Source organism: Triticum aestivum, chromosome 2A (genome assembly GCF_018294505.1).
Source record: "Triticum aestivum cultivar Chinese Spring chromosome 2A, IWGSC CS RefSeq v2.1, whole genome shotgun sequence".
NCBI classification, from domain to species: Eukaryota; Viridiplantae; Streptophyta; class Magnoliopsida; order Poales; family Poaceae; genus Triticum; species Triticum aestivum.
The window spans coordinates 172,925,095-173,069,273 of NC_057797.1; the positions used below are offsets into that span (position 1 = coordinate 172,925,095).

At 44.4% G+C, this 144,179-nt stretch overlaps 1 protein-coding gene across 1 annotated transcript; it reads left to right on the forward strand.

Moving 5' to 3' along the window:
- Positions 1-16,041: 16,041 nt before the first annotated feature.
- Positions 16,042-90,041, forward strand: LOC123191613 (inactive histone-lysine N-methyltransferase 2E). Its single transcript, XM_044604279.1, has 3 exons — positions 16,042-16,185; positions 88,727-89,355; positions 89,470-90,041. The coding sequence occupies exons 1-3, from the start codon at positions 16,042-16,044 to the stop codon at positions 89,612-89,614; spliced, it is 918 nt and encodes a 305-aa protein (XP_044460214.1). The 3' UTR covers positions 89,615-90,041.
- The last annotated feature ends 54,138 nt before the right edge of the window (positions 90,042-144,179 follow it).

Below are 144,179 nucleotides of genomic sequence, written 5' to 3' on the forward strand. Positions count from 1 at the left end.
TCGGAGCAACAAAACTATACGCTACAGGACCTGAACATGGCAAGGTAAAGCATGGAATGGATCTACTCAAAGAGCTTAACAAAAGTCCCTTAGTGACCTTGAGCCAAAAGGGATCAGAAAATACAATTGCAAGCATGTGAACATAGCAAAAACATAATCAGTTTTCAGACTTAGTGAAAACTGGCACATGCTGAAACAGATATCAAGTAGGCATGTTGACGAGCTCGATGCACTCACTACAGAGCAAGTCATGATAAGCTAAGCATACATCCATCAAGAATACACAAAATGCAAGCTATACATGGCAAGAACAATAGCATAGCATGCACGGATCAACTAGAACATCATCGGCAAAATTGCAAACAAGTTGACAATCTGCCCAGGTTCACAAAGTAGCAAAAGTAGAGCTCGATTGACTCAAGCTAGGGTGCTCCATAATTGCAAACAAAGACATGGATGGATAGAGCACTACAAGATTAACAAAACGTCCTTATTGATCATCCTCAAAAGAGGCATGGATCGCTAGGAAACAACATGAACATATGGCAATATGAGATAAACAGATCAAGGACTTAGTGGAATTGCTAAGTCCCTGAAATCAGAATTAACAAGTGCACCACTTTGCAAGCTTTTACTAGTCACCACACACATCACAAAAATACATGGGTTGCACCTCTGGAAAGATGACAAAACCCTTAACAAAACATATGTAGAGCATCAGGGCATATCATGCACACATTAATCATGGCAAAAATGACAAAAGGCTAAATAGAGTAGCAGATCTGACAATTATCTCAAGTAGCCCTATTCTAATAGCATATCGGGCATCAAGATGAACTCAAATGAAAATGATGCAATGGAATGAAATGATGTACTCTCTGAGATGAACATTTTGATATGCTATATGCATGAATCGGAGCTACGGATGCAAAGTTATAGCATGAAGAAGAAGGGCACATGGATTAGGGTTTCGGGCAAAAGTCAACCCGAATCTCAGATCTGGATCTGGCACGGATTACGAGGATGGCCGGCTTTACTGTAGACGGCCGGAGCTTCACGGAGCGTCGCCGGAGAGGAAGAAGACCGGGGCGGCCGAGGAGGAGCGGGGTGGCCGGAGCCGGCCTTGGGGCGGCGCGGCCGGAGCGGTGGTGGCGGCGGCCGGAGTGGCGAAGCGCGGCGGAGGCAGCGGAGCGCGGCGCCGGTGGCGGAGGGCGGCGGAGGCGGCGGAGCGCGGCGCGAGGAGGAGCGGCAGCAGCGGCGGGGCGCGGTAGGCGGCGGCGGGCGGCTGCGGGCCGCGGGTGGTGGCGCGGTGATGTGGGCGCGAGGGCGGCGGCCAATGGAGGAGCGACACGTGGCGGTGGCGCTCGGGTCGGACACGTCCGGCCCGGCAGTTTTTGTCCGGCGCGCGAGGTGAGGGAGAGATCTAGGGTTTGCCCGAAAATTTCGGGGAGTGGTCTTTAAATAGAGGTGGAGGGAGCTATGATAGTCCAAATGAGGTGCGGTTTTCGGCCACGCGATCGTGATCGAACGCTCTAGATGATGGAGAAGGCTTAGGTGGGTTTTGGGCCAAATTGGAGGGGTGTTGGGATGCAACACACACGAGGCCTTTTCGGTCCCTCGATTAACCGTTGGAGTATCAAACGAAGTCCAAAGGATACGAAACTTGACAGGCGGTCTACCGGTAGTAAACCAAGGCCGCTTGGCAAGTCTCGGTCCAATCCGGAAATGTTTAATCCCCACACACGAAAGAAAGCTAGAAATTACCACCGGAGGAGAACGAAACGCCGGAATGCAAAACGGACAACGGGGAAAATGCTCGAATGCATGAGACGAACACGTATGCAAATGCAATGCACATGATGACATGATATGAGATGCATGACAAAGACAACAACACATGGAGACAAAAACCCGAACCCGAGAAAATAAATAACTTAACGCCGGAACGGCAAGAGTTGGAGTACAAATTGGGAAAGTTACATCCGGGGTGTTACAACACTCCACCACTATGAAAGGATCTCGTCCCGAGATCTAGGACTGAAAGAACGCCAGGTACTCAGAACGGAGGTGATCCTTGCGTTCCCAGGTAGCTTCACGGTCGGAATGGTGTGACCACTTGACTTTGAGAAATTTGATTGACTTGTTGCGAGTCTTGCGTTCAGTCTCTTCGAGAATAGCAACTGGGTGCTCACGATAAGAGAGATCTTCTTGGAGCTCAATGTCCTCGAAGTTGACGGTGCGGTCAGGAGTCTTGAAGCACTTTCGGAGCTGAGAGACATGGAACACGTCATGAACATTTGCAAAGTTTGAAGGAAGCTCGAGTTGATAGGCGAGGTCGCCTCTCTTGCTGACAATCTTGAAAGGTCCCACGTATCTGGGGGCAAGCTTCCCTTTGATACCGAAGCGACGAGTACCTTTCATAGGAGAGACGCGGAGGTAAACATGATCTCCGATCTCGAAAGCCAAATCACGGTGCTTACTATCATAGTAGCTCTTCTGGCGGGATTGGGCTGCTTTGAGGTTATCACGAATGACTTTGCACATTTCCTCTGCCTCTGTGATTAAGTCATTACCCAAAAGCTGACATTCACCGGTTTCAGACCAGTTGAGAGGGGTACGGCACTTCCTGCCATACAAAATTTCAAATGGGGCCTTGCCCAAACTTGCTTGGAAACTGTTGTTGTAGGAGAATTCAGCATAAGGAAGACAATCCTCCCACTTCATGCCGAAGGAGATCACACAAGCCCTGAGCATATCTTCAAGAATTTGGTTGACACGCTCGACTTGACCGCTAGTTTGAGGATGGAAAGCTGTGCTGAAGCGGATGTTGGTGCCCATGGCCTTCTGAAAAGAATCCCAAAACCTGGAGGTAAAGATGCTGCCATGGTCTAAAGAGATCACTTGTGGGATACCGTGCAGAGAGACAATACGAGAGGTATAGAGTTCCGCCAATTGAGCTGCAGTGATCGACTCTTTGATAGGTAGAAAGTGAGCCACTTTGGTGAGCTTGTCGATGACAATGAATATAGCATCATTGCCACGCTTGGACTTTGGAAACACAGTGGCGAAGTCCATTTAAATGTGGTCAAACTTCCATTCTGGAATGGCAAGAGGTTGGAGGAGACCAGCTGGCCTTTGGTGTTCTGCCTTCACTCTTCTGTAGACATCACATTCATTCACGAATTGAGCAATCTCGCGCTTCATTCGAGTCCACCAATAAGCTTGCTTAAGGTCCTGATGCATCTTCGTGCTCCCAGGGTGGATGGAGAGGAGAGAATTGTGAGCCTCGTTCATGATCTCATTATGAAGGTCACCTTTGGGTACAACAATACGATCCTCGAAGAAAAGAGTATCCTTGTCATCAAGGCGGTAGCACTTGTACTTGGGCCGACTCTTGGCAATCCCAATCTTCACCTTTTTCACCATAGCATCAAGAAGCTGGGCTTGGCGAATCTGGTCTTCCAAGGTAGGAGAGACTTGAAGGTTGGCGAGGAAACCTTGAGGAACAACTTGCAGATTAAGTTTGCGGAAAGCTTCACAAAGCTCAGGTTGATAAGGCTTGAGAATCAGACTGTTGCAGTAAGCCTTTCTGCTCAATGCGTCAGCAATCACATTGGCCTTGCCTGGAGTATACTCGATACTCGGATTATACTCTTGAATCATTTCGACCCATCGAGTTTGCCTGAGGTTGAGATTAGGCTGAGTGAAGATGTACTTGAGACTCTTGTGATCAGTGAAAATGTCCACTTTTCTTCCCAATAGAAGATGTCTCCAAGTCAAAAGAGCATGCACAACTGCCGCCAACTCGAGATCATGAGTGGGGTAGTTCTTCTCATTAGGCTTCAACTGGCGAGAGGTATAAGCAACAACTTTCTTCTCTTGCATCAATACTGCGCCAAGACCTTGGAGAGAGGCATCACAAAAGACCTCGTACGGCTTGGATTCATCAGGCGGAGTCAGAACTGGAGCAGTGATCAATTTCTCTTTCAAAGTGTTGAAAGCAATGTCACACTCCGGAGACCAAACGTACTTGACGTGCTTCTGGAGAAGATTAGAGAGAGGCTTCGCGATCTTAGAAAAGTTTTCAACGAATCTTCGGCAATAGCTTGCGAGACCGAGGAAGCTACGGAGTTGCTTCACGTTCTGAGGAGGTTCCCAATTCACAATTGCAGACACCTTCTCAGGATTCACGGCAATGCCCTTGGCAGAGATGATATGACCAAGATAAAGAACCTCATCGAGCCAAAATTCACATTTGGAGAACTTGGCGTAGAACTGATGTTCCCTGAGCTTATCGAGTACCAAACGCAAGTGTTTGGCATGATCTTCCTTGTTCTTCGAGAAAACCAGAATGTCGTCAAGATAGACCAAAACGAAGTCATTGGTGTAGGCGTTGAAGATGAAGTTCATCATGCGAGAGAACATCGGAGGAGCGTTGACGAGACCAAAAGACATGACAGTGTATTCATATGAACCAAAGCTTGTCCTGAAAGCCATCTTAGGAATATCTTGCTCACGGATTCGAATCTGATGATAACCCATACGGAGATCAAGCTTGGAGAATACTTGGGCACCTTTGAGTTGTTCGAATAGCTCGTTGATGTTGGGAAGTGGGTATTTGTTCTTGATGGTCTTCTTGTTCACTGGACGGTAATCAACACAAAGTCGGTCCGTTCCATCCTTCTTCTTCACAAAAAGAACACCACAACCCCACGGAGAAGAACTAGGCCGGATGAGACCCATTTTCTCTTGAATATCGAGTTGCTTCTTCAGCTCCTTCAACTCTTCAGGTCCGAGGTTGTAAGGAAGTTTGCACACAGGTTCCGTGCCAGGCTCAAGATCAATAACGAATTCAACTGGCCGGTGCGGAGGCATTCCTGGAAGCTCTTCTGGAAAGACGTCTTGATATTCGCAAACGACTGGAATTTGAGAGATAGCATCCAATTCACCCTTCTCATTGAGAGAAAACAGACGGATGGTATCATCACGAGCAGCAAAGACAATTACATCCTCAGACGAATGAGTCAATTGAATCTGCCTGGCTGCACAATCAAGTTGCGCCTTGTGCTTAATAAGCCAATCCATTCCGAGAATAAGATCAATATTCGAGTTACCAAGAACCATAGGAGAAGAAAGAAACTTGTAATCGCCCAACGTGATAGTAACATCCGGAGCCATCATTTTGGTGTTCATGAACAAACCCGGAGAAGAAACCGCTATCGGCTTAGGCAAATCAATAGTATGCACATCATGCATAGATGCAAAAGGCTTCAATAAAAATGATAACGATGCACCAGTGTCAAAAAGAACTCTTGCGGGAATGTCATTAACAGGAAGGTTACCCATGATCACATCTGGTGAGTCCTCTGCCTGATCTGCATTCAGCAAGTTGACCTTGGCGGACTTGGGGTTATGCTTGACCACAGCTGTACTTGCCGATCTCACAGGAGGAGGAGGGGGAAGACACCTCTGGTTGAAACACTTGTTGGCATAGTGACCCTTCTGTTGGCACTTGTTGCACGTGACCTCTGAAAGCGGACGGTGATACGGAGCACTCGATCTTGGAGCTTGAGACGAAGTCTTGTTCTGAAAGCCAGGGTTGGGTGGGTGGGAAGATCCACTGCCACCTTTGCTCTTCTGCTGATACGGCTGACGGAACGGAGGAGGAGGAAGCCAATACTTCTGCTGCTTGGCCACTTGAGTAGAGGAAGAAGGAGTAACATCTCTGACTTGCTTCTTGGAAACATCACACCTCAACTGAGCAGCCTCTTGCTTCAATGCCATGTTGTAGAACTCATCGTATCTCAAGGGCTCAAAGAGAACAAGAGCTAGCTGAATTTCTTCTCTGAGACCACCCCTGAACTGGTATATCATGCTCTTCTCATCAGGGACGTCCTGCTTGGCAAAGCGGGTGAGCTTCTGGAACAACTTGTTGTAGTCATAGACAGACAAAGAGCCTTGCTTCAGGTTGCGGAATTCCTCACGCTTGCTTTCAACCACGCTCTGGGGAATATTATGAGCTCGAAAATCTCGACGGAAATCATCCCAAGTGATAACACGTCCACCTCTGGAATCCTTGTACTGCTGGAACCATTCTGCAGCTTGATCTTTGAGTTGGAAGGAAGCGAAGTTGACAAAGTCCTCAGGCCTGACGTTACTGCACTAGAAATGCTTGCACAGATCCACAAGCCAATCATCATCATCGGCTGCCTCAACACAATTGCTGAAAGTCTTTGGCCCATTAGCAAGGAAATGGTTGAGTGTAGCAAAGTGATTCTGAGTGTTTCCTTGATTCCCTTGGTTGCCTTGATTGCGCTCTTGAAGAATTTGCATGATTTTGCATTAGTTGCGGCCATCACAGCTTGCCATGCCTCCGGAGGAGGGGAGGTGGTGGCGGATCAGGATTCGGAGTCGTGCGTGTTGGAGGAGCCATCCTGAAGAGGTTGACATCCATTAGCACATTGATAGACAATATTGAAGCTGAATCCAACGGAATGAAAATTGCAACATATAGTCTTCACATCCGAACAAAATGAACGAATGCATTCCTCTTGAAATGGTCACATATCCATAAATTGAGAAGCCACGTAGAATTAAGATAGAGAAATAAATCAACAAGGTACGGATCAAGAACGAATAATCGGTAAGAAATCCCAATCTCAAACCAATATCCGTGGAAGAAGAACTAGAGCTACTAGCATTCCCACCTATGAAACTCCCAAACCTTTCCGGTTATGCAATCAGGTGTTGGGGATACAGGGGAAGCATAATATCTCACCCAATTCTAGCAAATCCTACATCCAGCTGTATCCATCCTTCAACACATAACCAAGAAACCTTCGGAAACCATCTACCTCAACCTTCGAAAAGCATCCGTTATACAAGTTATGGCGATACTCCCGAACTCCCGCCCCAGTACTGGGTGGCGTCGAGGTTATCTCACCAACGAACTGCATAAAAGAGATTTTCGATGTCGGCGTACTAAACTCAGGTATTCCAGAATTGCAACGATAAAATTATGATAACAACACCTCAAAGCTCAACTCCCCGGGACACTTCCACTAAACCCCTGACAGGAGGCACCAAGACAATGTTCTCATCATAAAACCATCGGAACGATTCCAAGATACCCGCGTGATCCTAAAATTTTTTTAGTGAAATTTGAGAAGAGAAGAGTCAAAACTCTACGTCAGGATGCCTTACCAGAGCGATGAGGATACTGGGAAGTAAAAAGAATTCCTAAACTCTCTGATATATAATTCCTAAATGACTCAAAACATTTTTCTAGACACAACTGGGCCGCTAATAACGATCAAGCAATGGGGCTCCTAAGGTCGGGGAAGGCTCTGATTACCAACTTGTAACACCCTCGATGCGACTATAGCTCCCACGTGTCGATGCACGACTTAGAGACATAATCGCATTGAAGGCATATGTCGCAAGTTAGGCAATCTTCACAACATCCCATGTAATATGATAATAAAAGGGGAGATAACATAGTTGGCTTACACTCGCCACGTCAATCAAGTACATAAATAACATTACATCATCCAAACACTCATGGCCCGACTACGGCGCCAAAATAAAAGATAACCCAACAAGCGACACGGTCCCGATCACCCCCAACTGGGCACCACTACTGATCATCAGGAAAGGAAACATAGTAACGTTGAGAGTCTTCGTCGAACTCCCACTTGAGCTCAAACGCGTCTCCTGGAGCGGAATCATCAGGCCCTGCATCTGGTGTAATAGTAATCTGTGAGCCACAGGGACTCAGCAATCTCGCACCCTCGCGATCAAGACTATTTAAGCTTATAGGTAAGGCAAGGTAAAATATGTGGAGCTGCAGCAAGCGACTAGCAAATATGGTGGCTAACTTATTCGCAAAAGAGAGCGAGAAGAGGAGGCAAAGCGCGAGCGAGAAACTAGAGAACAACCTGCGCAAACATTACTCCAACACCGTGTCCGCTTCCCGGACTCCGCCGAGAAGAGGCCATCACGGTAACACACTCAGTTGATTCATTTTAATTAAGTTAAGGTTCAAGTTATCTACAACCGGACATTAACAAATTCCCATCTGCCCATAACCGCGGGCACGGCTTTCGAAAGATCAAATCCCTGTAGGGGAGTCCCAACTTAGCCCATGACAAGCTCTCACGGTCAACGAAGGAATAGACCTCCTCCCAAGACGTTCCGATCAGACTCGGTATCTCGGTTCTTCAAGACACTTCGACAGGTTAAAACAAGACCAGCAACACCGCCCGAATGTGCCGACAAATCCCGATAGGAGCTGCACATATCTCGTTCTCAGGGCACACTCAGATGAGCAAGACGTCGGGTAGGCCAGCCCAGAGTTGCCCCTGGTAGCCCCGGACATCGCTCGGTTGGACCAACACTCAGAGGAGCACTGGCCCGGGGGGGCTAAAATAATGATGACCCATGAGTCTGTAGAACCCAAGGGAAAGAAAAGGCTAGGTGGCAAATGGTAAAACCAAGGTTGGGCATTGCTGGAAAAGCTTTAATCAAGGCGAAACATCAAGGGGTTCCCATTATAACCCAACCGCGTAAGGAACGCAAAATCCGGGAACGTAACACCGATATGACGGAAACTAGGGCGACAAGAGTGGAACAAAACACTAGGCGAGAGGCCGAGCCTTCCACCCTTTACCAAGTATATAGATGCATTAAGATAACATAGCAATATAATGATATCCCAACAAGTAAATAATGTTCCAACAAGGAACGGCCTTCAATTTTCACCTGCAACTAGCAATGCTATAAGAGGGGCTGAGCAAAGCGGTAACATAGCCAATCAATGGTTTGCTAGGACATGGTGGGTCAAAGGTTTTACATGGCAATTTGGGAGGCTTGAAAGCAAGTGGTAGGCATCGTAGCATAGGCATAGCAAAAGAGCGAGCAAACTAGCATATCAAAGATAGTAGAGATTTCGAGGGTATGATCATCTTGCCTGCACAGTTGTCAGAGTTGCCTGGATCCTCGAAAGCAAACTCAACGGGCTCCTTGTTAGAGAACTTGTCTTCCGGCTCTACCCAAACAAGACAAACAAGCAACAAGGACACAATCAACCACGTGCAAGGATCAAACAAGATGATGCAAAGATGATATGCTATGCGGGATGTGATGCGGGATGCATATGCAAGATATGACAGGAAATGCATGAACCTGGACTCAACTTGGACATCCAAGTGTGCCACTAGAAAGATGAGATGAAATCGCTTGAAAACGATATAAAGATCATCGGAATCGGAGTTACGGTTTGGAAATGGCAAGCGATTCAAATATGACACCAGTCTGCGATTTACAGCAAGTAGCCATCTAAATGCCACGAAAAGAACATGCTCCACGACCCAAACGTGACAACAAAATACATGGCAGGGTTGCATTCAAGATGCTTAACAAAAGTCTAGCACTGAGCTACAGCCAAATCTTCCATTAACAGGTTCAAACAAGCATGGCAAAAATGCATATGGCAAACAGATCTCAGACTTAGTGAAATTAACACTTGTCTGGAATTTCAGATCAGGTAGCACACTTCGGAGCAACAAAACTATACGCTACAGGACCTGCACATGGCAAGGTAAAGCATGGCATGGATCTACTCAAAGATCTTAACAAAAGTCCCTTAGAGACCTTGAGCCAAAAGGGATCAGAAAATACAATTGCAAGCATGTGAACATAGCAAAAACATAATCAGTTTTCAGACTTAGTGAAAACTGGCACATGCTGAAACAGATATCAAGTAGGCATGTTCACGAGCTCGATGCACTCACTACAGAGCAAGTCATGATAAGCTAAGCATACATCCATCAAGAATACACAAAATGCAAGCTAGACATGGCAAGAACAATAGCATAGCATGCACGGATCAACTACAACATCATCAGCAAAATTGCAAACAAGTTGACAATTTGCCCAGATTCACAAAGTAGCAAAAGTAGAGCTCGATTGACTCAAGCTAGGGTGCTCCATAATTGCAAACAAAGACATGGATGGATAGAGCACTACAAGATTAACAAAACATCCTTACTGATCATCCTCAAAAGAGGCACGGATCACTAGGAAACAACATGAACATATGGCAATATGAGATAAACAGATCAAGGACTTAGTGAAATTGCTAAGTCCCTGAAAACAGAATTAACAAGTGCACCACTTTGCAAGCTTGTACTAGTCACCACACACATCACAAAAATACATGGGTTGCACCTCTGGAAAGATGACAAAACCCTTAACAAAACATATGTAGAGCATCAGGGCATATCATGCACACATTAATCATGGCAAAATGACAAAAGCTAAATGGAGTAGCAGATCTGACAATTATCTCAAGTAGCCCTCTTCTAACAGCATTTCGGGCATCAAGATGAACTCAAATGAAAATGATGCAATGGAATGAAATGATGTACTCTCTGAGGTGAACATTTTGATATGCTATATGCCAAAAACGAAGCTACGGATGCAAAGTTATAGCATGAAGAAAGGCCACATGGATTAAGGTTTCGGGCAAAAGTCAACCCGAATCTCCAGATCTGGATCTGGCACGGATTACTAGCGATGGCCGGATTTACTGCTAGAAGGCCGGGGAGCTTCACGGAGCGTCGCCGGAGAGGAAGAGGACCAGGGCGGCCGAGGAGGAGCGGGGTGGCCGTAGCCGGCCTTGGGGCGGCGCGGCCGGAGCGGTGGTGGCGGCGGCGGAGTGCGGAGCGCCGGACGGCAGAGCGCTGGCGCGGCAGCGGAGGCGGGCGGAGCGGCGGGAGCGCGGCCCGAGGAGGAGCGGCAGCGGCGACGGAGCGCGGTAGGCGGCGGCTGGCGGCCATGGGCCGCGGGCCGGCTTGGGCCTCGCGGGCCTCCGCGGGTGGTGGCGCGGTGATGTGGGCGCGAGGGCGGCGGCAATGAAGAGCGACACGTGCGGCGGCGCTCGGTCGGACAAGTCCGGCCCGGCAGTTTTTGTCCGGCGCGCGAGGTGAGGAGAGATCTAGGGTTTGCCCGAAAATTTCGGAGAGTGGTCTTAAATAGAGGTGGAGGGAGCTAGGAGAGTCCAAATGAGGTGCGGTTTTCGGCCAAGCGATCATGATCGAACGCTCTAGATGATGGAGAAGGCTTAAGTGGGTTTTGGGCCAAATTGGAGGGGTGTTGGGCTGCAACACACACGAGGCCTTTTCGGTCCCTCAGTTAACCGTTGGAGTATCAAACTAAGTCCAAATGATACGAAACTTGACAAGAGGTCTACCGGTAGTAAATCAAGGCCGCTTGGCAAGTCTCGTTTCAATCCCGAAATGTTCAATCCCCACACATGAAATAAAGCTAGAAATGACCACCGGAGGAGAACGAAACGCCGGAATGCAAAACGGACAATGGGGAAAATGCTCGAATGCATGAGACGAACACGTATGCAAATGCAATGCACATGATGACATGATATGAGATGCATGACAACGACAACAACACACGGAGACAAAAAGCCGAACCCAAGAAAATAAATAACTTAACGCCGGAACGGCAAGAGTTGGAGTACAAATTGGGAAAGTTACATCCGGGGTGTTACACATGGCCACGTAAATCACTAGCTAAAGTGTAATACCATTATACTTATACCCTGATGCAAAAGGTTGGGTACATGTCCAAAGAGTAGAGTCGCACAGACGCACTCTGTCTCTCAGAATCTCTTACACACCAGTTACGTGATGCCCACTTAAGCAGACACGTATGTTACAATTTGTGCACCCGCGGGTACACATGATGGTGCGCATTTATTTAAGCTGGACGGGGAACCCAAACAGTAGCCGCATTCATTCCCCTCCCGCCGCCTCTTCTCTGGTCGCGTAGCCTGGTAGCCATGGCCCGGCCGAAGGTAACGACATACGCCATACTCCCGCCGGACAGGCACCTTAATCTGGAAATTTTAGTGGTCATGCATGCATCTTTTTGTGCTAGCACTCCTATATAAGGGTTGACCGGTCGCTTCCCGCAGACGTGCATGGCGGTGGAAGAGGAAGGAGAAGGGAAGCGGGTTGTGGAGTAACGTTTTTTACCACACTTTCTTAGGAAACTGAGTGCAATATTTGAGTAGTTTTGCAAACTACCAGTACCACCACCATGCCCGCATCTGACCGCCCTGGCCGACCCAACCCCCCTCCCTTGCCGGCGCGCGCTTCTCGCGTGAAACGGTCAGCATCGCCCTGGAACGTCAGTGCCGCATTAATGCCTGACCAGAGTAGAGGCGACCTCTCACTGGCGCTGGCTTTGAAGCAGCACGACGGCCGAGAGAGCGCCACTTCCCGGTGCACGTGACTACTCCTCGTCGAGGCTGGCCATAGTTTGGATGAGTCTCCATCATGGGGAGCCACACTAACTGCTATGATATGGACTCCCGTTGCCCACAGTTATGGATCGTTCCATCTATGAAGAACACGTGGGACTGGAACTACGAGACGGGCATGTACCCAGGAGTGGACGTACAAACCTGAGTAATGGCGCTTTCATTGTCGCAGTAGAGTGGCACATGCTTCAAATGGATGCCATAGTCCTTGAGAGTTTGCTTCATCCATAAAATCTGAGCGCAGCAAGATCTAGCAACAATGTATTCAGATTTAGTAGTGAAGAGGGATACATAGTTCTGCTTCTTTGAAGACCAACAGACAAGAGATCGTCCAAGAAAATGACGTGTGCCTGATGTAGACTTGCGATCAACCTGGTCACCAGCATAATCAGCATCTGAGAATCCAACTAGATCAAACTCTGAGCCCTTTGGATATCATAATCCTAGTGTTGGGGTGTAAGTGAAATATCGAAGAATTCGCTTCACAGCTAAGTGATGCGATTCCTTTGGTGCCCCTTGGATCGGGCACACATGAAACGCTAAGCATTTTATACTGGCCTGGATGCACATAATAGAGTAAGAAACAACATTGGAGTGGTATACCTTTTGATTCAAACTTTCTTTACCATTGTCGTCGGGGCCGAGATGAACTTTTGGTTGGCTTTGGCATCGTGTATCCTTTGCAGTCTTGCATTCCAAACTTCTTCAGACAATCTTTGAGGTAATTTTATTGTGATATGAATATGTCGTTGCTCTGCTGACGGATTTGAAGACCGAGGAAGAATTTCAGCTCACCCATCATGGACATCTGATATTGCTCTTGCATCATGTGTCCAAACTCATCAATGTATTTCTTGTCTGTGCAACCGAAGATAATGTCATCCACATAGATTTGGCATACAAACAATTCTCCATCATATGTCTTTGTGAAGAGTGTGGGATCCAGGGACCCAGGTTTGAAGCCTTTGCTCTTCAGGAAGTCTTTGAGTGTGTCATACCAAGCACGAGGGGCTTGTTTGAGGCCATACAGTGCCTTGTTGATCTTGTATACCATGTCAGGACGCTTCGGGTCTTCAAAACCAGGTGGTTGTGCAATATACACTTCTTCTTCAATTTTTCCATCAAGGAAGGCACTCTTCACATCCATTTGGTACAGAAGGATGTCGTGATGGTTGGCATAGGCTAGCAGGATGTGAATGGCTTCAAGCCAAGCCACGGGAGCAAATGTTTCATCGAAGTCAATCTCTTCTACTTGAGTGTAACCTTGAGCAACGAGACGAGCCTTGTTTCTGACAACTTGACCATGCTCATCTTGTTTGTTGCGGTAGATCCATTTGGTGCCAATGATATTGTGCTTGCGAGGATCTGGATGCTTAACCAGTTCCCACACATTGTTCAGCTCGAACTGTTGAAGCTCTTCTTGCATCTCTTGAATCCATTCAGGTTCCATGAATGCTTCATCAACTTTCTTGGGTTTAGATATAGAGACAAATGCAAAGTGCCCACAGAAATTTGCTAGTTGTGTTGCTCTGAACGAGTGAGTGGACCAAGATGCATTGATGCTATCGATTATCTTCTCAATTTGCACTTCATTTTCAACACGAGGATGAATTGGACAAATTTTTTGCTCTTGCTAATCATTGTCTTCATCATCAGCATTGACTTCAGGCTGAGCAGTGTCTTCGGGTTGATTAGGTGCAGAAATGATGAGTTCTTCTTCAGCCTGAGCCTCTGAAGGTATGATTTCTCCAGTACCCATAAGCTTGATGGATTCACTTGGTGAGACTTCATCTAGCACATTTCGCAGGTGCTCTCTTTGCGAGCCATTAGTTTCATCGAACCGCACATCCACAGTTTCAACCACTTTATAGTGAAAGAGGTTGAAGACACTACAGGAGTGTGAATCCTTTCTGTAGCCAAGCATAAAACCTTCATGTGCTTTCGGTGCAAATTTTGAAGTGTGATGCAGATCCACGATCCAGCACCTAGCACCAAATACTCTAAAGTAGCTGACATTTGGCTTCTTACCAATTAGTAGCTCATATGATGTCTTCTTTAGAAGCTTGTGAAGATAAACACGGTTGATGACGTGGCATGCAGTGTCAATGGCTTCATGCCAGAATTTTCTTGGAGTCTTGTACTCATCAAGCATCGTTCGTGCCATCTCAATGAGGGTTCTGTTCTTGCGCTCCATGATGCCATTCTGCTGAGGTGTGTATGGAGCTGAGAACTCATGTGTGATGCCCAATGTATCAAGATAAGTGTCGGGGCCAATGTTCTTGAATTCTGTGCCGTTGTCACTCCTGATGTGCTTGATCTTGATGCCATAGTTTGTCATGGCATGATTGGCGAATCTTCTGAAGACATCCCGCACTTCATTCTTATAGAGGATTATGTGTACCCATGTATATCTTGAGTAATCATCAACAATGACGAAGCCATAGAGGCAAGCAGTGGTAGTAAGGGTAGAGTAGTGAGTAGGGCCAAATAAGTCCATGTGTAGCAGCTCAAAGGGACGGGAAGTCGTCATGATTGTCTTCGAGGGATGATTGGCCCTAGTCACCATTCCATCTTTCCAGGCACCACATAGATGATCCTTCTTGACACTACTGCAGGATGCTGCTAACGTGACACTACGATCAAAGACCCTTTCATGAAACTGTGTGTGATGCATTAATCACAAACAGGGATGTAAAAAACCCATCAAAAAAGGTGCAAAATGTTTGCAATGGAGGATTCATTGAACACGGTTCAGATTTTAGGTGCGTGTGTGATCCAGGGAATACGGTTCAGTCCAATGAACTATTTAAGATGAGGCGGAACAAAATAAATGGGCAGCCTGATGAAGGCGTGTGCGATATAGAGCATACGGTTCACTCGGATGAACTATTTGTGATTAGGAAACACAAAAGAAACGGGCAGCCAGATGAAGGTGTGTGCGATATACAGCATACGGTTCACTCAGATGAACTATTTGTGATTAGGCAATACAAAAGAAATGGTGAGCCAGATCAAGGTGTGTGTGATTGAGGGCATGCACTTCAGAAGGATTAACTATTTGTGATTAGGCAACAGAACAGAAACGGGTAAGCCAGATCAAAGTGTCTGTGATTGATGGCATAAACTTCACACGGATGAACTGTTTGCGATTAGCCACAATAAACTGAAATAGTTAAATTGATCAACGTGTGTGCACTAGACGGGCACACCCATTCTAATTAAAATAAGCATGCACGATGGTAATAGCGAGCTCGCACGGTTGTTGGAACAAGACGTGTGCTAACTTTTCCTATTGCGGTGCACCTTATGGTGCAAACGCCACGTACGCGGCCGAGAAGGCGTACGTGCCCACGTTACACCTTCTGGTAATAGTGCCACACTTATAACCGCCAGTAAATTTTCAGCATGCGTCCCGTCACATTCCAAATTGCAAACCTGTTCACGCTGATCAAAACCTAAACGATTTCCCACTTAGGAGCATATTACTATGCAGTTATAAATACTACTACTCCAAGATGACTGCACATTCCTCCTCAACTCCTCATCCACAAAAATTTAAAAACAAACAAGTCACCCATCATCATTCCCTTGCGTCTGCCATGGCCAGCGTGAGTTCTGGGTCGAGAGATTGCCACCAGGGAGAGGCGAGCCTGGAAGCGGGAGCATGAGAGATGTACTGCCTTGCCGCGTAAGCAGCCAACATGTCCCGTCGCACGGTCATAGCTGCAGAGAGGTCCCGCCACACCGCCGAAGCAGCACGGAGGACCCGCCGCACCGTCGATGCAACAGACTGCTCCGGCCACGCCGCGCAAGCAGAAGAGATGTCCCTCCATGCTGTGAATGCAGTAGAGATGTCCTCTCGTGCCGCGGTGGCCTGGGAAAATGCCTCGCGGGCACGCGAGGACTCTTATAGGCGCATGTGTGCCCTCGTCCTTAGGTAGATGGATCAGATCTCTAGGTGGGTGAGGTTGCAGGATGACCTGAAAGCCTCATTTGAATAGACTACCGACGTCATCCGGCAACTAAATGAGAGCAATGCAAAGCTCCGGGCCGAGCGCGACCTGCTAAGGGCGAAGATCATCGGAAGTGCGGAGCAGCAGGAGCAGACCACTGCCTTATTGAAGAGGACCGGCGTCATCGTCGAGAAACTTATGGACGAGAATGCCATGCTGCGCATCGAGCACAGAAGGCTGGTGGAGGAATCCCTGGATGCTCTCAACCAGCATCTCGAGGACAAGAAAGAGCTCGTCGCCGCCCGCCGCGGAGACTAGTTCCCGCGGCCTGCAGCAACGCATCAAGAAAGTAGAGATCAGCGAGCCAGATCATTGTCTTCCTTCTTCTTTTTCCCTTGTGTATATCGGACATTGCCGCATGTGGCTTTTTTAATTGTGTTTATAAATATGTAAGACAATTATTATCCAATGTCATCGTCCTTATATTCATCATGCTTGCTATAAGTCGCAGTCGATGCTATATAGGTCCGTCGGATCTTACATCAAGATCCATGCAAAACTTTCTTTTCGGATTTTCATTTTTCTCTCTTAAATCTCAATCCAGTGAGACATATAACCACGTTGTAGAACATGTACTCGGGTGCCATTAATGGATACGTTGGGAGGGAGGTGTGCGGCGGGTAGCAGTCAAAAGGGCTCTCCTCCCGATGAGCACGCGCAGGGGTATGACCGCACGCCTCCCGTACTCAAATAGCTACCCCGCACGACACCTCCTAGCAAATAAAAAAAGGGGACGTGTGGCCGCACGTAATTGGTAAGTCGAACACCCATGGTTTCAAAAATACTTGTGTTTCCGATTTGTAACATGACAACACTTGTTCCAAAATGACTTTGTTGATTGTTAATGTGTGCTCCTTTGCAAATCGGCAGAAAAATTACCACAGCATGTTAGTGCCATGTCATGAGACCATGCCAAGTTTCATGATTTTCAAGTGTGTTTTGGAATTACAGGAATTGAAAAACCAAGTTTCTCAATCTTTCCGGTCGAGCCACGACGCCCAGATGTTTGAATTGCACTGGAGCATGTGCTTGTAGTTCAAATTTGAATTATGCACATTAAATGCCCAGAAACTCAATTAATGTATAAAAATGCCAAATGAACCTACAATAATTCCAAAATTTAGCACGTTACTTCTATTTGGTCTAATCTAACTGTGTAAAAAAATTAAAGCGGGAGAAGGCAGTGTACGTATGTTGTTTCGCACACGGAGGTGACATGTTCCCTCTCGGAACCACGAGCCTTCTTGAGGGAAGCTCCGGTTTGCAAGAAGCTTACACCAAAGTTTGTCCCAATTCGGCCAAAAAAATTACCGCAGCATGTTGGTGCCATGTCATGACACCATGCCAAGTTTCATGATTTTCAGGCGTGTTTTGGAATTACAGGAATTAAAAAACCAAGTTCCTCAATGTTTCCGGCCGAGCCACGACGCCCAGATATTTGAATTTCACTCATATCTCTTGCATGGGACGTAGAAATTCACCCAAGGACACACATGTGATTTTTCAAACAACTTTGGTGCAGTGGAGCCTGTGCTTGTAGTTCACTTTTTAATTATGCACATTCTATGCCCAAAAAATCAATTAATGTTTAAAAAAGGTGAAACAAACCCGAAATAATTCCAAAATTTAGCAAGGTACTTCTATTAGGTCTAATCTGGCTGTGTAAAAAAATTAAGGCGGGAGAAGGCAGTGTTCGTATGTCGTTTCGCACACGGAGGTGACACGTTCCCTCTCGGAACCACGAGCCTTCTTGAGGGAAGCTCCAGTTTGCAAGCAGCTTACACCAAAGCTTGTCCCAATTCGGCCAAAAAAATTACCACAGCATGTTGGTGCCATGTCATGAGACCATGCCAAGTTTCATGATTTTCAGGCGTGTTTTGGAATTACAGGAATTAAAAAACCAAGTTTCTCAATCTTTCCGGCCAAGCCATGACGCCCAGATGTTTGAATTTCACTCCCATCTCTTGCATGGGACCTAGAAATTCACCCAAGGACACACATGTGATTTTTAAAACAACTTTGGTGCACTGGAGCCTGGGCTTGTAGTTCAAATTTGAATTATGCACATTAAATGCCCAGAAACTCAATTAATGTATAAAAAAAGGCCAAGCGAACACAGAATAATTCCAAAATTTAGCACGATACTTCTATTTGGTCTAATCTTCCAGTGTACAAAATTTAAGGCGGAAGAAGGAAGTGTACATATGTTGTTTCGCACACGGAGGTGACACGTTCCCTCTCGGAACCAGGAGCCTTCTTGAGGGAAGCTTCGGTTTGCAAGAAGCTTACACCAAAGCTTGTCCCAATTCGTCCAAAAAAAATACTGCACCATGTTGGTGCCATGTCATGACACCATGCCAAGTTTCATGATTTTTAGCCGTGTTTTGGATTTACAGGAATTAAAAAACCAAGTTTCTCAATCATTCCAGCCGAGCCATGATACGTCCATTTTGCATCATGCTTTTATATCGATATTTATTGCATTATGGGATGTTATTATACATTATGTCACAATACTTATGCCTTTTATTTCTCTCTTATTTTACAAGGTTTACATGAAGAGGGGGAATGCCGGCAGATGGAATTCTGGGTTGGAAAAGGAGCAAATATTAGAGACCTACTTTGCACATCTCCAAAAGTCCTGAAACTCCACGGGAGTTATTTTCAGAATATATAAAAAATACTGAGCCAAGAAAGTACCAGAGGGGGGCATGCCCTACCTCCCTAGGTGCGCCCCCTGCCTCGTAGGCCCCCTGGTGGCCCTCTGATGCCCATCTTTGGCTATATGGAGTCTTTCGTCGAGAAAAAAAATCATAAGCACGATTTCGGGAAGAAACTCCGCTGCCACGAGGTGGAACCTTGGCGGAACCAATCTAGGGCTCCAGCAGAGCTGTTTTGCCGGGGAAACTTCCCTCCGGGAGGGGGAAATCATCACCATCGTCATCACCAACGATCCTCTCATCGGGACGGGGTCAATCTCCATCAACATCTTCACCAGCACCATCTCATCTATACCCTAGTTCATCTCTTGTATCCAATCTTTGTATCCAAACCTCAGATTGGTACCTGTGGGTTGCTAGTAGTGTTGATTACTCCTTGTAGTTGATGCTAGTTGGTTTACTTGGTGGAAGATCATATGTTCAGATCCATTATGCATATTAATATCCCTCTAATTATTAACATGAATATGCTTTGTGAGTAGTTACGTTTGTTCCTGAGGACAAGGGAGAAGTCTTGCTATAAGTAGTCATGTGAAGTTGGTATTCGTTCGATATTCTGATGAGATGTATGTTGTCATCCCTCTAGTGGTGTCATGTGAACGTCGACTACATGACACTTCACCATTGTTTGGACCCAGAGGGAGGCATTGGGAAGTAATAATTAGATGATGGGTTGCTAGAGTGATAGAAGCTTAAACTCTAGTTTATGTGTTGCTTCGTAAGGGGCTGATTTGAATCCATATGTTTCACGCTATGGTTAGGTTTACCTTAATACTTCTGTTGTAGTTGCGGATGCTTGCAATGGGGGTTAATAATAAGTGGGATTCTTGTCCAAGTAAGGATAGTACCCAAGCACCGGTCCACCCACATATCAAATTATCAAAGTACCGAACGCGAATCATATGAACATGATGAAAACTAGCTTGATGATAATTCCCATGTGTCCTCGGGAGCGCTTTCCTTCATGTAAGAGTTTGTCCAGGCTTGTCCTTTGCTACAAAAAGGGTTGGTACATCTTGCTGCACCTTATTTACTTTTATTACTTGCTACTCGTTACAAATTACCTTATCACAAAACTATCTGTTACCGACAATTTCAATGCTTGCAAAGAATACCTTACTGAAAACTTCTTATCATTTCCTTCTGCTCCTCGTTGGGTTCGACACTCTTACTTATCGAAAAGGATATGATAGATCCCCTACACTTTTGGGTCATCAAGACTCTTTTCTGGCGCCATTGCCGGGGAGTGAAGCGCCTTTGGTAGGTGGAATTTGGTAAGGAAAAATTTATATTGTGTGCTGAAATTTACTCTCACTTGTTACTATGGAACATAATCCTTTGAGGGGCTTGTTTGGGGTATCTTCACCCCGACCAGTAGAGCAAAGAGTTGCTCCTGAACCTACTGAACCTACTGAAAATGTTTACTTTTAAATTCCTTCGTGTATGATAGAAAAACTGCTAGCTAATCCTTTTACAGGAGATGGAACATTGCATCCTGATTTAGACTTAATCTATGTGGATGAAGTTTGTGGATTATTTAAGCTAGCAGGTATGCCCAATGATGTTATCAAGAAGAAGGTCTTCCCTTTATATTTGAAGGGAGAGGCATTGACATGGTATAGGCTATGTGATGATATGGGATCATGGAACTACAAACGATTGAAATTGGACATTCATCAGAAGTTTTATCCTATGCATCTTCTTCATCGTGATCGTAATTATATATATAATTTTTGACCTCGCGAAGGAGAAAGCATCGCTCAAGCTTGGGGGAGGCTTAAGTCAATGTTATATTCATGCCCCAATCATGAGCTCTCAAGAGAAATGATTATTCAAAATTTTATGCTCGGCTTTCTCTCAATAATCGCTCCATGCTCGATACTTCTTGTACTGGATCTTTTATGATGAAGACTATTGAATTCAAATGGGATTTATTGGAAAGAATTAAACGCAACTCTGAAGATTGGGACCTCGATGAAGGTAAGGAGTCAGGTATAACACCTAAGTTTGATTGTGTTAAATCTTTTATGGATACCGATGTTTTTCGTGAATTTAGCACTAAATATGGACTTGACTCTGAGATAGTAGCTTCTTTCTTTGAATCCTTTGCTACTCATGTGTAACATCCCAAAATTCTAAATTTCGGAATGTTATAATAAATAGATAGATTTGATTGATTGTTTGATTGGTTGTCTGAAAGTGAGTGAATTCGAAACTTTTTGAAAGTTAAATGAGAGGGAATAAAAGGACTTTCCCAAACTTTCATATTTGCTTTCTGATCTCCATGAATTCAAATTCTTTTCAAATACAAAACCCTTGAGTAAAGATGATATGACTTCTTCCATTTAAATTAAATGAAAGGGTATTTGAAAATAATTGAATTTCATTTGGAAATATTTCAATTCATAAACTTTAAGCAACTCAATGATTTTCATGAGAGAAGATAAAATGACTTCAAAATATATGAAATATGAGTTGGAAGTTTTAAAAGAATTAAATTCAAAGTTCTTTTGAATTTATTTTCAATTTGGAGTTATTTGAGTTTTATTCAAATTATTTTTATCCAAAAATAAAATACATGGAAAATAGGGTAACATGATTCCCTACAATAGAAAATTGGAGAAAAATTAATTTGAAATCATTATGGTATTTTTAAAATGATTTTGGTGGATTTTATTAGAGCAGGAGCACTTTTGAATTATTTGAATTTGTGTGAATTTTATTTAAGGCTAGGAAAATGTTCAGTTCGTAGGAAATCTTTTTCTGAAAATTTTGATATATTATATGCCTATAGTTTATTTTATCTTGTTTGTGGTTATTCATATTTTGCAGTCAGTAAAAAAAGTTTTTTTTTTAAAAAAAAACTTTTCTTGCTCGCCGACTGGGCCGGCCCAACACCCAATCAGGCCAGGCCAAGCCCAGCCCAGCCGCGCCGTCCCCGACCTCACGCAGGAGGCCGGATCCCGCACGCCACCGCCGCCGCCTCGGCGTCCGAGCCGTCCCCGCCGCGGACTCCTCCTCGCCGCCTCTCCTCTTGACCCCTCCTCCAAGCCACCCGATGCCCCCCGCCTATTTAAGCCGCCGCCCGACCCCGCCTCTCTCTGCTCCACCGCACGGCTTCTCGGTTTTTCTTTAAAACGCGGTTTTCTTTTAGTCTAACTATTTGACGAACATTCGTTAGTTAGGGTTGCACCGAACGATTTTTTGTTCATTAGCGTTCGTTAGGGAACGTTCGTTTAGTAGCCTTTTCATTTTATTTTATTTCTGCCAGGAACCCGTCTGTGATTAAAGTTTTATAGACTAGTCCCTAATCTTCAAACGACAACATCTTTTTACCCCTTTATCAAAATTCAACGAAACCAACGCCCGCGTCTTCGTTATGATCTCCTCTATCCAGTAATCCAACTCAAACATGTTTTTGAAACTTTAAAATTTGAATTATATCAGATTTGAATTCAAACTTCGTTTGATGATAACTTGAGTTCCGTAGCTCCGTTTGAGTTGATTCTTTTTGCAAATTGAAGCTCTTGACCTAAACTTTCTGATAAAGCCAAATTCATATAATTTTGGTACTGTTAGAAATTGTTTTATGTTGCAAGAGTTATTTTCTTGGTTTTGAAGTTTTCCGAATCGTCTTCTTCGATCTTTCTGATCTTTTGAGTGATTTCTTATGTGTGGTTACTACTGCTTGCTCACGATAGATTGAACGGAGTATGATGAGTAGAACTATCAAGAGTTTTGAGTGCGAATCATCTTCATCAACAGTACAGGCAAGTTCACACTTTGATCATACCCTTTAGCACCCAGTTTTTATGCATTAGTTCCAATCCTCAAACATTGCATGGTTAGGATGTCATTAACATGTGGGTTGGGAAGTAGATGATGAGGTAGAACCTATTGCCATTTTATTATCAAACCCTGGGAGTTACTTATACGTTATGCTTATATCGCTATGCTATGCACGTAGACGTGGATTGGTTTGAGAGAATTCATGAAAGATGTGAGAGATTATTGTTAACTAAGGTTTAACTTAAGGTGGCTACTTTAATACACATCTGGGTGGATTGGTTGGGGCACCCTGGGGATATACCAGTGGACTTGCCCGGACACCTAGGGATATACCAGTGTTGTCCTAGGAGATCCCGGGTTTACCGTGTGATCATCCTATGGTTCGCCACCCAGGCTCAAAGGGATCATAAGATTATTCATGCTAGAAACTTCCGTGTGCAGCCACAAGCTATTATGGGCTCTAGCATAGTTGAGTAATTTACGTGAAGCTCTTGAAGAGGTGGATCAGCAGGTAGTGGGTTTTGTAGGTTTGGTATGGTCTACCCGGAGTAGAGAGTTAATGTTTCTGAAAGACTGTGTCTCGGTCATCTGTTTCTCAAACATCATGTAGTGCGAGAAATCCAACGGAGGCGATCGAGTCTTGTGGGGAAAAGTGCGCAAACCTCTGCAGAGTGTACAATCTAATCATGGTTAGCCGTGTCCCCGGTTATGGACAATCTTGAGTTTCTGGTACTTGGATTATCATATTGATCTCATCATGTTACTTAAATAATTTGTTGGGTTAATGATTATTATTTTGGGATTGAGTTGGAGGAACCTTCTCAATATTTTCAACCAACTTTGTAGTTAAATAAAATGTATTCCTTTGCAGTAGGGAAAAATTGGCTTTTTGCAAAAACTATAACCATAGAGCTTTTCCACCAGCCAAATATGCATGTAGTGATAGCCATTATTCATCATTATCTTCTGGTGTGAATTTGCTAGTACATTCAATGTACTGACCCGTTGTGGCTGCAACGTCTCATGTTGTAGGAATCTTACGACGAGTAAGTGATACGTTAGGGTTACGATTTCTACACTCAACTTTGCCGTTGGTGTTGATGGGAATCCACAACCTTGTTGTTACTTCCGCTATTTTGGATTGAGGTAATAGTATTTTACGTTACTTATACATGTGATTTACCTCTGTTATAAATCCTCGAGTACTGTGTGTGTCAGCATACCGATCCAGGGATGAAACTTAAGCACAGAGACTTGATCCATTCGGGTCGGGTCGCTGCAAGATGGTATCAGAGCACATGTTGACTGTAGGGCGTGACCCCTAGAAGCTGGCAAGCCCATAGGAAACATTTTCTGTACAACTTTCTTTTCAAAAGGATCTTTTACCTCTCTTCTCTTCTGAGCTTATTCAAATATTCCCTTTTAGTGAGACTAAATACCTTTCCCCCTTTTTTGACCACATGAAGATTCAACTAATGAGACCACTCCAAGAAGTACAAGATATCGGACAACCAAGATCATTTCGGAATGAAGAGGATTTTATCATGCATTATAATAATGGAAACTGCAATGGTTGAAGACTCCGAAGACTAGGAGAATTTGAAGGCCCTGTACAATTTCTAGATTTGTATGACCTAGGAAGGCACCCCTTATGGAACTTGGCAAACTATGGAAGCTGTCAATACCCGAGATCAAGGTGTATTGGAGAAAGACCGGAACATGGAGAGTTGAGAACTCAAAGTTTTGTCAAGAAAACCCTAAGGCAAGAGATATCAACTATGGAAGATAGTTCATGGCAATGACAAGGGCAGAAACACGGTTATCCGTGATGTCATCGCCACTGATACTATGGTCACCGAGCTGAGCTAAGGATTGGATGGTAGAAGGCTGATGGAGTACCTAACAGTAAGATGAAGTTTTAACCTTAGCCGGTGTATCACCAGGATCTGGAGTAGTACATCAAGAAGTTTAATATGGACCTTCAGGAAGCCGTATTTTGACAAGGAGCATTTCGTGGAGAACTTAGGTCCAAGAAGCTAAAGTGGCCAAGCTGGAGGAGCAAAACCTCGAGATATCGGAGATTCGTCAGGAACTGAAGGACAGTAGGACCATGGTTCATGTGAAGGATGCTGAAACCAGAAGTTTGGAATGCAACTCCAGAATATTGAAGGACGTCACGAGAGACTTCACGTCAATAGAGTTGATCTGGCAAAAGAACTTGAGAAAGACAAGCATGATCGGAAGAAGCCATTGGAGGCATGAACAAGGCTTGAAGAGTTGGAGACGTTGAAGATTTATTGACCTTTAGAAGACCAAACCCCTGTTATATACCTACGTTAGATGCGACGTTTGTGAGCTGTCATTTGTTTGATGTTTTTCCAATAGCCACAGATAAAATCTGTCTTTTCAAAACCATTGTTTGTATTGTGCATCCCTCTCCCTCTCTCTCATCTCACCCCAAAACCCTTGGACCCAATAGAGGATGAATGGAGATGAGCTTGTATTTTCTAGACCGATGAGTCAATTGGAGACAGGCCGATGGATTCAGAACATGGGGGATCACATGGAGAATAACTCTATAGTTGGAAATGATATGACCCAGCATGCTCTTCAATGCTTTGAAGGAGGTGCTGCTACTTGGTGGAGGATATACCAAACCATGAATGGATGGCAAGGAGTAACCACTTGGAGAGAATTAAAGTTGACTCTGCAAAGATCTCACCTTGTGTCCCAGAAGTTGAAGCCTTATGGAAAGTATATGAGGAAACCTTGTGCATGCAAGATTTGTGGAGAAATAGGACACACCCATAAAGAACACAAGGATGAATGCCCTAATTGTGAAGGAAGTCACCCAGTTGAAGAATGCCCAACTAGGCAGATTACTTGTTTCTTGTGTGAAGGGATTACCCACTATCCTACTCAGTGTCACATTTACCCCATGGTACGAAGAACCGTACAACAGAAGAAAGAAGTAAAGAAAGGAGCCCTTATGGAAATTTTAGAAGAACCCGTGATGAAGGAAGATGTGGAGCACACACCTAAAGAGGACCCAAGTAAACCCTGCACTAAGTCTTGCTATTCATGTGGAGAAGAAGGACACATCTCCCAAAATTGTTTGAATGGGGATCTAGTAGAATTCCCGACGGAGGAAGTAGAGTATGAGCCACAAGAAATAGAATCCATGATTGGAACGGAAAATTCCAGGAAGAGAAGTAGATTGGATACCAGAAAGGACCTGAGTCATATCACCTATTACAGGTGCAAGGAGTCAGGGCACTACCTCAGCAGTTTCCCAAAAAGGAAACCTCGAGACTTGTCAGAAGTAATATGTTTTCGTTGTAATAGAGCAGGGCACTTTGCCAGAGAATGCCCCAAGGAGAAGGAAACTTGTGCTAGATAGTTGAGTTTGCAACAAAAGAAATGGAGTAGTAGAAGTGAGAACATTTTATTTTATATTGAGGTGTTGAGTTGAGACATGTAATGGAAAAGCGAGAGATTGTAATCAATTGAGAGCGAATAAAGTTAGCATCATTGGTACTGATATGGATTTTATGAGTCGTTACTCTATGAAGAAGGATTTTGACCATTTCCGAGGATATGAGAAATATGGTCTAATGAAGATTTATGAATTTTAAGGGTGGTAGTACCCTGTAAGAACCCTTGACCCCTGGAAAAGATAAGGATACTCCACTGAGTGGATTTCGGACAAAATGAATACGAGTTTTGTCTTGATATGTGTGATACCCCAAGACAATGTGGGATGAAGTTGGAGACAGTCAGTTGTTTGGACCAAATGTGATCAAGGAGTCAGAAGAGAATGTTAAGTTGATTCGAGATAGACTGAAGGTATCTCAGTCCAGGCAGAAGAGTTATGCAGACTAAAAAATGCAAGGAGGTAGTATATGAAATTGGAGACAGAGCATGTCTTCGTGTGTCCCCTCTGCGAGGAGTTAAACGAATTGGAGTTAAGGGAAAGTTAGTCCCGAGATTTGTAGGACCATACCGAGTTTTGGAGCGTATGGGAGAAGTGGCCAACAAGTTGGAGTCACCCAAAGGACTGTCAGGAGTTCATGACGTGTTTCACATTTCCCAGTTGAAGAAGTGCCATGTAGAGATGGCCAGTATTCCCCTGTAAGGACGCTTGACCCTAGAAAGTATAATCATATTCCACGAAGTGGAATATGGACTTCATAAGTATAAGTTTTTATCTCGATATGAGGGATACCCCACGAGGATGAAGAAATAAATTACTATTGGATATAAAGCAGGTATGATGTCGGAAATATGGATCATGATGAGTCTGAGTAATCATGTCCTAGTTTGGTGCCAATAGAAGGAAGGAAGACAGTACAATTGGATGGATTTAAGAATACTAGGAAGTTGGAATAATGATCAGTTGCCCGATGATAAGTTCAAGGACTACAAGTGATGAGATGGGCCATAACCCACATGCCCCAGGACCTACCAAGAAGAAAGCACATTCTTGCTGAAGGAAAAACCCTGAAAGAAGTTGCGATTTTATCGGCAGACGATCTTATAGGAGTTACACAAAACCTGAGAGATTGTGAAGGAACGATAGATATTTGTTTGGCTTGCAGAATCAATGGATTTATCCGAACCTTGATTCATCGACAAGAGAAATTCTGCAATGCTTGTGAGGATGACCGAGTGTTAGTATGCGAGATTCGCTAAACTGCATACATGGTAATGATTTGGGTGCGGGATGGATTGATCACCATACCGACTTACTCTTATTGTTCGCCTTGCTATATGGGATGGTAAATCTGAGTGACTTACCTATAGTAGAGAGACGACGATCGAAACCTTGTTTAAGCCTTAGAATGGTATAGGTATTTTTCCCTTGTACAAGGCAGTTTTTGCCAACCATAGGTTATACGGTGAGGATCAACCCAGACCCATTTCCTGCAGGAGAAACCATAAATGGTTGACCACCATGAGATATCGATAATTGTTTAGTATTGGCGCCAGATCCGTCAGCTAAGAAGACCCAGTCACAGAAGAACCTTACCAAGATGAAAGGACAAAAGAATTGAGGAAAAGGTTATGCCGTTACCGGAAGAGCCCAGAGAAAGGAATTATACTAAAGATCTGAGAAGACCGGCCCTGTCAAGAATAAGGATGGAGTATATGAGTATTGATGGAACCGTAACAATGCTTCTAAGGGTGGTAGCACCCCAGACCCCGGAGATGATTGATGAAATTTTGAAGAGACCCCGAACCTAACCTATTTCTTCCTAGCCTCTCCGAATCTTGAGGATGAGATTCATTTTAAGGGTGGTAGGTTTGTAACATCCCAAAATTCTAAATTTCAGAATGTTATAATAAATAGATAGATTTGATTGATTGTTTGATTGATTGTCTAAAAGTGAGTGAATTCGAAACTTTTTGAAAGTTAAATGAGAGGGAATAAAAGGACTTTCCCAAACTTTCATATTTGCTTTCTGATCTCCATGAATTCAAATTCTTTTCAAATACAAAACCCTTGAGCAAAGATGATATGACTTCTTCCATTTAAATTAAATGAAAGGGTATTTGAAAATAATTGAATTTCATTTGGAAATATTTCAATTCATAAACTTTAAGCAACTCAATGATTTTCATGAGAGAAGATAAAATGACTTCTTCAAAATATATGAAATATGAGTTGGAAGTTTTAAAAGAATTAAATTCAAAGTTCTTTTGAATTTATTTTCAATTTGGAGTTATTTGAGTTCTATTCAAATTATTTTTCTCCAAAAATAAAATACATGGAAAATAGGGTAACATGATTCCCTACAATAGAAAATTGGAGAAAAATTAATTTGAAATCATTATGGTATTTTTAAAATGATTTTGGTGGATTTTATTAGAGCAGGAGCACTGTTTGAATTATCTGAATTTGTGTGGATTTTATTTAAGGCTAGGAAAATGTTCAGCTCGTAGGAAATCTTTTTCTGAAAATTTTGATATATTATATGCCTATAGTTTATTTTATCTTATTTGTGGTTATTCGTATTTTGCAGTCAGTAAAAAAAGTTTTTTTTAAAAAAAAAATATTTTCTTGCTCGCCGACTGGGCCGGCCGAACACCCAATCGGGCCAGGCCAAGCCCAGCCCGGCCGCGCCATCCCCGACCTCACGCAGGAGGCCGGATCCCGCATGCCACCGCCGCCACCTCGGCGTCCGAGCCGTCCCCGCCGCGGACTCCTCCTCGCCGCCTCTCCTCTTGACCCCTCCTCCACGCCACCCGATGCCCCCCCGCCTATTTAAGCCGCCGCCCGACCCCGCCTCTCTCTGCTCCGCCGCGCGGCTCCTCGCTTTCCGCCATCGCCACAACTCTAGTTCACCGCCGTCGCCGCATACTACTGCTGCTGTTGCCGCCGCAACCACCGCTGCACGCACGCCGCCGTTCCGCCTCGCCTCGCCGCTGCTGCCGCCCACCGCCGCATCCCGCCGCGAATGCCGGAGCTCGCCGAACTCCCCGGAGTCCGCAGCCTTGCCGGAGAGCTGCCGGTTTTCCGCTGAAGACCGCCGAACCGCCAAGGACCGGTATAAAACCGAACCCTAGATCAGTTATTTTTGGGTTTCTCGGTTTTTCTTTAAAACGCGATTTTCTTTTAGTCTAACTATTTGACGAACGTTCGTTAGTTAGGGTTGCATCGAACGATTTTTCGTTCGTTAGCGTTTGTTAGGGAACGTTCGTTTAGTAGCCTTTTCGTTTTATTTTATTTCTGGCAGGGACCCGTCTGTGATTAAAGTTTTACAAACTAGTCCCTAATCTTCAAACGACCACATCTTTTTACCCGTTTATCCAAATTCAACGAAACCAACGCCCACGTCTTCGTTATGATCTCCTCTATCCAGTAATCCAACTCAAACATGTTTTTGAAACTTTAAAATTTGAATTAGATCAGATTTGAATTCAAACTTCGTTTGATCATAACTTGAGTTCCGTAGCTCCGTTTGAGTTGATTCTTTTTGCAAGTCGAAGCTCTTCACCTAAACTTTCTGATAAAGCCAAATTCATATAATTTTGGTACTGTTAGAAATTGTTTTATGTTGCAAGAGTTATTTTCTTGGTTTTGAAGCTTTCCGAATCGTCTTCTTCGATCTTTCTAATCTTTTGAGTGATTTCTTATGTGTGGTTACTACTGCGTGCTCACGATAGATTGAACGGAGTATGACAAGTAGAACTATCAAGAGTTTTGAGTGCGAATCATCTTCATCAATAGTACAGGCAAGTTCACACTTTGATCATACCCTTTATCACCCAGTTTTTATGCATTAGTTCCAATCCTCAAACATTGCATGGTTAGGATGTCATTAACATGTGGGTTGGGAAGTAGATGATGAGGTAGAACCTATTGCCATTTTATTATCAAACCCTGGGAGTTACTTATACGTTATGCTTATATCGCTATGCTATGCACATAGACGTGGATTGGTTTGAGAGAATTCATGAAAGATGTGAGAGATTATTGTTAACTAAGGTTTAACTTAAGGTGGCTACTTTAATACACCACTGGGTGGATTGCTTGGGGCACCCTGGGGATATACCAGTGGACTTGCCCGGACACCTGGGGATATACCAGTGTTGTCCTAGGAGATCCCAGGGTTACCGTGTGATCATCCTATGGTTCGCCACCCAGGCTCAAAGGGATCATAAGATTATTCATGCTAGAAACTTCCGTGTGCAGCCACAAGCTATTATGGGCTCTAGCATAGTTGAGTAATTTACGTGAAGCTCTTGAAGAGGTGGATCAACAGGTAGTGGGTTTTGTAGGTTTGGTATGGTCTACCCAGACTAGAGAGTTAATGTTTCTGAAAGACTGTGTCTCGGTCATCCGTTTCTCAAACATCATGTAGTGCGAGAAATCCAATGGAGGCGATCGAGTCTTGTGGGGAAAAGTGCGCAAACCTCTGCAGAGTGTACAATCTAATCATGGTTAGTCGTGTCCCCAGTTATGGACAATCTTGAGTCTCTGGTACTTGGATTATCATATTGATCTCATCACGTTACTTAAATAATTTGTTGGGTTAATGATTATTATTTTGGGATTGAGTTGGAGGAACCTTCTCAATATTTTCAACCAACTTTGTAGTTGAGCAAAATGTATTCCTTTGTAGTAGGGAAAAATTGGCTTTTCGCAAAAACTATAACCATAGAGCTTTTCCACCAGCCAAATATGCATGTAGTGATAGCCATTATTCATCATTATCCTCTGGTGTGAATTTGCCAGTACATTCAATGTACTGACCCTTTGTGGCTGCAACGTCTCATGTTGCAGGAATCTTACGACGAGTAAGTGATACGTTAGGGTTACGATTTCTACACTCAACTTTGCCGTTGGTGTTGACGGGAATCCCCAACCTTGTTGTTACTTCCGCTATTTTGGATTGAGGTAATAGTATTTTACGTTACTTATACATGTGATTTACCTATGTTATAAATCCTCGAGTACTGTGTGTGTCAGCATAACGATCCAGGGATGACACTTAAGCACAGAGACTTGATCCATTCGGGTCGGGTCGCTACATCATGTTGATCTCCCAAAGGAGAAGTGGTTTAAATAATCCTCCCACTGAGGTAAAATTAGTTGCACCTATTAAAGTTGAAGAAAAGACTATCACTTATAATGATCCTATTGTTCCTACTGCTTATATTGAGAAACCTCCTTTCCCTGTTAGAATAAAGGATCATGCTAAAGCTTCAACTGTAGTCAAGAAAAGTAATATTAGGACACACAAAACCCCTGTGCAAGTTAAACTTGAACCTAAAATTGCTATGGTTAAAGAACTCTTGGCCGATAATATTGATGGGCATGTTATTTACTCCTGCAATGAAGCTGCTAGAATTGCTAGACGTGATGCTAAAAATAAACATAGACATGTCGTAGGCATGTCTGTTATTTCTGTTTAAATAGGAGATCATTGATATCATGGCTTAAGTGATATGGGTGCTAGTGCAAGTGCAATACCTCATTCCTTATACAAAGAAATTATGCATGATATTGCACCTGCTGGGATAGAAGAGATAGATGTTACAATTAAGCTTGCCAATAGAGATACTATTTCACCAGTTGGGATTGTTAGAGACGTTGAAGTCTTGTGTGGGAAAATTAAATATCCTGCTGATTTTCTTGTTCTTGGTTCCCCACAAGATGACTTTTGTCCCATTATATTTGGTAGATCCTTCTTGAATACTGTTAATGCTAAGATAGACTACAACAAGGATATTGTTTCTGATGGTGTAGGGGATATGTCTCATGAGTTTAATTTTGCTAAATTTAGTAGACAACCCCGTGATGAGGAATTTCCTAGTAAAGATGAAATTATTGGTCTTGCTTCTATTGTCGTGCCTCCTAGTGATCCTTTAGAACAATATTTGCTAGACCATGAAAATGATATGTTTATGAATGAAAGAAGGGAAATAGATGAAGTATTCTTTAAACAGGGACCTATTCTGAAACACAACTTGCCTGTCAAAATCCTAGGGGATCCTCCTCCACCCAAGGGTGATCTCATGTTTGAGCTTAAACCATTGCCTGATACTCTTAAATATGCTTATCTTGATGAAAAGAAGATATATCATGTTATTATTAGTGCTAACCTTTCAGAGCATGAAGAAGAGAAATTATTGAAAACTCTGAAGAAGCACTATGCTGCCATTGGATATACTCTTGATGATCTTAAGGGCATTAGTCCCACTGTATGTCAACACAAAATAAATTTGGAGAAAGTCGCCAAACCAGTTATTGATCACCAATGACGGCTAAATCCTAAGATGAAAGAAGTGGTAAGAAAGGAAATATTAAAGCTCCTTGAAGCAGGTATAATTTATCCCGTTGCTGATAGTCAGTGGGTAAGCCCTGTCCATTGTGTCCCTAAGAAGGGAGGTATTACTGTCGTTCCTAATGGTAAAGGTGAATTGATTCCGCAAAGAATTATTATAGATTATAGGATGGTGATTGATTTCCGCAAATTAAATAGAGCCACTAAAAAAGATCATTACCCTTTGCCTTTTATTAATCAAATGCTAGAAAGATTATCCAAGCATACACATTTTTGCTTTCTAGATGGTTATTCTGGTTTCTCTCAAATACCTGTGCCAGCTGATGATCAAGAAAAGACTACTTTTAATTGCCCTTTTGGTACCTTTGCTTATAGACGTATGCATTTTGGTTTATGTAATGCACCTGCTACCTTTCAAAGATGCATGATGGCTATATTCTCTGACTTTTGTGAAAAGATTTGTGAAGTTTTCATGGATGATTTCTCTGTTTATGGATCCTCTTTTGATGATTGCTTGAGCAACCTTGATCGAGTTTTGTAGAGATGTGAAGAAACTAACCTTGTCTTGAATTGGGAGAAGTGCCACTTTATGGTTAATGAAGGTATTGTCTTGGGGCATAAAATTTCTGAAAGAGGTATTGAAGTTGATAAAGCTAAGGTTGATGCTATTGAAAAGATGCCATGTCCCAAGGACATTAAAGTATAAGAAGTTTCCTTGGTCATGCCGGTTTTTATAGGAGGTTCATTAAGGAATTCTATAAAATTTCTCGTCCCCTGACTAATCTCTTACAAAAAGATATTCCTTTTGTCTTTGATGATGATTGTGTAGAAGCATTTGAAATACTTAAGAAAGCCTTGATTTTTGCACCTATTGTTCAGCCACCTGATTGGAATTTACCATTTGAAATTATGTGTGATGCTAGTGATTATGCTGTAGGTGCTGTTCTAGGACAAAGAGTTGATAAAAAATTAAATGTTATTCAATATGCTAGTAAAACTCTAGACAATGCCCAGAGAAATTATGCTACTACTGAAAAGGAATTCTTAGTAGTTGTATTTGCTTGTGATAAGTTCAGACCTTATATTGTTGATTCTAAAGTAACTATCCACACTGATCATGCTGCTATTAAATATCTTATGGAAAAGAAAGATGCTAAACCTAGACTTATTAGATGGGTTCTCCTGCTACAAGAATTTGATTTGCATATTATTGATAGAAAGGGACCTGAGAATCCCGTTGCAGACAACTTGTCTAGGTTAGAGAATGTTCTTCATGACCCACTACCTATTGATGATAGCTTTCCTGATGAACAATTAGTTGTCATAAATGCTTCTCGCACTGCTCCATGGTATGTTGATTATGCTAATTACATTGATGCTAAATTTATACCACCTAGTTTCACATACCAGCAAAACACAAAGTTTTTCTATGATTTAAGACATTACTTCTGGGATGACCCACACCTTTATAAAGAAGGAGTAGATGGTCTTATTAGACGTTGTATACCTGAGCATGAACAGGAACAAATCCTACGCAAGTGTCACTCTGAAGCTTATGGAGGACACCATGCTGGAGATAGAACTACACATAAGGTATTGCAATCTGGTTTTTATTGGCCCACTCTCTTCAAAGATGCCCGTAAGTTTGTCTTATCTTGTGATGAATGTCAAAGAATTGGTAATATTAGTAGACGTCAAGAAATGCCTATGAATTATTCACTCGTTATTGAAACATTTGATGTTTGAGGCTTCAATTATATGGGACCGTTTCCTTCCTCTAATGGGTATACACATATTTTAGTTGCTGTTGATTATGTTACTAAGTGGGTAGAAGCTATTCCAACTAGTAGTGCTGATCATAACACCTCTATCAAGATGCTTAAAGAAGTTATTTTTCCGAGGTTTGGAGTCCCTAGATACTTAATTTCTAATGGTGGTTCACATTTTATTCATGGTGCCTTTCGTAAAATGCTTGCTAAGTATGATGTTAATCATAGAATTGCATCTCCATATCATCCACAGTCTAGTGGTCAAGTAGAACTTAGTAATAGAGAGCTTAAATTAATTTTGCAAAAGACTTTTAATAGATCTAGAAAGAATTGGTCCAAGAAACTTGATGATGCACTATGGGCATATAGAACTGCATACAAAAATCCTATGGGTATGTCTCCGTATACAATGGTTTATGGTAAAGCATGTCACTTACCTCTCGAGCTGGAACATAAGGCATATTGGGCCAGTAAAGAGCTCAATTAATTCAAACTTGCCGGTGAGAAGAGGCTTTTTGACATTAGCTCACTTGATGAATGGAGAACCCAGGCCTATGAGAATGCCAAACTGTTTAAAGAAAAAGTTAAATGATGGCATGACAAAAGGATACAAAAGCGTGACTTTAATGTAGGTGATTATGTATTGCTATACAACTCTTGTTTGAGATTCTTTGCAGGCAAACTTCTCTCTAAATGGGAAGGTCCTTACGTTATCGAGGAGGTCTATCATTCCGGTGCCATAAAAATCAACAACTTCGAAGGCACAAATCCGAAGGTGGTGAATGGTCAAAGAATCAAACATTATATCTCAGGTAATCCTATAAATGTTGAAATCAATGTTATTGAAACCGTAACCCCGGAGGAATACATAATAGACACTTTCCAGAATGTTTCAAACTCTGAAAAGGAATAGGTATGTGGTATGGTAAGTAAACCGACTCCAAAACAGTTCTAAAGGCAATTTTTCTCCGTTTTGGAATTTAAATCAATAAAGAGGCTAGCCAACTCGCTCCCAGGAGGCTCCCCCAATTTGGAGCTTCGTTGGTCATTCGATCGAAGTCGTTTTGGTCAACCAATGTGTCTCAGCCACCTGATCTAAACCTCTGGTGTTTACTCTAGTTTTCACTACGCTATAATATCTTAAGGTCCATGACTGGTGGACTCGTCCAGCCTTCCTATTGGCTGGGTGAACCATTCACAGGTGCAAATGGACCTGTCCCCGTGTGACGCGCGTCTCGCGGATGTCGTGGGTGACCTAGCCCCAATCCACAGCAGCCACATCCCTCACTCCTCTGCCTCCTCCCTTGTCCGCCACCGCATCCATTCCCACCCTCTTCTCCTGCCACTTCTGCTTCCTTCCTCCTCCCCGGATCTACATCCCATATGAGCAGTAAAAATAGCGGCGGCAGAGCACGGGGTTGGTGACAGCGGTTGGACGAGGTGGTCCACAGGCGAGGAACGACCGCCATTTATCCGGCCACCCCACCGGAGCCTTGGCGGCTAAGGCTGCAGTGGCGCTGCCAGTCCCTCCTCTTTCTCTCTCTCTCTCCGATGCCACTATTCCCCTCCCTCATCCATCGACACAGCCTGGTCCACCTCATCAAGAGCTCTCGACGGTAGGGGGAATGGCAGCGACGGTGGCTGCTGGACAGTAGGGGCTCGCCGAGGTGGTCCATTCCAAGGAAGAGGGAGAGGATGCCGGTGACAAGGTGAGCTTCACCTACCCCCTCTCTCTATGTATTTTGTATAGATGGACTCTCTTATGTTTATCTCGAGAGAAATTTTATTTTTTTTCAGTTTTTCTTAGATGTACTTTGATCTTATGTGAATCTTGTGGTCACAATCAACATGTTTATCTTGGCTAAATTATGAGTTGTCTGAATCCGATGTTGTCCGCACAACTAGGAGGGGTGGAGATGAAATGGGGCCAAATGATCCCGCGGCAACAATAGAAGATCTGAATTTGTGTTGCTAGGGTGCAGACTAACCTGACTTCAAGGAAAAACCTAAAGATTCAAGTGCAATTTTCTCCTTCCAATTCCATTTTCAGCAGCTTTCAGAGATGCCTCTTCATTTGTTAGAAAAAAACATTGAGATTCAAGTGCATTTTTCCTGCCAATTCCATTTTAAGAAACTTTCAAAGATGCATCTTCATTTGTTAGAAAATATTTTTTTGAATTATGAGCTTGGTCTTTCAACATGGCATACAAAATGTACTTTTGAATATAATATTATGTTGCTACTTGCAAAGTTTTTTGAGTGGTAAATTGTTTTTCAAATTTCCAAGGACATGTTAATTTTATGTGGCTTTAGAGGAGTATATCAAGTTATCAGCAGGGTGCATCAATGGCTCACAGCGGAGGAAGCTGCCACGACTGCTAGTGCTGCAGCAAGGCACTAGCTAGCTAGGTGTTGCAGACACAATAAGTTTGCATTTCGCTTCAGAATTCAGAGGAGGTCAACATTTGGTTTATAGTCCTAACAAGGTCAAACCTTTTCCCTATTTCATTATTTGTCCCTCAAATTGGGGCTAAATAGTGTTTGTGATGGAAATTTTCGGGTTGGTATTGGCATTGGTTTGTGGGGATTACAAGTTGATAAGGAATTCATGCTTGATGGTCATGTATTTTAATGTCGTGATTTGTGTTGATGTTCTGCATATGTTCCGGAAAGAAAATAGTAGGACAAAGCTATAGGAGAACTCTGGTGAAAAGAATTATTTGCTTCGTCAATGTGAGCTTGCTTATTTGGTTCTGCTTGATATATGTTGCCAACCTTTGTCCTTGTCTCCTTCGTGCACCCATCGTCTTCTAACATTCGCTCATCATCAGGTATAAAGGGAGTTATGTCCATGGTAGAGGTGCAGATCAAGGAGGTCGGAAAATGGGACGAGGTTGGGTGACGTGTACGAGGGAGGAAAATGGTGTAGGTCCTTGTTTTTTTGGTGATGGTAGTTGCATACTTCAATGAAGGAAGGAATCCCTAGCGCATACAATGACGTTAATGTTGCTAGCAGCAGGGGACGGAAGCTTGGCACATGTATGTGTCAACCTCTTATTTGTTAGTGTTGCCAGCTCTGGGAAATGCATGCCTAGTGGTTGTTGCATATATGCTATGGCTACATTAGCAAATTTGTTTTAGGTGAGAGAAAATGTCTTTTTGGTTCATACACTGTTGTTTCAGTTAGTAGTAAATAGTGATGATGCTCATGGAAACTTTCAGGACATTGTTGAACTTCATCTCGTCATTTAACAACTTTGATTTCTAATTAGCACGACGATCTTCACCAAAATTTATGTCAAAAAGGAAATTAGTTGGAATTGGTTTACTGTCCTGCTGAGATTGAATATCCACATTATCCAAATCCCAAGGTGTCGAGGTTGATTCCTATTTTTCTTTATTTCTTTTTATTTTTCATCTAATATATACTGACCAATTTTTTGTATGCATGTCACTAATTATTTTCCCGCTTGTTCAATACGTGATGCGCGTAGAGATTAGCTTTGACAATTCATGCATTCTAGTTTGTAGCCTGATAGCTATATAAACAAATTACATTAGTGATTCAGGTTTTTTTTCACTCAGACATACAGTGGTTAGTGTTGTTAATCCATACATAGTCGTATTTGTAGGTTGATGTTATCGTATCTTTCATTCAATATCTTGTGCAAAGTTACATGCATATTTTTCCTTCTTTGGGTTGTATACCTGTTTGATTTCTGGACCCATATTTTAATGGTTCTCTTGCAGGTGATGTGAAGGTTAGCTACTGTGATCAAGGAAATAACATGTATCTGTGTGGTTTGTTCTTGCTGTTGATCGGAAATTGCCGTGTTTAAGGTATGTTGTGCCCGGTGCTACTAAATTCTATAGAAAACCTATAGTTGTACATAAAACATTCATCTGACATTACATGATGACAAGCCAAACACTTTGCCACCTAGGATAGTCTATATTTGTATTTCCTTCAGTTATCTCATATTTCCAGTAAAAAAACTCTTCACTTTGGGGTTTTGGAATGATCTTTAGGAAGTTGGTGACGAGTTAGTAGAACTGATGGAAATTTCGCTTTCATTAGACCATGACATGACAAAGACGCCACTGCGTGATGTAGTCTTTGGACTTAAGCCATCTCATATGTACAATAACAAGATTTGTCGCTTTGGTTTTTTAGAATAATATTCGATAAGTTGGTGAAGAATTAGAGCGAAAGTTACGCTCATGAGTAGTATTTCTTGTACAAACATCCAATTAATTCTTAAGATGCAATATAGACACTATAATAGTACTACTTTAGTCAAATACATTATCCATTGATTGTTGTAGTGAAATGTCGATCTAGGTATTAATTTGCAGAATCTTGCACGACAAACTATAGGCATGTGATCTCTATGGTGTTCCGGTAAATAAAGAAAACTGGAACATGTGCCTTCAAGTTTTCTATTTATATACAAAAACCATGCATTGGTACATATGAACATATGAATAGTACTCAAGAAGATCTATTTTTTGTCATGTTTGTGAGTTTTCTGTTATTTCCTCTAAGTGTGAATAGGACTGAAGAAGATGGACATAACCTTTAGGTAATTTCACTTTTTTTGAACCACAAATCATAGAACAATAGTTCTATGGTATATTTTCATTAAAAAACAACATGTTACAAAGGGAAAGGATAAAGCAAAAACAAAATAAAAAATATCTAAGCTAATGGGGCAGATCCCTTATCCAATTTCAGTTTTGGGCAACATGAGAATCATTTAAAAATTTACCTGACAGCCTGCTTGAACAAGGTGGAATACTTGTCTTTGATCTTGTGTTGAAGTAGTTGAAGATCCTTTTTTAATTCAAGCCTCCAATTTGAGACTGTCGGCTGGATGTTTCCGAAGACCTTGCCATTTCACTTTGTCCTCGATTAATAACATATTACAAATTTATTTGTTTAAATAGGGTAGGTTATTTACGAAGGTATACCATTTCTATTAACCGGATAATTTACATCTTGGCAAGGACTTATTGGTGCAACCTGGTCATAATTGCTCGGCCAATTTCCTAACCCAAATCCAGAACCGCTTCATATTTAGATCTTTACGTGCTTGATGAAATGCCTTAGAGACTAAGATCTGCACTTTGTTTTTCTCCGTTCTCCTTCTCACGGATTAACCGATGGATGTAAGACCCAGAGAAGCATTTGGAACTGGTCTGCAGTGTCTTCCAGTTTATGCGTATATTCTTTTTTTTCATGCTGGTAAAATGTTATTGGCTCGCTCATCTGCACACACCTTTCATTGTTGCTAATCCTAAGAATCCAATCAATGAAATAGCTGGTGATGTTTGCTGTGGTACGCAGTTAAAATTGCTACATATAGTTCAGTTTGAGGCAAGGTATTGACTGCAATAATATAGGACTATAGTGTTTCAAGCTATTAATACAGATAAGATTTTGATTTGCCTGCATTTGTAGATTTTTATCGTGCATATTCCACCTTTTTTCCTGCTCAAATTAACCACCTAAGTTGACCTGACCATGACAGTTGTGAATATTGAGGTACCTGCAAAAATGGTTGATAAAGATAAAGATGCAGTTAATTGACATCGTTATTTGGTAAGGCAATCACCAAACTAATATTGTGAGCTCACGGACATTCTTAGCAGGTGTCATTTCTCACTACAATATTTCTGATTTTTGGTTTGATTTGACTAGCAGTGACAGTGGTCAGGACGACGCAGTTGTTGAGATTGATGGCAGAGAAAGAGCTATGTAGTGTTTCAAGCTATTAATGCATAGAATATTTTGATTTGCCTGCATTTGTAGATTTTTACTCGTGCATATTCCAGCTTTTTTTTCCTGCTCAAATTAAACACCTGACCATGACAGTTGTTGTGAATATTGAGGTACCTGAAAAAATGTTTATAAAGATAAAGATGCAGTTAATTCACATCGTTATTTTGATAAGGCAGTCACCATAATAATACTGTGAGCTCACGGACATTCTTAGCAGGTGTCGTTTCTCACTACAATATTTCTGATTTTTGGTTTGATTTGACTGGCAGTGACAGTGGTCAGGACGATGCAGTAGTTGAGATTGATGACATAGAAAGAGCTCTGTAGCCCGATTAGGAAACTAGGGATGGTGGCTCAGTAATTAATGTGCGATGAATCATTAGTTCTGAGCGACCATCCTTGGATGTCACTATGACGACCACCTCTGCTTGTACTGACGAGGGCATCTAGGTTGCATCTAGACCACATATCCTTTCGAATAGTCCCTACTGCCATTTAGTGTATTAACATATATTCTGTTATCCTCTTGTTAGGCAAATTTAGAGAATCTGGATGTTGAATTAGGTACTTCTGGTATGCCTGGACTACAAAAGTCAATATAGTTGATGTTCATCAGTCTTTCTGGATTGTCCACCTTTCAGTTGGGTTAAGCCTCTTTTTCTATTGTATGCAAATGAAACATACTTGATGTACCTCTGGTATGATAAAAGAGATCGCCCTTTCCTTTTGTAAAGTTTTCTTCAGATGATGTTGTGGAGGTTGATTTAAGAATTTATGTGTTCATTAGTTCATTACTTCCTTTACCATTAGACAGTGGTGTATAAGTGTTGCATCTGACCCTATTTTGCCGGGAAATATGAATGAAGTGATAGTTCTTGCAAACATGGACTCCTCTTCGTTGGACGAGGATAACTAAAATACTAATCTAGCAGGCAATAATTACATGGTTGATCTCGGTTTTGTACATGTTAGGTGAGCATTATCAGTTTTACTTCCCATAAGAGAGTGTATTTTAGAGCTGCAGATTGTTTCTATTTAAGAGCAAGAAGCCAAATCATGTTGTTCATTGTAAATCTTGAAAAACTTGTTGTTTATTGTCACTTCTATCTATGTTATAAACTTTTCTTCCTGGTGTGGTACTTGTCAATCTTGGTTTGCCTTCCATTGCAGCAGACCAATATGTCCTTGTTTCTTCAATTGATTCCTCATTTCATGTCTGCACTTCTATTACAGTAGAACAACATGTTATAAACATGGCGCTGGGCATTGTTTGTCCAGTTGCCTTCAAAAGATAAGATATGGCTATAGAGTGGATCCATCACTAAAGAGATGACAAATGTGGTGCAAGGCATTGTTTGTTCAGCTTCTTTAAAAAATGAAGGAATTACATTGCATCTGACCTATAAAGGGGCTATGAAGGACAAAATGCTATGGATCCAGAGTGGGAGGGAGAGTTACGGACAACGTATCAAGGACAAAACGTGACATGGATTCCTAAGTTCCAACTTACATAGCAAAATTATATAGAGAGAATGCCATCATTTTGAAAACTCTATTACATAGTTTGAAGCTATGTTTCTCTCAATTTTCACTATTAAAAGGATCCTTATTGTTGCCAATTTGTCAAGCACTTATTGTCAAATAACTCTTTATTTGAAATGAGACCTTGTGCCATTTGGCACAAGGGGTAAAGTTATTATGCATCTTATTGTAGACGCAAGCCTTCATTCTGTTTTATTAAGAGGGGTTAAATTTGTTACCATATGTGCTTGCTCACAACTAAACCAACTAAAGCATGAATTTTCTTTTCAATATGTTTTTTTCAAACTCAGATATCTAATCATGATAACCATATTTTCAACTAAAACAATGTTTACTTAGCTGGTTTGTACATGTTATACAAATATAATTTTTTAAACTCGGATTTTGCACCGTGATAACCATATTTTCAATATAACATGGTTTAACACATGAGCTTTGTACTGCCAATATCGAAGAGGCTCTTGCAAAATGAAACTATTTTCATCGACAACATGGCTTTAGTGGGTCTCTGCGCCATTTGGCGCAATGGGTCAACTAGTATTTAAGAAAATAGGAAAATAAGAAGTAGTCCGGGAAGGACACGAGGCGTCCACGAGGGTGGAGGGCGCGCCCCCTGCCTCGTGGGCACCTTGTGCACTCTCCGGACTCCGTTTTCTTGCATGATACTTCTTTTAGTCGGTAAAAATTCATTATATAACCTCCCGTAGGTTTTGACCACCGTATCATGCAAATATCTCGTGTTCTTGTTTCGAGCTGTTTCTGCTGCAGATTCGGAGCAAGATGTCTTCTCAAGAGTCAGTCGGGGAGAGTTGGGTGTCTCATCCGACACCGGGACCAAGAGCAAATAGTGATGCTGACCACTTTGGGCCGTCAACGGAAGAAGAGATGGAGGCCGACTTGAAAAGAATAGATGCCATGGAAGAGGATCAAGAAGTTACTTCTCATTTCCGATTTGGATTAACGGTGGGGGAACTGCTCAGCCATTCCAAACTCGGTCATCCCTTCCAAAGTCAGATTTCTTTCTTATGAAAATATAAAAAAGAGTGTTACTTGTTCTCCCGCATCTATGCAACATCCATGGGTGAAAGGAGCTTTAGTCGTCACGGGAAAGCTCCGAAAAGAAATAATGGGCCTCAAGCAGCAAGTCAAGAAGCTTGAAGAAGAGAATTGTATCTTGAGGGCATCATCGCCAAGAATATCACATCACCACCTACGAAGAGGGAGACATAAACACATGGGTATGGGCACTCCCCTTGGCAACTGCCAAGCTTGGGGGAGTGCCCCGGTATCATATCACCATCACTTTTATCTTTACGTTTTCTTAGTTTGATCCTTTTGATAATATCTAGTAGAATAAAGTTTTAGTATGATCTAGTAGTGAGTTTTGCTTTATGATCTTCCTATGTAATCGAGTCCGTGAGCTATATATAATAAAGATTAGTGTTGAATCAAGGGCTTGATTATTTTGCTATGATCTTGAGGGAATAAAATAAAAGAGAAGAAATAAAAAGAAATAAAGGGATCATATGGATCTTGTGGAGAGTAATGAGCTCACATATAAAGAGTATGATGAATAAAAATTGTTGAGAATTGACAAACATAGTTTTGGTCATCGTTTCAATTAATAGGACGTAATAAAGAAAGAGAGGTTCACATATAAATATACTATCTTGGACATATTTTATGATTGTGAGCACTCATTAAAATATGACATGCTAAAAAGTTGATGTTGGACAAGGAAGACAACGTAATGGGTTATGTTCTCTTGCATCTGAGATAAATTATATTGTCATGGATCATCCAACATGTTGAGCTTGCCTTTCCCTCTCATGCTAGCCAATTTTTTGCACCAAGTAGATATACTACTGCTTCCAAATGTCCTTAAACCCAGTTTTGCCATGAGAGTCCACCATATCTACCTATGGATTGAGTAAGATCCTTCAAGTAAGTTGTCATCGGTGCAAGCAATAAAAATTTCTCTTTAAATATGCATGACTTATTAGTGCGGAGAAAACAATGGTTGATATGTGGACTTGCTGAAAAGCTCTTATATTGACTCTTTCCTATGTTATGATAAATTGCAGTTGCTTCAATTATTGAGATTATAGTTTGTTAGTTTTCAATGAAGTTTATAATTCATACTTGAAACTGTGAATGAATTGTTACTTTAGCGTAAGAGATCATATGACAATATATATACATATATATGTTGTTGTTCTAAGGATGACCATGATGCCCTCATGTCCGTATTTTATTTTATCGACACCTCTATCTCTAAACATGTGGACATATTTTTCGATTTCGGCTTTCGCTTGAGGACAAGCAAGGTCTAAGCTTGGGGGAGTTGATACGTCCATTTTGCATCAAGCTTTTATATCGATATTTATTGCATTATGGGCTGTTATTATACATTATGTCACAATACTTATGCCTTTTCTCTCTTATTTTACAAGGTTTACATGAAGAGGGGGAATGCCGACAGCTGGAATTCTGGGCTGGAAAAGGAGCAAATATTAGAGACCTACTCTGCACATCTCCAAAAGTCCTGAAACTCCAGGGGAGTTATTTTCAGAATATAAAAAATATTGAGCGAAGAAAGTACCAGAGTGGGGCCACCCACCATCCACGAGGGTGGGGGGCGCGCCCCCTGCCTCGTGGGCCCCCTGGTGGGCCTCTGCTGCCCATCTTTGGCTATATGGATTCTTTCGTCGAGAAAAAAAATCATAAGCAAGCTTTCGGGAAGAAACTCCGCCACCATGAGGCGGAACCAATCTAGGGCTCCGGTAGAGCTGTTCTGCCGGGGAAACTTCCCTCCGGGAGGGGGAAATCATCACCATCGTCATCACCAACAATCCTCTCATCGGGAGGGGCTCAATCTCCATCAACATCTTCACCAGCACCATCTCATCTCAAACCCTAGTTCATCTCTTATATCCAATCTATGTATACAAACCTCAGATTGGTACCTGTGGGTTGCTAGTAGTGTTGATTACTCCTTGTAGTTGAAGCTAGTTGGTTTACTTGGTGGAAGATCATATGTTCAGATCCATTATGCATATTAATACCCCTCTGATTATGAACATGAATATGCTTTGTGAGTAGTTACATTTGTTCCTGAGGACATGGGAGAAGTCTTGCTATAAGTAGTCATGTGAATTTGATATTCGTTCGATATTTTGATGAGATGTATGTTGTCATCCCTCTAGTGGTGTCATGTGAACACCGACTACATGACACTTCACCATTGTTTGGGCCTAGAGGAAGGCATTGGGAAGTAATAAGTAGATGATGGGTTGCTAGAGTGACAGAAGCTTAAACCCTAGTTTATGCGTTGCTTCGTAAGGGGCTGATTTGGATCCATATGTTTTATGCTATGGTTAGGTTTACCTTAATACTTCTGTTGTAGTTGTGGATGCTTGCAATGGGGGTTAATCATAAGTGGGATGCTTGTCCAAGTAAGGATAGTACCCAAGCACCGGTCCACCCACATATCAAATTATCAAAGTACCGAACGCGAATCATATGAACGTGATGAAAACTAGCTTGACGACAATTCCCATGTGTCCTCGGGAGCACTTCCCTTCATATAAGAGTTTGTCCAGGCTTGTCCTTTGCTACAAAAAGGATTGGGCCATCTTGCTGCACCTTATTTACTTTTATTACTTAGTACTCCTTACAAATTACCTTATCACAAACCTATATGTTACCGACAATTTCAGTGCTTGCACAGAATACCTTACTGAAAACTGCTTATCATTTCCTTCTGCTCCTCGTTGGGTTCGACACTCTTACTTATCGAAAAGGCTACGATAGATCCCGTACACTTGTGGGTCATCAAGCCACGACACCCAGATGTTTGAATTTTATTCCCATTTCTTGCATGGGACCTATAAATTCACCCAAAGAAACACATGTGATTTTTCAGCAAACTTTGGTGCATTGGAGCATGTGCTTGTAGTTCAAATTTTAATTATGCACATTAAATGCCCAGAAACTCAATTAATTCATAAAAATGCCAAACGAACCCGGAATAATTCCAAATTTAAACACGACACTCATGTACTAGTTGCATGTTCACTGTACGTAAATGTTCTAGCAATTCAAACACCAGCCTTTTTGTCCGTAACACCATTTTGTATTTCAACATAATGAAAATTTTGGGTATACCTTAAACGATTTACTAGAAAGAATCGTGTGGGATGCGATATAAAATATCTTGGTGCACCGTCTTGTCTGGCTTACGCAGGAAGCTTCGTCGTCTACAGATCACCGCCCCCGCTTGAACCACACTTGCACGATTGTTTCTTACAGCACCGAGCGAAATTGTTTTGCCACCACGGAAATATCTATCTCCCCGCCTCCTCCCTCCTACCAAAAGCCACATTTCCACTATTCCTCCTTGCTTTCCAAGTTCAAACATTCATTGCTGCTTACTGGCAGCTCAGCCTCCTTGTCGGTTACCCTTCTTCTTGCAGCGCCGCCTCCTCGCCAGCGACCCTTCTTCTTGCAGCGCCGCGTCCTCGCCCACGACCCTTCTTGTTGCTACGCGGCCTCCTTGCTACCGACTCTTCTTCTTGCTGCACGGCCTCATCGATATGGTCAGGTAATCCACACCCACCCACACCATCTCCTCCTTTCCCATCCCACATGCCCCGACTGATGGAGCGACACCTTCCACCGAAATCACTGCCCCCTCCTCCAATTAAGCGCCACCCACAGCCATTTTACATGCAGTATAATGTGGAGCTGGGTAGCATGCGGCCGCATGCGCGAACGAGGTCGCTATGGCTGCTGTGCGTGTCGACCGCCAGATCTTGGAGGAGCACCTCGTCTTCGAGGCCACCGTCGACACCATCGCGTGGTTGTCTACTTTAAAATACAGTTTGTGATGTTTTCTCGAGGCCACCACAAGTGCCTTCTAGTGATTTGTCCTTTGTAATGTTAATATGCAATCTGATGTTCATTTAATAGTTTGATCCTCTGAAATGTAATGTTCAGTTAACACTTTGGTCCAACAATTGCTACATTTCATAGTACTGTTCTCAAGCATTCTTTGTTTTGCTAACTGTCTTATCTTCTAGTACATGTTTCTATTCTGCAATGTCATGCTCAGTTAACTATTTTGGTTCATTTGTTATGCTTTCCATTTAATGGTTTGGTTCAGTTCTGCAATTTGATTTTCATTTGTTGTGGGTACAATTTTGTATTTTTATGCATGTGACACCAATCGAATTTGGCTGTACTCAATAAATATTCTACTGATAGTATGGCAACTCTCAGTTAACATGGTCAAGATCTTCCTTTTGTGTGTTGCAAGGAAACAATGGGAGACACTGCGGTTTACCATTGAGGTTTGTTCAAGCAGGGTCCTTTGGCTAATAGCACATTATTGTGCAGTTGCAGGAATCATTCTAATATTTAGGTTTCTTACAATTTGGTCTTGCACATGTAGGTCCTGCTGTCAGAGGCGTAGACCCACTGTTCGACCCATTTTGCATATGGGGAAATGATATGTCCATGAATATCAGTCAAGTCAAGAAACTCAGAAAGATTGTTAGGATGAAGAAACTTGCAACGAATAACAGCAAGATCTTTGTTTGCACAATGAAGAAGACATCAGTCAACTATAGGATGGTACCAACTCTTTTACCTTGTTTTTACCCCTGGCCCCATTTCAAAATTTACAACAACGATTTATGCATACCTTTGTTTTCAGTACTTCACAAAGCAGTTCACCGATGATTACCTCTCAAACCACCTGCATGGTCAAGAGGCGAGGAAGGTATTCATTCAACACCCATGGTACAATATTGAAGTCTTGCTGAAGAGGATGAAGGTTGGGCGGGCAATTATCCATAGCCACTCGCCTAAAGTTGCAAGGACATTCAACATCACTGAAGGCTCAATATTTGCCTTCCGCTTCTGCAGTTTCCCACATGAGATTCATCTATCTATTTACCGTGTATGATGCTACTTTCCAAAGGTTTTTGATGCTGCATGTGAAACTTGGTGCTGTTGTGTAATGGCGTAACTGAGTGCCGAAGCTATCTGATGTAATTCGATTATGAAATCCTGGTTGCTTTTATACGGATATGAAATATCTGGCGTGCTTTATAAGAAATATCAGTTTGATTAGTATATGGATTATCAATAATAGGCTAATTACCCTGCTTATTGGGGTTTTCTATTGCAAACGGTTACTGATACGTTTCCAACGTATCTATAATTTATGAAGTATTCATGCCTTGTTTACAATAGTTTTATATGATTTTGGTATGATTTGATTAGAACTAACCCAGACTGACGCTGTTTTCAGCAGAACTACTGTGGTGTTGTTTTTGTGCAGAAATAAAAGTTCTCAGAATACAATGAAAATCAACGGAGAATTTTTCTGGAAAATATAAAAAATACTGGAACAAAAATCTACCGAAGGGGAGTCTCGTGGACCCCACGAGGGTGGGGGCGCGCCCCTATGCCTCGTGGACTTCCCGTGGGGCCCCTTGACTTGGTCTCGACGCCAACCTATCCTATAAATGCCCAAACCTCCATAAAATAACCTAGATCAGAAGTTCCGCCTCCGTAAGCCTCTGTAGCCACGATAAATCAATCTAGGCCCTCTCTGGCACCCTGCCGGAGGGGGCCATCATCACCAGAGGCTATGGAGGAGGATCCCAGAGGGGCCATCATCACCATAAAGGCCAAGGACCATAGGGAGAACCTCTCCCCATCCAGGGGGAGTCCATGGAGGAGGAAGCACAAGGGGGAGAACCTCTCCTCCTCTCTCTCGGTGGCGCCGGAGTGCCATTGGGGGGGGGGATCGTCGCCGCGGTTATCGTTTTCGTCAACATCTCCATCATCATCACTATCCTCATCTCTTTTACGCGGTCCACTCTCCTGCACCCCGCTGTAATCCCTACTTGAACAGGGTGCTTTATGCCACATATTATGATCCAATGATGTGTTGCCATCCTATGGTGTTTTGAGTAGATATCCTTTGTCTTTGGATTGATTGATGATCTAGATTGGTATGAGATGTATGTTTTATTTTGGTGTTGTCCTATGGTGCCCTCCGTGTCGCGCAAGCGTGAGGGATTCCCGTTGTAGGGTGTTGCAATACGTTCATGATTCGCTTATAGTGGGTTGCTTGAGTGATAGAAGCATAAACCTGAGTAAGGGGGTTGTAGCGTATGGGATAAAGGGGACTTGATGCTTTAATGCTATGGTTGGGTTTTACCCTAATGGTCTTTAGTAGTTGCAGATGCTTGCTAGAGTTCCAATCATAAGTGCATATGATCCAAGAATAGAAAGTATGTTAGCTTATGCCTCTCCCTCATATGAAATTGCAATGACGACCACCGGTCTTGTTAACAATTGCCTAAGACAATTCCGCACACCGATCCATCATTATTCCACACTCGCTATTTATAATATTTAGTAATATATTCTAACTTTTTGATAACAGAACCTACTTTTATGTTTTAGCTCTCCGATATCATGCAAAGTTATCCTCTTCTTACCCACAACGTAGTTTTATTTCTTGTTTCTAGTTGGAATCGGTGTACGTAGAGTCGTATCAGTGGCAGATAGGGCTTGAGATAATATTGATCTTACCTTTAGCTCCTTGTGGGTTTGACACTCCATACTTATCACTTCCACCATTGGGAATTGCTACGATGATTCCCTTCACTTGGGGATTATCAGTTACTCAGACAACACCATGGGCGATGAACTCAAACAACCCGCACGGTTTCTAGAAAGTAGGCGTGTTCGATCAACTAACAATCACACACGGCTTCCGGCAGCGAACTGTTTGCATTAGGCCACCTTGCACAAACGTTTCCACACAAAGAACTGTGTGGGATGTACATACCTACGGAAATGATTTTCTGGGATTCACCGTGTGGGATGTACATACCTACAGAAACGATTTCTGGGATTCACCTTCTGGGATGTACATATCTACGGAAATGATGTCTGGGATTCACCGTGTGGGATGTACATACCTACGGAAATTATTTCTGGGATTCAGCGTGTGGAATGTACATACCTACGGAAATGATTGGGTTTCCATGCCTTGCCCGATCGCACACGACCCCAGCCTGGGTCCCAGGAGGGCCTATCCCCGACGATTTCTGAGTCGTGTGGGAAAGACCCCCCTATCACCCACACTCACTTGGCGACGGTTCCAAATGCCATCGTGGAATGGGGTTTTAAACCGTTTGTTTAGGATGTCGCTGTACCAGTGTGAACTTGACGCCCTCGATGCCTACGACATGCTTCTTCTTCGCAAGAGTGTACAAGTTCATCATACCAGCATGCCCTAGCCTCCGATGCCAGAGCCAACACTCTGAAGCTTTTGCTAGAAGACATACGACCAACTGTGGTCTTGCTGAGAAATCTACCATGTACAGATCGTGTTTTCGATACCCTTCAAAGACTAGAGACTTGTCAGATTCCATAAGAACAAGGCAACGATATTTTCCAAAGATCACAATCATGTTCAGATCACACAGCATTGAGATAGACATTAAGTTGAAACCAAGGGATTCAACAAGCGTAACTTTATCCATGTGTTGATCCTTTGAGATTGCAACTCTACCTAGACACAATACCTTGCTTTTACCAGTGTCAGCAAATGTGATGTGACTCTTGTCAGATGGACGGTGGGTTGAATCCATGAGAAGACTTCGATCACCAGTCATGTGGTTACTGCATCCACTGTCCATAATCCATTCTGAAGCCTTTGAAGTCATACCCTATAGTGCAGTTTGGGGGATAGGCTTCACCAAGGGTATTGTGAAGCATAAACATTTGACGAACAAGCGGATTATGAAAGTTCAGGTCTTGGTTAGGATAAATAGGATGTTTGTCTAGGAATCCTGGGACGAAATACATAATAAGACCATTTGGACATTTTATATTGCGTCCCACAAGATGTTTTAGGTCCCGAGCATAAGCATTAGACGCCTTTGATTTCCGGTTGGAGACCTTTCCCTGCAAAAGAGAGTTATTTTTTCTTAACCACCCACATCTTCAGGGGTGGCTTAGAAGCAATGAGTCTAAGTGTAGCATTTGAGTACTTCGGCATTGGAGCCCTAGCAAATAGCCTTGCAGGTGGTGAATAATACTCATAAGAATAAGCAGAATAGTTCTTGGTCTTATGAACATAGTGGTTTGACGAAACACGCTCACATTCATAAGTCTGAGTATCATTTCCCTACAAAACATTGGCTTTAGGGTGACTTTGGTGAGTCCTCTGTCTGTATGAAGCCTTTGGACCATATGAAGCCTTTGGTTTGGGGTTTGTCTTCTTCCTTGGTGGTGTCATGATGACATTCATAGGAAGTTTCTCAATACAACTTTTGGGCACCCAGATCTGCTTCATGGGTGTTCCATTCCTGGAGTTAGTACCAATATACCTGGCAAACACTTCACCATTCTGATTCTTAAAAAGTTTATAGTTTGCATCAAAGGATTCATCAATGATAATAGGGTTACACAAGTGAAGCCAGATAAGGTAGATGGATCTAATGAAGGTTCCTTTGCAACAACTCATGTGGTTTGGGGGTACTGCTCAGGCTTCCAGTACGAACCATCAACATTTATTTTCCTCTCGAACCCAACACCCTCTTTCCTAGGGTTTTGGTTCAGAATATGTTTCTTAAGGACATCACACAGAGTCTGATGCCCTTTGAGCCTTTTGTACATCCATGTTTCAAGCAATGTCATCAGCCTGGCATTCTCAACAACAAAAGTAGTGGTATCCTCAGAAGAGGGGTTAGTTTCCACATCAGCAGTTGAAGACATAGCAAAAGTAGCAGCAGTAGAACATCCAGCAACAAAAACAACATTACCACGCTCAAAACATTTTAAACATGGTGGCTCAAAGTCTTCCTGAGCGGAACTGATCTGGTGAGTGCGGAGTGACTCGTTCTCCTTTTGAAGATCTTCATGAGCTGATCTCAAGTTCTCAAGCTCTTGCTTCCTTTGAAGATAATCATAGGCGAGCTTTTCATGTGTAGTTGAGAGCGTTTCTCTGCGACTTTCAAGTTCCTCGTACTTAACATGAAGATTTTTAATGTCTTCAATTAAGGACTGAGTTCGAGTTATTTCCGCGTCCAACAGGTCATCGCTTTTTTCTAGCAACTTTTGAATATGTTTCATAGCATTTTGTTGTTCTGTTGCAATTTTAGCAAGTGTTTTGTAGCTAGGTTTAGATTCACAGTCAGAGTCATCTTCACTTGATGTTTGAAAGTAAGCATCGCGTGAGTTTACCTTGGCACCGCGTGCCATGAAGCAATAGGTAGGAGAAGATGGCTCAGGTTCGTGAGTCATTGTTTTGAGTGACTCCTTGAATTCAAGGAGCCATGGGTCCTGACATGTTCGATGACCTTCGTAGAAGTGAGAGATCCGGTCCCATATTAGCTTTGCATTGCAGAGATGCTTGACGCGCCTGAACTCGTCTCTTGACAGACAGGAGCATATAACAGCCTTCGCCTTCGTTTTCAGAAAAGTGTATTTCTGAATATCGTCAGCATGTGCCATCTTGCATAAATCGGTGAGACCAATCTCCATGACAGTACAAAGCTCACTATCCATAGCAAGAAGGTGCTTCCTCATCATAGCCTTCCATCGGGGATAATCATGACCATCAAAAATGGGGCACGCAGCGGAGACCTTGATTGTCCCTGTAGTCGACATAGCTAAAACTCTAGGTGGTTAAACCGAATCACACAGAACAAGGGAGCACCTTGCTCTCATACCAATTGAAAGTGCTAGTTATCGACTAGAGGGGGGTGAATATGCAATTTTTATCAAAGTCTTCAAAACACGGGGGCTTTGAAGACAAACAGTAGAAATGATCCTATTGATGTGCAGCGGAAGGTAGACTACACTAGGCAAGCCATAGTCAAGTAAGCAATGAAGTGAAAGCACGAAGACTATCAGCAGCTAGGTAGTATGGATCAGGATGGAAGACAGTATGAAGCCAAACTGTAAACAGTCTTCACTCAGTGAAGTCAATCAGATCATACAGGCAAGCAATGACTTCACGAAGACAAATTGTAAAGTAAAGGGAAGTGAAGGATAAAACCAGTAGCTTGGTGAAGACAAGGATTTGGTAGACCAGTTCCAGTTGCTGTGACAACTATACGTCTGGTTAGGGAGGCTGAGATTCAACTCAAAAGACCATGTATTCACCTTATTCCCCTTGAGCTAAGGACACACAGTCCTCGCCCAATCACTCTGGTAAGTCTTCAAGGTAGACTTCCAAACCTTCACAGACTTCGTTCCCCGATGATCCACAATAACTCTTGGATGCTCAGAACGCGATGCCTAACTGGCTGGAGGATTCAAAGTCCTCAAGTGTAACAAGTCTTCAGATCACGCGGACAGAAATACTTTGGCTCTGGGTGTTTAGGGCTTTGTCCTCGCAAGGATCTCTCTCTCAAATGCTTCGGAGGCGGGTTGCTCTGAAACGACAAAAGTCGTGCACTAACTCTGAACAGCCACCAATTTATGGTGTAGGAGGTGGGCTATTTATAGCTAGGAGGCAACCCGACCTGATTTGTCCAAAATGACCCTGGGTCACTAAGGAACTGACACGTGTCCAACGGTCAGATTTCAAACACACGCGACAGCTTGACTTGCGCTACAATTAAAGCTGACTCATCCAGCTCTGGATAAGATTTGCTCTAATTGTCTTCGCTCGAAGACATAGGATTTGGTTGAGCATCACATCAGTCACTCTAACTTTGTTCACTTGGACCCTACTTAACAGTGCGGTGGTTCCTATGACTCAAAAAAGAAGAAAAAGAAACTACAAAACAACCATGTCTTCGCACTCCATAGTCTTCATGTGAATGTCTTCTCATGTCATAATCTTCACTGTGAATATCTTCATAGACCACCATTGTCTTCAATGTCTTCACACATTTTTAGGGGTCATCTCTAGTAGGTAAATCGAATCAATATGGGACTACTACCTGTGTTATCCTGCAATTCTCACAAACACATTAGTCCCTCAACCAAGTTTGTCGTCAATACTCCAAAACCAACTAGGGGTGGCACTAGATGCACTTACATCTACCCTCACTACCACTTCTTGCCTCTCACTACAAAAAAAAGACACATCCGTTACATTTTGGGCCGAACGAAAAAAAATTCTATCATACTTATGACACTTCCATGATGATAATTGTGACAAAACCCGGTATCATCATAGATGTGGTGGGCTCCTACTTCTATGACAAAAAATCATGACAGAAAATGGGTTTTCGTCCTGGGCGGGCCGGAGACGCAGCTGCATGACATTCTTTGGGCCGTCCATGATGGAGAAAACCATGGTAGAAGCGAGGGTGAGGAAAATATCGGGGGAGTTCCCGGTTATGGTGGGTGGTCGGGGGCCGAGCGATGCACGTTTCTCTCATACGTATGTGCGTGTGTGCGAGGCGTTGCGCTCTAACTGAACTCGAGCGAGGCGTTGGGCTCTATCTCAACCCGAGCGATTGCACTGTAGGCTACGCGTTACTGAACCCGAGCGATCGATTGATCCCTTGTTGTTAACTGAACCCGAGTGATTCCTTCGCTACTGCTGCTAACTGAAGCCGATCGAACACCGCTGCCTCCTTCCTTGGATGAACAGTGAGCGTTGTTGAGGGGGTTTGGATGAATAGTTCCTAGTGGGGGGTTGGATGAACATGAACCCGTGGTAGTAGAGGTCGTTGTCGTTGGATGAACAGTACCCCGATCGATTGAGGTGGTAGATGAACAGGACCCCGTGGAGGTCTGGATGAACAGTAGCCGGTGGAGGGCAGGTTGAACAGTAGCCGGTGGAGGGCTGGATAAATAGTAGCCCATGGAGGGGTGGTTGAATAGGACCCCCATGGAGAGGGCTGGATGAACAATAGCCCATGGAGGGGTGGTTTAACAGGACCCCCATGGAGAGGGCTGGTTGAACAGTAACCGGTGGAGGAGCACGCGGTGGAGGCTGGATGAACAGGAGACCGTGGATGAACAGTCGCAGGTGGAGGCTGGAGGAGGTCGACGGTGGATGAACAGTAGCCCGTGGAGGCAGTCGATGGTGGAGATGAACAGTATCCCGTGGAGTCCCATTTTGCGGTACGCCACACCCCTCCCGATGAACAGGACCCCCGTTTCAACCGTAGCGCCCAACACAAGTCTGTTTCCTCCGTTTTGCGGTACGCCACACCCCTCCCGATTAACAGGACCCCGTTTTGACCGTAGGAGATCTGTTTCCTCCATTCTGCGGTACGCCGGACCCCTCTCGATGAACTGGATCCCGTTTCCACCGTGGTCGGTCGAACACAAGGCCGTTTCCTCCGTTCTGTGGTATGCTAGGCCTCGCTTCCATGGCCTGTTCCGTCCAAGCCGGTTGGCTCCTGATGAACAACACACATTCCGTTGGCTCCCGATGAACACGACGCATTCCGTTGCCTCCCCATGAACACGACGACGCAGTTTCTTCGTTCCTACCTAGCCACAACCATGTACACGAGCCCTGGCCATACGTATGCGTGAGTAGGCGTTCGAGACCCCTCCCGTATGTACGTACGTGGCCATATTTACTTTCTTGCACCCTGGCCGCTGTACATACGTGTACATGCTACGTGCGCGCCTCTACTACGACACGTGCCCTTCCTTGCACGGCCGACATGTGCAGACAGACCGATCGTATGTACGTACACGTTCGCGACCAGAATGACAACGCTACGTACGCTTCGACCAGGTGGGTCCCGACTGTCAGGCACTTCCTTGCATGCAAAGATGTAGCTGGTGGGTCCCAGTAGTCAGGGGGAGAAAACATTAATTTTCAGGGTAAAAAGGATGCATTTGCATGCATGTGTCCATGGACGTGGTGCGTCCCCACTGTCAGCCTCTCACGTATAGTCATCTTCCGATGACTCTCGGTTGTTGACCACGTTGACCACACCGTGCCGAGCGCACCAAGGCCGGTGGACGACGGCAAGGCCACGGACTGGAATGACCCGGAGATGGGGAAGATATGGTAGTAGAGTCACTGATGGAGAGGAGTGGGAAACTTGAATGGTTCGGGTGCGCGGCATCACTGTCGCGGTGCCGCCCACGGGAGACAGGAGCAAGAACAGAGGTTGAAGAAGGAGCACGGCTGTTGGATTCACATCCAACGGTCCAGCTACTAGAATCACTTGTTGATTAAGTTGACAAAAAACAATAATCAGGATAAAGACCAGTACCAACCTGTGTGAGGTAGCATATCAATTACTATTTCATTTGACTGGAAGCTGAGATAAGCCAAGCGACTGACAGCAAAGGAAGAATGCAAGCCGAGATTAACGACTGACAGGAAAGGAAGGAAACTGTTGAGGCAATGAAGCACCCAAAATTTTGGTGCAGTTCCACCAAAATCGAGCATCCTTGTTGGCACATATATTGAGAGACATACACTAACAAATAGAAGCACCCACATTATATTAGCTCAACATAGTAGTCTTGCTTAAAGAGAGGTATTTGTTTATTTAATCAGTGCCAATTAGCTCAACACTCAAAGCATTGCCATGTATCATAGGTTGCAAATCTTTAACCTGCAAAGATAAAGGAGTTTCTCATGATAGTAGCACGATACAAATAGAGATGACAACAAACTAATATGGATGAAGGCCATAGGATAGTACCAACTTGAGCAAAAAAGCTTATTCATGTAGTCCCAGAAGAGATGATAAAGCACTCACTGAAATCACTCAATAGTATATATTTTTGTGCCCTTCAAATGTATGGTTGAAATCAGTCTTGTTTACCAGTGCTGAGATTATATCGAAAGATTATCAAGAACTTCCAGCAGAGTTAAAGCACTGGCTGGGATACAGTTCATTGTATTGTCTTGTGTAGTTCCACTAAAATGTATGATTGGCACAACATGATCCCTGTTTGCACAAGTAGTAACAAGGTTAAGCCTTCATTAGTTTAGTGAGAAATGATAGAAAGACATTAGCATATTACTCTAACAGTAACATCAAATTCATCATGAAAAATACACAGAAGTCGAAGGGCTCCCTGGAGGATTGTCTCACATGTAAGGTAGACATTGCCGGAGCCCTTGAATGGCCTCGACTGAGGCCTCGGCTTCAGCAATATCACCTTGGCACTGTTTATTCTTCTTCCTCTTCATGCTCTGTTTCTCTTTCTCCACACTAGTTCGTGAAACCAAGTACATGATTGGCCTTCTATTTCAGAATTGGTTTTGTCAGTGAGGGAGTACAAGTGTACTAGTAAACAATAGCATTATTTTCTCATGGCAGTCACAAAATAGAGATGAACACATGCATTAAATATCATTCTTACCTAAACGAAGGTTATGGTGCCAATATGGATGATGTGGATTGGAACACAGATCTCCATTTGTGCAGTTCCACCAAAATGAACCAACTGTTCCATTCTGACATTCCAGTTAAACAACACAAAAGTCACTTCTTTTAAGAAGTGTTTTGTGTAGTGCACCAAAAGGTCACAACAGTAACCAGGTGAAATGGATATCCCTATTTGCACAAATAGCTACAGAGGAAACAGTTAGAGTCTCAAACAATTACAGGCAAAAACATTTGGCTAAACTTGTCATAGCTTATAACAGTGGCATGGCTTCATTTTACCAGGGGAATTAGATTAATAATGGCTAAATATTTGGTATAAGGGCCTGGGACAGTGGGTGCACCAGTAGTCCAGCACCATGTACCTAAATCGGGGCATAAAGTGGTCATTCAGAGTTTGTTGCCCCGAGAAAAAAACATCCAAGAAACATATCTGGGTTGGTCCTATTTTTGTTCACTCTAGCCACCTACTCCTATGTTTTTCTGGAAATGGAGGCGTGCCCCGGGCCTCTGCATCATAATGATGCATGCAGCCATCTTATGTGTGGAAAGCAAATCTAGTCCTGGTCATACCACTATGTACAGCGTTTCCCCTATATTTTCCTTTTCGACCAAGAGACCGGTTGGATGACCAGTCTGTACTACTTTCACCCCCTATCCTTCCTGTTTGTACCTAGTCCGATGCACATACTAAATTCCCCCACCCCCACTTCATTTCTTGTTTGAACCAAGTACAAGATTCGACTCCATGAAGTAGCTTTACCACTAACAATAGAAGAAGAAAAATAGGTGGTGTTGGACCACCCGATCGAGAGGGGCTGAGAGGCAGAAAATGATGCACATGCAGCGACATAGCGACCTGGGGAAGTAGAGCTACAGCGGTTTCGAAGGAAGATATACCTGAAGGTCATCGGGATGTGGGTAGGTGGGCGGCAGGAGGCCGGATCCGCCCACACTAGGGCCACAACGAAGGGATCGGAGGACCTCCCTTGCTGGCGCTCGGCCATAGATAACGGTGCGCCCGGCAGTGGGTCTCCTCCTTCGCTGTCGACGATGGCCTAAATGCCCCTCCTCCCCTTCACCGGTGGAGGGGGATACATCCGGATCTGTAACCAACAGTGAGGATAGAAATACAGTGTTTTTTGAAGGGAGGAAGATAGTGTTACCACCGCTATCTTGTTTAGATCTAGAGAGGATGAGAGTGTGTGAATAGAGCAACCCTAGCAAGCAAGTGCGGAGGCTCTGGCCTATATATACATAGTGGGGTAGTTTTCCTTTTTCGCTCCATCAAAACAATCGTTTAAAATTGTGTACGTGACAGGTCACCTTTTTTTAGTTGTTGATTGTTTTTTGATATAGCTACCCGCTTATTCCAAGCGGTGTTACGGTGTTCCAGGTCGCGCTTTGTATCGTTCAAGTCTGGTACAAGACCCTCCATTAAATGAGCAACCACCCCCTCATAAAATTGTGAACGAGCCCACGGCTAAAATTTTCGGAAACATGGGCTGCCCCAACATGCATTATTATTTATATTTTCTACTCCCTATGTTCCAAAATATAATTCTTTTTAGACATTTCAAATGGACTACAACATACGGATGTATCTAGACATATTTTAAAGTACGGATTCGTCATTGCTCCGTATATAGTCACTTGTTAGAATCTCTAAAAAAGAATTATATTTGGGAATGGATGGAGTATGTGGGAGTATCCTAAAAACAAAATGTGAGAGTACAATATTTATTGGGCCCCTTTGTAATTGGTGCTAAATTTTGACCAAAGATTTAATTGACAAAATGTTAGTGCATGTTAACAAAAATTATATCGTTTGATTCGTATTTGAACGTAGTTTTCAATGATGTAGGGGTTGTTTGGTTTCCAGCCACATATTGCCACACTTTTCCACACCTCACCTTAGGCAAATTTGACAAAGTTAGGTGGGTGTTTGGTTCTAGCCACACCTAAGACAAGAATTTTTTTATTAGCAGTGAACCCCACATGTCATAAACACAAAAAGTGTGGCAAGATTCCCTTAGGCAAGCCAAAGTGGGTCTAACAATTTGAGCAACTCAAGTTAGGCAAGTGTGGCAAAAATAATGTGGCAACATAAGACAAACATAGTCACAATCCAAACAGCCCCGTAATTTTTTGTGACACGCATGAACATTTGGTTAGTTAAATTTATAGTCAAAATTTGGCAAGGTGCATCAAATCAACACATGCAAGTATGAAAAGGAAAGTCACGACATGCATGCATGCGTTGACTAATGCATCAGTAAACGCAAATTATTGAAATATATCGAGTGTAGTGCTTTGATGTGTCGCGTCAACTCGTACAAGACCGAGAAGTTTGATTACTACAACGCCCTCTCGCCTTAACAGCACCTGGCTTTGGCTTCATGACAGGTGGGCCACCGACCTGTTGGGCCCACCCGTCATAGATGCAAAGGCAGGAGCAGTAAGTCAATGAAGCTACGTCCCTCCCTCGCCCATGAGCATGGTGGCTGGCAGGACTAGGAGAAGCTTTCGTTCTCTACACGCTCTCCCTCCCGCACGCGGTGGACATGCAGCAGTTCAATCGGTGTCAGATGGCCAGAAGCATATTGTAGTACTCCTCCACTGCAGTAGTACTCCATCCTTGTTCTATTTCCCGAAGAGGCGAAGAGCCAAGCGCAGCCCGGACACTCGTGTGGCAGTTTCATGTGTAGAGTAGTCTAGGATAGCGTGTACCGTGCCTGTAAGCTTAAAATCAGTGGGGTCAGCTCCATGTTTTTTTGATTCAAATAATCTTGTGGACCTACCTGTCATCCTGGTGATTCTTGTTTGCACGCTCATCTGGTCAAGACAGGAATATATATTTTAATTTGTGGTGGGGTAAATGTTAGAGGTTGCGGCAAATGGAGGGGCTGTTTGGTTCTCAGCCTAAGGTTGCCACGCCTAACCTTAGTCATGTCACAACACCTTAGGCATGTGTTTGGTTTATTGCCACACTTTTCTAGTTATATGGCCCACAAGTCATAGGCTCGTTTTTTTCCAAATCTTGCCACACTGGTGGCCATTTTGTTAGCCACACTTTTTGTGGCAGCCACACTTTGCCTAAGGTTAGTTGTGGAAAAGTTAGTCATGAACCAAACAGGCCCAGAGTATTGTACACTGCAGGTCTTTCAGCCAAGTTTAGAGGCAACCATGTGGGGCTAGTGCTATGATGTGTCGTGTCAACTCGTACAACAAGGAGAAGCTTGATTTTACTACTACACGCCTTCTCCCTCGCCCATGCGCACGGTGGCTATCCCTCCCACATGCGGTGGACGGACATGCAGCAGTGGATTCGATACTACTATAAAAGTAGTAGTAACATCATTATTTGTCTTCTCGAAGAGGCGAAGAGCCAAGCGCAACCTGAACATGGCAGTTGCGAATGCTCGCGTGGCAGTCTTTGTGTAGGGGTGGGGCGTGGTGTGGAGCCTTTGAGAACGCATATAGGCAGGCTCTTGCGTGAGACAAAATTGCTATTTGATCCCACTATTGTAGTACTAGTACTTGCTAGTATAGCCCTGTAAACCGGAAAGGAGTATTTGCCTTTCTAGAGATTTCACCGCGTGCAGTACTGGCTCAAATCTCAAATCTCATCAACCAAGGCATTTTGTGATTGGAGGAATGTATCTCGTACTTTACAAAGAGTTTCCGGCGGTGTGGCCATCATGACCTATCATATCACAAAACCCACCTTTACCAGCAGTGGTAAAGTGGCCTCGAAGTTGGACTGGATGAAGCAACCATCATTCACTGGAACGCTGGTTGAAGCCCTTTCTCCCCTTTCTTGAAGAAAACCTCACTCCAGGCTACTCACTTCTACCATTTTTCTTCTGTACCGACGAAGGAAAGGTGGGCGAATCAGTGATGCTGCTATATTTTCATTCCAAGAATCTTGTTTTTGGGAAGCACCAACCGATTCTCACAGCCTATTCTTTTCCCATTTTCATTGCGATTTTGGTTTCCTTTCGATTGCTTTTTGTTTGTCAGTTCATTGATGGATCCTGGAGCACTAGCCAAAGATTTGCCGGCGAACAACCCACTGGAGACAGCGATCTCCAGGAAGCGAGCACCGACCAACGAGTTGACCATGTTGGCGGGCCAACCCATGGAGATGAAGAGCTCCAAGAAACAAGCATTGGCCAAAGAGTTGACGACGTTGGCGGATGAACTCCTCAAAGAAAGTTGGAAGAACAGCAAGGGCCCCACCGTGCCTACCCCAGACACTCTAATGGCCACCTATGCGAGGCTCAAGGCCGAGTTTTAGGAGATAGTCGCCGTTGAGAAGCAGTATTCCCCTAACAAGGTGATGGCCCCCATCAAGGACGGGGAGATGGCCCCCGAAGGATGGGATCCCCCGGTGAGCTGCACAAGGTAAAAAATAATGGCTTACCATAGTTGTGGTTTTTGATCATTTGCAATGTGCTTTCTAATATGTTAGGGTTGTGCAGGTGCCGGTGGATGTCCTTGATGATTCCGATGTCGCGGCCCGTCCTGTGGACAACACCCCAGAGATCGTTTTCGATGTCGCGGTCCGTCCTGTTGACATCGCCCCGAAGATCGATTACAATGCCGCTATCCATCCCGTCGACAGCACCCCAGAGATCGATTCCGATGCCGCGGTCAATCCTATGGACATCACCCCAAAGATCGATTCCCATGCTGTTGTCCGTGCTGTGGTCATTGCCCGAGAGATCGATGACAAGAAATAGTTGGTCGCGCTAATCCTTCAGGGTAGTTTTCATTGCCCTATGTTTAATTACTAGAATGATGTGTGTTACCAAACCATCTTAGGGCTAGTGCACTGTCTTGTGTGGGCGGTACTTGCTACTTTTGTTTGATAGTGAATCATGCGATCCCTCTCCGAGTTATGGAAACAAATGTATCCTCACCAGCTTTTGATGTAATATATAGCATGCTTCGATGTAAGTTCGAGCTGTTTATCATATCAGCAGGGCTTGTTTGATGATTCTTGGTGTTAGTAGGCTAGCTACTGTGCCAGCTATAGCACTTGCAAAACACTCACCGAAGAGAAACGTTGGGGCTGATGAGCTCGTGGTACGCTTATACTTATCCGTCGTCGATCGGCCAATAGCCCAAGCTCCTAAAATTGAAGGCTTAGCGATCGATCATAGAATAGTCGACACGGATACATTTCGGCCTCATTTGGTTCATACGGTACGAAAATCGTAGCAAAAGTACAGAGACGTACAACACAAAATCATAGCAGTACAGAGACGTACTCCCTCCGTTCCAAAATAGATGACTCAACTTTGTACTACTAACTTTGAAACGGAGGGAGTACAAATCCTAGGCAAGCTAGTTTGGCCTAGTGGGTTTTAGTGATATGACGTGGTACAATGTCGTCCAGTCTTCGCGTGTGGTAGCAGTATTGCGGGTACAGTAAGTTTTCTTGAAGAAGCGGAATTCAACGAAGTCATGATGGTTCCTTCGTCCGACCAACAACGGGAAAGGTTGGGCCTGTGCTACGACCGGGGTGGACCAGAATAATTTTGGGCATGGCAGGTGGACCAGGATGGTCGACGTCCCACATGTCGGCGAATGGAAAGTATTCCTTTCTGATATAGAGGACGAGCAACGAGTATTCAATGTTTATTTTTTATGAAAGCTATTGTCTCCACTATTACGATGGAGGAGTGTGAAACACGGCAACCCAGTGAACTTGGCATGTGCACCACTCCCTCCTTCCTCATGTAATACTACCATAGTGTTGACTATAAGGTTGGCTATAAAGGTTACAACTTTTTCGCACTTTCTCTCTATCTATTTCCTCTCAAATGTTTTTTACCTTTCTTTTTTCAGACACAATTTTTTATGCCTCTTTTTTTAGAATTAGTTTTTTTATACCTAGGAGCACGTGTAGAGACGGGCTCTTGCAGAGCCCACTCCTTGACTTTGTCAATGCGTCTCTCCTCCACATAAGCGGGCTTACAGGCCAGTATTTTACTAGACTACTTTCTATAAATGCGGGCAACTGGCGTCTGAGGGGGGAGGGCTTGGAAGCGGTCCGGACTCCCGCATGGCCCACCTCACATTATCACCATATATTTCTTGGAGTCTGTGCGCGACGGGCGGGCGATCTCTTCTCCCTCCCCTGTCTCTCTCTTCTCAGCCGACGCCCATCTAGCAATTAGATTTCAGCTATCGACCGTTTATTCAATTGCAGTCCCACATGTCAGTGAAATTGCAAGACAACGCGTGTCCCTTCTGGTGAGCGGCATGCGAGCTAGACTGTCGGGGGTGCGACGCGTACGAGTCATAAGTGTGCCGCCTTTTCTTTTGAACTTCCAAAGCGAAACATTTTCATGCAATCGATCAATAGAAATCCAGATCAAAATGACGAGGGTGGTGCTTTCCCGTGTGTTAGGCGGGCTAGTTTGAGTGATATGATGTGCTACAGTGCCGTCCACTTGCTCCATTTTTATGTAAGCAAGAGTTTACACTCTTACGTGGGAGGAGTGCGAAACACGGCGGATCTGATTTTGATCAAGGGATAATTGTTCCCTGCCAAATAATGGAGCATTGTTAATCTCCAGAGCTGGCCCGCAAATTTACACCGGCATCTATCCGAGGACATGATGGATGCCATCCAATGCTGCTCGCATACCTTTCGACAACTATATGAACTAACCGGACGAAATTCGTGCAAACAAAGCAAATTTCAAATTAACCGGATGAAATTCATTACATTTCAAAAACTTTTCCTACAAACTGGACGAAATTCATTACATATTTCGCACAAACCGTACTAAAACCTACTGTAAACCTAATCTAAACGATCGCCGGCGCCTGACCACCATGTCCGGCCATGAACCCGAGAAAGTCGGCCATTGCCTTCGCCTCCTCCTCATCCGCCTCGATAACCTCCTCCTCCGGAGCACAAGGTTCTGAAGATTTCTGCCTCCACGCCGCCGTCAAGCGGTTACTCGGCCGCTGATGTTTAAACCACCATGCTTGGCTCGACTGAGTGGAGGAGCGGTGTCCTTCCTGCGACCAGAGCGGCGGTGACCTACCGTGTACTACCCTTCCTCACCGCCGGCTGCGCCCGCGCACGCGCGCTGGCTTCGTGGTAGTGGCGGCGGAGGGTGGCTGGGGAGGGAGTCAGTGATCTCCTTCGTCTGCTCCTGCGACAGTACATCCAAGAGAGTTTTCGAGCGTGCTCGGAGCGGAGCCGTCGATGTCCTTCGTCTGCTCCTGCGACAGTATGTCCAAGAGAGCTTGGGAGTGCCACGAGGCCATGGTCGGAGTGGTGCCGACAGAAGGAAGGGACCGGAGGAGAATGAGTGTGCATCTTTGGCTATGGCTGGGAACTAGGGCTCAAGTTAATACTAGCAATGTGCCCGTGCGTTGCAATGGATCCAAAGTAGAATAGTACTTGTTCACAAACTTGAAAGAAAACACTCTTGTTTTGATATACATATATACCACTAAAAATATATTACGTTTCAATCAAAATATATTTCTCAGGTTGTTTTGATGAGGCAAGGGAGGGATGTGTTGCTTTCAAGATAATAAGGGGTTTTCTTCAAATTGGAGCAGAGAAGTGGGCTATTGTTGCAAAAATGCCACAACTTTCCTCGCAGCCATTAGATGTAGATCTAATGGTCAGAAATGAAGGATGGCAGACACACCATCATCACCAACTGAGTATTTTGTAGGAGTAGAGATAGCGGGCGAATGGCAATGAGCCGCGACAGACGGATGAACGGCTGGCGTCGGAGTAGGTTCGTCGAGCGTGAATGCGGACGCTGCTTCAGTGACTTAACTGCAGGTGCGTTGGGTCACTGAAATGCGGGCCCAACGGGCATCTGGCCTGCATGTCAGTGACACACCAACTGCACCTATAGTTAAGTCCGGTGAATGCGGCATTGACGTTCTGGAGAGACGGTAACTGTTTCAGACGAGAAGCGCGCGCTAGCGATGGAAGGGGTTTCGGTAGGCCAGGGCGGTCAGACGCTAGCATGGTGGTAAAATTTTAACTCATGGATGACAAGCCTTTGAAGTGTATGCGGCACGTATTGACAACCAGGCGTCCATGCAACCGGTCTTGTCGCCAGCTAGCCTTCGACGACCACGACACCACGCAACCATGCATAACTTACGAATAATTGATGAATCGATCAGACACACACTCATGTGCAATGGCACTATGATCGGTCGCTCACGATAGTGCATACTCCATACCATAGTACCCTCTCTAGCTAGGCTGTTTTATATATTGTTGCTGTGATGGACGCTATACATGAGCAAGGCGCCGAGTCCCGAGTATGACCGTTGGTGTTGAGCCAGGTGAATACATGCTCGGCGTTTGCGAAGGCCTCCATCAAACGTCTAAACATTAATGTCAGGCACCGTTGGGGCGCGCAGGTGACTGGCTGGCCTATTGCATTGTGCCATGAGCAGGACTTTGATTGAGAGGGCGACATGCATGCATTAGCATGGTTTGACAGCGTGAGCGTGAGTGTCTACATGCGTACATGCTACTTGCCTCTATGGATGGTGTGCGCTAATGTGTGCATCACGTATAATATAATGATCAAAGTGAGCTATCAACACAAGTTCGATGACCTCCAATGCATTTTACTCGGTAATAAATGACCAGGATTGAAGGGGAATCCAAATTTCCTTCGTCTTCTGTCCTTGAGCTCTTGACAAACCAATGCACTATACGGTTGTCCGGCCACTCCACCCCAGAGCTCTTACCAAGCGTCGTTCATGCCACCGCGCCGCACACTAACCGGTAAGTAAGTGATGGCATCCCGCCGCGCCGAGTTCCTCGCCGCCCACGACCGCACACAAAATGGTAGGGAAGCGATGGCATCCCGTTGTGCCGAGTTCATCGCCGCTCGCGACCTCACGCCTACGTGGGCGGAATTTGAAGCTGCCAAGGCCGAATGGGTGGTAGAGCAAGAGGCGGCCAAATCCGCACAGAGGGAGCGCAGAAGTCAGAAAGCACTCAAGAAAAGAGAGGCCCGCCGCCGCAAGAAAGAAGAGGATGCACACGCTGTTGCGGAGAGGTCGGCGGAGATCCAAGCACGGTGGGGTGTTGCCAACAAAGCCGGGAAGGAGAACGACGACGTCTGGCCAGCATGTGAGAAATAGTAGTACTAGTAGTAGTTAGTGTGTGTGTCCGTGTCTGAGTATGAGCATGTACCGGTACTACTATTTACTATTGTAGTTTTTAGACCAAATTGCCAGTACATTAGCCTAGACTCAATGGAAAATTCCTATCCTATGCATCAAATGGCATCTCTTTCTCTATAGGAATTGAGATGCATGTCATCTCACTTCCTATGATTTTTCATATTCCTATAAAATTCCTATCCTATGAACAAAGGAGGCCTCTGTTGGAGTAACTACTGTAGCTAGCAGTACTGCTGGTACAGTAGTTTTCTTCAAGAAGTGGAATTCAACGAAGTCATGATGGTTCCTTCGTCTGACCAACTTCACAGTGGGAAAGGTTGGGCCTGTGATTTGACGGCTCATTAGTCATTATTACTGCGGCGCGAAGACCGGGGTGACTCTCCCTTGAAGTTCTGCGTGCATGGCAAGTGGACCAGGATGGTCGACGTCCCACATGTTGGTGAACGAAAGTACTATTCTTTCCGATATCGATAAGCAAGGAAACCGCGTGGTATAGTATCACTGCTGATTTTTTTTCTGATGAATGCTAGCGTCTCAACTCTTACGACGAAGGAGTGCCAAACACGGCACGTGCTGGATGTGCCACACGTCAGCGAAAGGAGTGGGACATGAATAGCGTGGTAGAGCGTCTCCACTTCTTCCACTTCTGGGTCGGAGACCACACATAGTAGTACTAGTGGTATGAACGATACAAAGTGCGACCCAGAGAGAAAGACACGTCCAGTTGGAAGGTCTCGGGGCATACACGTAAACAAATATAAAACCTAATATGTGCCTCCAATTAATATAGTAGTAGTAGAATACTTAGGCATGTACTCCATAACATCACCGTGCATTTCACGTACAACATTTAGTGGTACGTAGTAGACAAATGCCTATATGCCACGCATGTTCATACTATTTGTGCCTTTCTACTTCACTTATTGCGCTACATTACTCAGGTTCGTATGTCCACTCCTGGGTACATGTCTGTATCGTAGTTCCAGTCCCACGTGTTCTTCATCGATGGAATGATCCATATCATCGCAGTTAGTGTGGCTCCCCATGATGGAGACTCTTCCAAACTATGGCCAGCCCGACGCAGAGCAGTCGCGTGCACCGGGAAGCGGTGCTCTCTCGGCCGTCGCACTGCTTCAAAGCTGGCGCCAGTGAGAGGTCGCCTCCGCTCTGGCCGAGCATTAATGCGGCACTTACGCTCCAGGGCAACGCTGACCATTTCACGCGGGAAGCGCGCGCTGGCAAGTGAGTATTGGTTTTGAACCGTTTCAGGTGTAGTACTGGTAGTTTGCAGAACTACTCAATTATTGCACTCGGTTTCATAAGAAATTTTGGTAAAAAACGTTACTCCACAGCCCGCTTCCCTTCTCCTTCCTCTTCCACCGCCCGCGCATGTCCGCGGGAAGCGACCGGTCAACCCTTATTTTTTTTGAAACAAGGTCACCCTTATATAGGAGTGCTAGCACAAAAAGATGCATGCATGACCATTAAAATTTATAGATTAAAGCGTCGCTCCGGCGGGAGTATGGCATATGTCGTTACCTTCGGCCGGGCCATGGCTACCGCCTACCGGGCGACGGCAATCAGAGAAGAGGCGGCGGGAGGGGAATGAATGCAGCTACTGTTTGGGTTCGTCGTCCAGCTTAAATAAATGCGCACCATCACGTGTACCCGCAGGTGCACAAATTGTAACATACGTGTCTACTTAAGTGGGCGTCACGTAACTAGGGTGTGTGTGAGATTCTGAGAGACAGAGTGCGTGTGTGCGACTCTTCTCTTCAGACATGTACTCAACCTTTTGCATCGGGATATAAGTATAATGGTATTACACTTTAGCTAGTCATTTACGTGGCCATGTTAACGTGGTTGTGTAAAAAATGCCACTTCCTGGTCGTGATTTGCATTATATAATTACAAGCAAGATGCTTGTGCATTGAACGGAACATCAATATGCATTTTTTTACAAAACACCTGTTGTGATTGACCCATGCAGGAGTAACCCCATGTGTAAAAACTGATGATATCTCGAGAATTTTATCGGAAAACTGGTATCTCGAGAATTTCATCGAAAAAATGAAAGATTAGAGATAAGGTGAGGAGGAGTGGAGCGTGGTGGTGACTGGTGGTCGGACTGGGTGGAGGCATGGGGATGGACGGCGCCACTAGGTGGCAGCGGCCACCATGCTAGATTGTTCCAGAGACTTCGTTTTTTAATATCTCAGCAATGAGGTTGTGGAGAGAGGTGCGAGTATCTTTTGTAAAATTATCATAGTTTGCTTTCTATCCGTCAGATATAGATTGGACGGTCTATTTTACAAGATGGCAGGCACACCATCATCACCAACTCGATATTTTATAAGAGTAGAAATGATAAGTTTGCTAACTACTAAAGTAAAGTGGAATTTGTCCATGTTACAAGTAAATTAAGGTGATTGTTTATCATACCAGCAAGGTTGGACGAAGGCCGGTAGGAACAAATGCTCCGCCTAGAGCATGTGTGTGTTAGATGGAGTCTTAGTGTGTGCGTGTGTGTCTGGGGGTGGGGGGTGCGTGTGTGTGAGAGAGATGGAGTCTTATTGTGTGGGTGGGTGGGTGGGTGCATGCGTGTGTGTGGAGGTGTGTGTGTGTGACGCGGGGTCCTCGGTGGCGGATGTAATTTAAGTGTGCGTAGCTTCATCACAGAGAGCTGATGTGTATGGTAGAGGCCACCAACAATGGGGTGCGAGAGAGAAAAGGCTCGTGGAGAGGGAAGAGAAGGTGTGTGCGCGTGAGAGGAGTCGACATCGAGAGAACGTGTTTGTTCAAAGAGACAATGAGGAAGACTACTATATATCTATGGTGCATGTAGGCGGGAATTAAACGAAGGGATGGTCTTATTAGTTTTGGGGATATAGGGGAAGAGTGAGAGGGGGGTAGCTAGAAGGAGATTGTTAAGTGTGAGTGTGTGTTTTACCCATCCAGACGGAAGTTATGTGCACACAAGAAGAGAATGATTCGATGTGGCGTTAGGGTTGGGGGTAATTAACTACGTGTGGAGACATAGAGACCTTGAACATGCATGTGCAAGAGGTATACATGTATACGTGGATGTGTGTGTGTGTGTGCACGCGTGCATGATCGAGATAAAAGAAAGAAGACATAAGTCATAAGATCAACGACATGGGAGAGACGTTTCGGTATGACAATATGCATGCATGTGAGAGTGCAGGGAAGAAGGCCCGACAATTGAGCATGTGTTTTTGTCTTCAAGAGATAGTGGCGTGGGATGGAGCATGCATCTATGGCGAGCAGAGGGAGTGAGGCACAACGATTGTGCAAAAGAGATCAACATATAAATGCATGTATGGAGAGACATATATAGTGTGGGTGATAGAAAGCAAGAGTGCGTGCGAGAAAGAAATGTTGACGGAGAAACTACAGATAGATACAGAGATGGAAATGCTAGCTAGAGGGACATCGGCTAGTTTGAGTGTTGGAGATGACCGTCGGGTGGTTCAGAGGGTGAAGTTATGTGTGTGTGAGAGAAAGATAAAAGGAGGGCACTTGACTGCATGTAGAGAGAAACATACATAGTGTGTGTGATAGGAAGCAAGAGTGAGGGCGATAAAGAAGGTTGATGGATAAACAGAAAAATATAAAGATAAAGATGCTAGCTAGTGTGCGTTAGAGATAGGAGTCAAGTGGATCAGAAGGCTGAGTTATGTGTGTGGGTGTGAGAGAGATGAAGAAAGGGTGCATGTGACTCATATACAAACAAATATCGGAGAGAAATGAGATCCCGAGAGACGGAGTTTTGTGTCTGCGAGAGAGAAAGATATTTCACAACAAGAGTGATAGCTAGAGAGACATATGAGGGAACGCAAGATATCTCTAGGGAGAAAGAGTGTGTGTGAGCGACATACAAGAGAATGGTGGAGAGATATGAGACCCTGGGAGACAGAGTTTGTGTTTATGTGTGAGAAATAGATATTTAAGAGGAAGAGTCGTAGCTTATCATACCTAAGGAGCAAAAGACATCTCTGTGTGAGAGGGTGTGTGCGAGTGGCACACAGGGGAATAGTAGAGAGAAATGAGACCCCGGGCGACGAAGTTTGAGTTTGTGTGAGAGAAAGAGATTTCACATGGAGAATCATAGTTAGAGACACATAGCAGGGAGCGAGATATACTTAGAGAGAGATAGAGTGACGGAGGTCGAGGGAGAGAGTACCGTGAGTGTGTTATGAAGATAAAAGATCATTGTCGACATACTGGTAGCACAAGAGATACCCGAGAGACGACGAACGTGTATAGGTCTAGAGAGATACTCCTATATAAGACGAATATCTGGATTAAAGGGGATTCAAATATTTAAACTAGAGACCACGACATCGATAATATCATAACGCAAATTGTTGTATCAAACATGCATATTCATTTGAATTTGGGGACACGTGTGATGTTATATAGTTTATCAATATTAGTGATCCATATATTCTTTAATTAGAGACAATGCATGGTTTATATGCAATTAATGTCTAAAGGGGATTACACTATATGTTGCGTGTGTGAAACACATTATACATGTTTGAGAAGTAAAAAAATAAAAACCCGCATGGAACACACATTAATTGGAGACAGTTAGCGAGGAATGTGTACATTGGATTTCAACATAAAGTGGTTTCAAATATTTGAAAATCCAAATTAAGATGGATACAGCCTTATGAACTTGAGATCATGCCATTTGTAAACCATATTTATGTATAAAGGGTGTTGTGCTTTTGAAAGTACATATATAAAAATGATGTATATAGAATTTTATTCCAATCGAAAATGGATCATGCTCGAACAAAAATAGAATACAAACTGGATTCGAATTGAGTTGGCATGGTAAACGTGCACTTTTGCTCTGCGAAAATTTGAACGAAGCGGGGAAAGTCGCAGTAACCGCCCGAAACCAAAATCTGCGAGATGGAAATTACTGCCTATCCCTGCCACGCAAAGCCTATCGGCTCAATTTCTATAGGTTTAGATAGGGGTAGGTTTGTAATTTCACTCAAACGTGACATAACCGCCTGTCACCCGGATTCATTCATGGTGGGCGCCAAAACACAGTGTCTCCTCAGCCAAAATCGACTCCCTCCCCGATTCATACACGGTGGGCGCCAAAATGAAACTCTCGTCGGCAAATATTCGGTGTATGCGAGATTACCGTCCTATCCCCAACCGACTAATATTACTGTGATGTAGGAACTTTTAAATGGGGGCTAAGTTTGTAAATTTCCTCGCATTTGAGACAAGCGCGCCCTGAAGACATGGTTCCCCCTTCCTCTCTCCCTCCATTTCCCCGTTCGTACTCCGTGGGCGCCAAAACACCCTCTCCACCCCAGCCTCCCCTGTCCGCCACCCAATCCACCGCCATCCTCCTCCACCATGCCGGAGCTGATACCCTGACACCGTCGGCCATTACAAGAGATCGACCTCTCTCATCCATGGCTTCGGACCAGGATCCTTGCATCCCGTCCTCTCGCTTCATCCCCGCTGTCGTCCACCTTGCCGGCGCCGCTCCCACGACCGTCTCGTCCACTGCGCCCTGCTGCCACCGTCTACCCTCCTAGATCTGCTTCCACGCCGCCGACAGCCATCGCTACCGGAGCACCATCAAATTTTCAGAAGATGCATACACGGCGCCGCACTAGAGGTGGTACTCTTTCGAATCTGCTCAACTTATTTATCGCAGCAAGAAAATATATCGCCACTGCTTCACTCTGATTTCTTGTCCATCACTTACTTGTTAGTTGAAAGCGAACATTGGTTGCGAAGTTGCCATTGTCTGATTTGCACCTTCAGATCCGCCATGGCACGCTCAACACTATACTCGCAACGCTTATGGTTTTCCCCTTTTATATTCCACACTAGTTAAATGACAGTAGACTAAATTTCAAAATTGGGTCAGTCGATTTTTGAGAGCTCGCCTGAGTTTGCCGATGTGAAGGAAGGGGCTCGGGTGGGGACGGTGGTTGTGCGGGGCGGTGGCGGGGCCTCGCCGAATGAATAAAACTCGATGCGGGTGGGGGCGGGGCTGGGCGGTGGTGGTGGCGGAGGAACACAGATGATGGGGGCCGGTGGTTCGGCCGGCGGCCCGCGCGGTGTTCTATATGGGAAGCACAATATGTTCCTTCTCAGGAAGGGGAGCAGGGACATCTGCAATCGACACCTCTATTGGGCCAGATCTGCTAAATGATTTTGCACTTCGAGTTGGTCTGCCATAATACCCCAGAAATGGTGGGAGCCGCGCGGTCTTTGATAGACTAAACTGATAGTAACAGTTGTGCGCCTTCAGATGAATAGAGTTGGCCCGTAGGTGACCGATACGATGTATATTAGTAGCGGCAAAACCCTATGTTTTCCAGCCAGTCCTCCTTTCCCAATTTATTTATGGTGGTTATGGTGTACCCCTATTATCTACACTATGATCTGCCTACTGGCTCTGCGCTCTTGTTATCATGTTTGGCAATAAACTTTCTATACGGTATATTATGAACCTACCATCTGCCGACTATCCTTACATCTAGGGCCCCCAGCAGGGAGCCTATTTTTTGTGTAGTCGTGCCAGATTATATTAATCTACTCACCATATTACATCATACATGGGCTCTCTCATAGAATCCAGTGATAGCACACAAGGGTTTATAGGGAGCCTCTATTATATTACAATATCCTCTGCATTACAAAGATAATCTCACTACTATTTGTCTTTTCATGCTTTACAGATATTGTACGTAATCATAATGAATATAAGAATGCGCACATCAGAAGAATATTGCAGAACAGTTCAATGGGTAACAAACTTGGCATCAAGGGATTGAGGTCCATTGTGGATGCAATGAAACCCACATGCTCCCGACCTATAGATTCGTATTCAGAATATGATCCTAATGACTATTATGAGCTCAAGGAGTCAAAGGCAGATGGCCTATCCTGTTCACCCAATAAGGTGCATGTTCTAATTTGGCAAGGTTTTATTGGTTGCACATATCTTGCATAAGGTGTCTTGCATTTCTTTTGCTTCGTTGCACTGCCATCTGCTTAGTTTACTCATGATATATGTGAAGATTCCATGTCCATCCATTATCAAGACCTATTCCATTTTTCGTCATACCATGTTTTTCCATTCAAATGTTGTTCTTGTGTTTCAGACATCCAAAAGGAAGAGGGTGATTGCAGAACCTGAAGGAGTACAAGCAAAGTCCTTGAAAAGGTGGTGCTACCGGAGAAATCACGTAGCACCCAACGTATATTAGCGATAGAACCAGCACCGCAAAACCTAGGATATCACAACTATGCTGGTCCTTGCTTTGCTCTTATGAGTACCTATTGTCCTATCATTGTCCTTACATTCATACCTGGTGGATTATGTGACATCATTGTGCATTATAGCTTGCTTATCCGCTCCAAATTACCAGATCTATATTAATTCTTAAATTAATGTAGAACAAACCCAATGCCTATGAAGAAATTTAGTTCTGCATTGTTCTTGTAAGTATCTGTTGTCCTTATATTTGTCAGCTAGTTCTTCATGTACACTTTGCAGCTTATTTTCCCTTGTCCTCCATTTTTCTACACATCAGATCTACATTTACTCTTGCCAAAATATTGAATAAAACCAATGTTACTGAACAAGTTTAGCTCCGCATTGCTCTTGTCAGTGCCTTCTGCCTGTATGCTGTATTTACATTTGTACTCATCTTAAGTTAAATAATCGCCATTTGTTCCTATATTTTCACATCTATATTTACTCTTAACAAAATGTAGAATAAAGGCAATACTCTTGAAGAAGAGTGTGAGGTAAACTTCTTGAATTGCCCCCCCCCCCCCATCAATATGGACAAGGCCTTTATAGAGCATGTCTTCACTACTAATGTAAGTTTGTCCTCCTCGAGCCTTCAAACTTCGTTGTTTATATTTGGATAGCTATGAGTGCAAATGTTGTTTATTTTTGTCGTCTGCATCAAATTGCTTATTCAAAGTTTATAAAGTAGAAGTACATAAACATAAGTTTGTCGTTCTCAATTTCAGTCTTTAGTTGTACAATCTAGTTCCTTATTCGTACCATGTAAATTAAACTAAACATAGCAAGTTATCCTCTTTAGCACTATGTGTATGCTTGTGTTCTTGATCTGTAATCCAGTGGTGTGGTGAGACTACCAACAACAGCACAATGGCATATCCTGTTATGTCTCAACTATGAACAATGCCATATTATATTAATGTAATTTAAATGGTGTCTCTTTATTTACCAATCTGAAATGGTATAAATTGACAATACACTCACCATTCATGCTTATATGTTGTTTAGAACTACATCTATGCTTGTGTTCTTGATCTGTAATCTAGTGGTCTGGTGAAGCTAGCCGCTCCTGCATAATGCCATTTCCTGCCATCTTAACTATGAACAATGCCTATTATGTTAATTTTATTTTAAACCATGTCATTTTATTTCTCACAAAGAAATGAGATGAATTGACAGCGATGATGCTTATACATGCAAAACCTGCTATTTACCTACTTGTTTCTCTTTCAGGGTGACAACACTGCTGCTAGGAAGAACTGCCACAATGATAGTGAGACGAACCCATTGTTTGTCCCTCTAACACATATTCCAGAGGAGAAGGCAAAACATATTGAGGGTAGGGATACGACCATGAAGTCACATCTTGATGTAGTGTCAAACTTACTCAGTGACACAAGCTCGATGAAGTCGCCGCATGAATCTGTTCGACTTCTTTAGTCTAAAATTCAAGCAGAAATACATGCTTTCGCTCAAATACGACTGGAACTCCAATCTCTATGCAAGATTAACCGTAAGTATAGGACGTTTATTGATGCTATGCAGCTTAAGTTGGTGGATATGAGCGCCAAAGAAGCGCAGTCTCATTAGGTTGCTAAGCTGCTTGTGCTGCAGCTGCTGCGCCGGGCTAACCTTTCTTGAACTGTGTTGAAGTGTTGTCGGTTCTGTCTATTATTTTGTCCGCCTGTTAACTTCCACTGGTGGTGACCTGCCCAGTTTATGTAATATGCTATCTGGTTGCCCTTTATTATCACTGGTGGCGAACTTTGATGCCGAGGGGATGTAATATGTTGTAGTTTCTTAATTGTATAGTCTAGGTATATTCTTGGTCGGTATGTTGTAATTTAGGCCGGAAGGTTCAATGGATCTCAGTGTTGTCGGTCTTCAGGGCGGCCCGTTACTCATATGGGCCAAAACATGGGCCTATAATCATCTTGGGCCATTAGCAGGTCTAAACCTTATGGTTGTTTCCCGCCTTTAACAGGCCGAGTAAAGTTCTGGCCACCTGGGCCAGAGAATACAATGGGCTTTTAACAGGCTAAAACCTAGATTGGGCTAGCGTTCAGCCAAAACAATTCATGGGCCAATATAGGTCGAAACTGTCTAAGGCCCATGTTTGGCCCAAATAGGACGAGCAGTTAACATGCCAAAATATATCTCAGGCCCGTTTGGCCCAATAAAATTATGGGCTTTAAGTAGGCAGTATCCACGCGGGCCATAGGCCCAAAAGTGTCACGGACCATTATCAGCTGGGCTGTAAGCAGGTCGGATTCAACATGGGTTGTAATTAGGCCCAATTGTTACACTGACCATTAACAAGCCGATAGGCCAGTTGGGCTAAAATTTATCCATGAAGACTACGGGCCATTAAGAGGTCTAAAGTTACTTCGGGCAAGAAATAGCCCAGTTTCTGCGAGGGCCGTTAAATGGCCTAAAGTTAAACTGGGTCAACAACGTCCCAGATACTCCACGGGCCACTAACAAGCCGAAACTATTATCAGGTCGAACTGGTAAACGAGCATTTAACAGGCTAAAGTACAAACATGTCTTAGAATGGGCCCAAAGGTACAGTCGCCTGTTAACGGGCCTGATCCAATATGGGTCATAATTTGGCCCAAAACTCAGCAGGCTGTGAACGGTCCTGATCTGATATGGGACTCAATTTGACCCAAAACATGGCAGACTGTTAACGGGCCAGCCCACTAGTGTCTGAAAAAACATGGTGGGCCTTTGGCTGGGCCGGCCTTTTCACTGGAATGGGCCTCTATTGGGCCGGCCACATGTTGACGTATCATAGGCGCCTCCTGTCCAATGAGTGGATGACATCTGTCCCAACAAGGAGCTGACACGTGGTTCTGTTGGCCAATGAGAATTTTACACGTGGAAAATCCGCATTGGTCCGGGCTGTTAACGGGTTATCGAATCCAAAACCGGACCCGATACCTTAACGGCGAGCCGTTACGGTCGATGCCACGTGTCGGTCACCCTTGATGAAAGCACTTCTATGACGCGTGATTTATCATCATGGAAGTGGACACTTCCATGATGATAATTTTGGTAATGTCATGGAACACTTCTACGACAGCACATGTATGACTATCTTGATTCTGTCATAAAATCGTCATGGATGTACATGCATGATAGAACACATGACCTACTGTGACAAACACGTATCATCATGGAAGTGTATTTTTTTGTAGTGTCTATGGCTTCGTCATTGTTGATGATTACTCGAGATATACATGAGTGCACATATTTCTATACAAGACTGAAGTGTAGGATGTCTTCAGATGATTCGCCAATCGCGCCACGACCAACTATGGCATGAAGATCAAGCACATCAGAAGTGACAACGGCACAGAATTCAAGAACACCGGCCTCGACACTTATCTTGATACATTAGTCATCACACATGAGTTCACAGCTCCATACACACCTCAGCAAACTGGAATCATGGAGCGCAAGAACAGAACCCTCATTGAGATGGCGCGGACGATGCTTGATGAGTACAAGACACCAAGGAAATTCTGGCCTGAAGCCATTGATACTGCATGCCACGTCATCAACCATGTTTATCTTCACAAGCTCCTAAAGAAGACATCATATGATCTCCTGACTGGTAAGAAGCCAAACGTCAGCTACTTCAGAGTATTTGGTGCTAGGTGCTGGATCAAAGATCCACATCACACTTCAAAATTTGCACCGAAAGCACATGAAGGTTTTATGCTTGGCTACGGAAATTATTCGCACTCCTACAGAGTGTTCAACCACTTTCACTAGAAAGTGGTTGAAACTGTGGATGTGCGGTTCGATGAGACTAATGGCTCGCAAAGAGAGCACCTGCCAAATATGCTAGATGAAGCTGCACCAAGTGAATCTATCAAGCTTATGGGTACTGGAGAAATCATACTTTCGGAGGCTTAGGCTGAAGAGGAAATCATCATTTTTGCACCTAATCTACCCGAAGACACTTCTCAGCCTGAAGCCAATGCTGAAGATGAAGACAATGATCAGCAAGGGCAAAATATTCGTCTAGTTCATCCACGTGTTGCAAATGAAGTACAGATTGAGAAGATAATTGATAGCATCAATGCACCTAGTCCACTCACTCGTTCAAGAGCAACACAGCTAGCAAATTTCTGTGGGCACTTTGCCTTTGTCTCTATATCTGAACCCAAGAAAGTTGATGAAGCCTTCCTAGAACCTGAATGGATTCAAGCTATGCAACAAGAGCTTCAACAGTTCGAGCTGAACAATGTTTGGGAGCTAGTTAAGCATCCTAATCCTTGCAAGCACAATATCATTGGCACCAAATGGATCTATCGCAACAAACAGGATGAGCATGGTCAAGTCGTCAGAAACAAGGCTCGTCTCGTTGCTCAAGGCTACACTCAAGTTGAAGGGACTGACTTCGATGAAACATTTGCTCATGTGGCTAGGCTTGAAGCCATTCGTATTCCGCTAGCCTATGCCAACCATAACAACATTCTTCTGTACCGAATTGACGTAAAGTGCGATTTTGTCAACGAAAAAATTGAAGAAGAAGTGTATGTTGCTCAACCACCTGGCTTTGAAGACCCAAAGCGTCCTGATATGGTATACAAGCTCAACAAGGCACTATATGGCCTCAAACAAGCACCTCGAGCGTGGTATGACACACTCAAATACTTCCTGAAGAGCAAAGGCTTCAAACCTAGTTCCCTAGATCCCACACTCTTCACGAAGAAATATGATGGTGAACTATTTGTATGCCCAATCTATGTGGATGACATTATCTTTGGCTGCACTGACAAGTGATACAGTGATGAGTTTGGGCATATGATGCAAGAGCAATATCAGATGTCCATGATGGGCGAGATGAAATTCTTCCTTGGTCTTCAAATCCGCCAGCAGAGCAATGTCATCTTCATTTCACAAGAAAAATATCTCAAATATTGCCTGAAGAAGTTTGGAATGCAAGACTGCAAAGGGTACACGACGCAAATGCCAACTAAAGTCAATTGGGTCCCGGCGACAATGGTAAAGAGCTCGATCAAAAGGTATACCGCTCAATTTCTTTACTCTATTTATGGGCATCTAGGCCAGATATAATGCTTAGCGTTTGCATGTGCACCTCAAGCGGCACCAAAGGAATTGCATCACTTAGTTGTGAAGCGAATTCTTCGATATTTGGCTTACACCCCAACACTAGGATTGTGGTGTCCAAAGGGCTCAGAGTTTGGTCTAGTTGGATTCTCAGATGCTGATTATGCTGGTGACAAGGTTGATCGCAAGTCCACATCTAGCACATGTCACTTTGTTGGATGATCTCTTATCTATTAGTCTTTAAAGAAGCAGAACAGTGTATCTCTCTCCACTTCTAAATCTGAATACATTGCTGCTGGATCTTGCTGCGCTCAGCTTCTATGGATGAAGCAGACTCTCGAGGACTATGGCATCCACCTGAAGCATGTGCCACTCTACTGCGACAATGAAAGCACCATCAAGATTGCCAACAACCCAGTTTAGCACTCGAAGACAAAGCACATTCAGATCCGTCATCACTTTCTCAGAGATCATTTCATGAAAGAAGATATTGATGTCATTCACGTCAACACTGAAGAGCAATTGGCAGATATCTTCACAAAGCCCTTGGATGAGAAAAGATTTTGCAAGTTGCGGTGTGAGCTAAATATCTTAGAATCCTCAAATGTCCTATGATTGGACACACATCCTAACGCTTATGCATGTTGATGACTTAGATCTGCAACACATGAAGTAACGTATATCTTCAATCAATGAAGACATACACTCTAAGTGTGAATACGTGAACGCGGAATTTGACTTCGGAGCGCCACGATAATTGTGCGTCGTGTCTGGGTCTCATACTTCCTATACAGTGGGTAACGCCACCACCAAAATTTCTTGAAGATTTTCTTTTGGTATCATGATTGCATTAACTTCATTTTGATTTGTCTTCAACACTGATTTATCTTCGTGGTTTATCTTCGCAATGTTGATTTAGTCCTTTGATATATATATGTATATATATATGGTGGGTCTATTCTAACAACACCCATTAAGACCTTATTCTGCTAACAATACCTCTTATTCTGCTAACACCTCTCGATTCTCGAACCAACCAGCACAACACAAAACAAACTGCGAGCAGACCCACTCCCCCCTCTCCACATCCCACCAACCTCTGCTGGCCTGCACACCTTCCCGCATCCCGTGCCCACCTCCAGCCTTCTTCCTCCCCAACCACCGCCCTCCTACCACCTTCTTCCGCGCGCCGGAGCCACACCGGAGCAGCCCAGCCGCCGGCCGCCCCACCCCAACATGTCGCCACCCTACCCGACGTGCTGCCTCGACCACCCCCTTTCCCACCTCCTGATCCGGCCGGCATACCCATAATCCCCTACGAACGCCGGCGTCCCCACCCCTCTACCTTTCTTCGACCACTACCCCCCAATGCCACACCTTTCCCCAACCCCACGCACCACCGTCTACGACGCCGCCACCCTCCCCCTCTTTCTCCCTTGCCACCATCGGTAATGGCAAGATCCGCCACCAACGGGCCCTGGCGCGGCCTTAACCACCAGATCCGGCCACCACATCCCCCGGCGCCGCTTCAATTGCCAGATACGGCCACCATTGGCCCATGGCACGACATCCAACCACTGATTTTCAGCAGCCACTGGCCCCTGACGCGCATTTAAGCCACCAAAATCAATCGCGATGGCCATGGGTGCGGCAACCAGCCCCCCATCTTCCCTTCGGCGGTTGTGCACTGTATCCCCATCACCGACGGGCCTCCCCTCTCCTCTGGCAGGATTTCGGCAATCTCCGCCTTGCCATGCCCTGTCTCACGCCAGATTCGGCCACCGGGTTCACTGGATCCATGGAACGTGGATCTCGTGCGTGGCACAATCTTGGTCGCCGGGAGGCGCACAAGGAGGGAAACGGCAGCGCCACCATCGGACGACCGGAGTCCTGCTCCTCCCCTTGTTCTCGTCCTTGTCTACGTCCAAGCGCAACTGTTAGCTTCGGCCGCTGCAGGTGTCGCGTGCAGCTCAGCCCACGGGGGCGAGAAGTATGTCCCATGGGACAGCGTAGTACTGGGTGGAATCCTAGTACTGACCAACGGGGATCCTTAGGTGAGCACTGCCCCTGTTTCCCCTTTTCCTTTCTTCCACCTTTCCTAATCTTCACTGTTGCAGGTGCTACTCCGGCTAAGACTCGCCTGCATCATGTCACGCGGGCACCGCGTCCTCTGCCACTATGTGTGCAGTTCGCTGGGGCAGCGCGTGTGGTACACTCGACATGTCGTTTGCAGCTCGATTGTGTCACTTGTGCAGCTCCAGCACCCTCTCCTCTGCTTTAGCTCCCCTACAACACGATGCAGTTCGCCACCGCAACCCCCACAGCTCTCTCCTCCCCAATCTGCAGATCGCCAGCAACCCCGCTCCTCCTCCTCCGGCGGTTGTCTTCCCATGGCGTACCAGCAAGGCAAAAAAGGTGTCGGTGTACTCCACCGTGAGATACTGCCGGCACCCACCGACCCGGTGACCCCAGTCCCCTCTATCTCAATCTCTACCCCTCCCCTCGGCGATGGCACTAGCTATCGGCGGGTGAGATCCGATCTTCTTAGGAGTGCAGTTCGGCTCTGGCGATGATGTAGTGCAGCACAGCGCAGGCATGGTGATGTAATTTGGTTGACTTCTGCAGTTCTTACCGCCCCTAATTGATTTTGTGCCATTCGCTTTTTTGTTTTCAGCAAGATGTTCAGTACACTCCGCTGTGCAATTCAGTTAGCAAAGGATGGCTACGTTCGTGTGTTAACGTGTAGTGCACAAGGAGCGCGATAGCTCACGCCGTTGGCTATGCAGTGCTCTTGTGCGCTGCTTGCAGGGATGGGTTTAGCCGTTTAGGTGTGAGACAAAAAGATGCCATGGCTGTGTAACGATATGAATGTGGGGGAAAGAATATGACTGTGATGTTTTTCATGCATGTATATAAAAAGATTTTGTTTACAAAAGAAGTTCATTTTGAATTGTGTTGCGGTTCATTTCCCTCGACCATGTGGTTCGCTTATTCGCACATGTATAGCTCGCCAATGTGGAAACCTGAAATGAAAAATGGTAGAGAAACGACAAAAAAATAATGTTGTTCACTTGACCATTTGATGAAGTGCGGTTTTTCAAATGAAGCAGTGCGGTTTGCCCTCCAAAGCAATCACTTTGTCGATGAAAAAAAAAGAAGAAAGGCAACAAAAAGTCATGAGGTTCACTTTAAGTTTACGTCCGACAGAAAGAAATAATGAAGTTTGTTTGACTGTCTCAAGCAGTGCGGTTTTCAGACTAAAGCAGTGCGTTCTTCTGTCGTTCATAAAAAATGACAACAAAAACTCACAAAAGCTCATCTAAGAAAATTTACGCCCGACAAGAAAATCATGAAGTTCGCTTGACTCTCTGATGCAGTGCGGTTTTCCGTCCGAAATAGTGCATTCTTTTGTATTTCATAAAAAATGACAACAAAAACTCACAAAAAGCTCATGTGAGAAAATTTATGCCTGACAAGACAAATCATGAAGTTCGCTTGACTATCTGATGCAGTGCGGTTTTCTGTCCGAAGCAATGCGTTCTTCTGTCTGATGAAATCCACATGAAGATTTGGGTGTCGCGAAAAACAGTGTTCGCGTTTTGGTAATTTTAAAACTGTTCTTAAACCGTAAGGAATTAGAGATTGCAATCCACATTAAAAAAAGTAGTGTATCGTCGATATCTTTCCAACGGCATATCATTTGAATCATTTCGATCAGCGGTTTGTGAAAATTTCGCGAAAAACGGCCGCTGCCACTCATCGTCAGCCACACCATTTTCAAAATTAACTAAAAACTATAAGGAATCTCAAAAACATTTCTACATATGAAAGTTGCGCCTTGTCCATAGCTTTCTAACGACATATTACATGCCTCGATTTGACAAACGGTTCAAAAACTAGAGCGAAAACAGTACCAAAAATTGCAAAAATTTCAAAAAAGCGTAATTCCGCGATTTAGTAAATTTGAAACTGCTCTTAAACCGTAATGAATTAGAGAAAATAATAGATATGAAAAATATGCACCTCGACGATATCTTTCCAACGGCGTATCATTCTTTATTCTGATGAGCGGTTTAGAAAAAATCACGAAAATACGCTCGCAGCCACTCATCATCCGCCGCACCGTTTTTGAAACTGCTCTTAAACCGCGGGGAATCTCGAAAAGTGTTCAACATGGAGAAGTTGCGCCTAATCCATAGCTTTCCAATGATATATTATACGCATTGTTCCGATAAACGGTTAAAAAATTAGAGCAAAAATAGTAACAAAAAACACGGCTTCCAGTTTTTTCCGACATGAGGTTCACTAGTGTGTATTGCAGTGCTCTTGCTATAGAAAGTGCAGTGCTCTCGTGTTGAGCGTGCTGTGCAGAAGTGTTACACATATAAACACTATTCTGATCACGGGATCGGAATAATATTCTGATCAAACATGAACTTCCCGAGTAACGCGCCTGACTTTCCCCGAGTACTAGGTTGAACTTCAGCTAAAAGGTGTCCAAATGGGGCTTGCGATATACCGTTGGAAAGCTATGGAGACCAGTATCATGACCCAAAATAAATTTTTGGCAAAATGTAAGCGGTTTAATGGCAGTTTTGAAAACCATTTTTTCTTCACACAAAAAACGTGAATCATATTTTCGACCACATTTCTAAATCGATTATCAGAATGAGACAAATAATATGGCGTTGGAAAGCTGCTGCAAACCCGCTCCTTCCACATGTTGAAAGTTTTCTCTAATTCTCTATGGTTGAAGAGTAATTTGGAAAATCGTAAAATTTCACAAACCGAACAGCCGAGTTCGTATTTTCGATGTCATTTCTAAACGGCTAATCCAATTGAGGCAAATGATATAGCGTTGGAAAGATTATGAAAATGCGCTAATTTTTCATGTAGAAAGTTTTTTCTAATTTTGAACGGTCCAAGAGTAATTTATAAAATGGTACAAGTTCCACCGAGTTCGTATTTTTGATCTATTTTTTTAACCGTATGACCGAATGCAGCAAATGATTGGCGTTTGAAAGCTTGAGGAAATGCGAAACTTTTTGGTATATATTGTTTCTCCCAATTCCTTACTGTTTTAAGTCAGTTTTGAAAATGGCTAAAAACGTATTTTCGCCGTAATTTCTACAAACTTTATCGGAATGGGGCAAATAATATACCGTTGAAAAGTTAAGGAAAATGCGAATCTTTTTCATGTTGATAGTTTTCTCTGATTCCTAACAGTTTTCAAGTAATTTCGACAATGGCGAGATCATTCGTTCTGCCTTTATCGCGAAACAGATTATTCGAAAATGCACCTCGTGAAGAACTTGAACTTCTCGGCATGTCTACCTGAACTTCAGTCTGTTTTTCACGTGCTTTCTTTTCCCGTAGATCTCCATCCACTCACCGGAACACTCATCGAAATTGAGAAAGTGATATACCGGTGGAAAGCTGTTGTAAACATGCAACTTTCCTGTGTTGATCGTTTTTTCATGCTCGCAATGATTTTCAAAGTTTTTCATCTGAAATTCATCCACCGTAATAGTTGAACTTCCTGTTGTTTTCAGTCGAACTTCTGTGACATATTTTCGTTTGTAATTTTCTCATCTATAGTTAGTGTTACACAAATGATATTCCTTTTGTACAAATCTCTCTCATAATAATTTTTTTAACTTTCTCTGACGAAGGACTTGAACTTATAACAACAAAATTTTAGCCTTTGTTTTTTTATTCTTTTTTAAATGCAAAATGCACACCGTGTAGTACATGAACTTCTTGCAGTTATCAACCTGAACCTCTCTCTGTTAGGTGAAAATATTTGAGTCTTTTTATGAATTTTTAATCTGATTTTTCTTAATCCTTTTTTACGAATTTTGAATCGCTCTATTTTTATTAGTTGAACTTCTTGTTATTTTATTTTTTAACTTCATGTTTCCATTCTTTAATAACAAGGAAAATCTGAGTTTTCTATAATCATCGAACTTCTCCATCTTTTAATATTGACTTCCTGATTTTATTTCTTAATTTTTTTTATGAAAGTTTGAAGCGTTATATTTTTAAAAGTTGAACTTCTTGTTTTTTATTTTTGAACTTCTTGTTTCCATTCTTCAATAACGAGGAAAATCTGAGTTTTCTATAACCATCGAACTTCTCCATTTTTTAATATGGACTTCCTGATTTTATTTCTTAATCTCTTTTTACGAAATTTTGAAGTGCTCTATTTTTAAAAGTTGAACTTCTTATTATTTTATTTTTGAACTTCTTGTTTCCATTCTTTAATAATGAGGAAAATCTGAGTTTTCCAATGAACTTTATGCTGTTTTCATGTTGAACTTCTGTGACGTATTTTCGTTTGTAATTTTCTCATCTATTCGTTAGTGTTACACAAATGATATTAGTTTTGTACAAACCTCTCTCACAATAAAATTTTTAACTTTCTCCGACCGAGGACATGAACTTATAACAAAATAAATTGGACCTCGCCTTTTAATTCATTTTTCTCATATTAAACACAAACCATGTAGTACATTAACTTTTTCCATTTTTTATAATTTGAATTTTTTTCTTTTCTTTTTAAAATCAAATTGCTCCCAAATAATAACTGAACTTCTTTGTGGATTGAGAGAATTATTTTAAAATGCAAAAAACAATTTATTTTTTGTGTTTTTGAACAGGGAAATACAAGGTGAACCTCTCTCGCAAGAATTTTTGGACTTCCCCGGACAAAGCACTTGAACTTCTTTCAACAAACCTTTTAAGCTTTTATTTTTCTATACTTTTATTCTCACCTAAAATGCATTCCTTGCAGCAGTGGAACTTCTCGTTGTTTTCAGCTTGAACTTCGGTCATGTATGTTTGTTCAACCTCTCTCACAAGAATTTTTGAACTTTCTCGGGTCGAGCACTTGAACTTCTAGCAACAAAACTTTAGGCTTTGCATTTTCATTCTTTTTTTAGTACAAAATGCACACCGTGTAGTACGTGAACTTCTGGCAGTTATCAATCTGAATTTTTGAGATCATGCGTTCTGCCTTCATCGGAAAAAAGGAGTCTCCGAAAATGCACTTCGTGAAGAGGTTGAACTTATGGAGGAGTTCTTTTTGAACTTCACTCTGTTTTTCACGTGTTGTATTTTACCCGTAACTCCCCAACCACTTAGCGGAATTGAGCAAATGATATACCGATGGAAAGCTGTTGAAAACAACAACTTTCACGTGATGATCATTTTTTCATACTCGTGACGGTTCAAAAGAATCTTTTCAATACATAAAAACTTGTTTTAATTGGTATACATGAAACTTTTAAATGGTACATCAGAATGTAGGATATAATATACCGTTTGAAATCTTATGAATAGGAGCAAGTTTTTCATGTAGAAAGGTGTTACAAATTTGCTGCCATTTGAGAGCAGTTTTAAAAATGGCAAAAACAACACCGTTTTGCCTGTTTTTAACATGTAACTGAAGGTAGGACGTCTCGCACTAGCAATCTTGAACTTCACCCGGAGGAGCACGTGAACTTTTTGCAACAACCCTTTTAGGATTTTAGTTTTTTATTCTTTTTATTCTTATCTGAAATGCATTCGGTGTACTAGTTGAACGGCTCACTGTTTTCTTGTTGAACTTCTGTCACGTATTTGTTGTCTCGTTCATCAAATTCTTGCATAACAATTTTTGTGTATTTTTGCATATGTAAATACACGGAGAACCTCCTTCACAAGACTTTTTGAACATTCCTGGGCCAACCACGTGAACTTCTAGCAAAAGTCTTTTCAGACATTGTCTTTTTATTCCTTTTTCTTATATAAAACACACTTGATGTAGTAGTTGAACTGCTTGTTCTTTTTGCTTTGAACTTCTCTCCGTTTTTTGTATACATCGATCTACTCTGTATTTTATTTGGGACTTCTCGGTTTTATTTGTTTATTTAGTAGCGATAAAAATCCAAGTTTTTAAATTCAAACTTCTTAGTTTTTTTAATTTGAACTTCTATGTTTTATTCTTTAGTAGCCGGAATGATCCAAGTTTTCGTTGCGAACATCAAAATGCTCCATTTTCGCAGTGGCCCAAAATTTTGATCCGTTTAACAGAATAGATCATATGACATCCCGTTGAAAGGGTATGGAATAGGAGAAACTTTTGCGTGTAGAGAGTTTTGTCAAAATTCATCACCGCTTATATTTTGTTTTTTAAATGCCAAAAATGGCATTGTTTGTTTTTGTTTTTCGAACATGTAAATCCTAGGATTTTAATAAACTTTGAACTTCTGTGTTATTTTAATTTGAACTTCCAAAATTAGATAATATGTAGTTTGTAGTACATCCTTTTTGAGAAATGCACTATGCGAATTTTAAAAAATTAACTTCTATGGGAATTTACTTTTCGTGTTAAATATTTTTGAACTTTTTCATTTGTTATATTTGAACTTCTATCTGTTTATACACATAGAATTTCAAGTACCCACTGCACAGAAGTTCAACATCAGTGGCCCTTGGTCAGTGACAGTTTTTTTTGTGCTCCCCGGTATACACACGCAATCATCAATTTTCCATATACATGGACTTCAATTTTCTGACAAACTAAGGAAGAGAGGATCCACTGAACCAGGTCATAAAAATTCTTGACTTTTGAATAATTTTTTTCAAAACGTGTGTGTTGATTGCTGTCTTCTCTTCCTCCTGCCTCTGAACGAAAAAAAATCCACAACAATTCAGAGAGAGTTCAGGTTCTCTGGCACAGATGCATAGCGGCGCGCTTGCATTAATCTCTCTATGTTCACTTCTAAATCTCCAATCGAACAGCAAAGTGGGGGATTAAAAAAATACTGTAATGTACACTACACGCTACTGTACACTGCACGCCGCTCGAATACTTCTTGGAGATGTAGGTGTAGTACTACGCCATGGGCACGACGAAGGCGATGACGAGCAGGCCGCCGACAACGAGCATGAACTGCCTGCACTTCTCCTCCGTATCCTCCTTGCTCTTGAAGTTGGACTTCCGTCAATTGCACCAAGGCCAGGCCGCCGGTGATGTCCCACTCCTTCTGGCTGGTGACGAGCACCACAATCCCCTTGTTGCTGCTCTCCTCCACCAATGGGCACCACTGCTCCAACACTTGGTCTACATACACATACACATCAGCTTGGCTCCGAATACACACAAACACGTGTACCTAATGTGACAGCTTGAGTGAGGTAGCCCATCACCGGCAATGAGCTGCTTATTGACCGAAACCGGATCCCCGCGGTTGGGTACGGGGGACGGGGCAGCTGAGAGAGGTAGGTGACGGGGCTCCTTGGTGATGTCAGGGATGCGCCAGGCGGCGGGATCTGATGTGCGGGGCGCAAGAAGCTTCGATGGCGACGGTGTGTGCCGGTACTAGGCGGCGGCAATGGTCCCGCGAGCGGATCCGGGAGGAGGAGGAGGCGTCATGGCGGCTGGACCTGGAGGAAGACGGCAGCGTGGCGGCCGCATCCTAGGCCAGGGTGGCCGACGGAGGGAGGCGCTTCGGGGTCGGGATGGCCGATGGCGGGAGGGGCGTCGGGGTCGAGGGCCGACGATAGGGCCAGGGTGGCCGGGGGTGGGAGGTGTGCCAGCACCAGCAGCAGGAGGCATGCCGGAGCCAGGGGCTGGCGGCGGGAGGCGGCGGTTGTGGCAGCGGGAGGTTGGGGATCGGGGAGGAGATCGTGGAGGAGTGGGCGTGGGCATTGCGTTTTTGTTTTTTTCTCTGCGGGTTCAGGAGTTCGGGAACACCTCCGCTGCTCTTATATATGGCCCTCTGATCTAAATATATATAGGGTGACACTATTCTAATTCTAGAATTAGAATAACTATTTGGATCACGGAGCGCCTATAGGGATGTTCCTGAACTAAACAAACAGAGCCCCCTCGTCCACCCACTCCCTCGTCCACCATCCACCACCCCCACCACTACGTCCACCGCCGAGCCGCGCCGCACCTGGCATGAAACCGACCGACACGCCACCTCCAACACCGGATCCGGCCACCGCGCCGCCTCCCCCTAGATCCGCCCGCGGGGCCACCTTCTCCCCCTGGATCCCCCTGCACCATCGCGCACCGCCGATCCACCACACCACCTCTCTGCCCAGATCCTCGTGACCACCCACCGCCGCCCTAGCTCCGGCGAGCCACTGGCCCCTAGCTGTGGCGCCACCCTCCGATGCCTCGACGCGCTGCCCGGCACCGACCCCTTGCCTCCGGCGCGCCACCCTCCACTGCCCCCACTGCCTCGACGCGCCACCCTCCACGACCACCACGACCTCGACGCGCCACCCGCTGCTGACCGCCTGGCTCCAGCGCGCCACCCGCTGTCGCTCCCACCGGGACCCCAGACGCATCTCCTACAGCCGTCCCTTGCCCTTGGCCCCGACGAGCCTCCTGCCGCCACTCATCCTCGCAGCACCTCTCCGCGACCGGTCAATTGCTCCTGCAGGTCAACTGCTACTCCCGCGACCGGCCAATCTCCACTAGCGCCTTTGTACTGTCTCCTGCATCGCGCAAAAGATCTCCCCCTAACCAGCGATGGCAGCGGTGTCCGGGTCCAGTCCCGCTCACCTCCCCAATCCCCGTCCCACTGGCCGACCTGCAGCTGGGGGGGTCTCGATCTGCAGCTGGAGGAGGTCTCGACCTGCAGGTACATATGCCTGAAAATCTTGAACCTACTGTGGATACTTGGTCTTCTAAATGCAGTTGGGATTACAAGTACATGTAATCACAAATTGTCATCAATGGCGGTGTCTTGTTTCAGGTGGCGACCATCAAGGATTTTTTCTGGAAAAGCCACTCTGTGCCGAGAGAGATGCCTCCAACCTTATCTTCTTGTGGGTATTTGCAAGTTGTCGTCATTCTGTTCTTGTAGCACAACCGCGAAGCTGAGGAAAAGTAGAGGTTGAGATTTCACGGCCAGGAGCTCGATCACTTCTCAAACCCTATGTCCTATGATCTGATTCGTTTAGAATTTTGTTAGATTAACTAGCAAGCAATTTTCTGCAAACTACAAAAATGTACAGAGTAAACTTTAAGGCCGAGCACAGCGCGAGCTTCAGTACATGGAAGTCACCCGGTCCCTACCCGCCCTACGCTATTGAATCAGACGCGCAACAGAGACATTGTTGAAAATTATAGAGATGTTTTATGTCTGCAACAAAAACAATGTTCACATTTCTTATGCGTGGAAAATCAAGAATTGATGCGTTCCTCTGTTTGTATGATCATGCCCTGGGGGCTAAGGATGAAAAGTACCTCCTAGTTGGGCTATGTCGCAGAGATATATAGACATTTTGGCTTTTATTGATTTTAATAAAAATGCATTTTTCTGTTGGTGCGTGAAGCATGTCCGTGAATATCTATCAGTTCTTTTTTGAACTTCCATGAGTAGTTATTAATGAATTGGTTGATATCTGAAAGATAATTCGCTGTGTTATTACTTTTGACACTTTTTCAGATTTTGAGATCTCCTTTTTGTGTATATAATAGAAAGAGAAAGTAGTTCAAAAATAAGAATTGACAAGATTCAAAAATATGTAATACGATAAAAAGTTCATGTACGAAATTTGCATGCAGAAATAAAATGAAATCCACAATAAAGTTCATGTATAAAAAAGCTGAAGTTCGCATGGAGTAAAAGGGTGCATTTCTGAAAAAGATGAACTAAAAAGTACATGTTCTTGAATTCCTGATGCTTATATGGTCGTCCCCGAGGAGTAAAAATGCAGAGCCCACATGTAACATAATGATAATTTAAAATTTGTTCAAATATTCTCCTCCAGGAACGTTGATGCATATAAATAAACCAAATTCGGGAGGTTGGAAAAATCAAACCCATCAATGAAAAAAATGTACCTAAAATGATGAAAAGGTACATAAAAGGTTAAAAAGAACTAGAAGTTTAAGTTAAAAAATGGAGTGGCTTGATGTTTATTAGAAAACTAGGATTTTTTTCTAATACTGAAAGAAACAAAACCAAGAAGTCCAAATTAAAAAAGAGGAGTAGTTTAATGTTTATAGGAAATTCAAATTTCTTTGTTATTAAAAGAATGGAAACAAGAAGTTCAAAATAAAATAATGCAGTAGTTCGATGTGTAAAAATGGGAAATCCAAATCCGCTCACAAGAGGATCATAGGAAGTTCAAACAAAAATAACAAAGCAGTTCAAAAGTAAAAGAAACACTTAGAAAAGTGGATATTTCAATGTTTCTAAAAATAAAAAACAAGATGTTCAAATTTTAAAAATAGAGAAGCTCAAAAATTCATAAAAAGGGACTTTCAAAGTTTTTAAATTTAAAAACTCTAGAAGTTCAAATTTAAATAAATGGACGGTCCAACATTTATTACAAAACTAGAATATTTCTGTTACTAAAAGAAATAATCAAGAAGTCCAAATTACAAAAATGGAGAAGTTCGATATTTAACAAAAAAACTCAAACTTTCATTGTTACTACAGAATAAAAATGAAGAAGATTAAATAAAAAGGAGTACTCGATATATGTGGGAAACTTAAATTCTTTTCGTTCCTAGGAAAAATAAATATATCAAGTTCAATTTTTCTAAAGAAATGTTTGGTGCTTATTTAAAAACAATTTTTTTTCTAAGAATAAGACTAAGAAGTTCAAATTGAATTAACAAAGAAGTTCAAAGTATGTAAAAAACTTAGATTTTCTAAAAAGACTTTTGCTAGAAATTCACGTGGTCGGCCCCAGGAAAGTTAAAAAATTATTGTGAAGTAGGTTCACCGTGTATTTACATGTGCAAAAATACACAAAAAATGGTGTACAAATTCGATAAACGGGTGAGGATTTACGAACAAAAATATGTGACAGAAGTTCAATGTGAATACGGCAAGCAGTTCAACTATTACACCGAATGCGCTTCGGATGAGAATAAAAAACTACTACACCAAATGCGCCTAAAAGGTTTGTTACAAGAAGTTCACGTCCTCCTCCCGGTGCAATTCAAGATCTCTTGTGCGAGACGTGTGACCTTCAATTACAAGTTAAAAACGGGAAAAATGATGTTGTTTTGTCAATTTTAGTACTGCTCTCAAACGGCAACGAATTTGTAAGAACTATCTACATCGAGAAGTTGTTCCTATTTATAAGCTTTCCAACGGTATATTATATGCTACATTTTGATGTACGGTTCAAAAGTTTCATGTATACCAATTAAAACACATTTTTATGTATTGAAACGATTCTTTTGAACCGCCATGAGTATGAAAAAATGATCAACACGTGAAAGTTGCGTGTTTTCAACAACTTTCCATCAGTATATCATTTGCTCAATTTCGCTAAGTGGTTGAGGAGTTATGGGTAAAGAACAACACGTGAAAAATAGAGTGAACCTCATAAAGAATTGCTCCATAAGTTCAACCTCTTTACGAAGTGCATTTTCGGAGACTTCTGTTTGTCCGATGAAGGCAGCACGCATGGTCTTCAGAAGTTCAGATTAATAACTGCCAGAAGTTCACGTACTACACGGTGTGCATTTTGTATTAAAAAAGGAATGAAAATGCAAGGCCTAAAGTTTTGTTGCTAGAAGTTCAAGTGCTCGACCCGAGAAAGTTCAAAAATTCTTGTGAGAGAGGTTGAACAAATATACGTGACAGAAGTTCAAGGTGAAAACAATGAGAAGTTCAACTACTGCAAGGAATGCATTTCAGGTGAGAATATAAGTATAGAAAAATAAAACCTTAAAAGGTTTGTTGAAAGAAGTTCAAGTACTTTGTCCAAGGAAGTTCAAAAGTTCTTGCAAGAGAGGTTGACCTTGTATTTCCATGTTCAAAAACACAAAAAAGAAATTGTTTTTTGCATTTTAAAATAATTCTCGCAATCCACAAAAGAAATCCAGTTATTATTTGGGAGCAATATGATTTCAGAAAGAAAAAATTCAAAATACAAAAATGGAAAAAGTTCATGTACTACATGGTATGTGTTTAATATGAGAAAAATGAATTAAAAGGCAAGGTCCAATTTTTTTTGTTGTTATAAGTTCAAGTCCTCGGTCGGAGAAAGTTAAAAAAAATTGTGAGAGAGGTTTGTACAAAAGGAATATCATTTGTGTAACACTAACGAATGGATGAGAAAATTACAAACGAAAATACGTCACAGAAGTTCAGCGTGAAAACAACAGGAAGTTCAACTACTACAATGAATGAATTTTAGATGAAAAACTTTTAAAATCATCGCGAGTATGAAAAAAACGATCAAAACTGGAAAGTTGCGTGTTTACAACAGCTTTCCACCGGTATATAACTTGCTCAATTCCGATGAGTGTTTCGGTGAGTGGACGGAGAGCTACGAGCAAAGAAAGCACGTGAAAAATAGAGTGAAGTTCAAGTAAACATGCCGAGAAGTTCAAGTTATTTACGTGGTGCATTTTTGAAGAATCTGTTTCGCGATAAAGGCAGAACGAATGATCCTGCCGTTTTCGAAATTACTTGAAAACGGCTAGGAATCAGAGAAAACCATCAACATGAAAAAGTTTTGCATTTCCCATAGCTTTTTAGCAGTATATTATTTTCCCAATTCCGGTAAAGGTTGTAGAAATTATGGCGAAAATACGTTTTTAGCCATTTTCAAAATTGACTTAAAATGGCAAGGAATTGGGAGAAATAATATATACCAAAAACTTTTGAATTTCCTCAATCTTTCCAATGCCATATCATTTGCTGCATTCGGACATACGGTTAAAAAATTAGCTTCGAAATACAAACTGGATGGTACTTGTATCATTTTCTAAATTAATTTTAAACCGTTCAAAATTTGGAAAAACTTTTAACATGAAAAAGTAGCACATTTTCATAAGATTTCCAACGCCATATGATTTGCCTTTATTGGGTTAGCCGTTTAGAAATGCCATCGAAAAAATGGACTCGACTGTTCTGTTTGCGAAATTTTACTATTTTCTAAATTACTCTTTAACCATAATGAATTAGAGAAAACTTTCAACATGTGGAAGGAGCGGTATTGCAACAGATTTCCAACGCCATATTATTTTCTCATTCCGATAAACGGTTTAGAAATGCGACCGAAAATACGATTCACATTTTTTGTATCAAGAAAAAACGGTTTTCAAAACTGCTCTTAAACCACTTATATTTTGCCAAAAATTTAACTTGGATCATGATACTGGTGTCCATAGCTTTCCAACGGTATATAGCAAGCCCATTTGGGCAATGTTGGCGGAAGTTCAACCTAGCACAGAGAGAAGTTCAGGTCGAACAACTCAGGTAGTAAAATTGCAATAAACGCAATTTCATCACGACCCGAGAGCAAAATCCGCCAACGAGCGAGATTCCTATTTAAAACCGGTATTTAGTTGCTAAAAAAATATTTTAGATTACACTAACATCATATAGAACACGACTAACCAGAATAATTCATGGGGAAAGCCACGGTTGCGAAGATAGCCCAAGGTCAGGTTCGTACAGAGGGAAGTTCAGGCGCGTTACTCAGGCAGTTCAGATTGTGATCAGAATAGTGTTTGTGTGTGTGTGTGTGTATCATAAGTAATCATTGGCATATCGCTCAGTTGCCAGTAAACAATATCCGAACTAATCATCTGTATTGTTTTCCCGACAAATATGGCTCCTTCGGTTATTTCACAGAAATACCTTAGCATAACCTGCCAGGGGCTTGGTGTGGGAACAAATGAGTTGTCAGTAAAAGTTCGAACAGCTCTATAGCATACTTCGGCATCACAAGTTTGGCCTTATATGCATCAACTTCGAATCATTGTCTTGGGTCAATAGTTGGGTTGCCCGGCTCCTGTCCTTGCTACCCTACGTTCTGCTCTATCGGCTAGGGTAGTGAAGGGAGAACTACTGCGATTGTGCCCTGGTCTAAACCAGACGAGCACCTCAGTAGAGGAAGCCGAAAACTGACTGTCATGATGCGGCGTGAGCTGGTCAACCACTTGACGACTTATTGGAATCTTTAGTGATTCTCCGTGTCACACGAGGGATCTTTTTTGGATCAAATATGTAAGGCACCATACGCCGCATACATACCAGGGGGCTATGTCGTAGCCCCACCATAAAACTCCTATGGCTAAGTGAAAGTGTTAATGCCTTATAGTCCGATTGCCTGGTTCGCTGCATTATCACCTTCTTCATGGACCAAGACGTTGGATAAATAGTGATTAAATGCTTTTGCGAACACCCCCGTACTACCTACGAGGGGGCTGAAGCCGATAACTGGAAAACTTTCAGATTATATCAAAACAGCCGCACAGGAGGAATTCAAGCTTTCAAGCAAAACATAAATAGATTAACTATAAAATTTTCTTTTACAATTTTCATACACCTCACTCGAACATTATGTCTTTTGAGCACTGACCCTCTATAAAGCGGGAGGCCTCTAGGACGTCTTCAAAATAATGCTCCGATTCCGGATGGTCCTTGCCTTTGGGTGGACCCTTCGTCGCAACATCTATGGCCTTCATCTTCCCCCAGAACGTCTTGACTCAGGAAGAAGCCATCCGTGCACCCTCAATGCATGTTGACCGCTTCACAGCGTCGATACGCGGCACCGTGTCAACAAGCCTTTGCACCAAACTGAAATAGCTATTCGGAATAGGCTCCGTTGGCCACAACCGGATTACGACGTCCTTCATGGCAACGCCGGATATCCTATGAAGTTCGGCCCATTGGGACATCTGTTCATTGAGCAACAAAGGGCGCTTTGATGCACCAAAATGCGACCAAAAAAGCTTCTCCCTTGCAAATCCATCTCGCGCTTGGTAATACTGCGCTGCATCGGCAGAACTCTTCGGCAAGTCCAAGGACTCATTCGGAGAACTCCATACTTGGTTAAGCTGGGCATAGTTCGGATCACCGAACTTAGTTTCAGCAGAAAGGGCTTTCCCGCCGCAATCTCCCTCGCATGTCGAACCTCCTCACGGGCTACTCTGCATTCCGACCGCGCTTCTCTCGCCTCTTGTAAGGCCTTGTCCAGATCAGTCGTTAAGGCTTTACTCTCCTTCTCCAGAAATTCGCAGTGGCCGGTAGCATTCTCCAGTTCAAGCATCATCGTGGATATCTTCTCCTCATCTTGGCGCCGTGCAACTTGTTCGGCTTTTAATTCAGCCAATGTCTTTTAGGCAGCAGCATTGCTACGCCGGGCCTGCTCCTTGGCCCGGGCCTGCTCCGCTCGAAGAACTTCAACGGCGCCAACCCCAGCTGCAGCCAAATCTCAACATCATGCTTATACCACAAAAATGTATGAGGATTGTCCCGAATACATACCTTGCAACTCGTCCAGACGCATATTGATTAAAGCAAGATCATCCCCTGCCACATCAAGCTTCCGTTGCAAATCGGCAATTTCCATAGTCCAGGAAGCGGCCAAGGGGGAAGCAGCCTATGTTCAAAGTTTATCAGGTTAGTCCTCAAACGATCCTTTTTGATCCTCCGTTTTGCTTCCTAGGGGAAGCCAACCTGAGTTTCAGGGGCTACTACCTATACACAGGCGCATCTTTGCAAATGAAGCATAGCCGAAAACATTATGTCACAAACCTCGAAGCCCTTCAGTAGACTCATGAAGGCTTCATTTAATCCGCTCTTCGCGGACGAAATCTTCTCAATCACTATACCCATCAAGGTACGCTGTTCCCCCGAGACAGATGCTTTCCGCAACATGGCCTGCAATATATCCGGAGTCTCCGAGTTTCTGGAAGCTGCTCCAGGAGCACAATCATACTTTGAAGGAATCTGTTCACCCGTCTCCAGAATCACTATCGGCTACGAACCAGTCAGTCCGGGGCCTTTGTTATCATCAGCCCCGGAATCCCGGATGGTCGAAGCTCCACCTTCGGGTACTGCCTCTTCTATCCCCTGCGTAACTTGTCGGTCAAAAGGGACCCTCCGTGATGACACTTCAGATTCATCCGCCTTGTTGGGCGAGGAGGTTGGAGGAGGCGTCTTGCTCTCCATCATCTCTGGGAGGAGACTCCCAGAAGAAGAGGATCGCCCAGAAAAACACTGTGCCGACCTATAGAAATACATGAATGTGTTACGTATATCTTCGGTAACAGCAACGGAGCGGGACGTTATCAAAGTGCTCCGGGTTCTCTTATGGTTTGGCCGAGGGCTTGTCCTCTTGTTGGAGCTGTTTAACGGCGTCGCTTTCCAAACCCAGGCTGCTCGACGGTGGCATCTTGCCCTTCTTGGGAGACCGCCCCTCCCAATCTTCAGAGGCGGCCCTTTTCCTCCTATTTGGAGAAGGGATACTGGGTCCTTTTCCGCCTCCGTCTTCGGGCGAGGAAAGGTTGATTTCTCCAGATTCAGTGTCTGACTTACCCCTGGAACCAAGGTCATCTTGGGTCTTCTCGCCCTCCCCTACTAGCGCCTGGTATGGCGCCGAGGCCAGCATCCTTGTTAACACGGGAGTTGCGGAGTCTTTGGGAAGGGGAGCCGGACACCTAATCAGTTCCACCTTCTTTTTCCAGCCCTGAAAAAGGATGATATTGTTGGTATCTTGCCACTGGGTATTTGATTATAGGGTATTCGGTAATCAGGTGCTTACCGGGGTATCCAAACGGTTACAGTCTAGGCCGACATCTTCGGTGGTATCCTGCCATTGCCTTCGTTTCCCAAAGAATAATTTCCACATTCCTTCGTGCGTTGTGCCAAAGAAGTGCTGAAGAGTCCGCGACCCTTCTGGATTAAACTCCCATAGGCGGAGTGGCCGTCGCTGACACGGCAGGGTCCGACGAACTAGCATTACTTGAACAACGTTGGCTATGTCGATATCCCTCTCAATGAGGCTTCAGATGCGACTTTGCAGAGTTCGCACATCATTCATTGATCCCCAATCCATCCCCTTGTTAATACACGATGCAAGCTGAATTGGGGGCTGGATCGGAAGGCGGGCGTAGTTGCCCACTTGGAGCTGCGGGGCTCGGTGATATAGAACCACCCCTGCTGCCACAGATCGAAAGATTTAGCAAAGGATCCTTTCAGCCAAACGGCGCTAGCAAGCTTTCTCACTGCAGCGCTGCCGCACTCGGCTTTCTCCCCCTCTACCACTTGCAGCTTCACATCGAAGGTCTTGAGCAACAAGCCGAAGTGCGGAGTAGTTCGGAGGAAGGCTTCGCACGTGACGATAAATGCCAAGATAAGAAGAATAGAGTCCGGGGCCAGATCGTGGAAATCTAGCCCGTAGTAGAACATGAGCCCTCGGACGAAGGGGTTAAGTGCAAACCCTAACCCGCGGAGGAAGTGGGACACGAACACGACCCTCTCGCCGGATCTGGGGGTGGGAATAACCTGCCCCTTGGCAGGAAGCGGGTGACAGATTTCTGCTGTCAAGTATCTCGCTGCTCGAAGCTTTGCGATATCTTCCTCGGTGACAGAAGAAGCTATCCACCTGCCTTGACGGCTGGATCCGGACATGGTTGAGGCTTGTGGTGACCGAAATCCGGGTGTTGGAACTAGGGGATGCAGGGGTCGAGGAAGAGGCAAGCGTAAAAGAAAAAGACGGGTCTGTACCCCTATATAAAGGCTGGAAATATCAAATGTCTCCTCTTGGGCCTCAAAAACATGCTTGTTTCCAAGGAGTTGTACCCCAGCGACGGTTGGGTTACCCACGTCCGGGTTGACAGGAATCCCTTCAAAAGGGAGGCACGATCTCCGCTCGGATAAGACGCGCCAATAAAGCCACGTCTTGGGACGTGGGGCGACGAGCCAGCTAAAATGGTTCGCAAGTAGTGGCCGGGCAAGCACGGTGTCATATTACCAAAAAATGGTCGATTAGGTGAACTCGTAAAATATTATGTCCTCTGCGGTTGTGTATACAAGTCCAGATACAATCATCACATCTGAAGATCAACTGGGAGTCCGGAAGGGGGAACCTGCCTTGCAATGCCGAAGACAATCTGCGCGCCGGACTCCTCATCATTGAAGCCAGGTTCAGGGGCTACTGAGGGAGTCCTGGACTAAGGGGTCCTCGACCGTCCGACCTGTTATCCATGGGCCGGACTGATGGGCTGTGAAGACATGAAGGCCAAAGACCGTACCCGTGTCCGGATCGGATTCTACTTGGCGTGGAGGGTAAGCTTAGCGACCGACTATGAAGATTCCTTCTTATGTAACCGACTCTATGTAACCCTAGACCCCCCCCGGTGTCTATATAAACCGGAGGGGTTAGTCCGGAAAGGATATACTCATTACCATAGTCATACAGGCTAGGCTTCTAGGGTTTAGCCATTACGATCTCGTGGTAGATCAACTCTTGTAACACTCATATTCATCAATATCAATCAAGCATGACGTAGGGTATTACCTCCATAGAGAGGGCCCAAACCTGGGTAAACATCGTGTCCCCCGTCTCATGTTACCATCGATCCTAGACGCACAGTTCGGGACCCCCTACCCGAGATCCACCGGTTTTGACACCGGCAAGGGGCCCACGAGGTAGGGGCGCGCCCCAGGGGGGCGCGCCCTGCACCCTCATGGACAGGGTGTGGGCCCTCTAATGCTGATTCTTTCGACAATATTTTTCATTAATTCCAAAACGTGTCTCCGTGGATTTTCAGGTCATTCCAAGAACTTCTATTTCTGCACAAAAATAACGCCATGGCAGTTCTGCTAAAAACAGCGTCAGTCCGGGTTAGTTCCATTCAAATCATGCAAGTTAGAGTCCAAAACAAGGGCAAAAGTGTTTGGAAAAGTAGATACGTTGGAGACGTATCAACTCCCCCAAGCTTAAACCTTTGCTTGTCCTCAAGCAATTTAGTTGACAAACTGAAAGTGATAAAAAACTTTTTCAAACTCTGTTTGATCTTGTTGTTGCAAATATGTAAAGCCAGCATTCAAGTTTTCAGCAAATAATATGAACTAACCATATTCACAATAACATTTAGGTCTCATGTTTACTCATATCAATGGCATAATCAACTAGTGAGCAATAATAATAAATATCGGATGACAACACTTTCTCAAAACAATCATAACATGATATAACAATATGGTATCCCGCTAGCCCTTTCTGGGACCGCAAAACATAAATGCAGAGCACCCCTGAAGATCAAGGACTGACTAGACATTGTAATTCATGGTGAAAGAGATCCATTCATACTCAATGTAAATTAATAGCAATGCATGCGAATGACAGCGATGCTCTCCAACTGGTGCTTTTTAATAAGAGGATGATGACTCAACATAAAAGTAAATAGATAGGCCCTTCGCAGAGGGAAGCAGGGATTTGCAGAGGTGCCAGAGCTCGAGTTTTGAAACAGAGATAAATAATATTTTGAGTGGCATACTTTCATTGTCAACATAACAACCAAAAGATCTCGATATCTTCCATGCTACACACATTATAGGCAGTTCCCAAACAGAATGGTAAAGTTTATACTCCCCCACCACCAACAAACATCAATCAATGGCTTGTATGAAACAACGGGTGTCGTCCAACTAACAACAATCCTGGGGGAGTGTTGTTTGCAATTATTTTGATTTGATTTGAGCATGGGACTGGGCATCCCGGTTACCAGCCATTTTCTCGTGAATGATGAGTAGAGTCCACTCATCGTGAGAATAACCCACCTAGCATGGAAGATATAGACAACCCTAGTTGATACATGAGCTATTCGAGCATACAAAACATAATTTCATTTGAAGGTTTAGAGTTTGGCACATACAAATTTACTTGGAACGGCAGGTAAATACTTCATATAGGAAGGTATGGTGGACACATATGGAATAACTTTGGGGTTTATGGAAGTGGATGCACATGCAGTATTCCCGCTTAGTACAAGTGAAGGCTAGAAAGAGACTGGGAAGCGACCAACTAGAGAGCGACAACAGTCATGAACATGCATTAAGATTAATCATCATTGAGTGCAAGCATGAGTAGGATATAAATCACCGTGAACATAAATATCGTGGAGGCTAAGTTGATTTTGTTTCAACTACATGCTTGAACATGTGCCAACTCAAGCCACTCGAATCGTTCAAAGCAGGATACCGCCCTATCATACCACATCACCACCATTTTAATAGCATGTTGGCACGCAAGGTAAACCATTATAAACTCCTAGCTAATTAAGCATGGCATGAGCAACTATAATCTCTAATTGTCATAGCAAACATGTTTCATTCATAATAGGCTAAATCAGGAACGATGAACTAATCATATTTACAAAAACAAGATAGGTTGAGTTCATACCAGCTTCTCTCATCTCACTCAGTCCATCATATATCATCATTATTGCCTTTCACTCGCACGACCAAACGGTGTGGATAATAATAATAGTGCACGTGCATTGGACTAAGATGGAATCTGTAATCATTTAATACAACGAAGAAGACAAGGTAATATGGGCTCTTGGTTAAATCAACAATAATGCATATGAGAGCCACTCAACATTTTCATCATGGTATTCTCCTCTCGACCCCCAAAGAATAAGAAAAGAAATAAAACTATTTACATGGGAAAGCTCCCAACAAGCAAAAGAAGAACGACAAATCTTTTTGGGTTTTCTTTTAATTACTACTACAGGCATGGAAAGTAAACTAGCTAAAAGCTACAACTAATTTTTTTGTTTTTTCTTAAGGTTTTTCAAACACATAAGAAGAAGGCTAAGAAAAGAAAATAAACTAGCATGTATAGCACAATGAAAAAGTATGAGCACCGACAACTAGAATGAGTGTGTGAACATGAATGTAATGTCGATGAGAAATATGTACTCCCCCAAGCTTAGGCTTTTGGCCTAAGTTAGTCTATGCCCATGGATCGAAGCTACTCTCTCCGGTGTACTAAGGAGGGTCCTCAGGGTGCCACTGGTTGGCGATCTCCTCCGGATCCCACTGATAAACAGACTGTCGATAAGGGTCAAGTGGTGGCTCACGATCAGGCTCTGGGACTTGTGTCAGCCTCCAGTATGCATAAATGGCCTCGGGTAAGATGAGGTACGTGCCTAAAAGTATGTTAAACAAAGAGGGTGTAGGCATAGTGAGTTTTATCAATATCAAATTATACTTAAGCATCTTCTTCTTATTTTTAACAATAAATTCATGTGCTACCATACTCTTATAATCTAGAAAAATAGGGGGCAGCAACTTTTTCCTCTTTCTCATAATGCCTAATAGGTATCTCAAAGTGTTTAGCAAGGCATGAAGCAAAGATGCCTCCGAAGATGCGGCCCTTTGTACGTTTTAGACTTAATCGTTTAGCAACAATGGCGCCTAAGCTGAAAGTTGTATCACGAAACAAAGCATGGCGCAAAATGACAAGATTAGGAGCACTAAGATTTCCACTATTCCCGCGACCAACTAAGCATCTACTAGCAAATATCACAAAGTAACGTAGAATAGGAAAATGTATACTAGTAATTCTTGCATCAGAAACTTTCCTCATTTCCCCTACAACAATTCTATAAATAAATCCATCCACATCACTACGATGTGGTTCCTCGATGCTGCCCACAAAGGGTATCTTGTAGACCCGAAAAAATCATGGAGTGACATCTTCTTAACCTCATCATATAAGTGAAACTCCACTGAAGGTGGTGATTTGTTAGCATGGAAATAAAAATTTGCACAAAAATAGTAGTGAGTAGGAGATACTGTTCGCGCTGGTCGTGGAGGAAGTCGGTGAGGCCTGCATTCTCAGCCAAGTAATAGAAGTCATCGTAAATTCCAGTGGCTCTCAAGGCCATTCGCACGGGCGAATCTCCGCAGTGCCAGGAAGATTGTATTTGGGCTTTTTATTCTCTTTATTCTACTTATCCTTCGAGCTTCGGCTCGAAGAGCTCCTCAACAATCTCTTCATCATTTTATTTCTCTAAAAAAATTCTGAAATTTTTTAGTGACTCAAAATAAAAGTGAACCAAACTCAACAAGATTGATAGCAACTACTCCCACAAGTGCCTAGAGGCTATATCATGCATTAAAACTACTTTGGACCATATAAATTTGATATACAAGCTCAAGAACAGGGTCACCTTAGCAGCAAAAATTTGCAATAAATAAATCACTAGAACAAAAACTAATTGGACCATTGGAGGAGTCACATAACAAAGAACAATCTCCCGAAACAGTTTTGTTAATGGAGCTTTGATCAAAGAGATCGAAAATGGCAGCAAAATGAGCTAGAACACGGGTTTGAGCTATGGGAGGATTTTTTTTCTGGAGGAAGACGAAGTGAGTGGGTGCTGGAATGAATGGAGGGGGTCCACGTGGGGCCCATGAGGCAGGGGGTGTGCCCCAGGGGTGTGGGCGTGCCATGTGCCCTCATGGCCTAATGGTGGGGCCCCCTAGTGTGTTCTCAGTGCCAGAAATTCTTAAATATTCTACCAAAAATCATATTTCATTTTCAGTACATTTGGAGAACTTTTATTTTCAGGGTATTTTTATTACAAGGATAATTCAGAAAACAGACAGAAAACACTATTTTTTCTTTATTTAATCTAAATAACAGAAAGTAAAAGGAGGGTACAGAGAGTTGTGCTTTCTAACTTCATCCATCTCGTGCTCATCAGAAGGAATCCACTAACAAGGTTGATCAAGTCTTGTTAACAAACTCTTTCCGAATAACATGAAACCGGAGAATTTTCGAATAACACTAGGTTACCTCAACGGGGATATGCATGTCCCCAATAATAAGAATATCATATTTCTTCTTGACATGAGGAAGAGGGAATTCAAAACCTCCAATAGTAATCATTGAAATTTTTCCGATAGAATTGATAATGTCGACTTGAATTGTTTCCTCAGAAAGTGTACCGTATGCTCATTACCATTAACATGAAAAGTGACATTGCCTTCGTTGCAATCAATAACAGCCCCTGCAGTATTCAAAAAGGGTCTACCAAGGATAATCGACATACTATCATCCTCGGGAATATCAAGAATAACGAAGTCCGTTAAAATAGTAACGTTTGCAACCACAATAGGCACATCCTCACAAATATCGATAGGTATAGCAGTTGATTTATCGGCCATTTGCAAAGATATTTCAGTAGGTGTCAACTTATTCAAATCAAGTCTGTGATATAAAGAGAGAGGCATAACACTAACACCGGCTCCAAGATCACATAAAGCAGTTTTAACATAGTTTCTTTCAATGGAGCATGGTATAGTTGATACTCCTGGATCTCCTAGTTTCTTTGGTATTCCACCTTTAAAAGTATAATTGGAAAGCATGGTGGAAATTTCATCTTTCGGTATCTTTCTTTTTATTTGTAACAATATCTTTCATATACTTAGCATAAGGATTCATTTTATGCATATCAGTCAAACGCATACGCAAAAGATAGGTCTAATCATTTCAGCAAAGCGCTCAAAATCCTCATCATCATTTTCTTGGATGGTTTAGGAGGAAAAGGCATGGGTTTCTGAACCCATGGTTCTCTTTCTTTACCATGCTTCCTAGCAATGAAGTCTCTCTTATCATAACGTTGATTCTTTGATTGTGGGTTATCAAGATCAACAGCAGGTTCAATCTCTACATCATTGTTATTGCTAGGTTGAGCATCAACATGAACATCATCATTATCACTAGGTTCATGTTCATTACCAGATTGTGTTTCAGCATCAGAAATAGAAATATCATTGGGATTCTCACGTGTGTCAACAACAATATCGTTGGAATGACTGAGGAACCTTTCATTTTTCTTTTACTTCTTCTTAGAAGGACTAGGTGCATCAACATTAGTTCTCTGAGAATCTTGCTCAACTCTCTTAGGGTGGCCCTCAGGATACAAAGGTTCCTGGGTCATTCTACCCCCTCTAGTCATAACTCTAACGGAATTATCATTTTTCTTATTATTTAATTCATTGAGCAAATCATATTGTGCTTTAAGCACTTGTTCTACCTGAGTGGTAACCATAGAAGCATGTTTACTAATAAGTTTAAGGTCACCTTTAACTCTAGACATATAATCACTCAAGTGTTCAACCATATAAGCATTACGTTTCAATTGTCTACTAACATAAGCATTGAAGTTTTCTTGTTTAACAATAAAATTATCAAACTCATCCAAGCATTGGCTAGCAGACTTATTACGAGGAATATCACCTTCATCAAATCTATCGAGAGAACTTACCTTTACTACCTGTGTAGGGTTATTAAGACCATGTATTTCTTCAATAGGTGGTAAATTCTTAACATCTTCAGCTTTAATACCCTTTTCTTTCATAGATGTCTTTGCCTCTTGCATATCTTCAGGATTGAGAAATAGAATACCCATTTTCTTCTGAGTTGGCTTAGGAGTTGGTTCAGGAAGTGTCCAATCATTATCATTGCTCAATATATTATTCAATAGCAATTCAGCTTGTTCAACAGTTCTTTCCCTAGAAACACAACCAGCATAACTACCCAGGTAGTCTCTGGAAGCATTGGTTAGTCCATTATAAAAGATATCAAGTATTTAATTTTTCTTAAGAGGATGATCAGGTAAAGCATTAAGTAATCGGAGAAGCCTACCCCAAGCTTGTGGGATACTCTCTTCTTCAATTTGCACAAAATTATATATTTCCCTTAAGGCAGCTTGTTTCTTATGAGCAGGGAAATATTTTGCAGAGAAGTAATAAATCATATCCTGGGGACTATGCACACAACCAGGAGCAAGAGAATTAAACCATGTTTTAGCATCACCCTTTAATGAGAATGAAAATAACTTAAGGATATAGTAGTAACATTTTTTTCCTCATGAGTGAATAGGGTGGCTATATCATTCAATTTAGTAAGATGTGCACAACAGTTTCAAATTCATAGCCATAAAAAAGATCAGATTCAACCAAAGTAATTAACTCAGGATCGACAGAGAAATCATAATCCTTATCGGAAATACAGATAGGTGAAGTAGCAAAAGCAGGGTCATATTTCATTCTAGCATTCAAAGACTTTTCTTTCAGCTTAGCTAACAGTTTCTTAAGATCATATCTATCTTTGCAAGCAAAAAAGGTATCTAGCAGTTTCTTCATCCATAACTTAACCCTTAGGCACATCAGGCAATTCATATCTAGAGGGAGAATCTTCATCATCACTTTCATCAATATTATCTGTTTCAATAATTTCATTCTCTCTAACCCTAGAAAGTTGTTCATCAAGAAATTCACCTAATGGCATGGTATTATCAAGCATAGAAGTAGTTTCATCATAAGCATCAAGCATAGCATAAGTGGCATCATTAATAACATGCGACATATTAGAATCAATAACAGGTGTAGGTGTCGCAAATTTACTCATAACAGAAGGTGAATCAAGTGCAGAGCTAGATGGCAGTTCCTTACCTCTCCTCGTAGTTGAGGGGAAAATCTTGGTTCTTTCATCTTTCAAGTTCCTCATAGTGATCAACTGATATAAATCCCAAGTGACTCAAAGAATAGTGATATGCTCCTCGGCAACGGCGCCAAAAAATAGTCTTGATAACCCATAAGTATAGGGGATCGCAACAGTTTTCGAGGGTAGAGTATTCAACCCAAATTTATTGATTCGACACAAGGGGAGCCAAAGAATATTCTCAAGTATTAGCAGTTGAGTTGTAAATTCAACCACACCTGAAAAACTTAATATCTGCAGCAAAGTATTTAGTAGCAAAGTAGTATGGAAGTAACGGTAACGGTGGCAAAAGTAATAGTAGTAGTTTTTGTAGCAATCGTAACAGTGGCAACAGAAAAGTAACTAAGGAAAGATCAATATGTGAAAAGCTCGTAGGCAATGGATCAATGATAGATAATTATGTCGGATGCGATTCCTTGTGCAACAGTTATAACATAGGGTGACATAGAACTAGCTCCAGTTCATCAATGTAAGGTAGGCATGTATTCCGAATATAGTCATACGTGCTTATGGAAAAGAACTTGCATGACATCTTTTGTCCTACCCTCCCGTGGCAGCGAGGTCTATTGGAAACTAAGGGATATTAAGGCCTCCTTTTAATAGAGTACCAGACCAAAGCATTAACACTTAGTGAATACATGAACTCCTCAAACTACAGTCATCACCAGGAGTGGTCCTGATTATTGTCACTTCGGGGTTGCCGGATCATAACACATAGTAGGTGACTATTGACTTGCAAGATAGGATCAAGAACTCACATATATTCATGAAAACATAATAGGTTTAGATCTGAAATCATGGCACTTGGGCCCTAGTGACAAGCATTAAGCATAGCAAAGTCATAGCAACATCAATCTTAGAACATAATGGATACTAGCGATCAAACCCTAACAAAACTAACTCAATTACATGGTAAATTTCATCCAACCCATCACCGTCTAGCAAGCCTATGATGAAATTACTCACGCACGACAGTGAGCATCATGAACTTGGTGATGGAGGATGGTTGATGATGATGATGGCGACGGATTCCCCTCTCCGGAGCCCCGAACGGACTCCAAATCAACCCTCCCGAGGAAGATTAGGGCTTGGCGGCGGCTCCGTATCGTAAACACAATGAATCCTTCTCTCTGATTTTTTCTCCCCGAGAGTGAATATATGGAATTGGGGTTGAGGTCGGTGGAGTCCCAGGGGGGCCACGAGGCAGGGGGCGTGCCCCATGGGGGCGCCCTGCACCCTCATGGACAGGGTGTGGGCCCCTTGATGGTGATTCTTTCGCCAATATTTTTCATTAATTCCAAAATGTGTCTCCGTGGATTTTTAGGTCATTCTGAGAAATTTTATTCGTGCACAAAAATAACACCATGGTAGTTCTGCTGAAAACAACGTCGGTCCTGGTTAGTTCCATTCAAATCATGCAAGTTAGAGTCCAGAACAAGGGCAAAAGTGTTTGGAAAAGTAGATACGTCGGAGACGTATCACCGTGCCTTCACATTATCAGATCCACATGCTGCATTGGCACCCTGGGTCCATTGTGCTCCTCGCCGCTTTTGCCTTTTTGTGCGAGGCCATTGTGGGCGTCGCCCCATCTGTGGCCTTGTTTCGCCATTTCTTCTCGCTTTATCTGGTCGACAGCAAACAGTGCTCGGGATGTGTGTCGTTTCGGGAGGTTGCGGTGACGGCTGGCTCTAGCATTGACTTCATGCTTCGTTCGGACATGACAGGGTTCCATGAGAAGTGGGTGTATGTGGACGCCGCCACGTATAGCGCCCTCCTCCAGCTTCCGCGGGCGCCGGCGGAGCCGAGCTCCGGTTGGGGACACGCGAAGCTCGTCGACCGTCGGCTCGCCCGTGTCTGGTCCAGGTTGGCCGAGCTAAAGAGGGCGGGGGTGACGACGCCGATGGTGGTGAGGGAGTTCATCAAGCGGCGCATCACCCCGCTTCAGCGCCACTCTCACCCAATGCGGGCCTTCGCTGGCCCCAGCGACCCCATGAGGCTTCAGGTGCCCTCGCTTCCCTCCAAGACGCTGTAGATGGTGCTCCAGCTCCTAACGGGCGACCAGGCCCCTACCGCGCTCCTAGCAGACAAGTGCCTCCTGTATCACTGCTCGAACGGGGAGGCCTTCACGAAGCAGATTCCTTGCTTCGACATGTGGGGGTTGTGCCCAGCGGGCCATGAGGGGCCTCGTGAGAACCCCTTCTTGGTGGCCCTTGTGCTTGCCGGTCCTACAGTGTGTGCCCCAGATGTGGTTGCAGGGGGCCGAATGCCGCCGGGTACTTCTGAGGCGAACACTGGGGAGCAGACGCCTTCAGGTGCTCATAACCTCTCCTGAAGTTCCAGCGAGCGCTGCTGAGGTGGCTGCTGGCGAGCAAGTGCGGCTCGGTGCTCCTGAGGCGGCTGCCTCTGAAGCTTGGCAAATGCTTCTGAGGTATGCAGCCCAGCCGCAAAGGGCCATGCCCCGATCCTCCGCACACTTCGTCTGGACCTAGGGGCACTCCACAAGAGGAAAAGGCTCTGGAACAACAGTGGTGACGCCCCCGGCCCCTGAAGCAGAGGAAGTACATAGCCGTAGACGAGTAAGTTCCTTATCTTTGCGGTTCTCTGCGCATCGCGTCCTTTCCTGAACCTGGTTCCTCAAGATTTCTTCGACTGCGGTGGAGAAACCTCCTGGGGAGCGACCTCATGAGGCCCTCGGTCCACTCACGGTTCCGAGCCCTGCGCGAGGCACCGGGCCATCCCGCGAGATGGATGCGCCGCTGGGAGGCTGTGAGCCCGTGCTCCCAGCATCCTTCCTTCATGGTCACTCCTGGGGCGCAGGAGGCCTGCCGAGGGCTCCTCCACTGGTCCTCGCTGGTGGTTGGGCGACCTCAGGATCGGCTTCATCTTCGAGTGGTGAGGCAGCGCCGCCCAATGCCTCCGTCGAGGCCTGGGAAGCAGCTAGGGGAGCACCAACCGCCAGCCATTTTCTGGAGGCGAGTGAGCCGCTGCACCTCTCCGGCAGCCCCCGGCGCGGAGAAAGGGCTTGGCCGCGTGCAGGCCCAACGCTGTCCGCCAAGACCTTTTCCGTGAAGCAATGGGCGCGCTAAGTCGGTTTGGAGGAGAGCTTGTCGATGTGGACGCCCGCCTCCAGGCGGAGGGCCTCCACTTGGCACGCGAGTGGCACCAGCTGAAGGTCGCCATCAACCTCGGGCAGCTGCAGTATGAGCGTGCCCGTGCGGACGCTGTGGTATCCCTCACCGCTTCTTGCGAAGCTTGTGCCCGCGCTTCGGAAGAAGCCTGGGCCGCCGACTGCCATCATGAGGCAGCCGAGGAGCGGGAGAGGGAGCTTCGAGCTTCAAATGCCTCCCTTGAGCGGCAGGTCCAGCCGCGTAGGGTTGCCCTGGCGGCACCGCCAAGCAAGGCCCCCTACGATGAGAAGGAGGTCCAGGCACGCAGGACGCGCTAGCGCTTGAGGTCTTGGAGCATAGCCTGGAGCTCGAGCGGCTAGAGGTGAGGGAGTGCTAGGCGGTCATAGTTGAGGATGTCGTTGACGCTCAGGAAACTAGGATCCAGCAGGAGGTTGACCAAAGGGTGGTGAAGATTCGCATGGCTCTTGCCGACGAGCACCGTCGGAAGTTAAGGCTCCAGGAGACCCTATTCCAGCAGTGGCATGTCGAGCTTGAGGGTAGGACCATCGCACTCAGGGCAAAGCTGGCTGCAACGGAGCAACGAGAGAGGTCCGCCAAGGAGGCTCAGGCCTCCGCCCAAGCCAACTTGGCTTCCACCCAAGCCGACTTGTCCTCGCTCCAGCAGCAGGTTGAGGGCGTCACATCTCTCGCGGAGAAGGCCACAAATGAAGCATACCATCGTCGGACGATGCAGCGTGAGTGATCCTCGATGCTCAAGGACCTCAGGACCAAGGCCAACCGGGCCCTTGGCACAATCTGTGAAGAGAGTGTCCCCCACCCGCACGAAGACGATGACGCTGAACACCTCCACTTCTTCACCCAAGTCGTGACGCGCCTAGAAGACCGGGCCATGAGGGCTTGCCAGCTTGTCGTGGAGAGAAGTTGGGGCCTCCTTCGGCACGCGTTCTTGCATGTCTTCAGCCACCTCCTTAGCCTTGATGCCAACTTTGACTTCAACGCTGCGATAGCCCACGTGCCCACGGTCATCCAGGGCAATCTGGCAGACTGGATGGACGACCACGTGGACGACTTGGTCGCGGAGTTCACTCCTGAAGACGGCCTGATCGTGGTTGCAGCCGAAGAAGACAATGCGAATGGTGATGATGAAGGCCTGCATTTCCCTCCTTGTCCTGACATGTATGCAAAAAAAACTCCAGACATAGCCCTGTGGGGCGTGAAAGCATTTTCAGAAGGGGGGCCCTTATAATATATGAAATGATGATATGCTCTTGCGATAGATTCTGGAATGCGCCGTCGTGAGCCAGGAGGCTCCCGACCAAAATAATTGTCGTGACTTATATTTGGTGTCGTTGGTATTGAGCGGGTTCTGGTGTTACGGAAGCACTCCTCTCCCGAGGCGGGCCCTCCTAAGGTGCCTACTGGCTCGCCCAAGAGGGCCTTGCGAGGAGCCGATTGCCGGATTACGGCAAGGTGCACGCGCGGTGATCATGCGGCAGTTGCATTCCTGACCTCAAGGGGGCCTCGGCGCCCCGAGGGGGCCTCGACGCCGGTTGGGCTAGCTCGAGCGTGCTTGATGCGCGCATAACACGCCCAGCCCCCGCTCGTGGGGCGCTCGCAGGGAGGGGTAGTAGGTGTGAGCCTTACTCTTAAACACAAACCAAAGGCAGAGAACACCGTGAATCAAGAAAAATTCCCCCCATTTTTCCTTTGATAAGCACACGAAACTCCAAATCTCATTTCAAAAGATGGCAAACTGGGTTACAGAAAGAGGGTGAAAACAAACAACTGCGTCCGGCACCTAACTAGTCTTCTCACCAGCGTGGAGCTAAGTGCTTCCACTGGGCATGGGCATAGTCATTGGGGTACAATGTCGACGGCCAGCACGGAGCATGGTGCTTCCACTTGGACGTGGGTGGGAGCCCCCATAGGGCCCGAGGGCGGCATTCAGGAGGGTCCGGGGCGTGTACAGCCCCAACTCATTATTACGTGAGAGTGTCATGAGCGGAGATCTTCACGGGCATCCCTGGCGCCTGACAAGGGCCCCGCCCTGCTACTCCCCCGACCACCGTTGGGGCGTCCGAAAACTAGGACGAGACCAAGGGGCAAGGGGGACACTAGCGGTGCCCCGACGATCGCAGGCCCCACCGTCCGGGGGAAGGGCTCGGTGGCGCCTTCCCCGGTGGGGGACCTACCTTCATGCAGCGCGCACCGCCATCGTGGCGGCACCTTGCTCCATGCGGCGCGGGGAAGGCCCTGGCACCGGGCTCCCCCCCCCCCCGCGCAGCTCCCAGTGCATCGCATCCGCTTGTAGCGGGGCCATCATCCTGAGGTCCACGACTGCTGTCGTGTCTTGGTTCACCTGCGGTCCATGGTTAGCATAATCGGGCTCCTGAGATATCGGTTGTACCCAGCGGCTGTTGTCATTGAAGACGTCGGTGAAGCACTGGGGTGGCCCGTGAAGAGCCTCGGCTTCGTGTGACCTCATATTTTGGGCGGTGCACGGGCTGCGAGGAGCGCGGAGTGGAGGTACTCTTGGGTGGAAGGTGCATCCCGTGTAGGCCAAGCGGCCAAGTGCTCAGTGTGAACTCGAGGAGCGTCAGCCATGGGAACGGCGGAGCGGAGGTGAGTCGACCGGCGGAAGAGAGGCTTCGACGCACCCCTACCTGGCACGCCAAATGTCAAATTCAGAGCCGCACAGACCCAAGATAGATTCAAACTCTAGGGTGTGTGCGAAGAACTCAACCTCCCAAGCCCGCCAACTCGTTGATCTCATGGCCTAGCTCAATGAACCAAGGAAGAAAGGGACAAGGCAGTTTACCCAGCTTCGAGCCACCTTGCGGTGTAATACCCTACTCCTGCTTTGTGCTGGATTAGCCTCGAGGTGCGCTGAGGATGAACTAGTACACAGGAAGAACAACCTCAGGAGGTGTGTTCTTGTGCTTGTGTGAGCTGGTCAGGATGGACTCGATCCTCTCCATCTATGGTGGTGGCTAGGCTATACTTATAGTGGCCTTGTTCCTCTTCCCAAAATGAAGGCAGGAGGGGATCCCACAACGGCAAAATTCGAAGGGAGACAACTAGTACATCTTATCCTGATGAAAGGTGGTCTACGCCTGCAAAGCTTCTGGTCGTGACGTCGGAGTGGGCTCAGTGATGACCTCCACCCTGCCGTCCTGGCGGTCTTGGTCTTGTACCACAGGAATAGAAACCTTTGGTTGATTCCTCGGGACTCTGCGCCGACACTTGCCTCTTTAGCACCAAAGAGGAAACCTGCCGCACTGTGCCCGCTAGCACCTGCCTAGCCTTGGTCATCATGGCTTGCGTCAGCTGCGCCTCACGAGGTGAGGGCTCGCATGGAAATCTCCGCTCCTCAGGAGCCAGCCTAAAGGCCACTCCTTCTGGAGGTCTTTCCGTCATCCGCCTCACGAGGCCTGGCCCTCGCGAGGGTCTTGTGCTGGTGGTTCTAAAGATGGGATGTACCAGGCCGGAGCTGGAGCCACACCATGGGCCGCAGGCAAGCAAGTCTAGGTACCCGATTCCCAGAACGCCGACAATGGCAAAGTGAACAAAGGTATATCTGATATACATGTTATTGATGTGTACCTTACTGGTATTAATAGTAGCCCCTTGGTATTTGATACCATTTCAGTTGCTAAGATTAGTAACTCGAAACAGGAGTTGCAGAATAAATAGAGACTAGTTAAGGGCGAGGTGACGATGTGTGTTGGAAGTGATTTCAAGGTTGATACGATCACCATCGCACACTCCCTCTACCTTCGGGATTAGTGTTGAACCTAAATAAATGTTATTTGGTGTTTGCATTGAGCATGAATGTGATTTGATCATGTTTATTGCAATATGGTTATTCATTTAAGTTAAAGAATAATTGTTGTTTTGATTACATGAATAAAACCTTCGATGGTCATACACCCAATGTGAATGGTTTATTGAATCTCGACCATAGTGATACACATATTCATAATATTGATGCCAAAAGATGCAACATTAATAATGATAGTGCAACATACTTCTGGCACTGCCATTTTGGTCATATTGGTGTAAAGCCCATGAAGAAACTCCATGCAGATGGGATTTTGGAATCACTTGATTATGATTCATTTGATACTTGCAAACCATGCCTCATGGGCAGGATGACTAAAACTCCATTCTCCGGAACAATGGAGCGAGCTAATGACTTATTGGAAATAATACATACCGATGTATGCGGTCCGATGAGTGTTGAAGCACGCGACGAGTATTGTTATTTTCTGACCTTCATAGATGATTTGAGTAGGTATGGGTATATCTACTTGATGAAACACAAGTCTGAAACATTTGAAAAGTTCAAAGAATTTCAGAGTGAAGTGGAGAATCATCGTAACAAGAAAATAAAGTTTCTACAATCTGATCGTAGAGGAAAATATTTGAGTTACGAGTTTGGCCTTCATTTAAAACAATGTGGAATAGTTTCACAACTCACGCCACTTGGAACACCGCAGCGTAATGGTGTGTCCGAACGTCGTAACCGTACTTCATTAGATATGGTGCGATCTATGATGTCTCTTACCGATTTACCACTATCATTTTGGGGTTATGCATTACAGACAGTCACATTCATGTTAAATAGGGCATCGGCCAAATCCATTGAGACGACACCGTATGAACTATGGTTTTGCAAGAAACCTAAGCTGTTGTTTTTTAAAGTTTGGGGATGCGATGCTTATGTCAAAAGGCTTCAGCTTGATAAGCTCGAACCTAAATCGGAGAAGTGTGTCTTCATAGGATACCCTATAGAAACTATTCGGTACACCTTCTACCATAGATCCGAAGGCAAGATCTTTGTTGCTAAAAGTGGGTCCTTTCTAGAGAAGGAGTTTCTCTCAAATAAGTGAGTGGGAGGAAAGTAGAACTTGATAAGGTCATTGTACCTTCTCTCGAATTGGAAAGTAGCACATCACAGAAAACCGTTCCTGTGATGCCTGCACCAACTAGACAGGAAGCTAATGATGATGATCGTGAAACTTCGGACCAAGTTACTACTAAACCTCGAAGGTCAACCAGAACACGTACCGCACCAGTGGTATGGTAATCCTGTCCTACAAGTCATGTTGTTAGAAAATGGTGAACCTTCGAACTATGAAGAAGCTATGATGAGCCCAAATTCCAAAAAATGACTTAAGGCCATGAAATCTGAGATAGGATCAATGTATGAGAACAAAGTATGGACTTTGATGGACTCGCCCGATGATCGACAAGCCATAGAGAATAAATGGATCTTCAAGAGGAAGACGGACACTGATGGTAATGTTACTATCTACAAAGCTACTTGTCACGAAAGGTTTTTGACAAGTTCAAGGGGTTGACTACGATGAGACCTTCTCACCCGTAGCGATGCTTAAGTTAGTCCGAATCATGTTAGCAATTGCCGCATTTTATAATTATAAAATTTGGCAAATGGACGTCAAAACTGCATTCCTTAATGGATTTCTTAAAGAAGAGTTGCATATGATGCAACCAGAGAGGTTTTGTCGATCCTAAAGGTGCTAACAAAGTGTGCAAGCTCCAGTGATCCATCTATGGACTGGTGCAAGCATCTCGGAGTTGGAATATACACTTTGATGAGGTGGTCAAAGCATATGGTTTTATACAGACTTATGATGAAGCCTGCATTTACAAGAAAGTGAGTGGGAGCTCTGTAACATTTTTGATATCATATGTGGATGACATATTATTGATTGGAAATGATATAGAATTTCTGGATAGCATAAAAGGATACTTGAATAAATTGTTCAATGAAAGACCTCGGTGAAGCTGCTTACATATTGGGCATTAAAATCTATAGAGATAGATCAGGACGCTTGATAAGATTTCAAATGAGTACATACCTTGACAAGACTTTGAAGGAGTTCAAAATGGATCAGTCAAAAAAGGAGTTTCTTGCCTGTATTGTAAGGTGTGAAGTTGAGTAAGACTCAAAACCCGACCACGGCAGAAGATAGAGAGAGAATGAAGGTCATTCCCTACGCCTCAGCCATAGGTTCTATAAAGTATGCCATGTTGTGTACCAGACCTATTGTGTACCTTACCATGAGATTGACAAGGGGGTACAATAGTGCTCTAGGAGTAGATCACTGGACAGCGGTCAAAATTATCCTTAGTAAACCTAAGAGGACTAAGGTAATATTTCTTGATTATGGAGGTGATAAAGAGTTCGTCATAAAGGGATACGTCGATGCAAGTTTTGACACCGATTCAGATGACTCTGAGTCTCAATCTAGATACCTATTGAAAGTGGGAGCAATTATCTAGAGTAGCACCAAGCAGAGCATTGTAGATATAGAAATTTGCAAAATACATACGGATCTGAATGTGGCAGGCCCGTTGACTAAACTTCTCTCACAAGAAAAACATGATCACACCTTAGTACTCTTTGGGTATTAATCACATGGCGATGTGAACTAGATTATTGACTCTAGTAAAATCTTTGGGTGTTAGTCACATGGTGATGTGAACTATGGATGTTAATCACATGGCGATGTGAACTAGATTATTGACTCTAGTGCAAGTGGGAGACTGAAGGAAATATGCCTAGAGGCAACAATAAAGTTGGTTCGGCCCATATGAGGAATACCTTGTGTGCTATCAAACGTCACAACGTAACTGGGTGCTCATAAACATGCTCTACAGGTATCTCCGAAGGTGTTTGTTGAGTTGGCATAGATCAAGATTAGGATTTCTCACTCCGAGTGTCGAAGAGGTATCTCTGGGCCCTCTCGGTAATACACATCATAAGCTTGCAAGCAAACGACTAAGGAGTTAGTCACGAGGTGATGTATTACAGAACGAGTACAGAGACTTGCCGGTAACGAGATTGAACTAGGTATGAAGATACCGATGATCGAATCTCAGGCAAGTAACATACCGATGGACAAAGGGAATTACGTATGTTGTCATCACGGTTCAACTGATAAAGATCTTCGTAGAATATGTAGCAACCAATATGGGAATCCAGGTTCCGTTATTGGTTAATGGCCGGAGAGGTGCCTCGGTCATGTCTACATAGTTCTCGAACCCGTAGGGTCCGCACACTTAACGTTTGATGACAATATTGTATTATATGAGTTATATGATTTGGTGAGCGAATGTTGTTCGGAGTCCCAGATAAGATCACGGACATGACGAGGAGTCTCTAAATGGTTGAGAGGTAAAGATTGATATATAGGGCGATAGTATTCGGACACAGGAAGTGTTCCGGAGGGTACCGAGTACATATCGGTTCACTGGAAGGGGTTCCGGACACCCCCGGCAAAAGATATGGGCCTTATGGGCCAAGAGGGGAAACACACCAGCCACCAGGGGATAGTGCGCCCCCCATATGGGCCAAACCAAAGGGAGAAGGAAAGGGGGAAGAAAAAGGAAAGGTGGGGATTCGGCCTCCCCCTTCCTATTCTCCCACCTCCTCTTTCCTTCACCCTCCGGTAAATAAGGAAGGGGGCAGCCGGCCAAGGAGGAAGCCAAGTAGGATTCGGTCCTATTTGGGGCGCCTCCTGGCCTCTCCCCTCCCCCTCCCACCTATATATATGTGGGGGGCACCCCTAGCACATATCAGAAAATTGTTTAGCCGTGTGCGGTGCCCCCTCCACCGTTTACACCCTCGGTCATATTTTCGTAGTGCTTAGGCGAAGCCCTACGAGGATCACTTCACCATCACCTTCACCACACCATCGTGTTGACGGAACTCATCTACTACCTCGACATCTTGTTGGATCAAGAAGGCGAGGGACGTCACCGAGCTGAACGTGTGCAGAACACGGAGGTGCCGTGCGTTCGGTACTTGGTCGGTTGAAGCGCGAAGAAGTTCGACTACATCAACCACGTTGTGAAACGCTTCCGCTTATGGTCTACAAAGGTACGTAGACACACTCTCCCCCTCATTTCTATGCATATCCAAGGATAGATCATTGCATGTGCGTAGAATTTTTTTTTGTTTTTCCATACAATGATTCCCATCACAAAGCATGTTCATGTTCAAGATCAGAGGGGTATTGAATATCATTAAGGATCTGAACATATGATCTTCCACCAAATAAACCAACTAGCATCAACTACAAGGAGTAATCAATACTACTAGCAACCCACACGTACCAATCTAAGGTTTTGGGACAAAGATTGAATAGAAGAGATGAACTAGGGTTTGAGAGGAGATGGTGCTGGTGAAGATGTTGATGAAGATTGACCCTTCCTCGATGAGAGGATCGTTGATGATGACGATGTCTTCGATTCCCCCCTCCCACAGGGAAGTTTCCCCGGCAGAATAGCTCCGCCCGAGCACTAGATTGCTTCTTGTAAGTGCATCTAGTGCCACCCCTAGTTGGTTTTGGAGTATTAACGACAAACCTAGTTGAGGGACTAATGTGTTTGTGAGAATTGCAGGATAACATAGGTAGAAGTCCCTCATTGATTCGGTTTTCCTACCAGAGATGACCCCTAAAAATGTATGAAGACATTGAAGTCAAAGGTGGTATATGAAGATATTCACATTGAAGACTATGACAAGAGAAGACACCACATGAAGCCTATGGAGCTCGAAGACTTAGATCTTTCGTAGTTCTCTTTCTTCTATGTTGAGTCATAGGAACCACCGTACTATTAAGTGGGGTCCAAGAGAACCAGTCAGAATGACTGAAGTGATGCTTAAACAAAACCTATGTCTTCGAGTGAAGACTTTGAGAGCGAATCTTGTCCAGAGTCGGGCAAGTCAGCTTTGCTTGAAGCCCAAGTAAAGTTGCCGTGTGAGTTTGAAATCTGACCGTTGGAACACATGTCAGTTCCTTAGTGACCCAGGGTCATTTCGGACAAATCAGGTCGGGTTGCCAAGTGGCTATAAATAGCCCACCCCCTACAACCATAAACGGTTGGCTGCTCAGATTCAGAGTACGGCTTTTGTCGTTTGAGAGCAACCCACCTCGAAGCCTTTGAGAGAGAATTCCTTGCAAGGATAAATCCCTAACCACCCAGAGCCAAAGAGAATTGGGCATCACTTAAGTCTTCTTGTCTGTGTGATCTGAAGACTTATTACACTTGAGGACTGTGCATCCTCCAGCCGGTTAGGCGTCGCGTTCTGAGCATCCAAGAGACATTGTGGATTGCCGGTGAACGAAGTCTGTGAAGGTTTGGGAGTCTACCTTGAAGACTTACCAGAGTGATTGGGCGAGGTCTGTGTGACCTTAACTCAAGGGGAATATGGTGAGGACTGGGTGTCCTGAGCTGCGTGTTCAGGACTGGGTGTCCGGGACTGTGTGACCTATGGTTTAAATACCTAGCCGCCCTAACCAGACGTACAGTTGTCACAGCAACTGGAACTGGTCCAACAAATCATTGTCTTCAGCGAGTCACTAGTTTCATCTTCCCTTCCCTTTACTTACTGTTACTCCTTGTGAAGTCATTGTATGTTCGCACTATCTTTTGTCTTCACTGAGTGACTGCGTATTCTATGTGGCTTCACAATATCTTCCTACCTGATCCTTACTACATTGCTGCTATTAGTCATTGTGCTTTCACTCTATTGAATACTTGACTATGGCTTGCCTAGTGTAGTCTACCTTCCGCTGCAGGGTAATAGGTTTATTTCTATCGTTTGTCTTCATAACTTCCATGTTTTGAAGATTTTCATAAAAATCACCTATTCACCCCCCCCCCCTCTAGTCGTTATAACGCACTTTCAATTGGTATATGGGCAAGGTGCTCCCTTGTTCTGTGTGATTCAGTTTAACCACCTGGAGTTTTATCTATGTCGACTGCAGGGATAATTAAAGTCTTCGCTGCGTGCCCCGTCTTTGATGGAACTGAATATCCCTACTGGAAGAATAAGATGTGCATGCATCTTGAAGCCATTGTCGTCGACCTATGGTATGTCGTCAAGAACGGCATTCCCAAGGCTGGAGAAGGTGTCACTGCTGCTGATGTCAAGAAGTTCGTTCAATTGGACTCTACTGCCAAGAATATCATCTGTGGTCATCTGACGAAAGGACAGTATGGCCGTGTGAGTGCTTTGGAAACATCTAAGCTGGTCTGGGACTGGCTCTCCAAGGTCAATGAAGGCGTCTCAACCCAGAGAGATCAGAGAATCAGTGTCCTTCGCAACCTCTTCAACCGCTTCAAGCGAAATGACAATGAGAATGTCCAGCTCACATTTGACCGACTCACTGACATCACAAATGAGCTTCAAGCCCTCGGCGCTACTGAGATCACCAAACATGAAGTCGTCAGACACTACTGAGATCACTTGATAGTTCGTTTGACACCCTAGCCCTGATGATTCAAGAACGTCCTGATTTCAAGACACTCGATCCGTCTGACATACTTGAGAGGCTCAACACACATGAGTTTCAGCTTTTTGAGAAAAGAGATATCTACGGTCCAAACTATGGGCGAACTCGTGCCTTGAAGGCGAAAGCTGTCTCCTCATCTGAAGAAGAATCTGACAGCAGTTTGGATGATCCTGAAGACATTGGAAGGGAACTTACTATGCTTGTGAAGAAGTTCCAAAAATTCACCAAGAAGAAAGATTTCAGAAAGTCTTCCCGATCAAGCTCAAGGAATGATGAAGCTTCTGCTCACGACTACAAGAAGAAAACATGTCACAAGTGCAAGAAACCTGGCCACTTCATCTCTGAGTGTCCACAGTGGGACAATGAGAACAAAAAGAAGAAGAAGAGCAAGGAATATGACTCTGACGACAAGAAGAAGAAGAAATACTCAAAGTCTTCTTCCAAGTCTTCCTCAAAGTCTTCATCACACAAGAAGAGCTCATCTGGCAAGGCACGTGCGTTTGTTGGCAAGGAAATGGATTCAGAAGAGGAGTCCGCTTCTGAGGAGGCGGAGGTGGAGTCTGAGGAGGAGTCTGATTCAGGCGTCGCAAGTCTGGCTACAACATACGTTGCCAGGTCCATCTTCAACACTGAAGACAATGACTTCATCACCGACACCGATGCAAATGACAAGGACTACTCCGCTTCTACCTACTGCTTCATGGCACGCGGTGCCAAGGTAAACACACGCACTACTCACTATCAAACATCTAGTGACAATGACTCTGATTGTGGTTCAAAACCCAGCTACAAAACACTTGCTAAAATTGCAACTGAACAACAGAAAGCTATGGAACATATTCAAAAACTGTTAGACAGAAGCGATGATCTGTTAGGTGCTGAAATGACTCGATCTGAATCCTTAATTGAAGACATAAAAAATCTTCACGTTAAGTATGAGGAACTTGAAAATCGTCATGAAACTCTCTCAACAACTCATGAAAAGCTTTCCTATGATTATCTTCAAGGGAAGCAAGATATTGAGAAATTGAGAGCGGCTCATGAAGATCTTCAAAAGGAAAACGAGTCACTTCGCGCCAAACAGATCAGTTCCACTCAGGAAGGATTTGAACCACCATGTCTTAAATGCATTGAGCGTGATAATGCTACTTCTGTTGCTGAATGTTCTACTGCTACTACTGTTGCAATATCTTCAACTGTTGATGTGGTAACTAACCCCTCTGCTGAGGATACCACTGCTATTGCTGATGAGAATGCTAGGTTGAAGACATTGCTTGAAATAGGGATGTACAAAAGTCTTAAAGGGCATCAGACACTATGTGATGTCCTCAAAAAGCAGATTCTGAATCGAAACCCGAGGAAAGAGGGTGTTGGGTTCGTAAGGAAAATGAATGCTGATGGCTCTTACTGGAAACCTGAGAAGTACCCCAAAACCACGTGGGTTGCTGCAAAGGAACCTTCAGTAGATCCATCCAATCTATCTGGCTTCACTTGTGCTAACCCCATTATCATTGATGAATCCCTTGATCCAAACTATAAACTGTTTAAGAATCAGAATGGTGAAGTGTTTGCCAGGTACATTGGTACTAACTGCAGGAATGGACCGCCTATGAAGAAGATCTGGGTTCCAAAAAGGTGTCTGGAGAATCTTCCTGTGAATGTCATCATGACACCTCACGCGAAGAAGACAAACCTCAGACCAAAGGCTTCATACAGACAGAGGACTCACCTGAGTTGCACTAACGCAAATATTTTGTAGGGAAACCATGCTCAGGCATATGAATATGAGAGCGGTTCATCAAACCGCCATGTTCATAAGACCAAGAACTATTCTGCTTATTCTTATGAGTACTATTGTCCACCTGCAAGACTGTTTGCTAGGGCTCCAAAGCCAAAGTTCTCAGATGCTGCACTTAGACTTATTGCTTCTAAGCCACCCTTGAAGATGTGGGTGGCTAAGAAAGCTTAACTCTCTTTTGCAGGGAAAGGTCTCCAGCAGAAAACCAAAATCGTCTGATGCTATTGCTGGGGACCTTAAACATCTTGTAGGGCGCAAGATCAAATGCCCGAATGGTCTTACTATGTACTTCATTCCTGAATCGCTTGCTACTCTCCCTATTAGTGCTAATCTGGATCTAAGCTTTCATAACCCACTGGTTCGTCAAATGTTTTTGCTTCACAATGCTCTTCGTGAAGCCTATCCCCCTAACTGCACTGTAGGGTACGACACTAGCGTCTTCAGAATGGATTATTGATAGTGGGTGTACAAATCACATGAGTGGCAAAAGAAGCCTTCTTATGGACTCAACCTTATGTCCATCCGACAAGAGCCACATCACATTTGCTGACACTGGTAAAAGTAAGGTATTGGGTCTAGGTAGAGTTGCAATCTCAAGGGATCAACACATGGATAAAGTCATGCTTGTTGAATCCCTTGGCTTCAACTTAATGTCTGTCTCAATGCTTTGCAATTTAAACATGATCGTAATATTTGGAAAATATCGTTGCCTTGTTCTAATGGAATCTGACAAGTCTCCAGTATTTGAAGGGTATCGAAAAGATGATTTGTACGTGGTAGATTTCTCAGTAGGACCATAGCTTGCCGTATGTATTCTAGCAAAAGCTTCAGAATGCTGGCTCTGGCATCGGAGGCTTGGGCATGCTGGCATGAGGAACCTCCACACCCTGGCAAAGAAGAAGCATGTCATAGGCATCGAGGGCGTCAAGTTCAAGAAAGATCACTTATGCGGTGCCTGTGAGGCAGGAAAGATGACGAGGGCCAAACATCCCTCGAAGACAATCATGACCACTACTCGACCCTTCGAACTGCTTCACATGGATCTTTTCGGTCCCACTCATTACTCAACTCTTACTACTACTCCTTGTCTCTATGGCTTTGTCATTGTTGATGGTTATTCTAGATATACTTGGGTGCACATAATCCTTTACAAGACTGAAGTGCGGGATGTCTTCAGACGCTTCGCCAATCGAGCAATGAACAACTATGGCGCCAAGATAAAGCATATCAGAAGTGACAATGGCACTAAATTCAAGAACACTGGCCTTGATACATATCTTGATACCTTGGGCATCACACATGAATTCTCAGCCCCGTACACGCCACAGCAGAATGGGGTCGTCGAACGCAAGAACAGAACACTCATTGAGATGGCCAGAACGATGCTAGATGAATACAAGACTCCAAGAAAATTCTGGCCTGAAGCCATTGATACTGCATGCCATACAATCAATCGTGTTTATCTTCACAAGCTTCTGAACAAGACATCTTATGAGCTCCTTACTGGCAAGAAGCCAAATGTCAGTTACTTCAGAGTATTTGGCGCCAGGTGCTGGATCAAGGACCCACATCACACCTCAAAGTTTGCACCAAAAGCACATGAGGGTTTTATGCTTGGATATGGAAAGGATTCACACTCCTATAGAGTCTTCAATCTCTTTCATTACAAAGTGGTTGAAACAGTGGATGTGTGGTTCGATGAGACCAACGGTTCACAAAGAGAGCAACTGCCAAATGTGCTAGATGAAGTTCCATCCAGTGAATCAATCAAGCTAATGGGAACTGGAGAAATTATACCTTCTGAAGCTCATCCTGAAGAAGAACTTATCATCTCAGCACCTGATCAACATGAAGACAATGCTCAGCCTGAAGACATTCCTTCTAACAATGACAATGATCAGCAAGAGCAAAATCTTCGCCCTATACATCCTCGTGTTGCCAATGAAGTGCAAATTGAAAGAATAATTGATAGCATCAACGCACCCGGTCCACTCACTCGTTCAAGGGCAACTCAGCTAGCAAATTTCTGTGGGCACTTCGCATTCGTCTCAATAACAGAACCCAAGAAAGTTGAAGAAGCCTTCATGGAACCTGAATGGATTCAAGCTATGCAAGACGAGTTTCAACAGTTTGAGCTAAATAATGTATGGGAACTGGTCAAGCGTCCCGATCCTCGGAAGCACAACATAATAGGCACCAAATGGATATACTGCAACAAGCAAGATGAGCATGGTCAAGTTGTCAAAAACAAAGCTCGTCTCGTTGCTCAAGGATATACTCAAGTGGAAGGCATTGACTTCGATGAAACATTTGCTCCTATGGCTAGACTTGAAGCCATACGCATACTGCTGGCCTATGCAAATCATCACAACATACTTATTTATCAAATGGATGTGAAGAGCGCCTTCCTCAATGGAAAGATTGAAGAAGAAGTGTATGTTGCACAACCTCCTGGCTTTGAAGATCCAAAACATCCTGACATGGTATACAAGCTCAACAAGGCACTGTATGGCCTCAAACAAGCCCCTCGGGCCTGGTATGACACACTCAAATACTTCCTGAAGAGCAAAGGCTTCATACCTGGTTCTCTCGACCCCACTCTCCTCATGAAGACATATGATGGTGAACTGTTTGTGTGCCAAATATATGTGGATGACATTATCTTCGGCTGCACCAATCAGAAGTACAGTGAAGAGTTTGGATATATGATGCAAGAGCAATATCAAATGTCTATGATGGGAGAGCTGAAGTTCTTTCTCGGTCTTCAAATACGACAGCAACGCAACGACATCTTCATATCTCAAGAGAAGTATCTCAAAGATTTCCTGAAGAAGTTTGGTATGCAAGACTGCAAAGGCTTCACGACGCCAATGCCAGCCAAGCATCATCTGGGTCCTGACGACAATGGTAAAGAGTTCGATTAAAAGGTATACCGCTCCATGATTGGTTCTTTACTTTATCTATGTGCATCTAGGCCGGATATTATGCTTAGTGTTTGCATGTGTGCTCGATTTCAAGCGGCACCAAAGGAGTCGCATCACTTAGCTGTGAAGCGAATTCTTTGATATTTGGCTCACACCCCAACTCTAGGATTATGGTATCCAAAGGGCTCAGAGTTTGATCTGGTTGGATTCTCGGATGCTGATTATGCTGGTGACAAAGTTGATCGCAAGTCTACATCAGGCACATGTCACTTTCTGGGACGATCACTTGTATGTTGGTCTTCAAAGAAGCAGAACTGTGTATCTCTCTCCACTGCTGAATCTGAATACATTGCTGCTGGATCTTGCTGCGCTCAGCTTCTGTGGATGAAGCAAACGCTCAAAGACTATGGCATTCATCTGAAGCAAGTGCCACTCTACTGCGACAACAAAAGCGCCATCAAGATTGCCAACAACCCAGTTCAGCACTCGAAGACAAAGCACATTGAAATTCGTCATCACTTTCTCAGAGATCATGTTGTGAAGGAAGATATTGATATCATACATGTCAACACCGAAGAGCAATTGGCAGATATCTCCACCAAGCCCTTGGATGAGAAGAGATTTTGCAAGTTATGGTGTGAGCTAAATATCCTGGAATCCTCAAATGTCCTGTGATCAGGCACACATCCTAACCCTTATGCATATTGATGACTTAGATGTGCAACACACGAAGTAAAGTATATCTTCAATCAATGAAGACATACATTCTAAGTGTGAGTACATTAATGTGGAATTTGACTTCGGAGTGCCACGATAATTGTGCGCCGTGTCTGGGTCTAATACTTCCTATACGGTGGGTAACGCCACCACCAAATGTTCTATTTTGAAGTGTTTCACTCATGGCGTTACCTTGCTATGTCTTCACATTTGGTTTGGCTTCAATCTCAACATGTCTTCATGATTATCTTCACTATGTTGATTATATATATATACACTAGTGTTTTGTCCTCTACAGCATTCACTTATAGCTATGTCTTCTTGTTGAATCTTTTGAACTAAGTGAATGTGATCGGACCCTAACCTCTCTATGCTATCTATCTCAAACTCTATCTCTCCAAATCATATGCATTCTATTGAAACTGTCGAATGTCTTCTCCGCGTCCTTGTCAGCAGAAGATACAAAGACAAACCTTAAGTCGACTTTCAATGCTCATTCCTCCACATGAAACCCGGAGAAGTAGGAACGACCACCCGACAATCCAGGTGTGCGTGGGACGTGGAACAAACCCCAAAATTCTGCATGATGGCCACGTGTTCCTCAGATGCGAATCGCTAGGGGCACCTGTGTAATAATGCAGTGCCGCCCCTGTACCTATAAATACACACTTCACGGCGGTCATTATTTCTTCTTCCACTCTCGCACAAACCCTAGCGCCACCGCTAGCCCTCGACGACGCCGGCGACGAAGCGCTTCACTGCCGCAACCTCTCCGACGCCGTCTTCACGCTGACCGCGGACATCGTCCTCTCCGCCGTCGCCATAGGTGTCCTCCGTCGCCAAGTTAGGGCACGGAAGATCGAACTACTCGGCCTCATCTTCCACTCCGTCTAGCAGTTCTTAGTGTGGTAAATAAAACTTCCTTTTTACGGCACCGTTGATCCTATGGCTTTGTCACTTTCTACCAAGAGCAGTTTCTATTCACACAAGTTAGATCTCTCTCATACTGCATCTCATAACATGCCTAGTATATTCACTTATGCTTCACAAAGTAGTTAGATTCCTCACTTGTACTGATCTCTGGATTCGTACAAATCTGGAACCAACTCCTTATCTATGAGTGAATGTCTTCGCACGATGAGGTCAATGTCTTCTAAACTGATTTATATTCAAAATCTTCTGAGAATGCATATGACCTCTTCCCCTTCCCTCACACCTTAATGCTGTCATAGGTACATGTCCGTGGGAGAATCCCTTGGTTCTCATAGTCTGCATTCATTTGCAGAATTCTTACAGCATCATATAAATTCTCCCAAAGCAAGTTCCTGTTTGTCCAGCAAGCGAAAATCTTTGAAGCCTTTGAACGTGTTGAAGCCTTTCAGTTTAAAGTTCATGGCTTCAGAGAAATCGGCAAGGAAGGGTGGCAGAAAGCGTCGTGGAGAAACATCTAGAGATCTGCCAGATGACCTCTCAGAACTGTACAAGACAGATCCTGGAGAGGATTACCATCAGCGCAAGACCCAAATCCAATGGATTCGAAGATATTGGGCAGAACAATGGTTCAAATACCGATTTGTAACCCAGGAATATGCTGAGAAAAATGCCATCAAGAGACCGTGGGGAGACATCCTATACAAGAATCTTCAACCCAGGTCCAGAGATGAAGCCATTGAACAAGGCTTCTATCCCTGCATGGTCCGTGGGCCACAGCCTGTTGATGCACACCCATCGTCACTACTATGGTGTCGTGATGACATTCTGTTCAAGCGCAACTTCCAGTTTGCCCAGAACTCAGCGAAGCAAAACAAGAAGACATTGGGACTAGACCTCAACCCTGGTCCCTCAGCTCCAAGGGCTGATGGCACACGAGATGCAGAACCCAATGTCGTCGGTCCTTTCTACAACCTTGAAGGCCTCATCACCCATATCTTGGTTCAAGGGACTGCAGTGAATGAGCCTGCAGCTGACGCTGAATCAGATGAAGCGCCTGCAGCACCGAAGCCAAAGAAGTTGAAGAAGCCTAAAGCTTCAAAGCCCGCCCCTTCACCAAAAATCTCACGGGCGAAGCCACTGGCAACTGCACCTCCTGAAGACAGTGTGCAGTCCGAAGATTTATCACGCATCTCCAAGCCCCAGAAGGTCAAGATGCCTCTGCCACACACCGGCCAAGAGATAACAGCTACTGCCATTCTGCGCAATGATGCCATTGATATGTCAAGTGATGAAGGTCTTGCAGATGACGCTCTTGAGCAACTCATCAAGAGCAAAGAAGAAGAAGAAATCTTCAATGATCTGCATCTCTTTGATGTAACAATCATCCAAAACTTCATTGATGAATGGTTTGACACGCCAAACATCAGCTTCGAAGATCTCCAACTACCCATTGGCCTCAGTGTCGCCTTCCATGGCGCCATTGCTTCAGAGTTAGCTATCGCCCAGCGCATTGTTGAACTAAAGCAGAAGATTGACTTTGAGAAATCTCAGTTCAAGAAGCATATGGCCAAGCTCAGCGTGCAAGACGTGAAGAATTTCAAGATTATGCTGCACGAGCTCAAGGAAGCCTTTCTAAAGAAACGTGCAGAAGCTCAGGGTTCTCGTGAGCGCATGAAGGTCCTGGCTGATAGGTGTGTGCAAGCCTACAATGAGGCTGAGAAGCGCAAGGCACATGGGCGTCCTGGCATCGACCCCAGGATGGCTGCCAAGAAGCAGAAGAAGCCTGCTATGGCTGAACCTGAAGCACCAAGGCAGGAGGCAGATCCCCTTGTCTTCCCAACTAGCATGACTGGCCCGAAGCCAAAGGTCAGGTCAACCGCTTCAGAACTGAAGAAGACCAGGACTGCTGAGGCTAAAGCAAGGAAGAGAAAACATCCTGAAGCCTCTGCTACTGCCCCCGCCAAGAAGAAAAGAATGACCAAGAAGGAATGGGCTGCTCCCACAGAGCCCTTGATTGTTGAATCCATTTCCATGGTTCACCCCGACGCCGATCCACAAGAACGTCAACTGACTATCCATGAGCCTGCTTTCACAGAGGCTCATGAAGCTGAAGACTTTCCAGTAGCTGATCCCATCGCTGCTGAAGACATTGGTCATCATGACCATGTTGAAGATGATGCAGCCCTTCCTCAGCTAGAACACCAACATGTATCATCGCATGTGCTAAAGCACAGCGAACTCATCAGCATTGGTCGTCCACTGATGCCAATTGCACATGATGCTTCATGGGCGGATCGCCCACAAGAGAATGAAGACCTTGAGGCCCGGCCAACAGCAACTCCACAGGCATCACCCGCATTGCGCAGGTTTCTCAAAGGTCCAAGGCCTTAAGTCTCTGCTGAAGACAATCTGGCTGCATCAGCCGCGGAAGAAGAAGTCCCACAAGTTGCCACTCCCCTGTCCCACCAAGAAGCAGTTCTCGAGGAGAACGTGATCGTGACTGATCCTCCCGCTCGTCAAGTGGAGGTTGAACATCTTGAGGCTGCCACCACCAACACCACTGAAGCCACTGACGCTGTCATGGCTGAAGCTATTGAGAGCATCTTTCAGAAGACTGAACCTAATATGAGTCAGATGCTCAGTATGATGAAGCCATTGCCCCAAGATGCTGCTTATCCCACGGAGTTCTTCGTTGAAGACCTTGAGTATATGCCAAGAACCATTTATCACATCATAAGGCGAACTCTCTGGCCAATCAAAGGACATTCTCCCCATGCCAAGCTGGAAGGTGCAATGAAGACTTTGGTCTTCTACATTCTTCATGGAAAATGCTTCAATACACAGGATTTCTTCATTCGTCAACTTGCTGCATCTGGCTCTGATCTGTTTGGTTTGAAGTTCTACGCCCCATGGGTGATGCCGCTGATCAAACTTCACTCCGCTATCTCATATCAGCCCTCGGCCCGCAACCATCGGATCTTTTTGCCTGATGTGGATATGTCTATTGAAGCCATCTATCCTGAGCCTGCCAAGGAACCTCTCAGTCTTCAGAATGCAGAGCATCAAAGTTTCACTTAGAGCGTTGAAGGCGTGGAAGCCGTAACTCGTGTGTATCCTTTGGCTGGCACTACACGTGCACCGCATCCTACTCTCACTGAAGCCACTGACAGTACAACTGCTCCACGACCCAAGAAGCGCACTCGTGTTCTCAATGACCGAGAGCTTCTTGTGGCTCTTCATCAGAAACAGGATAGGCATCATGACTGGCTAAAGCGTCAGATGCAAAGCCTCTTGGTGGATGTTAATCGCATTCGCAATCTTGCCACCAAGAATGCTTTTGTTGCCCATGAAACCTCTCGACGCACATGGAAAGGGATAACGCTGATGTGCTCTGAAGATGATCTTCAAGAGGATGGCTTCACTGAGTGATTCAAGTTTGACTCCACACCTCCTCGAAGGGTAGTACTGCGATGAACTCCATCCCTTGAAGACTCTGAGTTCTCTTCCTCTGCTGCAACTGTGAATGCCAGAGTGATCGAGGATGAAGACGATGCTACTTCACCGCCACCTCCTTCAGCATGCTTTGACTCTGCTCCAAGCTCTTCAGCACCGCCAAACACCACCAACGACCCTGCTGCTTCACCTACTCCTCATGGGAACGAGTAGATGCTCTATGTCTTCAAACCTTGTTGGTCCTTACTGACAAAAGGGGGAGAAGCATATGAGGTTGATAGTCTTCAAGCGGGTCCATATGGGCGGGTGCTTTATATTTTGCTTCGTGCTTACAACTCTCGTTTTGCTGCATTTGGTTCTTTGAGTTGTAACACTTAAACTCGATGGTCGTCTGCTACTTATCTGCCACCTTGTGTTGCGATGATAAATTCCGCACGTGCGACGATAAATTCCGCACTTAGATCATTTTGCAGACGTCCATTTTCCATTATGCATGTCATTATCTTCATATACTTTCACAAGCATAGTGGATTGTCATCATAAGTTGGAGTGGATCTCCACAAGTACAACCTGCCATGTGCATTTGCATTCCAAAAGCAAATTACTTATATGCACATCTTCAGGGGGAGCCCTTGCAACTTATGGAGACAATTCCTTATCCTTTACAATTTCACAGATTATATTCCCCATTGAAAACTTCAACTAGTTTGTCATCAATCACCAAAAAGGGGGAGATTGCTAGTGCATCTAGTGCCACCCCTAGTTGGCTTTGGAGTATTGACGACAAACGTAGTTGAGGGACTAATGTGTTTGTGAGAATTGCAGGATAACACAGGTAGAAGTCCCTCATTGATTTGGTTTTCCTACCAGAGATGACCCCTAAAAATGTATGAAGACATTGAAGTCAAAGGTGGTATATGAAGATATTCACATTGAAGACTATGACAAGAGAAGACACCACATGAAGCCTATGGAGCTCGAAGGCTTAGATCTTTCGTAGTTCTCTTTCTTCTGTGTTGAGTCATAGGAACCACCGTACTATTAAGTGGGGTCCAAGAGAACCAGTCAGAATGACTGAAGTGATGCTTAAACAAAACCTATGTCTTCGAGTGAAGACTTTGAGAGCGAATCTTGTCCAGAGTCGGGCAAGTCAGCTTTGCTTGAAGCCCAAGTAAAGTTGTCGTGTGAGTTTGAAATCTGACCGTTGGAACACGTGTCAGTTCCTTAGTGACCCAGGGTCATTTCGGACAAATCAGGTCGGGTTGCCAAGTGGCTATAAATAGCCCACCCCCTACAACCATAAACGGTTGGCTGCTCAGATTCAGAGTACGGCTTTTGTCGTTTGAGAGCAACCCACCTCGAAGCCTTTGAGAGAGAATTCCTTGCAAGGATAAAGCCCTAACCACCCAGAGCCAAAGAGAATTAGGCATCACTTAAGTCTTCTTGTCTGTGTGATCTGAAGACTTATTACACTTGAGGACTGTGCATCCTCCAGCCGGTTAGGCGTCGCGTTCTGAGCATCCAAGAGACATTGTGGATTGCCGGTGAACGAAGTCTGTGAAGGTTTGGGAGTCTACCTTGAAGACTTACCAGGGTGATTGGGCGAGGTCTGTGTGACCTTAGCTCAAGGGGAATACGGTGAGGACTGGGTGTCCGGGACTGTGTGTCCTAAGGTTTAAATACCTAGCCGCCCTAACCAGACGTACAGTTGTCACAGCAACTGGAACTGGTCCAACAAATCATTGTCTTCAGCGAGTCACTGGTTTCATCTTCCCTTCCCTTTACTTACTGTTACTCCTTGTGAAGTCATTGTATGTTTGCACTATCTTTTGTCTTCACTGAGTGACTGTGTATTCTGTGTGGCTTCACAATATCTTCCTACCTGATCCATACTACATTGCTGCTATTAGTCATTGTGCTTTCACTCTATTGAATACTTGACTATGGCTTGCCTAGTGTAGTCTACCTTCCGCTGCAGGGTAATAGGTTTATTTCTATCATTTGTCTTCATAACTTCCATGTTTTGAAGACTTTCATAAAAATCGCCTATTCACCCCCCCTCTAGTCGATATAACGCACTTTCACTTCTGCCCAGGTTCCGCCTCGAGACGGCGGCGCTTCGTCCCGAAAGCTTCCTTCTTATTTTTTCTAGGTCAAAACCCTTCATATAGCATAAGATGGGCACCAGACAATGCCAAGGGGGACCACAAGCCCTGGGGGCGCACTCTAGGGGTAGGGCGCGCCCCCCAGGCTTTTGGCCACCTGGTCGGTCCCCTTCTGTAGTTTCTTCACCCAGTATTTTTTATATATTCCAAAAGAATTCTCTGTAAAGTTTCAGGACATTTGGAGTTGTGCAGAATAGGTATCTCAGATTTGCTCATTTCCGGTCCAGAATTCCAGCTGCCTGCATTCTCCCTCTTCATGTAAATCTTGTAAAATAAGAGAGAAAAGGGATAAGTATTGTGCTATAATATGAAATAACAACCCATAATGCAATAAATATGGACATAAAAGCATGATGCAAAATGGACGTATCACGATCCCCTATACTCTTGGGTTATCAAGACCTTTTTCTGGTGCCGTTTCCAGGGAGCATAACTCTATTTGCTAAGTTCACTTGGGACTTGAATATCTGGTTATTACTTGATATGTCTCCAACATATATATATAATTTTCTATTGTTCCATGCTATTATAGTAATAATATTAGATGTTTTATATGCATTAACAAGCAATTATACATAATTTTTTGGTACTAACCTATTAACCTAGTGACCAGTGCCAGTTGATGTTTTTTGTATGTTTTTGGTTTTCCAGAATATCGGTACCAAACTATGTCCAAATACCACGAAACTTTTTGGAGATTTTTTTCTGGACATAAGAGGCCCTGTAAGCTTTGGGAGAGGGCCAGAAGATGAAGCAGTGGACCACAATGCAGCAGGGTGCACCCACCCCCGGCTCGCGAGGCCCACGTGACTCCGTTTGACCTAACTCCACCTCTATAAATTTTCTAAAATTAGGAAACCAACTGAGAGCCAGCCAAAATACTTTTTCCGCCACCGCAAGTTCCTGGTCTCGCGAGATCCTGCTACCTCTTGAGCACTGCGTTTGTTTTCCCTTGAAGAGGAAAGGGTGATGCAGCAAAGTAGCGTAAGTATTTCCCTCAGTTTTGAGAACCAAGGTATCAATCCAGTAGGAGGCCACACGCAAGTACCTTGTACCTACACAAACAAATAAGAACCTCGCAACCAACGCGATAAAGGGGTTGTCAATCCCTTCACGGTCACTTACGAGAGTGAGATCTGATAGAGATGATAAGATAATATTTTTGGTATTTTTATGATAAATATTAAAATTAAAGATTGCAAAATAAAAGGTAATAGAAATAGCATGTTGACGGAAGATTAATATAATGGAGAATAGACCCGGGGGCCATAGGTTTCACTAGTGGCTTCTCTCAAGATAACATAAGTATTACGGTGGGTGAACAAATTACTGTCGTGTAATTGATAGAAAAGAGAATAATTATGAGAATATCTAGGCATGATCATGTATATAGGCATCACGCCCGTGGCAAGTAGACCGACTCCTTCCTGCATCTACTACTATTACTCCACACATCGATCGCTATCCAGCATGCATCTAGAGTATTATGTTCATAAGAATAGAGTAACGCATTAGGTAAGATGACATGATGTAGAGGGATAAACTCAAGCAATATGATATAAACCCCATCTTTTTATCCTCGATGGCAACAATACAATACATGTCGTTTCCCTTTCTGTCATTGGGATCGAGCACCGCAAGATTGAACCCAAAGCTAAGCACTTCTCCCATTGCAAGAAAGATCAATCTAGTAGGCCAACCCAAACCGATAATTCGAAGAGACTTGCAAAGATAACCAATCATACATAAAATATTTCAGAGAAGAATCAAATATTGTTCATAGATAGACTTGATCATAAACCCATAATTCATCGGATCTCGACAAACACACCGCAAAAAGAGTTACATCGAATAGATCTCCAAGAAGATCGAGGAGAACTTTGTATTGAGATCCAAAGAGAGAGAGAGAATAAGCCATCTAGCTAATAACTATGGACCCAAAGGTCTGAAGTAAACTACTCACACATCATCGGAGGGGCCATGGAGTTAATGTAGAGGCCCTCCGTGATCGATGCCCCCTCCGGCGGAGCTCCGAAAAAGGCCCCAAGATGGGATCTCTTAGGTACAAAAGGTTGCGGCAGTGGAAATAGGGTTTCGTGGTGCTCCTGGATGTTTTTAGGGTATATGAGTATATATAGGAGGAAGAAGTAAGTCGGTTGATCCATGAGGGGCCCATGAGGGGGGAGGGCGCGCCTAGGGGGTAGGTGCGCCCCCTGCCTCGTGGCCTCCTCGGTTGTTTCTTGACGTCCACTCCTAGTCCTGTGGATCACGTTTGTTTCAATGACAATGATGATGCGTGTCATAATAAACGAAACGGTGGAAAGTTGCATGGCAATATATCTCGGAATGGCTATGGAAATGCCATAATAGGTTGGTATGGTGGCTGTTTTGAAGAAGATATAAGGAGGCATATGTGTGATAGAGTGTATCATATCACGGGGTTTGAATGCACTGGCGAAGTTTGCACCAACTCTCAAGGTGAGAAAGGGCAATGCACGGTACCGAAGAGGCTAGCAATGATGGAAGGGTGAGAGTGCATATAATCCATGGACTCAACATTAGTCGTAAAGAACTCACATACTTATTGCAAAAATCTACAGGCCATCAAAACCAAGCACTACACGCATGCTCCTAGGGGGATAGATTGGTAGGAAAAGACCATCGCTCGTCCCCGACCGCCACTCGTAAGGAAAGCAATCAAAGAACACCTCATGCTTCAAATTTGTCACACAACGTTTACCATACGTGCAAGCTATGGGACTTGCAACCTTCAACACAAGTATTTATCAATTTCACAATTACTCAACTAGCACACCTCTAATATTACCACCTTTATATCTCAAAACAACTATCAAGTATCAAACTTCTCTTAGTATTTAATGCACTTTCAAGTTTTTATCTTGGATGCCTATCATATTAGGACTAATTTTATAACCAAATAAAATGACCATGCTGTTATAAAGGACTCTCAAAATAATATAAGTGAAGCATGATAGATCAATTATTTCTATAAAATAGAACCACCGACGTGCTCTCAAAGATATAAGCGAAGCACTAGAGCAAAATTATCCAACTCAAAAGATATAAGTGAAGCACATAGAGTATTCTAATGAATTCCGATTCATGTGTGTATCTCTCAAAAGGTGTGTACAGCAAGGATGATTGTGGTAAACAGAAAAACAAAGACTCAAATCATACAAGACGATCCAAGCAAAACACATATCATGTGGTGAATAAAAATATAACTCCAAGTAAAGTTACCGATGGACGAAGACGAAAGAGGGGATGCCTTCCGGGGAATCCCCAAGCTTAGGATTTTGGTTGTTATTGGATTTTACCTTGGGGTGCCTTGGTAATCCCCAAGTTTAGGCTCTTTCCACTCCTTGTTCCTTAATCCATCAAATCTTTTACCCAAAACTTGAAAACTTCAAAACACAAAACTTAAACAGAAAATCTCATGAGCTCCGTTAGTAAAAGAAAACAAACCACCACTTAAGGTACTGTAACTAAATCCTTCTTTATTTATATTGGTGTTAAACCTACTGTATTCCAACTTTTCTATAGTTCATAAACTCTATTACTAGCCATAGATTCATCAAAATAAGCAAACAACACACGGAAAACAGAATCTGTAAAAAACAGAGCAGTCTGTAGTAATCTGTAGGTTTTGAATACTTCTGGAACCCCAAAAATTCTAAAATAAATTTCTGGACGTGAGAATTTTATATATTAATAATCTTAAAAAATAATTAACTAAATAGCACTCTCCAGTAAAAAATGGCAGCAAAACTTGTGAGCGCTAAAGTTTCTGTTTTTTACAGCAAGATCGCAAAGACTTTCCCCAAGTCTTCCCAAAGGTTCTACTTGGCACAAACACTAACTAAAAGCATAAAACCACATCTAAACAGAGGCTAGATGAATTATTTATTAATAAACAGAATCAAAAAGCAAGAAACGAAAATAAAATTGGGTTGCCTCCCAACAAGCGTTATCATTTAACGCCCCTGGCTAAGCATAAAAGCAAGGATAGATCTAGGTATTGCCATCTTTGGTATTTATATTTTTAGTGGAGTTATGCTCGGATCCGGGAGGTTCCTTACATTTCCCTTCATACTCGGAGACTTTTAGATCTAAAGCATCCAACCTCTTATTGCAAAGTGTAATCAACGTATTCATGCGGTGAAGGTTCCCTCCAACATTTTTAAGAGGTTCAATAGACTTTTGCAATTCGCATAATTTCTCTAAGATTTGGGTTCCCTCTTGAGTAGAAGATGGTCCCTTTTGTGGGGGAAGTACTCCTACTATCCCTTCTATAATTTCATAAGCAACACTGGGATCAATATCAATAAAATTCCCTTTGGCGACAACATCAAGGAGTTGCCTATGGGATATGGTGAGCCCAATATAAAAATTGTGAAGTAAAATCTTGGACTCTCCCTCTATAGTGCAACCATGATAAGATTTTATCATCCTATACCAAGCATATTTTAAGTTTTCTCCTTGTCTTTGTTTGAAGTGGAGGACTTCAAAATTGGGAGACAAAGGAGTAGATAAAGGACTAGCCATAATGACGAAGCAAGCGAAAGAAAAAGCGAACGGAAAAAGAGAAGGGGAACGGAAAACGAGGGCGAATAAAACGGCAAGGGTGAAGTGGGGGAGAGGAAAATGAGGCAAATGGCAAATAATGTAATGTGAGGGATAAGAGTTTGTGATGGGTACTTGGTATGTCTTGACTTGTGCATAGACTCCCCGGCAACGGCGCCAGAAATCCTTCTTGCTACCGCTTGAGCACTGCATTGGTTTTCCCTTGAAGAGGAAAGGGTGATGCAGCAAAGTAGCATAAGTATTTCCCTCGGTTTTTGAGAACCAAAGTATCAATCCAGTAGGAGGCCGCACGTAAGTCCCTCGTACCTACACAAACAAATAAGAACCTCTCAACCAACGTGATAAAGGGGTTGTCAACCCCTTCACGGTCACTTACGAGAGTGAGATCTGATGTAGATGGTAAGATAATATTTTTGATATTTTTATGATAAATATTAAAAGTAAAGATTGCAAAATAAATGGTAATAGAAATAGCTTGTTGATGGAAGATTAATATAATGGAGAACAGACCCAGGGGCCATAGGTTTCACTAGTGGCTTCTCTCAAGATAGCATAAGTATTACGGTGGGTGAACAAATTATTGTCGATCAATTGATAGAAAAGTGAATAATTATGAGAATACTAGGCATGATCATCTATATAGGCATCACGTCCGTGACAAGTAGACCAACTCCTGCTTGCATCTACTACTATTACTCCACACATCGACCGCTATCCAGCATGCATCTAGAGTATTAAGTTCATAAGAACGGAGTAACGCATTAGGTAAGATGACATGATGTAGAGGGATAAACTCAAGCAATATGATATAAACCCCATCTTTTTATCATCGATGGCAACAATACAATACGTGTCGTTTCCCTTTCTGTCACTGGGATCGAGCACCGCAAGATTGAACCCAAAGCTAAGCACTTCTCCCATTGCAAGAAAGATCAATATAGTAGGCCAAACCAAACTAATAATTTGAAGAGACTTGCATAGATAACCAACCATACATAAAAGATTTCAGAGAAGAATCAAATATTGTTCATGGATAGACTTGATCATAAACCCACAATTCATCGGATCTCGACAAACACACCGCAAAAAGAGTTACATCGAATAGATCTCCAAGAAGATCGAGGAGAACTTTGTATTGAGATCTAAAGAGAGAGAGAAGAAGCCATCTAGCTAATAACTATGGACCCGAAGGTCTGAAGTAAACTACTCACACATCATCGGAGGGCCCATCATCGATGGGCGTGCGGAGGTGTGTCTCCGGCGGATTTGTCTTTGGTGGATTTGTTCGCATCTGTTCGTCGTTCGTCTTCGTTCGTGTGTCTTCGGGTTGGATCCTTTTGATCTACACTCTTCATCCACGGCGGTTGTTGTTCTGATGCGTTGGTTTTATGAGACCTTAGCACGACGGCTTCCCGACTGTCTACTACAACAAGGTTTACCCGACTCCGGTGCGGAAGGGGTGATGACAGCGGCGCGCTTTCGGCTCGCTTTAGTGTTTGTAATCGTCGTTAGGTGGTCTAGGGATCTGGATGTAATTTTTATTATTTCTAGTGTTTGTTGTACTATCATGATTAAAGATGAATAGATTGAAAGTGTTTTTGAAAAGAAAAAAAGGCAGCTAAGAAGTGTGGATGAGTGAGAGGTAAGGGACGGAAAGGTTCGGCGATGAAAGCGCACGGGAAAGAACAATGCGCAGGCAGAAGGTCTGCCAGCGGTCGCCCGTGCCACCACATCGGTAGACGCAGAAAATATTGCTAGCGGGGCTTTCAACTGCGCGCCACGGCAGACCGTGAAATCCCACATCCATTGCATTCCCCTCCCTCACCGGACGCAAAGACATCACCGCCGCCCTTTGGCTGCACAACGCCCCGCCGGTTCCTCCCGTTATCGTTTGCTTGCCACGTAGGTCTGCCCTGTTATGACCAGGAAGGAGAAACTCGTAGTATCCCTTATATTAGAGCTAACTCTAACGGGTTGACCTAAACCGACAGCGATTATATCCAGTTTTTGTCTGTTTGGGTCGGCTCGGCACACACGAACGCTCGCTTTCGTGTTTGAATCGGCGCATGCGTCAAACGCTGGCCCGACCCATTTTAACGGCACGAGAAAAAAAAAGAATACAAGCATTTCTAAAATAAAAATAACATTAATTAAAAATTAAAGCCGGCCACGAAAGCCGGCGGGAGTCCATGCATTCACATTTGCATTAATGAAAACTAAATACAAACTAAACTATGAGGCAGCGCGTTGCCCTAGGCGTCGTTGTCGTCCTCGGGGTCCATAAGATCGATGAGCGTCGGCGCAGGGCCGGCCCACGGGAACGTCGTGTTCCAGGTGACGGCGATGTCAGCCGCCGGTTGTGCTGCCGCGGCCTGGCGTGCCTCCTCCTCGGCCTCGGGCTGCTCATCCTCGGCGTCGCGCTCAAGGATCTCGAGGTATTTACCGTGGCGGCGCTCCTCAGCTAGCCATCGCTAGCGTCACTGTTTGGGGTACGCCGCCTCCTGCGCCGGTGTCGCCCCCATCCAGACCGGCGGCGTGCTGACCCACTCGCGGACTATTCCCATCCAGAAGTAGCACTCGATGGGGGGCGCCTCCGGATTGGCTTTGACAGGGGACGGCGGGGCCACGACGTCACGACGGAGTCGCCCGTCGCGGAGAGGGCCATGGCCGCCTCGTACGCCGCCTACGCCTCCTTGTTCGCCGCCATCCTGCGCTGTTCGTCCTCCTCGCTCTCCCGGAAGACCGCTGCAACGGCCGCCTGGCAGGCGGCTGTCGGTGTCAAAACCGGCGGATCTCGGGTAGGGGGTCCCGAACTGTGCGTCTAGGCCGGATGGTAACAGGAGGCAAGGGACACGAAGTTTTACCCAGGTTCGGGCCCTCTCGATGGAGGTAAAACCCTACGTCCTGCTTGATTAATATTGATGATATGGGTAGTACAAGAGTAGATCTACCACGAGATCAGAGAGGCTAAACCCTAGAAGCTAGCCTATGGTATGATTGTTGATGTGTATGTTGTCCTACGGACTAAAACCCTCCGGTTTATATAGACACCGGATAGGGTTAGGGTTACGTAGAGTCGGTTACAATGGTAGGAGATCTTCATATCCGTATCGCCAAGCTTGCCTTCCACGCCAAGGAAAGTCCCTTCCAGACGCAGGACGGAGTCTTCAATCTTGTATCTTCATAGTCCGGGAGTCCGGCTGAAGGTATAGTTCGGCTATCCGAACACCCCCTAATCCAGGACTCCCTCAGTAGCCCCTGAACCAGGCTTCAATGACGACGAGTCCGGTGCGTAGATTGTCTTCGGCATTGCAAGGCGGGTTCCTCCTCCAAGTACTTTATAGAAGATTTTAAACACAAAGATAGTGTCCGGCTCTGCAAAATAAGTTTTCCACATATTGCCATAGAGAGAATAGTATTTACACAAATCTAATCTGCTGACGTATTCCGTAGTGTGACACACCATGGCCAAGCTTTTATCCGAGTCGTTTCATTATCCCACCTCAGCGCGTCATGCGAGGCGGTTTCCTTGGCACGTCTTGTCAAAGCAGAGATCATGTCCCCTTATTCCGGGATTCTCATCAATACGGGCATGGGTAACCCAACCATTTCTAGGACTCCTAGATTATAGGCAAGTCCAAACGGACACGGAGAGGACACTTAATGTTCGCCTCTTTATAAAGGGACGAGGCTTTTTATTTTTCCCTCCCGTGCTCAATCAAATCTTTCCCCCACCTCAAGCTCAAACGCCCAAAGTTCAGGTCGGGAGCTCCGAACCTTCAGTCATGTATGGATCTAGCCTTCAAGGCCAATGGGTGCCTTCCTCCGTTACGGAAGAAGACGTCAAAAACTTGAGGGAGGCCAGATATCTGACCGCCGAGATTCTGCATCGGCTGCCTCCCCGGGGGCAGGCCGTCCCCTCCCCCGAACCCAACGAGAGCGTCGTGTTCGTCTCCCACTTCCTCTGAGGTCTAGGCCTTGCATTGGATCCTTTTGTTAGGGGCTTGATGTTTTACTACGGGCTAGATTTCCATGATCTAGCTCCGAACTCCTTTCTTCATATCACGACGTTTATTGTTGTGTGCGAGGCCTTCCTCCGGGTTACCCCTCACTTTGGCCTATGGCTCAAGACTTTTGAAGTAAAGCCGAAGATGATCGAGGGGCAACATGCGGCGTGTGGAGGTGCCTCAATACGCAAGATGACGGGGGCTGCATGGCCCAAAGGTTCCATTCCAGAGGTGTCTGAATTGTGGCAACATGAGTGGTTCTACATCACGGTTCCTAGAAGTGCCAAGTGGGGGGCCGCCCCCGTTTTCCGCCCGGGCCCTCCTCCACAACTGATGTCATGGATTAGCAGAGGATTGAGCTGGGGTCCGGTCAAGGATATGCCTATACTGCAAAGCCGCATTCAAGATCTCTTTAATGGAGATTTCAGTTTGGTCGCGGTAACACAAGTTATGCTGGTTCGTCAAGTCCAGCCTTGCAAACGCCGACCTCTTCTCTTGTGTGAGTTCAATCCCGAGGGACCGCGCGCCATTCGAAATTTCCTCGGCCTGACGCACGAGGAGATGTACAAGTTGTTCTTCGGACCTCAAGTGGAGTGTCCGGAAATTACCGAGGACGTGGGCCTGAGTAGCAACCGTGCCGCCGAACAGGTAAGGCATCTTCCAACCAAGCGTACTACCTCTCCTTTGATGCGAAGTTATTTCTGAGAGTTTGCTTTTTGACCAGGACTGGCTAACGAAGGCGAAGTTGATTCGGTGCTCGGCCCCCCTCCCTGAGGGTTTGGAAAATCCGATATTGGAAAAGATGCTCCAGACCGCACCTTGCCCGGAGCCCTTGAAGGAAAATGCAGGCGGTCGCGGGCCCCAAACGCTGGCCGCTCTAGCCGAGGGAGCGAGCGTCTCCATGAAGGAAGACGCCCAGAAGGGGAAAAGGATTGCGTCTGGGGATTCGGAAGCCGAAGCTTCCAAACGGGAGAAGAAGTCTCCCACAGAGGGTCCTACCCCGGGGGGTGTGGTTGCCGCACAAAGTCCGCGGGGGGATCAATTCTCCCACGAGTCGTAAGTGACCCAAATGCATGTATCTTTGCAGTTCGGGCCTTAGCCCCTCTCAAATGAGCTCGTCTCCGGGGGATCTTCTTCCAGAGATGATGGAGAGTGAAACGCCTCCTCTGGACTCCTCCGCTCTGGAAGCGGGCGACCCTGAAGTGTCGTCGCGGAGGGCCTCTCCGAGTCCGGCGAGGCCAGAAGATAATCTCGTCGACCCCTGAAGTTCCCAGTGTCTGGCTCCCGAAGAGAGCAGACAAACGAGTCCGGCACCGTCTAGTGTGCGGTCGGATGTTCTGAGGGAGTTGGTGGGGCGAGCGGCCATCTCAGATGAACACCGTGTGCTGATGAATACGGTGATGGAGAGAATCTTGTTCGCTGAAAGCGGATTTCATAAAGCTTTTATGAGTCTACTGACAGGTTTTGAGGTACGGTACGTAAAATAATGTATGATAACCCTGCACATGCTAAGTGTGCCATGTGTAGATAGTAGCCCCTAAGACTTTGGTTGTTGTTGGGAACGACGACGATCAGAGGATCATAATCCCAGGTAGTAACCATACTGCCTCTATGAGCAGGTGATGGAAGCTCCGGTGGCTAGCCGGACTAGCGAGTTTGCCCATTTAAGACGGCAATTGGATGCGGCAGACGCCGACATCGAGCTTGTTAACAAAAGGCTTGACGAGGCGCAGGGTAAGTGTTATTATCTGGTAAACGCCGAATAGTGAGAGCAGCATGAAGCCAGTATGTTTAACATGTTATGACTGCAGATGGAGCTGCCACTGTTGAAGCCTTGCGGGCGGAACTTGCCCGAGCCAAGGAACAAGCGAAATTGGATAACGCGGCTGCTTTGAAGGCGGACGAAGAGTTGCGAGCCGAGAAGGCCGCGCATGGCGAGAGCCGAGATAAGATGGCCAATATGGCCGTAGAATTAAAAGCCGCCGTCGACCGTTGCCGGGTTCTTGAAAAGGAAAACCAGGCGAAGGCATCGGACCTCGAGAAGGCTGCTGCAACGGGAAAAGACCTCTGCTCTGCTATGAGTGCAAAGAAGGAGGAGCTGCGAGAAGCCGGGGATATTGTAGGTGGGAAACCCTTTATGTTGCAGAGGAAGTTCGAAGATCCACGGTATGCCCCTATGGATCGGCTGTGGAGTTCGGAGGATGCATATATGGATTTGGCGGCGAGCGCTGCTGATGCGGCCAAGTACTTCAAGGGTCAGATGGACCGTGAAGTGGACCAGCTGTTTTGGACATAATTCCATTCTCCCGAGCGTCCACTTTCGTTGTCTGACCAACTAGCCGAATGGGCCGAACTGAATAGGTTGTCCGGACTCGCCATGAGGTCTGTTATGGATCAGCTATGACCGGAAAGGCTAAAACTGAACAACTATTTTGGCTTGGTGCAGCAGTTCCCTTACGTGGTGCCGCGCATTAATGCGATGAAGAGGTCAGCGTGCATAGAAGGCGCACGAATGGCCTTTGCCCGTGCTAAAGCATACTGGGCAGAGATGGATGCTACCATTGTTGCAGCGCAGGATTCGGCCATAGGTCGAAGGGCTGCTGAGCACTACTTTGAGGAAGTTCTTGAGGGTGCTCGTTTGATAGAGACCAAGTGCTCAAAAAATATTATGTTTGAGTGACATGTAATCTCATTGTAAGCGAAATGCTTTTATAAATTTTCATAAGGCTACTTTTATACTTTTGCCTGAAAGTAATGTGATGCCTCCTGGGCGGCCGTTTATGTATACATGTGTATAACCTGAAAGATTGCAGTCGTCGGCTTCAACCCCCACGCATATAATGCGGAGGTGTTCGCAGAAACACGCGTTCACACTTAACCCAACGTCTTGGTCCTATTAAGGAGGTGATAGCGGAGCGAGCGAGGCAACCGGACTATAACGCTTTAACACTTTCACTTAGCCATAGGAGTTTGACAGTGGGGCTACTAGATAGCCCCTGGTGGCTCCGCACTCTCCCGATCTCGGGGTGCGTATATGCCTGGCCGGAAAGCGGCCCTTCGTTAAGGCGGGGGAATTCTAACATTCCCATGGGTCATCGAGTGGTTGACCAGTCTCGCGCTAGATCACGACAGTCAGTTTTCGGCTTTCTCTACTGAGGTGCTCGTCTGGATGAACCAGGGCACAGTCGCAGTAGTTCTCCTGGTGCTACCTTAGCCGGTAAAGCGGAACGTCAGCATCCTTCTCAACGGTGGATATGTATCAACAAGAGATAGTAAAAAAGGTTTACGCGGGGTCTTAATCTAAAAAGAATCCTTGGAGCGGGTCCCTGCTGCACGTCTGCGCCTGTGTCTCCGTTGTGCCGTATCCTGGACGGGTGTGGCACGATGATCGTCTGTAAAAGAGAGGAATTTAGGTGAAAAAGGTTGTCATGCAAAAAGATAATTAAAGAAACTATGCATAATTCAAGATGAGGAGGAATGGCCACATGTCTGCGCGCGTTGAGCCCCTTGTAAATAGGGGTGTGACCATTTATTTGGTATAAGTAGCGGCTCCGGACTCGATTAGTTGTGTCTGAGGTCTTGACGACCTATGGGGCGCTTTGGCTAGTCCGGGCGCCTTTAGTGTGTGGCTGCCAAGGCAGCCTCACTCTCTTCGGCGCGCGGAGATTGCTTGATATTTCCGTGCACTGAAATGATGCAGCGTGGACCGGGCATCTTGAGTGTGAGGGAGGCGTAGTGTGGTATTGCATTAAAGCGAGCGAAAGCTTCGTGCCCGAGCAGTGCTTGATAGCCACTTTGAAACGGAGCGATGTGGAAGGTTAAATGCTCGCTACGGAAGTTATCGGGGGAGCCGAATATGACTTGTAGTAGGAGGGAGCCCGTACAACGAGCCCCTGGGCCTGGCGTTACTCCTTTAAAGGTAGTATTGCTATGGCGAATTTGTGTTGGGTCTAACCCCATCCCGCGGATTTGTGTTGGGTCTAACCCCATCCTGGTATATTAGGTTTAGGCTACTGCCGCCGTCCATCAAGACTCGTGTGAAGTGATATCCGCCGATTACTGGGCCTAATACCAAGGCAGCCCATCCTGCATGTCGGATACTTGCTGAGTAA

Bases quoted from the DNA above. Each gene is read 5' to 3' on its own strand.
- LOC123191613 (XM_044604279.1), top strand. From the start codon at position 16,042: ATGTCCCGTCGCACGGTCATAGCTGCAGAGAGGTCCCGCCACACCGCC. The intron at 16,186-88,726 runs GTAGAGATGTCC...GCCTCCCCCTAG, and splicing joins CCCTCCATGCTGTGAATGCA to ATCCGCCCGCGGGGCCACCT. The intron at 89,356-89,469 runs GTACATATGCCT...GTCTTGTTTCAG, and splicing joins GAGGAGGTCTCGACCTGCAG to GTGGCGACCATCAAGGATTT.